The sequence below is a fragment of the Salvelinus fontinalis genome, chromosome 12 (genome assembly GCF_029448725.1).
Source record: "Salvelinus fontinalis isolate EN_2023a chromosome 12, ASM2944872v1, whole genome shotgun sequence".
Classification (NCBI taxonomy): Eukaryota; Metazoa; Chordata; class Actinopteri; order Salmoniformes; family Salmonidae; genus Salvelinus; species Salvelinus fontinalis.
Genome location: NC_074676.1, coordinates 49,363,122 through 49,507,300, shown reverse-complemented (window position 1 = coordinate 49,507,300; position 144,179 = coordinate 49,363,122). Strand labels below are relative to the sequence as shown.

Sequence of the window (144,179 nt, the reverse complement as noted above, 5' to 3'; positions counted from 1 at the left end):
GAGGGTTCTGGCCCAGAGGATAGGCTTTCTGCAAGGTTTTGTACATCTTACCTATCATATGCCTTAGACCGCTGCACCACTCTGCTGCACCAGTCTGTTATGGCCGAGTATACTTTTTTAAAGAATGTTTTCAGTGGGGTAATTGATAAATAAATAGTAAAACTTTAGGAGCCATTCTATTCTAGAGGTTTATTCTTCCTGTAAGATTTATGGGGGAGATTGTTTCATTTAATTTGATCTGCTTTCATGTTGAGTAATAGGGCTCCCGAGTGGTGCAGCGGTCTAAGGCACTGCATCTCAGTGCTTGAGGTGTCACTACAGACACCCTGGTTCGATTTCAGGCAGTATCACAACCGGCCGTGATATTTGTTCTTAACTGACTTGCCTAGTTAAATAAAGGTTAAAAAAAAATTTTAAATAGGATATTTAATAGTTTTTGTGGACCACTGAGTCATTAATTCAGTTTTTTATACGTTCATTTTATTTATCCTGAGATTTTAGAGTATTACGAAAATATATTTAACAAGTAGGGCATTGAGTTTTCAATATTAGTCAGGTATATCAGGAGATCGTCGGCAAATAAGTTTAGTTTATATTCATGTTTTCCAATACTGATACCAGTTACGTTTGGGTCCTGTCTAATTCTTTCTGCAAGTGGCTCAATTGCTGTGTTCATTACATGACACAATAGACTTCCTAATATGGATGCCGTACAGATGAGCACGCAATGTGCCAATGAGACAGTTCTCAGGTCAGTTGTCTTATCTGGAGGGCCACCCATCTGGGCAAGAGCACTTTACCAGTCAAGTGGCAAAACATGACATACAAATCATTAAAATCCAGACGGAAAATATTTACACAAGAAGCCACCTAATATCACACAGTCAAACTCTTCAGTCATTTAGTAAAATCACCATTCTGCGATTTCTCACCTTTAAACATCGCACAGTGTTTCAACAAGGGCTCTTTACGTCATCGTTTTTATCTGAGCAGTCAACGCCCACATTCTTTTCTAAAGTAATCTAGTATCATTTCATTTCAACCCGATAAACAAAAAATAAAACTGTTACCAATCTTCATGTTAAACTACTTTTACAAATAAAAAAGGCGGGAAGAACAAAACACTATATTTACATAAAACTCCCACATGACTTTGTCTAGTAATCTTCTGAATCGCCACAACAGAATGAATTAGCTGTTTAGGTTCTGACCTATTGTTATATTAGCTGTTTATATTAGCTGTTTAGGTTCTGACCTACATTTATATCTTTGGCTAAGGCTATAACACCACTGATATGAATGTTTTAGAAATTGCCGAAAATTGTCCTATTAATGGCAGGACTATTGTTCTTTGAGACAAATAGGTACATGAACTTCACAAGAGGTCAAATTAGCGACACCGAAGCCTCATGCAAACGCTAGTGCCGTCTCACTCTTTCTCACAGATCCATCCACGGTCGTTGAGTGAGTGATGATGCCTTCACTCCCCATCATCTCCCGTCGCATCACGACCAATCTGTCTGGTATACCCTTACATGTAGTTTCATGTTATCACGTTTTGCTTTACATGTTGCCACACGTTATCACATTAAATTCACATAAGATCACGTTATCACATTAAATTCACATAAGATCACGTGATCACATGAAAACACATGTTTTTTGGAACACTTCCCATGTGAAATTCAAGAGGATATAGTATAAGTGAGGAGATAAATAAATAAAGACACTAGATGCGGGGACTGTTTTCCCCAGAACGCCAGATAAGCCAATGTTCCTTAAGGATGACAGAGCAGCAACACTGACGTACTCAGCTCTCCCCAACTGTCAGGTGCTGAGTTGGCGCAGTAGAGGAAGATGGACAGATAGACGGACCGTGGAGACCTGACGTGTCTGAAGGTAGGTAAGAGGCATCACATATCAGGAGGTCAGAGCGTGTGTCAGGGAGTTAGTGACTACATTAATCCACACAGTGCCCTCCACCACTGCTGCCTACCGGCCATTTGTCTAAATCTTTTTCAGCCCGAGTCATCTGATGTCAACAGCCAGACAACCAAGGAGGCGAGTTATAAGCATTGACATCGGTAAAGGTGAGAAAGGGAGTGTGAGAACTTCCCCATTGAGGAAAATATAAGTACTTTCCTATTCATTATGATGACAAACTGACTTAAAAACGGACTATTCAGCAGCCTAACAGCATCAACAACTAGCTGTGTGACTCAGAAACTGACCTGATAGCCAGTATAGAGTGACCATAGTTTGGATGTCTTTGGTAAGAAAACATCAAACACAATGAAGAGATGTCACATTGTAACAGCGATTTGACTGGTCAAATAATACACTGTGACATTATCTGTCAAAGGGACATGCTACTGACACACCTGTTCCTTTCAGTCATATGACCCTGATCCTAACATCTCAAACCTCCTGCGATCCGAAGATTGCCACTCCTCCTGCATGTAACAAAGTCTTTCAGTGACGGCTTGCTGAGTATGGTAGTCTACATTTTGACTTGAATATTTTGTGTCGGCCTGTCCCTCAACAAGTTCTATATTCAGCCTAGTAAAGGAATACCCCATACATCACACAAACGCACACACACACGCCTAGAGTAGAATTACTGTGAAGTTGTTACCTAAACAACCCTCATTATCAGTTCTAATGAAAACACTTTGCTGCTAAACACAGAACGGTTCTAATGAAAACACTTTGCTGCTAAACACAGAACGGTTCTAATGAAAACACTTTGCTGCTAAATGCAGAACGGTTCTAATGAAAACACTTTGCTGCTAAACACAGAACGGTTCTAATGAAAACACTTTGCTGCTAAATGCAGAACGGTTCTAATGAAAACACTTTGCTGCTAAACACAGAACGGTTCTAATGAAAACACTTTGCTGCTAAACACAGAACGGTTCTAATGAAAACACTTTGCTGCTAAACACAGAACGGTTCTAATGAAAACACTTTGCTGCTAAATGCAGAACGGTTCTAATGAAAACACTTTGCTGCTAAACACAGAACGGTTCTAATGAAAACACTTTGCTGCTAAATGCAGAACGGTTCTAATGAAAACACTTTGCTGCTAAACACAGAACGGTTCTAATGAAAACACTTTGCTGCTAAACACAGAACGGTTCTAATGAAAACACTTTGCTGCTAAACACAGAACGGTTCTAATGAAAACACTTTGCTGCTAAACACAGAACGGTTCTAATGAAAACACTTTGCTGCTAAATGCAGAACGGTTCTAATGAAAACACTTTGCTGCTAAACGCAGAACAGTTCTAATGAAAACACTTTGCTGCTAAACACAGAATGGTTCTAATGAAAACACTTTGCTGCTAAACACAGAACGGTTCTAATGAAAACACTTTGCTGCTAAATGCAGAACGGTTCTAATGAAAACACTTTGCTGCTAAATGCAGAACAGTTCTAATGAAAACACTTTGCTGCTAAACGCAGAACGGTTCTAATGAAAAGATTTTGCTGCTAAATGCAGAACGGTTCTAATGAAAACACTTTGCTGCTAAATGTAGAACAGTTCTAATGAAAACACTTTGCTGCTAAATGCAGAATGGTTCTAATGAAAACACTTTGCTACTAAATACAGAATGGTTCTAATGAAAACACTTTGCTGCTAAATGCAGAATGGTTCTAATGAAAACACTTTGCTGCTAAATGCAGAACAGTTCTAAAGAAAACACTTTGCTGCTAAACGCAGAACGGTTCTAATGAAAACACTTTGCTGCTAAACGCAGAACGGTTCTAATGAAAACACTTTGCTGCTAAACACAGAACAGTTCTAAAGAAAACACTTTGCTACTAAATGCAGAATGGTTCTAATGAAAACACTTTGCTGCTAATTGCAGAACAGTTCTAATGAAAACACTTTGCTGCTAAATGCAGAATGGTTCTAATGAAAACACTTTGCTGCTAAATGCAGAATGGTTCTAATGAAAACACTTTGCTGCTAAATGCAGAATGGTTCTAATGAAAACATTTTTCTGCTAAATGCAGAACAGTGCAAAAGAAAACACTTTGCTGCTAAACGCAGAACGGTTCTAATGAAAACACTTTGCTGCTAAACGCAGAACGGATTTAATGAAAACACTTTGCTGATGAACACAGAACAGTTCTAAAGAAAACACTTTGCTACTAAACACAGAACAGTTCTAATGAAAACACTTTGCTGCTAAATACAGAACGGTTCTAATGAAAACACTTTGCTGCTAAATGCAGAATGGTTCTAATGAAAACACTTTGCTGCTAAACGCAGAACAGTTCTAATGAAAACACTTTGCTGCTAAACGCAGACCGGTTCTAATGAAAACACTTTGCTGCTAAACGCAGAACAGTTCTAATGAAAACACTTTGCTGCTAAATGCAGAACGGTTCTAATGAAAACACTTGCTGCTAAACACAGAACAGTTCTAAAGAAAACACTTTGCTGCTAAATGCAGAATGGTTCTAACAAAAATACTTTGCTGCTAAATGCAGAATGGTTCTAATGAAAACACTTTGCTGCTAAATGCAGAACAGTTCTAATGAAAACACTTGGCTGCTAAATGCAGAACAGTTCTAATGAAAACACTTTGCTGCTAAATGCAGAACAGTTCTAATGAAAACACTTTGCTGCTAAATGCAGAACAGTTCTAATGAAAACACTTTGCTGCTAAATGCAGAACGGTTCTAATGAAAACACTTTGCTACTAAATGCAGAATGGTTCTAATGAAAACACTTTGCTGCTAAATGCAAAACAGTTCTAATGAAAACACTTTGCTGCTAAATACAGAACGGTTCTAATGAAAACACTTTGCTGCTAAATGCAGAATGTTTCTAATGAAAACACTTTGCTGCTAAACGCAGAACGGTTCTAATGAAAACACTTTGCTGCTAAATGCAGAACAGTTCTAATGAAAACACTTTGCTGCTAAACGCAGAACAGTTCTAATGAAAACATTTTGCTGCTAAACGCAGAACGGTTCTCATGAAAACACTTTGCTGCTAAACACAGAACAGTTCTAAAGAAAACACTTTGCTGCTAAATGCAGAATGGTTCTAACGAAAACACTTTGCTGCTAAATGCAGAATGGTTCTAATGAAAACACTTTGCTGCTAAATGCAGAACAGTTCTAATGAAAACACTTTGCTGCTAAATGCAGAACAGTTCTAATGAAAACACTTTGCTGCTAAATGCAGAACGGTTCTAACGAAAACACTTTGCTGCTAAATGCAGAACAGTTCTAATGAAAACACTTTGCTGCTAAATGCAGAATGGTTCTAACGAAAACACTTTGCTGCTAAATGCAGAACGGTTCTAATGAAAACACTTTGCTGCTAAATGCAGAACAGTTCTAATGAAAACACTTTGCTGCTAAATGCAGAACAGTTCTAATGAAAACACTTTGCTGCTAAATGCAGAACGGTTCTAATGAAAACACTTTGCTGCTAAATGCAGAATGATTCTAATGAAAACACTTTGCTTCTAAATGCAGAATGGTTCTAATGAAAACACTTTGCTGCTAAATGCAGAACGGTTCTAATGAAAACACTTTGCTGCTAAATGCAGAATGATTCTAATGAAAACACTTTGCTGCTAAATGCAGAACAGTTCTAATGAAAAGACGTTGCTGCTAAACACAGAACGGATCTGTCTTTAGTGAAGGCTCTCTATCCTGAACAGCTACATTCTACACTCAGTCAGCGTTTTTAACAGGAACCACACTCTTCTCTCCCTCTGTTAATTGTTTGCAGGAAATATTTCAATATAACAATCGTAAAAAAAAAAATAGAAAAATATGTATTGGGTGTATCTACCGACGGCCTGTACAGGTCTGGAAAGATACATCTGTTGTTTTGTTATTTTTGTTTTACTCTGCCTGAAAACACTCTGGATGATTCAGAATCCATTGAAGAGCTTGAACGATTCATTGATGAGAGATACTTACGAGCTCAAAACAATATGTCGCTGGTTTCGGAAGATTTAAGCACTGTAAAGACAACAAACCCAATCAAAGAAACAAAACAAAGCCAAGTTGGCCAAGCGGTATCAACGATGGCATCAAACCATCCCCAAGCAAGAGGGCGCGCCTGGAGAGTGGGGAAAGGTTTACGGATGTTGAAATCCATCGATGAAAGGCTTGCCAAACTTGATATCTTAGATATACTACGAGAGGACATCAATGATTATGTGCCAGTCTAGAATTCAGCCAATGTCAGATTGATGATCTAAGGAAAGAGAACCCAGTGCTGAAGGGTACTGTAGACAAAGGGAGAACAAACAACAAAGAGAGAAAGGGAGAACAAACAACTTAAAGAAACCTTGCTTGATGTACAATCGTATATTTTCAGGGATACCGGAGAATGACAACAGCATAAGCTGTGAGGACACTGTCCAAGACTTATGTCAACTCAACTGAAACTGTCCATATGCTTCCGGCGCCGACAGAGATGGCCGCCTCGCTTTGCGTTCTGAGGAAACTATGCAGTATTCTCCTGTACTCCCTCTTCACCCATGACTGCGTGGCCATGGACACCTCCAACTCAATCATCAAGTTTGCAGACGACACTACAGTGGTAGGCTTGATTACCAACAATGACGAGGCGGCCTACAGGGAGGAGGTGAGGGCCCTCGGAGTGTGGTGTCAGGAAAATAACCTCACACTCAACGTCAACAAAACAAAGGAGATGATCATGGACTTCAGGAAACAGCAGAGGGAGCACCCCCCTATCCACATCGACGGGACAGTAGTGGAGAAGGTAGAATGTTTTAAGTTCCTAGGCGTACACATCACGGACAAACTGAAATGGTCCACCCACGCAGACAGCGTGATGAAGTGCCTCTTCAACCGCAGGAGGCTGAAGAAATTTGGCTTGTCACCAAAAACACTCACAAACTTTTACAGATGCACAATCGAGAGCATCCTGTCTGGATGTATCACCGCCTGGTACGGCAACTGCTCCGCCCACAACCATAAGGCTCTCCAGAGGGTAATGAGGTCTGCACAACGCATCACCGGGGGAAAACTACCTGCCCTCCAGGACACCTACACCATGTCCTACTCCAGGACATGATCAATGGAAACAGGATGCACAATAGCTCAATTTTGAGTCTCATAGCAAAGGGTCTGAATACTTATGTACAGTTGAAGTCGGAAGTTTACATACGCCTTAGCCAAACACATTTAAACTCAGTTTTTCATAATTCCTGACATTTAATCCTAACAATTCCCTGTCTTAGGTCAGTTAGGATCACGACTTTATTTTAAGAATGTGAAATGTCAGAATAATAGTAGAGAAAATCATTTATTTCAGCTTTTATTTCTTTCATCACATTCCCAGTGGGTCAGAAGTTTACATACACTCAATTGGTATTTGGTAGCATTGCTTTTAAATTGTTTTACTTGGGTCAAACGTTTCGGGTAGCCTTCCACAAGCGTCCCACAATAAGTTGGGTGAATTTTGGCCCATTCCTCCTGACAAAGCTGGTGTAACTGAGTCAGGTTTGTAGACCTCCTTGATCGCACACGCTTTTTCAGTTCTGCCCACAAATGTTCTATAGGATTGAGGTCAGTGCTTTGTAATGGCCACTCCAATACCTTGACTTTGTTGTCCATAAGCCATTTTGCCACAACTTTGGAAGTATGCTTGGGGTCATTGTCCATTTTATTATTATTTTTATTTCACATTCATTTAACCAGGTCAGCTAGTTGAGAACAAGTTTTCATTTACAACTGCGACCTGGCCAAGATAAAGCAAAGCAGTGTGACACAAACAACAACACAGAGTTACACATGGAATAAGCAAGCATAGAGTCAATAACACAATAGTGGAAGACCCATTTGCGACCAAGCTTTAACTTCCTGACTGATGTCTTGAGATGTTGCTTCAATATATCCACATAATTTTCCCGCCTCATGATGCCATCTATTTTGTGAAGTACACCAGTCCCTCCTGCAGCAAAGCACCCCCACAACATGATGCTGCCACCCCCGTGCTTCACGGTTGGGATGGTGTTCTTTAGCTTGCAAGCCTCCCCCTTTTTCATCCAAACATAACGATGGTCATTATGGCCAAACAGTTCTATTTTTGTTTCATCAGACCAGAGGACATTTATCCAAAACGTACGATCTTTGTCCCCATGTGCAGATGCAAACCATAGTCTGGCTTTTTTAAGGCGGTTTTGGAGCAGTGGCTTCTTCCTTGCTGAGTGGCCTTTCAGGTTATGTTGATATAGGACTCATTTTACTGTGGATATAGATACTTTCTACCTGTTTCCTCCAGCATCTTCACAAGGTCTGCTGTTGTTCTGGGATTGATTTGCACTTTTCGCACCAGGAGACAGAACGCGTCTCCTTCCTGAGCGGTATGACGGATGCGTAGTCCCATGGTGTTTATACTTGCGTACTATTGTTTGTACAGATGAACGTGGTACCTTCAGGCGTTTAGAAATTGCTCCCAAGGACGAACCAGACTTGTGGATGTCTACATTTCTTCTTCTGAGGTCTTGGCTGATTTCTTTTGATTTTCCCATGATGTCAAGCAAAGAGGCACTCAGTTTGAAGGTAGGCCTTGAAATACATCCACAGGTACACCTCCAATTGACTCAAATTATGTAAAATAGACTATCAGAAGCTTCTAAAGCCATGACATCATTTTCTGGAATGACCCACTAGAATTGTGATAATAGTGTTAATATTCTCTTTTTTTAAACAATTGTTGGAAAAAATTACTTGTGTCATGCACAAAGTAGATGTCCTAACCGACTTGCCAAAAATAGTTTGTTAACAAGAAAGTTGTGGAGTGGTTGAAAAACGAGTTTTAATGACTCCAACCTACGTGTATGTAAACTTCAGACTTCAACTGTAAATAAGGTATTTCTATTTTTTATTTTAATACATTTGCAAACATTTAAAAAACTGTTTTCACTTTGTCATCATGGAGTATTGTGTGTAGATTGATGAGGAATTTTTTATTTAATCCATTTTAGAGTAAGGTTGTAATCTAACAAAATATGGAAAAGGGGAAGGGTTCTGAATGTCAACTTTGTTTAAACTCCACTGTCTGTATTCTGTCTCTAAATTTTGTCTATCACTAGCAGCACCATATCACCAAGTAACATTCTGAGTATGTGTACATGCACTTGTTGAATAAAGGTGATTGATTCTGATTCTGACAAAGCTTGGTTAAAGTCTAACATTAGCTTGAGCCTTTGGGGAGAAGAACAATAGTGAATGTAAGGGATGTTCAGATAGATACAGGCTGACAGTGAGGTTTTGCGGACGCTTCCAGAGTGAGTGCCCACAGCGAGAAGAGGTCTCTGATATTGACAAAGTCGTTGGCTGGAAAACATTGCCATTTGGAGAGTCAGCGGGATAGACTGTCTTCAATAACATCACGCCTGTGTACAAATCAATTAGAAGGGAGAGCGGGTATAACTTAAAGGCTTGCTGCCCACACACATAAACATGCATACATACGTACATGCACATATGCACAAACACATTCATACATGGATAAAGCGCCAGTGTTTCCTCTATATTCATTTAGTAGCGGCGCTCTGCCGCTAAATCACGGCCGCCACTGCAAATATACAATGAATGTACAAAACATTAGGATCACCTTCCTAATATTGAGTTGCACGCCATTTTGCTCTCAGAAGAGCTTCAATTCGTCAGGGCAGGGACTCTCTACAACACATATGTCAGAGTCAAGGCCCGCGGGCCACATCCGGCCCGCGAGAAGGTTTTTTACGGCCCCTGGGATGATCTTGATTTATTATTAGAACCGGCCCGCAGACCGCAGCAAGCTGGCAGCCCGCAGATCTTTTACACGCACCAATACTACATTTCCCACAATGCAACGGTGACGCACCGAGCAGTAGGCTGCTTCATTTCAATATTTATTGGCACAGCAGTCGTCAGCATCACAGTAAAATTAACTTTCAGATACCCATCAAAAATGGCAAAACGGAAGGTGGACACTGAGAACCGGGGGTTTCAAACAAGGTGGGAGTCGGAGTATATGTTCACGGAGGTAGCTGGAAAACCTGTGTGCCTTCTGTGTGGAGAAAGTGTGGCGGTACTGAAAGAGTATAATCTGAGACGACATTATGAAACGAAACACGCGGACAAAAACAAGAATATGGACATGGAACAAAGGCTACAAAAGGCAGAGGAATTAAAACGAGGCCTCAAATCTCGACAGGCTCTGTTCAAAAAAGCCAAATCACAAGGCCAGGCTGCTGTCAAGGCCAGTTTTATTTTGGCAGAAGAGATCGCTAAATCAGCCCGGCCATTTACGGAGGGGGATTTCATCAAAAACTGCATGATTAAAGTTTGTGACGAAGTTTGCCCAGAAAAAAGGCAACTCTTTTTAAATGTGAGTCTGAGCAGAAACACCATTGCCGAGAGAGTAGACCAGTTGTCCATCAATCTAAAAGAGCAGCTTGTGAAAAAGGGAAAAGATTTCATTGCATATTCCTTGGCTGTGGATGAGAGCACCGACATTTCTGACATTGCCCAGTTGTCAATTTTCATCCGCGGAGTGGACTCCAGCCTAAGCGTGACAGAGGAGTTTTGGGCTTTACGTCCTATGCATGGCACAACTACGGGGCATGATTTGTATGAAGAGGTGTCAAGATGTGTAAATGAGATGGAGCTGCCTTGGGAAAAACTCGTGGGTTTGACAACCGACGGAGCACCTGCGATGTGTGGACACAGGAGCAGACTGGTGGCGAAGATACGGGAAAAGATGCAAGAGGAAAACGCGACAGGTGAGCTGACAGCTTATCATTGTATCATACACCAGGAAGCGTTGTGCGGTAAAGCCTTGAAAATGGAGCATGTAATGAGCATCATCACGCGCACAGTTAACTTTATCAGAGCCAAAGGTTTGAATCACCGCCAGTTCAAGGCATTTCTGACGGAGTTAGAAACGGAGCATGGTGATTTGCCTTATCACACAGAGGTGCGATGGCTAAGCCAGGGAAAGGTGCTTCAAAGATGTTTCGAGCTTCGTGAGGAGATTTGTCTGTTCTTGGACAGCAAAGGGAAAGACACAACACAACTCCGAGACTAAATGTTTCTGTGTGAAATGGCTTTTCTGTGTGACATTACGAGTCATCTGAATGCAATGAACTTGCAGCTGCAGGGTCGGGATCATGTCATCTCTGATATGTACAGTACAGTGAAGGCATTTAAAACCAAACTGACTCTGTGGGAGACGCAGATGCGGAAAGAAAATTTGAGCCACTTTCCCAGCTGCCAGACCATGAAAGAGAAGCTCTCTACCAGTGCGTTCCCGAGCGCACAGTTGGCTGATAAAATAGGTATGCTTGCCGCTGACTTTCGACGCCGATTTGCTGACTTTGAAGCACAAAAAAGCAGGTTGGAACTGCTCGGTAACCCATTTGCTGTTGACGTGGAAAGCTCACCACCAAACCTCCAAATGGAGTTGATTGACCTCCAATGCAATGATGCACTGAGGGCAAAATATGCGGCAGTGGGTGCTGCGGAGTTCGCCCGTTTCCTCCCCGACACAATGCCCCAGCTGCGCATCCAGGCTGCTCAAACGTTGTCTATGTTTGGCAGCACATACCTGTGTGAACAACTGTTTTCTTTGATGAACCTGAACAAAACATCACACAGAAGTCGACTTACTGCTGAACACCTCCACTCAATTCTGAGGATTTCCTCAGCTCAGAGCCTTACCCCGAACATTGATGAACTTGTGGAAAAGATGGGACACCACCAAGTATCACCCTCAACCTCAAACAAGTGAACATTACTGTGCAATCACATATTTAGAGTTTTTACTCAGTTCAAGTTTAAAAGTTAAAGTTTAATATTTGTTTTCACTGCATGTTACTTCTCCTTAAACAAAGTGTTGTTTTTGATTAATAGATTTTTGCACTTTATTTTATTGTATTTCAATCCAATTATATTTTTAAAATATTTCAGTTGAGTGGATGATAGAAAATTGCTATTATTGTTTTTTTCTTTGAAGTAAATTTAGCCCACTTTTGCTAAAATAGAAAATATAGGCTACTGATGGTGCCTTGAATACCGGTTTCTTTCATTTAATGTTCATGTTATGGGGATTTTTATATAAAGGAAATTTGTCTTTTGTGTCTGTTGAAAATTAAAGATTACTGACAGAGCCATAAGAAAATATTGCTTTATTTATCTGATCATATTGGAATATATTTGTTAGGTTTTCAGTAGGTTCAATTAGGTTCACTAGACTATATGCGTCATTTAAAAATTTTTCAATGAACATTCGAACAGTCCGGCCCTCGGCTTGTAGCTAAATTTTTTATTTGGCCCTCCGTCCATTTGACTTTGACACCCCTGCTCTACAAGGTGTTGAAAGCGTTCCACAGGGATGTCAGCCCATGTTAACGCAAATGCTTCCCACAGTTGTGTCAAGTTGGCTGGATGTCCTTTGGGTGGTGGACCAATCTTGATACACACTGGAAACTTTGGAGCGTGAAAAACCCAGCAGCATTGCAGTTCTTGACACATACCAGTGCGCCTGGCACCTACTACCATACCCTGTTCAAAGGCACTTCAATATTTTGTCTTGCAAATTCACCCTCTGAATGGCACACATACATAATCCATGTCTCAATTGTCTCAAGGCTTAAAAATCCTTCTTTAACTTGTCTTCTCCCCCTTCATCTGCACTGATTGAAGAGGATTTAACAAGTGACATCAATAAGGGATCATAGTTTTCACCTGGATTCACCTGGTCAGTCAAGAGCACGTGTCCTTAATGTTTTGCATACTGTATATACAGTATATACAGTACCAGTCAAAAGTTTGGACACACTTACTCATTCAAGGGTTTTTCTTTATTTTTACTATTTTCTACATTGTAGAATAATAGTGAAGATATCAAAACTATGAAAAAACACATATGGAAAATAGTGTTAAACAATTCAAAATATATTTTACATTTAAGATTCTTCAAAGGAGCCACCCTTTGCTTTGATGACAGCTTTGCACACTCTTGGCATTCTCTCAACCAGCTTCATGAGGTAGTCACCTGGACTGCATTTCAATAAACAGGTGTGCCTTGTTAAAAGTAAATTTGTAACACTTCTTAATGTGTTTGAGCTAATCAACTGTGTTGTGACAAGGTAGGGTTGGAAAACAGAAGATAGTCCTACTTGGTAAAAGACCAAGTCCATATTATGGCAAGAACAGCTCAAATAAGCAAAGAGAAATGACAGTCCATCATTACTTTAAGACAAGAAAGTCAGTCAATTCGGAACATTTCAAGAACTTTCTTCAAGTGCCGTCGCAAAAACCATCAAGCGCTATGATGAAACTGGCTCTCATGAGGACCACCAGAGGAAAGGAAGACCCAGAGTTACCTCTGCTGCAGAGGAGAAGTTCATTAGAGTTACCAGCCTCAGAAATTGCAGCCCAAATACATGCTTCACAGAGTTCAAGTAAAAGACACAACTCAAAATCATCTGTTCAGAGGAGACTGTGTGAATCAAGCCTTCATGGTCGAATTGATGCAAAGAAACCACTACTAAAGGACACCAATAATAAGAAGAGACCTGCTTGGGCCAAGAAACACGAGCAATGGACATTAGACCGGGTGAAATCTGTCTTTTGGTCTGACGAGTCCAAATAATCTTGGAAATAATCCTAATCTTCCATGCCGTCCCTAGGAGGGGTGCATCACTTGAGTGGGTTGAGTCCCTGACGTGATCTTCCTGTCTGGGTTGGCGCCCCCCCTTGGGTTGTGCCGTGGCGGAGGTCTTTGTGGGCTATATTCAGCCTTGTCTCAGGATGGTAAATTGGTGGTTGAAGATATCCCTCTAGTGGTGTGGGGGCTGTGCTTTGGCAAAGTGGGTGGAGTAATATCCTGCCTGTTTGGCCCTGTCCGGGGGTATCATCGGATGGAGCCACAGTGTCCCCTGACCCCTCCTGTCTCAGCCTCCAGTATTTATGCTGCAGTAGTTTATGTGTCGGGGGGCTAGGGTTAGTCTGTTATATCTGGAGTATTTCTCCTGTCTTATCTGGTGTCCTGTGTGAATTTAAGTATGCTCTCTATAATTCTCTCTCTCTTTCTCTTTTTTTCTCTTTTTCTTTCTCTCTTTCTTTCTTTCTTTCTTTCTTTCTCTCTCTCGGAGGACCTGAGCCCTAGGACCATGCCTCAGGACTACCTGGCCTGATGACTCCTTGCTGTCCCCAGTCCACCTGGCCGTGCTGCTGCTCCAGTTTCAACTGTTCTGCCTGCAGCTATGGAACCCTGACCTGTTCACTGGACATGCTACCTGTCCCAGACCTGCTGTTTTCAACTATCTAGAGACAGCAGGAGCAGTAGAGATACTCTGAATGATAGGCAATGAAAAGTCAACTGACATTTACTCCTAAGGTGCTGACCTGTTGCACCCTCGACAACCACTGTGATTATTATTATTTGACCCTGCTGGTCATCTATGAACATCTGAACATCTTGGCCATGTTCTGTTATAATCTTCACCCGGCACAGCCAGAAGAGACCGGGCCACCCCTCATAGCCTGGTTCCTCTCTAGGTTTCTTCCTAGGTTCTGGCCATTCTAGGAAGTTTTTCCTAGCCACCATGCCTCTACATCTGCATTGCTTGCTGTTTGGGGTTTTAGGCTGGGTATCTGTACAGCACTTTGTGACATCAGCTGATGTAAGAACGGCTTTATAAATACATTTGATTGATTGGAAGTGTAGCCAACAATAGATGTATTAGATGTATGCCCCTAGAAAACCTCTGGAAGACTCCAGGAAAACCCCAGGAAGACCACAGGAAGACCTCAGGAAGACCCCAGGAAGACCCCAGGAAGACCACAGGAAGACCTCATGAAGACCCCAGGAAGACCTCAGGAAGACCTCAGGAAGACCCCAGGAAGACCCCAGGAAGACCACAGGAAGACCTCAGGAAGACCACAGGAAGACCCCAGGAAGACCCCAGGAAGACCTCAGGAAGACCCCAGGAAGACCCCAGGAAGACCACAGGAAGACCTCATGAAGACCCCAGGAAGACCTCAGGAAGACCTCATGAAGACCCCAGGAAGACCCCAGGAAGACCTCCGGAAGACCTCAGGAAGACCCTAGGAAGACCTCAGGAAGACCCCAGGAAGACTCCAGGAAGACTCCAGGAAGACCCTAGGAAGACCCCAGGAAGACCACAGGAAGACCCCAGGAAGACCACAGGAAGACCCCAGGAAGACCCCAGGAAGACCTCAGGAAGACCTCAGGAAGACCCTAGGAAGACCTCAGGAAGACCCCAGGAAGACTCCAGGAAGACCCTAGGAAGACCCCAGGAAGACCCCAGGAAGACCTCAGGAAGACCCCAGGAAGACCTCAGGAAGACCTCGGGAAGACCCCGGGAAGACCTCGGGAAGACCCCGGGAAGACCTCGGGAAGACTCCAGGAAGACCCCAGGAAGACCCTAGGAAGACCTCAGGAAGACCTGAGATTTGGAGTTGGCTACAGCTTATTTGAGCTGTTCTTGCCATAATATGGACTTGGTCTTTTACCAAATAGGGCTTTCTTCTGTATACCAACCCTACCTTTGGGTAACACTGGAGCACTCACAAGCAAAATATGAACACACTACACCCCGGTGCATGCACACACACACGGGCACACACTTGCGCACACACACACACACTGATGCACACATATGTGCACTCACGCACAGCAAACAAGCTTTCAATTTCCCCGGATTATCCCGACCCAGTATGATAACATAATCAAACTACCCGTGGCGAAGGAGAGTGAATGTCAATAGCGGTGACCTCCACACCTCTTTGCCTCTCCATGTGGGTTCCTGCCGTAATCAAGATGTCTTTTAAGGACTGGCGTCCGGGCGAGTCGGAGGGTCTATGCATGCGCCTGCACACCGATGTTGAAAGGCAACATTAGGGAAACATTGCCTGTCGTGTATGGGGGTATACCAGGCAACAGGCAGAATTGGCTCAGTTTGGCGCCACAGCGAGACACAGAGGCTCATGGAAATGTGTTCCTAAGCAGCATGTTTATCTAACCTCCCATCACTTTCTGTTTCATGATTATCGTGTGTGTGTGTGTGTGTGTGTGTGTGTGTGTGTGTGTGTGTGTGTGTGTGTGTGTGTGTGTGTGTGTGTGTGCTCTGTGTGTGTGTGTGTGTGTGTGCTCTGTGTGCATGAGGATGTGTGTGTGTGCATGCATGCGTGAGTAGATTGTGTGTGCATGTGTGTAGAATGTGTGTGTGTGTGCGTGTGTGTGCATGCATGCATGAGTAGATTGTATGTGCATGTGTGTAGAATGTGTGTGTGTGTGTGCGTGCTCTGTGTCTATGAGGATGTTTGTGTGTGTGTGTGTGTGTGTGCATTGAATAAGGAGTAAACGATTGGGAGATTGAGAATGAGAGACCGCAGCTCCATCTTTCTTTCAATCGCCGAAAGGGATAATTAGTTATTCAAATGAGCCACCTAGCTGTCAGCACTCAGGAGGCCAGCATCCTCAATCAGGATTGGCGCAGAGAGGTGCCACGGGTTCATTTCTAATTACAACCATGATATCCTGGTGTCACCGCTCTACCACTGTCTGTTGTCAGCTAACACACACAGATCAGAGGCAGGCCTATCCCTATCATCCTCATCACAGGGGTCCACCTGTAAGGCAGGAACCATTATCTGTGGCTCGTGTTTCCATGAGCAAGATAACAAGATGGACAAGCACACCACCAGCATGTCGTCTTCAGTAGGAGGGTGTGCAGGGCCTAGCTGTAAGGCCTCCCTTGTGACATATAAAGGCATTGGATGCATCCTAGCTGTAAGGCCTCCCTTGTGACATATACAGGCACTGAATGGATTTCTACAGGGTCAATTAACTAAAGCAATGATAAATCAGAGTGGATGATGGAAGGGGTTGAAAAGAGCATGGTGCATTGAGAACACAAAAGGAAAGTATGTCCTGCTTCTACCAACGGATCTCTCACTACCTCCCCCTTTCTTTGTCTCTCTCTATGTCAATCAATCAATCAATCAAATAATACATCTATCTTTTGAAGCTGGTGTCATGTGATGTGTGTGTCATATGATCAGTGTTGACATTAGGTGGGTTCCATAAGGAGTCAGTGGAGGTGGGTAGGAGTGGATAGAGAGACACATAAAAGCCTCATCTCAGGGTGACACTGACAGACGGGCTCAGCGGCTGCTAGGGAGGCTTAGGCTGTGTGTTCAGAATGAGAGAGAGAGAGAGAGAGAGAGAGAGAGAGAGAGAGAGAGAGAGAGAGAGAGAGAGAGAGAGAGAGAGAGAGAGAGAGAGAGAGAGAGAGAGAGAGAGAGAGAGAGAGAGAGAGAGAGAGAGAGAGAGAGAGAGAGAGAGAGAGAGAGAGAGAGAGAGAGAGAGAGAGAGAGAGAGAGAGAGAGAGAGAGAGAGAGAGAGAGAGAGAGAGAGAGAGAGAGAGAGAGAGAGAGAGAGAGAGAGAGAACCGGAGGGCAAGGAAGGGGCTTCAGTTGTCTCAGAGTGTTTGTGTGTGCGTGCGTGTTCAAGCGTTGGTGCGTTGGATAGGGTAAGAGAGAGAAAGAGAAAGAGAGACAGAAAGTCACTGTATACATGACACAACATGAGTTCCTGTTGAGCAGAGCAGGTAAGACTAAATTACAAGGAGATTTAGAGAGTGTGTATGTGCTCGTACACACGAGGAAGAGAGTACACGCCGAGGGACCAGAGTGAAGTATCCACTGTCGGTAGCTTTCGAAGAGCTTGAGGCAAAATTACAATCGTGATGCGACATGGGGGCCTTAGCGACACCTTAGCGACAGCCAGGTAATTACCTCCCCGGGCTGAGGGCCCTGATGTTCACCCCATGGGCCACCTGTCCCAAATGGCACCCTATTCCCTATGTAGTACACTACCTTTGTATACAAAAGTAGTGCACTGTATAGGGAATATGGTGCTATTTGGGATGCAACCAGGGTTTGCTTCTGATTCCACCAGTATAGAGTTGGGAGAGTCTCCTGATTGTATGGTGGGGTTGGCCTCATCTATCTCTGTAGACTGCCTGAATTCATTGAGGTAGAATGGCCTGCCACCCTGCATCCATGCCAGTGTCTACTGCGTGCCTGAAGAAGTGAACACATCAATGCCGTTTCTGTTTCTCAAGATTCGAGAAGCATCAGAGTAACTGGGGTGCGCTGCAATCCTTCAGCGGGAGATATACAGATTTCTCTTTCGATTAGGTGTACCCCGTTTTGAAGTTGACCCCAGTCTGGAACCTGCTGTCACACGAGGAGCTTGATGTTTTCACCTGAGAGGGCTTAATTCGGGTTTGTGATAAACACAGACGATTTGACGTTTTACAAGAGACTGCTGTCACGAACCTGTCATAACAATGTCATAGGAGTGATATAACAACTGTTATGCAATGTCATGCAAACCAGCTAAGTCTTGTCAGTAAAAGGAGGATGGAGGAAAGAGAGTGTGAAAGAGAGGAAGATGTTTTTCTCTCACTACAACTGTAGACATCTTCAGATTAATAGTATCAGTGGAGGGATAGCACAAGCTTGTTATGGGAAAGTGCACTCGCAGACATATTGGTAACACCTTACTTGACACCCAGCTACATAACACGTTATTACAAGGTCATAACCATGTCATAATATGCCATAACAGCTGACATAACTTGTCATAATCTGTGTCGTGACTTTACTTTCATTAATCTGATGACTGTTATATATCTAATCAAATAACTATGTAATTGTTACCCGATTAAATGAATCATGTAACAATTAACTCATTAGGATTAGGGGCACCACGAGAGCGGTTCTATAAAGAGTTACCATCTCCCGAATTAAACTCTGAAGATCTTTACCTATTAAATCCATAAACAGTCAAATTAATAATCATAACCTCGTATCATATCATTATTCGGAACAGTCGTATCCTCCTTGCATCTGCAAAAACTCAAGCCTTACTTATGATCCAGTACTACACAAATTGGTTTAATTATTTATTTACTAGCTAACTAAATGATAACACAGGATAAACATGCACACTTAATACATTAGAAACAGGTCCCTAGCGGACTGACAACAATATGGTTGCTTGTTACAAAAGACATGGAGAGGGCGAGAAAGAGAGAGAGAGAGACAGAGACACTTAACGTTGGTACATTTAGAAACTACTCTCACTTATACTTTGCACACGAACCGCTGCCCGCTTGGAGTTAAAAATCATGAATGTATTTACGTGGAAATGCCTTGGTTTGCAGTGTATCTCTCCTAACCGGGCCTTCTTGGAAAGGGGGTTGGTTAGGCCTTTTTGCGGCACGCTTATCCAAAAGGGGTCCCCACCCGTCTTCTACTGTTGCTCTCCTCTGCAGTCATCTGGTATCCAGTGACTTGACGTGTAGTCCTGAACTGAACTACAGATTTTATTCTACTTCCATTCGCTCTGGAAGATGATTCTTTGAAGATAGGCTAACCAGCCATGTTGATGGTTCTCAGTGGGGTGATGAGAGTAGCGTACTATGTTGATTTGAGAATAGTAGTGGAATAGTCCCACTTAAATTTGCTTTTCTACAACTAATAAAACTACAGCTACAACTACAGCTACAACTACTAATACAACTAATAAAACTACAGCTACAACTACTAATACAACCAATAAAACTACAGCTACAACTACTAATACAACTAATAAAACTACAGCTACAACTAATAATACAACTAATAAAACTACTGCTACAACTACTAATACAACCAATAAAACTACAGCTACAACTACTAATACAACTAATAAAACTACAGCTACAACTACAGCTACAACTACTAATACAACTAATAAAACTACAGCTACAACTACAACTAATAAAACTACTGCTACAACTACTAATAAAACTACTGCTACAACTACTAATACAACTAATAAAACTACAGCTACAACTACAGCTACAACTAATAAAACTACTGCAACAACCAATAAAACTACTGCTACAACTACTAATACAACTAATAAAACTACTGCTACAACTACTAATACAACTAATAAAACTACTGCTACAACTACTAATACAACTAATAAAACTACTGCTACAACTACTAATACAACTAATAAAACTACAGCTACAACTATTAATACAACTAATAAAACTACAGCTACAACTACTAATACAACTAATAAAACTACTGCTACAACTACTAATACAACCAATAAAACTACTGCTACAACTACTAATGCAACTAATAAAACTACAGCTACAACTATTAATACAACTAATACAACTACAGCTACAACTACTAATACAACTAATAAAACTACTGCTACAACTACTAATACAACTAATAAAACTACTGCTACAACTACTGCTACAACTAATAAAACTACTGCTACAACTACTAATACAACTAATAAAACTACTGCTACAACTACTAATACAACTAACAAAACTACAGCTACAACTATTAATACAACTAATAAAACTACAGCTACAACTATTAATACAACTAATAAAACTACAGCTACAACTACTAATACAACTAATAAAACTACTGCTACAACTACTAATACAACTAATAAAACTACTGCTACAACTACTGCTACAACTAATAAAACTACTGCTACAACTACCAATACAACTAATAAAACTACTGCTACAACTACTAATACAACTAATAAAACTACAGCTACAACTACAGCTACAACTAATAATACAACTAATAAAACTACTGCTACAACTACTAATACAACCAATAAAACTACAGCTACAACTACTAATACAACTAATAAAACTACAGCTACAACTACAGCTACAACTACTAATACAACTAATAAAACTACTGCTACAACTACTAATACAACCAATAAAACTACAGCTACAACTACAGCTACAACTACAGCTACAACTAATAAAACTACAGCTACAACTACAGCTACAACTAATAAAACTACTGCTACAACTACTAATACAACTAATAAAACTACTGCTACAACTACTAATACAACTAATAAAACTACTGCTACAACTACTAATACAACTAATAAAACTACTGCTATAACTACAGCTACAACTACTAATACAACTAATAAAACTACTGCTACAACTACTAATACAACTAATAAAACTACTGCTACAACTACTGCTACAACTAATAAAACTACTGCTACAACTACCAATACAACTAATAAAACTACTGCTACAACTACTAATACAACTAATAAAACTACTGCTACAACTACTAATACAACTAATAAAACTACTGCTATAACTACAGCTACAACTACTAATACAACTAATAAAACTACTGCTACAACTACTAATACAACTAATAAAACTACTGCTATAACTACTAATACAACCAATAAAACTACTTCTACAACTACTAATACAACTAATAAAACTACTGCTACAACTACCAATACAACTAATAAAACTACTGCTACAACTACTAATACAACCAATAAAACTACTGCTACAACTACTAAAACAACCATGCCACCCCCAGTTTTATCATTGGAATGTGATACAGAAAGAGGCAATGGTGGGCTTTAGGGCTATGTGGTTGCCTCCGAGCTGTTGGGTAGGCTGTTTGGAGTGTTTATCTGACTGGATGAAACAAAATCCACTTCTGAAATCAAAGCTGCGCCCCTAAATACAACAAATAAAATAACTGCTACAACTACCAATACAACTAATAAAACGAAGTAACTATAATACATACATATTTCCAAATATCTATACATGGTGATGTTTCTATTAGTTAAAAACATACAGTTTGATCTTAACATTTAAAAAGGGCTTTCTTAAATTCACTGTGTGATTTTTATGCCCTGATTGCTATAGGTAAATTATTCCAGACAGTAGGGCCTTTGTATCTGAAAGATCTTACTCTAACCTCATGAACCTCAAATCCAAGATGGCGTAGCAGTCAGACGTCCTTTGTCCTCGTCTTGTCGTGTCCTGTGTATATATATTTTTATATCCTTTTCTTCGCATATCTTTAAAAAACAATTTTTTCTAAACCTCAACTTCAAAACACTCTCCTGCAACCCGCCTCACCCAATGTGGTGCGGATCTGTTTTTTTCTCTAAAGTATTATTCACCTCGAATCTGGAATCCCCCAACAGAAGCTAGCCAGCTCACTAGCTACTAGCTAGCAGTCAGCTAATTACTGCTAGCGGTCATCAGCTAACCTTTAGCTCGGAAAGCTCTCACCAGTTTGTACAACGCGTCTCAAACCAGAGCATACCGGACCTATTTTCTCTCCATATCCCCGGATTCCTACCGCAGACTCTGAACATTTTCATCTGGTTCTTCGCAACTAGCTAACCGTAATCCCGGGTGACTACTCCTGGCTAGCGTTTCCATCCCGGAGCAAGCACCAATTAGCTTGAAGCTAGCCTGGCTAGGGCTCCTGGGCTACCACCGAAGCCCACTCCTGGGTTACAACATCCGGACCCCTTCTACTGCCGGTACGGGGCACGGAACCCCACCGATCCTCTACGACTGGAATACTGACATAATCTGCCCGAGGATTCCAACAGGCCCCTCAGGCGTGACTTCCGCTGAAGGCCCATTCTGCTAACCCCGGCCTACTAGCTACCTGGAGCAACTTGGAATCCTACTAATCCACGACTGGTTTATCAACGTCACCGCACGAAGAGCAGAATTACTCACCAATTTACCAGCATCGGACTGTCTCTCGACAACAACGCCGGATTCCTGCCGTAATCCCTGAGCCACTACTTCTGATCCTCACAGCTAGCTTGCAGCTAGGGCAGCTAGCGCCACTGCCACGAAGCTAACACCAGTTAGCAAACACAATTCTAAAATTCACAACCTCTCTTTCGCCATCGCCATCCGGCTTGGATTCTCTGTCGACACGACCACGTCTGGTCTGCAGACGAATACCCCATCCGCTCTGCCCTCAACCGGCCTCCGTCTGAGCAGACCCCCTCCGTCTGAGCAGACCACCCCCCGGGCTACTAACTTTAAAACGCCGCGTGCTAGCTTACTGGAGGCCTCCCTGCTCCATCTACGGCTGCCCCCTGGACACTATGATCACTTGGCTACATAGCTGATGCCTGCTTGACTGTCCATTAATTCACGGTACTCCATTCTGTTTATTTGTCTTTTATCTGTCGGCTCTGTGCTTTAACTCAGGATCTGTGTGTAGTTAATCCGACCCTCTCTGCCTAGTCGTCGCCATTTTTACCTGCTGTTGCTGTGTTAGCTGACTAGCTGCTGTTATCTCACCTGTTATTTTAGCTAGCTCTCCCAATCAAGACCTGCAATCACTTTATGCCTTATTGTATGTCTCTCTCAAATATCAATATGCCTTGCATACTGTTGTTCAGGCTAGTTATCATTGTTTTGGTTTGCAATGGACCCCGTAGTTCCACTCTCCGTACCTCTGATACCTCCTTTGTCCCACCCCCCACACATGCGGTGACCTCACCCATTGAGACCAGCATGTCCAGAGATACAACCTCTCTTATCATCACCCAGTGCCTGGGCTTGCCTCCGCTGTACCCGTGCCCCACCATACCCTGGTCTGCACATTATGCCCAGAATCTATTCTACCACGCCCATAAATCTGCTCCTTTTATTCCTTGTCCCCAACGCTCTAGGCGACCAGTTTTGATAGCCTTTAGCCGCACCCTCATCCTACTACTCCTCTGTTCCTCGGGTGAAAAAGAACATCCGGTTTGGAGCGAGCGGTCGCATTTGCATTCGCTCTGCAGGTAGTATAACTTTTCATTACATTTCATTACATTTCATTATAGTACAACGGTTTAATTTGTCTAACCTTAGCAATTTCTTCTTAGCTAGCTACTTAGCCGTCTGTGTATAAAAGATAATTGCGTAATTATCGTATTCCGTCGTCTATCGTAGTCCACACTGCTATCTGCCCAGCAGCTAGCAAACGTCCACCGTCTACCGAATAGTAGTATAACTTTTCATTACATTTCATTATAGTACAACGGTCTGATTTTCATTTTCATTACAGTACAACGGTTTGATTTGTTTGATCTTAGCTAGCTACATAGCCGTCTTTGCATCAAACATAATTGTGTAGTTATTGAGGTTCGCCAGCCAGCTATTTTCGCCCTAACGTAACGCAACGTAGCCAACACTGCTAGCTAGCCAGCTTGCCACCGAATAGCAGCATTGTAGAAACGAGTGCATTACAACGGAACGACTTGATCAGTGTAGTGTTGGCTGACTACACAGTTGTCTTTGCTATCTTTGATTTGTATTTGTTCGATCTTAGCTAGCTACTTAGCTGGCTACATAGCCGTCTTTGTATCGGTGATAATTGTGTAGTTATCAAGGTTCGCTGAGGTTCGCTAGCCAGGTATTCTCGCCCTAACGTAACGTAACGTAACGTAGTCAACCCTGCTAGCTAGCCAGCTAGCCACCGATTAGCAGCACTGTAGAAACGATTACATTACAACGGAACGACTTGACTTGTGTAGTGTTAGCTAGCTACATAGTTTTCTTTGCTATCTTTGTATCTAAGATAATTGTGTAGCTTTGAGTAATTATCGGTTAGCTAGCCAGCTATTTTTCGCCTGCCGCGCTGCCGTCCTCCTACCTAGCCAACACTGCTAGCTAGCCAACTTCTACCGAATAGCAGCACTGTAGAAACTTACATTACAACGGAACGACTTGATTAGCGTAGTGTTAGCTAGTTGTCTTTGCTGTCCTTGTATCCATGATAATTGTGTAGTTTAGAGAAATTTAGTGAAATTGTCGAGGTTACCTAGCCAGCTTCACTTTCAACAACGTAGCCACTGCTAGCCAGGCTACTTCACCAGCCAGCAGTACTATATCATTTTAGTCAATAAGATCTTGTATTTTATTTTTATTTTTTTGCAACGTAAGCTTAACTTTCTGAACATTCGAGACGTGTAGCCCACTTGTCATTCTAATCTCCTTTGCATTAGCGTAGCCTCTTCTGTAGCCTGTCAACTATGTGTCTGTCTATCCCTGTTCTCTCCTCTCTGCACAGACCATACAAACGCTTCACACCGCGTGGCCGCGCCCACCCTAACCTGGTGGTCCCAGCCCGCACGACCCACGTGGAGTTCCAGGTCTCCGGTAGCCTCTGGAACTGCCGATCTGCGGCCAACAAGGCAGAGCTCATCTCAGCCTATGCGTCCCTCCAGTCCCTCGACTTCTTGGCACTGACGGAAACATGGCTCACCACAGATAACACTGCTACTCCTACTGCTCTCTCTTCGTCTGCCCACGTGTTCTCGCACACCCCGAGACCTTCTGGTCAGCGGGGTGGTGGCACCGGGATCCTCATCTCTCCCAAGTGGTCATTCTCTCTTTCTCCCCTTACCCATCTGTCTATCGCCTCCTTTGAATTCCATGCTGTCACAGTTACCAGCCCTTTCAAGCTTAACATCCTTATCATTTATCGCCCTCCAGGTTCCCTTGGAGAGTTCATCAATGAGCTTGATGCCTTGATAAGCTCCTTTCCTGAGGACGGCTCACCTCTCACAGTTCTGGGTGACTTTAACCTCCCCATGTCTACCTTTGACTCATTCCTCTCTGCCTCCTTCTTTCCACTCCTCTCCTCTTTTGACCTCACCCTCTCACCTTCCCCCCCTACTCACAAGGCAGGCAATACGCTTGACCTCATCTTTACTAGATGCTGTTCTTCCACTAACCTCATTGCAACTCCCCTCCAAGTCTCCGACCACTACCTTGTATCCTTTTCCCTCTCGCTCTCATCCAACACTTCCCACACTGCCCCTACTCGGATGGTATCGCGCCGTCCCAACCTCCGCTCTCTCTCCCCCGCTACTCTCTCCTCTTCCATCCTATCATCTCTTCCCTCTGCCCAAACCTTCTCCAACCTATCTCCTGATTCTGCCTCCTCAACCCTCCTCTCCTCCCTTTCTGCATCCTTTGACTCTCTATGTCCCCTATCCTCCAGGCCGGCTCGGTCCTCCCCTCCCGCTCCGTGGCTCGACGACTCATTGCGAGCTCACAGAACAGGGCTCCGGGCAGCCGAGCGGAAATGGAGGAAAACTCGCCTCCCTGCGGACCTGGCATCCTTTCACTCCCTCCTCTCTACATTTTCCTCTTCTGTCTCTGCTGCTAAAGCCACTTTCTACCACTCTAAATTCCAAGCATCTGCCTCTAACCCTAGGAAGCTCTTTGCCACCTTCTCCTCCCTCCTGAATCCTCCTCCCCCTCCCCCCCCCCTCCTCCCTCTCTGCAGACGACTTCGTCAACCATTTTGAAAAGAAGGTCGACGACATCCGATCCTCGTTTGCTAAGTCAAACGACACCGCTGGTTCTGCTCACACTGCCCAACCCTGTGCTTTGACCTCTTTCTCCCCTCTCTCTCCAGATGAAATCTCGCGTCTTGTGACGGCCGGCCGCCCAACAACCTGCCCGCTTGACCCTATCCCCTCCTCTCTTCTCCAGACCATTTCCGGAGACCTTCTACCTTACCTCACCTCGCTCATCAACTCATCCTTGACCGCTGGCTACGTCCCTTCCGTCTTCAAGAGAGCGAGAGTTGCACCCCTTCTGAAAAAACCTACACTCGATCCCTCCGATGTCAACAACTACAGACCAGTATCCCTTCTTTCTTTTCTCTCCAAAACTCTTGAACGTGCCGTCCTTGGCCAGCTCTCCTGCTATCTCTCTCAGAATGACCTTCTTGATCCAAATCAGTCAGGTTTCAAGACTAGTCACTCAACTGAGACTGCTCTTCTCTGTATCACGGAGGCGCTCCGCACTGCTAAAGCTAACTCTCTCTCCTCTGCTCTCATCCTTCTAGACCTATCGGCTGCCTTCGATACTGTGAACCATCAGATCCTCCTCTCCACCCTCTCCGAGTTGGGCATCTCCGGCGCGGCCCACGCTTGGATTGCGTCCTACCTGACAGGTCGCTCCTACCAGGTGGCGTGGCGAGAATCTGTCTCCTCACCACGCGCTCTCACCACTGGTGTCCCCCAGGGCTCTGTTCTAGGCCCTCTCCTATTCTCGCTATACACCAAGTCACTTGGCTCTGTCATAACCTCACATGGTCTCTCCTATCATTGCTATGCAGACGACACACAATTAATCTTCTCCTTTCCCCCTTCTGATGACCAGGTGGCGAATCGCATCTCTGCATGTCTGGCAGACATATCAGTGTGGATGACGGATCACCACCTCAAGCTGAACCTCGGCAAGACGGAGCTGCTCTTCCTCCCGGGGAAGGACTGTCCGTTCCATGATCTCGCCATCACGGTTGACAACTCCATTGTGTCCTCCTCCCAGAGCGCTAAGAACCTTGGCGTGATCCTGGACAACACCCTGTCGTTCTCCACCAACATCAAGGCGGTGGCCCGTTCCTGTAGGTTCATGCTCTACAACATCCGCAGAGTACGACCCTGCCTCACACAGGAAGCGGCGCAGGTCCTAATCCAGGCACTTGTCATCTCCCGTCTGGATTACTGCAACTCGCTGTTGGCTGGGCTCCCTGCCTGTGCCATTAAACCCCTACAACTCATCCAGAACGCCGCAGCCCGTCTGGTGTTCAACCTTCCCAAGTTCTCTCACGTCACCCCGCTCCTCCGCTCTCTCCACTGGCTTCCAGTTGAAGCTCGCATCCGCTACAAGACCATGGTGCTTGCCTACGGAGCTGTGAGGGGAACGGCACCTCAGTACCTTCAGGCTCTGATCAGGCCCTACACCCAAACAAGGGCACTGCGTTCATCCACCTCTGGCCTGCTCGCCTCCCTACCACTGAGGAAGTACAGTTCCCGCTCAGCCCAGTCAAAACTGTTCGCTGCTCTGGCACCCCAATGGTGGAACAAACTCCCTCACGACGCCAGGACAGCGGAGTCAATCACCACCTTCCGGAGACACCTGAAACCCCACCTCTTCAAGGAATACCTAGGATAGGATAAAGCAATCCTTCTGCCCCCCCCCCCCCCCCTTAAAAGATCTAGATGCACTATTGTAAAGTGGCTGTTCCACTGGATGTCATAAGGTGAATGCACCAATTTGTAAGTCGCTCTGGATAAGAGCGTCTGCTAAATGACTTAAATGTAAATGTTAAATGTGATGTGGAGGTAAACCCAGGCCCTGCATGTCCCCAGTCACCCTCATTTGTTGACTTCTGTGATCGAAAAAGCCTTGGCCTCATGCATGTCAACATCAGAAGCCTCCTTCCTAAGTTTGCCTTACTCACCGCTTTAGCACACTCTGCCAACCCTGATGTCCTTGCCGTGTACGAATCCTGGCTTAGGAAGGCCACCAAAAATTCTGAGATTTCCATACCCAACTATAACACTTTCCGTCAAGATAGAACTGCCAAAGGAGGAGGAGTTGCAATCTACTGCAGAGATAGCCTGCAAAGTTCTGTCATACTTTCCAGGTCTATGCCCAAACAGTTCGAACTTCTAATTTTAAAAATTAATCTCTCCAGAAATAAGTCTCTCACTGTTGCCGCCTGCTACCGACCCCCCTCAGCTCCCAGCTGTGCCCTGGACACCATCTGTGAATTGATCGCTCCCCATCTAGCTTTAGAGTTTGTTCTGTTAGGTGACCTAAACTGGGATATGCTTAACACCCCGGCAGTCCTACAATCTAAGTAGCTGGGTGTCAAGTAAGGTGCTACTAATATGTCTGCGAGTGCACTTTCCCATAACAAGCTTGTGCTATCCCTCCACTGATACTATTAATCTGAAGACGTCTGCAGTTGTAGTGAGAGAAAAACATCTTCCTCTCTTTTCACACTCTTTCCTATATCCTCCTTTTACTGACAAAACTTAGCTGGTTGGCATGACATTTCATAACAGTTGTTATATCACCCCTAGGTGTCAAGTACACTATTACCAATATATTCAAGTGCATATCCATAGTGCGGGTCAATTCAAGGTTTGCAGCATTTGAAATAGTCATTGTGTGGTCCTTGAACATGAATACCATTGCCTGGTTGACCCAGTCTTTGAGGAATTGAAATCACAAGACCAAAAAACGCCGCCCAGACACTCCAGAGACTTAACCTGGTCCCCCGACAACTGCTGACACTTCAAAGTGAACTTTCTCCCAAAACGGTGCCTCAACTATTAGAGAGAGAAAGAGGGAGGGGGATAAAACAGTCAAGTTGTCACTCCAATATTTAAAGTTTGCTTGGAACAATGGTGTGTGGAGAATGGGAGAGGGAGCCTGAATGGGTTATTTATACCTGTTATGACACTGAAAAGAACACAAAAAGAACCGTGCCTGGTCTAACAGTTCATATCGCTACGCAAATGGCTTTTTCATGAGGCCTAATAGGAAATGATATATTATTATGTCTTGCCGCTTGACACACTGATTATAAAATGATACAAAACAAAGACTGCGGGAGGAGAAAAAAATTAAACATGAACCGGTGGGGGATCACTGATTTATTTAGAAAATAATTTCATTTTTTTATTCATTGATCTCCCAAGAAGCAATACACACCTCGTTAAATGGAAATGGGGGGAAAATGTCATTGTTTTTCAATTTTTTTTACTCATCTCAGCGACCGAATCCTTTCGGTAACCTCTAAAATTTAATTCTCTCTTACTATCGCCTCCCGGTCTTCATACCGAGACTATCAAGCATAATGGTATTCAGAGAAGCCCCTCTTCCGCCTTCCCTCGCCTTCATTCCCAAGCGTTGTACGGTCTCAGACAAATGAGTAGCAATCACAACAAGATCAAATCTAATCCGGAGAAAAATCGACTTATTGGTAAATGCATGGCTAAATTAGTCCCTTGTTGTCATTACTTACCAAGGCCTATACTCTCACTACTCAATCCAAATTCCCTCATTTCCTCTAATGCTGCAACTCTGTTTGCTCTTTTGGGGATGTACGGCAGGCTGTACAATACACGACCTCAAAAGGTAGGATCCAGTAGATAATTCGGCCATCTTTACGGCTCAGAACGAGTCACATTTGTATTCTGCTTTTTTATTGTCTCATCAGCTTTTAGTTTGGCAACGTTTTCATATTGCTTTCCTATTTCAATTCATCACTTTTAAAATGATCATTTTAATGTGGCTTGTTGTGATAGGATTTCACAACAGATTCTGCATTTAACCCAACTCTTTTGAATCAGAGAGGTGCGGGGGACTGCCATAGTCAACATCCTCGGCACCCGGGGAACAGTGGGTTAACTGCTTTGCTCAGGGGCAGAACGACAGATTTTTACCTTGTCAGCTCAGAGATTCAATCCAGCAACCTTTCGGTTACTGGCCCAACGCTCTAACCACTAGTTGTTAGTGTGAAGGTGTGTGGTAGCGTGAGGGTGTGTGGTAGTGTGATTGTGTGTTGTAGAGTGAAGGTGTGTGGTGGAGTGAAAGTATATGGTAGAGTGAAGGTGTGTGGTAGTGTGAAGATGTGTGGTAGATTGAAGGTGTGGTGTAGGCCTACATTTAACCTCCATGGCATCCTATGTAATACCACTGCTGACATTTGACCTTTCCCCAAGTTCCCGTAGTCAAACTGCAACTGTAATTCTCAGAAGGCGGGTTTCTCATGAGAAGTATCTTGCCAAAGAAGCGTTCAATAGCCAAGGTCGGACAAAAGCCTGTCACATTCGTCAGCCAGATGGCGGAGCTCTTATGAATTCCTCTAAAATAGATTAATGCTGGCGTGTTGGGGAGGTGAAAGGTCCACAGGGTGAACAAACAAGGAGTTTAACTCCCTTCGACTGGGGTCAGACTTACAGGGGGGGGGGGGGGGGGGGGATTCAGACCCACATTTTTCTGAGACAGAGAACAAAAAGGTCAGGAGTATTAGCAGAACACACCCTGATACCCCTGCAATCTCACCTCGAGTCTTGTGGAGGGAGGCTGCGCCCCGAACCCCCAAACACTGGCTACAGGCTTTTGTTCCCCTCGGAACAAGGGAAGAAAAAGGCAGCGTCAAGAACTACTAAAAGGAGAAATCTTTAATCACCATCTTGAAAGGGACTATTGAGTGAGGCTGTGTCTCCCCTCTCCTCTGAACTGTCCGTCAGCCTTACCATGGAATGTGGGGGAGCCGCTGAGGGGTGACAGGCGGGACTGTTAGATGGGGAGGGGGGTTGGAGTGGAGGAATGGGAGGCTTGAAGGTTGGGTACTGGGCAAGGAAGGGGGTGTAGATAGAGGCAAAGGAGTAGGTTTTGGGGGTGTTTGTGTGTGTGTGTGGATGTGAATTTGTGGATGTGCGTATCTACGTATATGTGTGTGTGTTTGAGGGGAGGGGGGGATTATGCAAAAAAAACAGTCCAAAAATGCCTCAAGTGGAACGCTCTGTGCTTGACTACCATGTAAGACCAAGCTGGCATGCCGGCCCTTTTCCCACAATCCCTCTTTGTTTGCTGGCGTGTCACCGGGCCCGGCGTGGGGAGAGAGGGAGAGAGAGGGAGAGAGACAAGCCACTGATCACTGTGAGGAGGAAAGGGGGATGATAGATGGAAGTGGATATGGACCCTTCTCCTCCATCCAACAAGGCTCTCCAATCTCTCCATCTCATTTACATGGGATTGAATTCAAGGCAAGATGCATCACTTCATCATTTTATTATCCACCCTGTCTTTCTTGTTTCTTTGATTCTTATTATTGTCATGGTGGAAATCTTTGATCTAGTTGGCCTTGGCTGTGATGAACTTCCTCTTCTCTAAAGACCAGTGCCCTCCCACTGGAGACACACCTTTAGAATCAACATTGTTTCCATGTCATTTCAATGAAATGTGGAATGGACGTTGAATTGACATCTGTGCCCAGTGACCTGCCTCCTCAGGCCTTCTACAGTCCTCTTCTCTAAAGACCTGCCTCCTCAGTGTCACTCGTTTATAGGAGAGGTCTTTAGGGTTTCCATGTAGAGATCTAAAAGCATGTTGAATAGAGAACCTTCATTGAAAGGGGTTTTAAGTACACGAATAGTCTTAAACTAGCTCCACCGAAGCCGGCCTGAGAGTTCATGGTATGTCGGAGAAAATAAACCCAATGGTGAAAATCTGTTGAGTGGCACAACTTTTACCAGGCCACAGTCAGTGATGAATGGCACCAAAAGCCTACAAGCCCACAGCTGGTTTTAGCATGTTCCCCCAATCTGCCCCATTCACTCTTACAACAGGCCAGGAAGATTAGAGAAGGAGCATGGGGGGGATTCTGTTTGCACAGTATTTACCCAACACGGCTTCTTTTCATTTTAGAGGAGCAAAGCCACTTGAAGGGATAAAGAGACCGAGAAACATGGATAAATAGACATATGACCAGGGAGCTGACAGACAAATGTGTTCTTATGGTCTTTCGGGGTTATTGCCTTCTCTGTTTACAAACGCTTGACTGCTCTCCACACAAAATCCTATGATGGACTACTGAAACGTTTCCCTTCATCGTCATTGTTTAGGAGAGGACAGTCAAACATCTCCTAGCCGAAAGTGGGGAGAAAGTGACATGTGCAAATAAAGGTAGGCATGCAGGTTCCATGGATAGCCAAAGTACAACTACTACTTCATACCTAGGGATCTGAATGACTACACCAATGCAGGTTTGTCCAGTAGTTTAAAGAGTCTAAAAGGACACAAAACCAGAGGTTAAAAAGCCAAATCAATCACTAAATTCTGTGAAAATAAAGAACCATTTGACTGTGTTCAACTGTGTTCAACATCCATATACTAAAAGGTGAGCAGGACCTTTGCCATTGAATACATACAGTGTGTGATTTAATGTAGTGGGATTCTCATATGACGGTGTGGTAAGGAATACAATTACATTTCATTAGGGTTGATTTCCTTATGCTCACACCAAGAAGCAAATATAGCCTACTGCACGAGGTACGTTATGAGGAGAGCCCTGTGCAGAGAAATTAGGCTCCTGAAATGTACTGTAGGCTATACCAAATTATTTATATGTACACTAGATGGCTGGCAGGGGGCGGTGTTTCGAAGTCCCCATGCCTCCATCTTGGCACTCCTCCACCATTATAAAAAATATTTTGGAAGCTATAGAAATGCATTTATGAATGTCTAAATTTGTTTTTTCCACATTTATTCTATTACAGACACCTTAATGCATACTTTAAAATTATATTATGTGAGCTAAACATTCAAATAAAACAGAAAATAAATATATAACAACATTTTTTGAAAGTTCTAATGTTACTGTCCCTGTGACCGGGAGTCCCATAAGGTGGCGCACAATTGGCCCAGCGTCGTGAGGGTTTGGCCGAGGGGGCTTTACTTGGCTCTAGCGACTCCTTGTGGTGGGCTGGGTGCCTGCAGGTTTCTGGGTTAAGCGGGCGGGTGTTAAGAAGCGCGGTCTCGCCTTTCCTCAGCCCGTTGGGGAGTTGCAGCGATGAAATTGGATCGCAACTGAGTAGAAAAAGGGGATAAAAAATACACACAAAAATATGTACCAGTCAAAGGTTTGGACACACCTACTCAAGGTTTTTCTTTATCCTCTATGGGATCGGTGTCCCTATACCGGGACGGTTGAGCTAACGTTTAATAATGTGATTAGCATGGCATTGTAAGTAACAGCAAACTTTCCAGGACAAAGACATGTCTTATATGGCAGAAAGCTTAAATTCTTGTTAATATAACTGCACTGTCCAATTTACAGTAGCTATTACAGTGAAAAAGAGACCATGCTATTGTTGAGGAGAGTGCACAACAACAACAAAAAGGTAAATAATGTTCTTACATTCAGTAATCTTGCTCTGATTTGCCATCCTGAGGGTCCCTGGGATAAAATGTAGCATGGTTTTGTTTGATAAAATCTATTTCTACATTCAAATGTAGGAACTGGGATCTACAGTTTGAACCCCTGCTGTCTCTGGCTCCACACCCACCCCGCCCAGCCATCTAGATGTGCCCAGCTCCCGTATCCCCAGCAGAGGGAGCCAACGTCGTCTCACGTACCTCCCCTCTATTACCATCCCCCGCGGTAGACCTCCTGGGATACCACCCCCCCCCCCTCCCCCCTTAGCCCCGACTGGGAGGGAGGCATGCTCAGGGTTAGGTTTGCATCCCTCCTGGATAGGGCGTCCGCATTGCCGTGCTGGGACCGCAACCTGTGGATGAAAGAGAACGAGAATCGCTGTAAGGACAGGAACCAGCGGGTGACACGATCATTCGTGTCCTTACCTCGTACCATCCACACGAGTGGGGCATGGTCCGTGATCAGGGTGAACTTCCTCCCGAGGGGGTAATACTTGAGGGTGTCGAGTGCCCACTTCACGGCGAGGCACTCCTTCTCGACAATGGAGTATTTTTTCTCCCTCGGGAGGAGCTTCCTGCTGACATACATGATGGGGTGCTCCTCACCTTCCTGCTCTTGGGACAAAACGCCCCCTACCCCGGTGTCAGACACGTCTGTCTGGACGAGGAGGTTTTTTGAGATGTCCGGGGTGACGAGTACCGGGTGCGAACATAGCGCATCCTTCAGGGCCTGGAACACCGCCTCTGTGTCCTCTGTCCATCGCACCATCTGGGGTAGTCGTGCCTTTGTTAGATCTGTGAGGGGAGAAGCTATTGCGGCAAAGTTAGGTACAAATCTACTGTATTACCCTTCTAACCGCAGGAATTACTTTACCTGCCTCTTGGTTCGGGGGACTGGCGATCCCCTAATGGCAGCGATTTTTTTTTTCTTGGGGTTTCACATTTCCCCTCCCGATCTGATATCCCAGGTACTCCACTTTGGCGTAGCCCAGCTTGCACTTGTGGGGGTTCGCTGTCAAACCTGCATCCCTTAGCGCATCAATCATGGCCTGTAACTTACGCAGATGTCACTCCCAATTGACACTGTGCACAATTTATTTATTTTTTTCTTAAATAATTTTACCCCCTTTTCTCCCCAATGTTCGTGGTATCCAATCGCTAGTAATTACTATCTTGTCTCATCGCTACAACTCCCGTACGGGAGCTCTCCCGCTCTCCCTCTCCCGTACGGGCTCGGGAGACGAAGGTCGAAAGCCATGCGTCCTCCGAAGCACAACCCAACCAACCTGCTTGTTGACACAGCGCGCCTCCAACCCGGAAGCCAGCCGCACCAATGTGTCGGAGGAAACACTGTGTACCTGGCCCCCTTGGTTAGCGCACACTGCGCCCGGCCCGCCACAGGAGTCGCTGGAGCACGATGAGACAAGGATATCCCTACCGGTCAAACCCTCCCTAACCCGGACGACGCTATGCCAATTGTGCGTCGCCCCACGGACCTCCCGGTCGCGGCCGGCTGCGACAGAGCCTGGGGGCGAACCCAGAGACTCTGGTGGCGCAGTTAGCACTGTGATGCAGTGCCCTAGACCACTGCGCCACCCGGGAGGCCCCGACACTGTGCACAATTATGTCATCCAGATACGCCGCTGCCTACTCACTGTGTGGCCGCAGGACTCGGTCCATGAGTCGCTGAAAGGTCGCTGTTGCCCCGTGGAGCCCGACAGGCAGAACCCGGTAGTGGTATAGCCCCCCCGAGGTGGAGAAGTCCGTCTTCTCCCAGGAAGCCGCTGCCAGGGGCACCTGCTAGTACCCCTTCGTCAGGTCCAAGGTGCTGATGTATCTCGCCATCCCCAAGTGAAAACTACAACTCCTTTCAGCCCAGTGTCCCGCATACAGTGCCTTCAGAAAATATGCGTATCCCTTGACTTATTCCACATTTTGTTGTGTTGCACCCTGAATTCAAAATGGATTAACTTGATTTTATTATCTCACCCATCTACTCACAATACCCCATTATGACAAAGTGAAAACATGTCTTTTAAATGTTTGCAAATTTATTGAAAACGAAATACAGAAATATCGAATTTACATAAGTATTCACACCCCTGAGTCAATACTTTGTAGAAGCATACTTTGTAGAAGCAATACTCTGGGCCACTCAAGGACTTTTACATTATTGTTCTGAAGCCATTCCAGCGCTGCTTTGGCTGTATGTATAACTGGTGTGAAATGGCTATCTAGTTAGTGGTCCGCGCTAGTAGCATTTCAATCGGTGACATCACTTGCGCTGAGTCCTTGAAGTAGTTGTTTCCGTTGCTCTGCAAGGGCTGTGGCTTTTGTGGAGCCTGTGCCGTCATCGCTGGGATTGTCTGTGTCTGCGACGGCGGTGCTGAGTCCAACCACGCTGACTCCAGCAGCGGCTTTGTTGTCGAGTTTGTCTCCTTTCCCTCTCTCTGGATCTGATGGGGAGGTCTGGACCTATCGCCAGGAGCAGTGGATGAACGCTATACTGCTTCTTGTGGACCTGTGAAAGGATCAATTAATTGTGTGAGGGGTAGGAATGGGCGGATTTCTCCATTTCTCCATTCCCTGCCCATTGTATTGGGCAGTTCAATAGTGAGAAATGTCTCAGTCCCTGGAGTAAAAACATTGTGCTACCCAGGAGCACGAGTACAGGACATCAATAAGCTGTTTCCAAACATTTTAAACCAGCATCAGGAAATTGAGTCCATCATAGTTCATGTAGCATTCCATGGCATTATGAATAGTAGCTCAGCACAGCTGGAACTGATTGGGTCTCTGCTTGACAACAACAAACACCCCATAATATCTGGGCCTCTGCCCTCCCTAAATTGTGGCATTGAACATTTCAGCAGACTTTTAGCCCTCCATAACTGGCTACGAGACTATCACGGCTCTGTGGGTGTAACATTTAGTGATACTTTTGACACTTTCTGGAAACAAAGCTAGTTTTATAAGGAGGATGGGATCCACCCAATCATTTGAGTTCATGGATCCTTTCACAGCATTATAAGGCAATTGTTGCAACCCCTATTACCAGTCTGTTCAACCTCTCTTTCATATCGTCCGAGATCCATAAAGATTGGAAAGCTGGCGCGGTCATCCCCCTCTTCAAAGTGCGTGACACTCTAGACTCAAACTGTTATAGACCTATATCCATCCTGCCCTGCCTTTCTAAAGTCTTCGAAAGCCAAGTTAATGAACAGATCATTGACCATTTCAAATCCCCCCGTACCTTCTCCACTGTGCAATCCGGTTTCCGAGCTGGTCACGGGTGCACCTCAGCCATGCTCAAGGTACTAAACGATATCATAACCGCCATCGATAAAAGACAGTACTGTGCAGCCGTCTTCATCGACCTGGCCAAGGCTTTCGACTCTGTCAATCACCACATTCTTATCGGCAGACTCAACAGCCTTGGTTTCTCAAATGACTGCCTCGCCTGGTTCACCAACTACTTCTCAGACAAAGTTCAGTGTGTCAAATCAGAGGGCCTGTTGTCCGGACCTCTGGCAGTCTCTATAAGGGTACCACAGGGTTCAATTCTCGGGCCGACTCTTTTCTCTGTATATATCAATGATGTCGCTCTTGCTGCGGTTGATTCCCTGATCCACCTCTACGCAGACGACACCATTCTGTATACATCTGGCCCTTCTTTGGACACTGTGTTAACTAACCTCCAAACGAGCTTCAATGCCATACAACTCTCCTTCCGTGGCCTCCAACTGCTCTTAAACGCTAGTAAAAACAAATGCATGCTCTTCAACCGTTCGCTGCCCGCACCCGCCGCCCGACTAGCATCACTACTCTGGACGGTTCTGACTTAGAATATGTATAACTACAAATACCTAGGTCTCCAATCCAAAATTAACTCTAGAATCAGCTTCCTATTTCGCAAAAAAAAGCCTCCTTCACTCACGCCGCCAAACATACCCTCGTAAAACTGACTATCCTACCGATCCTCGACTTCGGCGATGTCATTTACAAAATAGCTTCCAACACTCTACTCAGCAAACTGGATGCAGTCTATCACAGTGCCATCCATTTTGTCACCAAAGCCCCTTATTCCACCCACCACTGCGACCTGTATGCTCTAGTCGGCTGGCCCTCGCTACATATTCGTCGCCAGACCCACTGGCTCCAGGTCATCTATAAGTCTATGCTAGGTAAAGCTCTGCCTTATCTCAGCTCACTGGTCACGATAACAACACCCACCCATAGCACGCGCTCCCGCAGGTATATCTCACTGGTCATCCCCAAAGCCAACACCTCCTTTGGCTGCCTTTCCTTCCAGTTCTCTGCTGCCAATGACTGGAACGAATTGCAAAAATCGCTGAAGCTGGAGACTTATATTTCCCTCACTAACTTTAAACATCAGCTATTTGAGCAGCTAACCGATCACTGCAGCTGTACATAGCCCATCTGTAAATAGCCCACCCAATCTACCTACCTCATCCCCAAATTGTTTTCATTTACTTTTCTGCTCTTTTGCACACCAGTATTTCTACTTGTACATCATCATCTATCACACCAGTGTTAATTTGCTAAACTGTAATTACTTCTCTACTATGGCCTATTTATTGCCTTACCTCATGCCGTTTGTACACACTGTATATAGACTTTCTTTTTTTGTATTGTGTTATTGACTGTACGCTTGTTTATTCCATGTGTAACTCTGTGTTGTTGTTTGTGTCGCACCGCTTTGCTTTATCCTGGCCAGGATAAATTGTAAATGAGAACTTGTTCTCAACTAGCTTACCTGGTTAAATAAAGGTTAAATTTTTTTTTTTAAATGACCCAAGCCCAGCTCAATTAATCTCTACCATTGTGTAGCTGAGTTATCATAATGCTTCAGCAAATGTACATTATTCCAGGGGCGTTGGAAGACACAATGTAAGTAACCTAATTTATGTCCCTCTAACTGCTCTGAATGCCTCTGCTGATCCCACAGCTATTATAGTATGCAGTAATCATGTGCCTATGAACCAGAATTATACTGTTAGCACTGAGGCGGTGTGCCCTAGGAGGAAGTCCACTGTGTGCAGCTCACCCTGCATGAACATAAATAGCATGAGTATGTCTACTTCTGCTAAGCTTCCCAGTAAAGCAACGAAAACAATAAAGCATTCCCAAAAAGTGCTAAAAATAGCCCACGTTAACATATATAGCCTTAGAAACAAGGTTCATGAAGTCAATAACTTGCTTGTAACAGATGTCATTCATATTCTGACTATCTCTGAAACTCTCTTATATAATACCTTAGATGATACAGTGGGAGCAATACATGGTAGAAAATAGAGAAATGCCAATGGGGGGATGTTGCGGTCTATATTAAGATACACATTCCTGTAAAGCTTAGAAGGGAGCTCATGTTAAATACTGTTGAAGTAATATGACTACAGGTTTATCTGCCTCACCTAAAGCCCATTCTTGTGGGAAGCTACTATAGACCACCAAATGTAAACCTTTCACGAGCCTCTACCCCGGGTCCGGGAGCACCCCCCCCCCCCCCCCCACACTGATTAGCATCGCTAGCATAGCGTCACAATTAAATAGTAGCATCTAAATATCATTAAATCAAAAGTCCAAGACACCTAATGAAAGATACAGATCCTGTGAATAAAGCCACCATTTCAGATTTTTAAAATGTTTTACAGGGAAGACACAATATGTAAATCTATTAGCTAAACACGTTAGCAAAAGACACCATTTTTCTTTGTCCACCATTTTCTCTCAACACCAGTAGCTATCACCAATTCGGCTAAACTAAGATATTGATAGCCACTAACCAAGATAAAACCTCATCAGATGACAGTCTGATAACATATTTATGGTATAGGATAGGTTTTGTTAGAAAAATGTGCATATTTCAGGTATAAATCATAGTTTGCCATTGCAGCCAGCATCACAAATTTCACCAAAGCTCCTAGAATTACTACAGAGAGCAACTTGTATTACCAATTTACTCATCATAAAACATTTCTTAAAAATACACAGCACATAGCAATGGAAAGACACAGATCTTGTGAATTCAGACAACATTTCAGATTTTCTAAGTGTTTTACGGCGAAAACACAATAAATCGTTATATTAGCATACCACATATGCAAACGTTACCCGAGCACTGATTCAAGCCAAAGAGAGCGATATCGTTATCATCGCCAAAATATATACATTTTTTCACTAACCTTCTCAGAATTCTTCAGATGACACTCCTGTAACATCATATTACAACATACATATAGAGTTTGTTCGAAAATGTGCATATTTAGCCACCAAAATCATGGTTAGACAATGACAAAAGTAGCCCAGCTGGTCAGAAAATGTCGTGCACCATATTAGACAGTGATCTAGTCATAATACTCATAAACTTGACTAAAAAATACAGGGTGGACAGCGATTGATAGACAATTTAATTCTTAATACAATCGCGGAATTACATTTTTTAAATTATCCTTACTTTTCAATACAGGTTGCGCCAAGCGAAGCTATAGCAAACAAAATGGCGGCATAAGCGTTTAACATTTTTCGACAGAAACACGATTTATCATCATAAATTGTTCTTACTATGAGCTGTTCTCCCATCAGAATCTTGGGCAATGAATCCTTTCTTGGGTCTAATCTTCTTTTGGTCGAAAGATGTCCACTTGTCCGTCGAAATGCCCACTAACGTACGACCGGGACCCCGAAACGTGCCCGGAGCTTCAAAGTGTATTACAAAGCAATGCCTCAAAATCGCACTAAACGGATATAAATTGCTATAAAACGGTTTAAATTAACTACCTTATGATGTTTCTAACACCTATAACGAGTAAAAACATGACCGACGCTATATTACTGGCTAAACCAAGGCTTGGAAAAAGGCCAGTCAGATATCCTTCTTGCGTTGAGCGCAGAGTCCAAAAGAACGGTACTTCCGGTATTTTGTCATTTATAGAGGCCATGATTGCGCAATCGACTCCATTCAAATTGTCACCACTTACTGACATCTAGAGGAAGGCGTGGGCAGTGTTTGTATCCTCATAGGATCTACAGTGGCTTTAAAACTGATTTGGAACCAGAGGCCAAGAGTTCTGAAAACTCACTCACTGGGAGGAAAAGTGCTGTAGAATGAGTTCTGTTCCACTCAGAGACATAATTCAAACGGCTATAGAAACTAGAGAGTGTTTTCTATCCAATAATAACAATAATATGCATATTGTACGAGCAAGAATTGAGTACTAGGCAGTTTAATCTGTAGAGAAAATTATGCTAATGCGAAACAGCACCCCCTATAGTTGCAAGAAGTTAACTGTCTGTATCTGGATAATATGTGTGACATGCTTGATAATGTATGTGATAAATAGGAATATTTTCTGGGTGATTTATATATTTACTGTCATTCATCAAGCTGACCACTCAAGAAAAAGCTTCAAACTGTAACCAGTGGCTGCAACCTGGTTCAGGTTATCAGTCGACCTACCGGGGTAATTCAAATCAAACCAAATTAAATGTTATTGGTCACATACACATCCTTTAGCAGATGTTAATGCAAGTGTAGCGAAAAATGCTTGTGCTTCTAGTTCCGACAGTGCAGTAATATCTAAGAAGTAATCTAACAATTCCCCAACAACTACCTAATACACACAAATCTAAAGGGATGGAATTAGAATATGTACAGTCATGGCCAAAAGTTTTGAGAATGACACAAATATTAATTTTCACAGTCTGCTGCCTCAGTTTGTATGATGGCAATTTGCATATACTCCAGAATGTTATGGAGAGTGATCAGATGAATTGCAATTAATTGCAAAGTCCCTCTTTGCCATGCAAATAAACTGAATCCCCAAAAAACATTTCCACTGCATTTCAGCCCTGCCACAAAAGGACCAGCTGACATCATGTCAGTGATTCTCTCGTTAACACAGGTGTGAGTGTTGACGAGGACAAGGTTGGAGATCACTCTGTCATGCTGATTGAGATCAAATAACAGACTGGAAGCTTCAAAAGGAGGATGGTGCTTGGAATTATTGTTCTTCCTCTGTCAACCATGGGTGCCTGCAAGGAAACACGTGCCGTCATCCTTGCTTTGCACAAAAAGGGCTTCACAGGCAAGGATATTGCTGCCACTAAGACTGCACCTAAATCAATAATTTATCGGATCATCAAGAACTTCAAGGGGAGTGGTTCAATTGTTGTGAAGAAGGCTTCAGGGTACCCAAGAAAGTACAGCAAGCGCCAGGACCGTCTCCTAAATTTGATTGAGCTGCGGGATCGGGGCACCACCAGTACAGAGCTTGCTCAGGAATGGCAGCAGGCAGGTGTGAGTGCATCTGCACGCACAGTGAGGCAAAGACTTTTGGAGGATGGCCTGGTGTCAAGAAGGGCAGCAAAGAAGCCACTTCTCTCCAGGAAAAACATCAGGGACAAAACATCCAATCCCTGTACCTTCTGAAAAAGGTACAGGGATTGGACTGCTGAGGACTGGGATAAAGTCATTTTCTCTGATGAATCCCCTTTCTGATTGTTTGGGGCATCTGGAAAAAAGCTTTTCCGGAAAAGACAAGGTGAGCGCTACCATCAGGTCTGTGTCATGCCAACAGCAAAGCATCCTGAGACCATTCATGTGTGGGGTTGCTTCTCAGCCAAGGGAGTGGGCTCACTCACAATTTTGCCTAAGAACACAGCCATGAATAAAGAATGGTACCAACACATCCTCCGAGAGCAACTTCTCCCAACCATCCAGAAACAGTTTGGTGACGAACAATGCCTTTTCCAGCATGATGGAGCATCTTTCCATAAGGCAAAAGTGATAACTAAGTGGCTCGGGGAACAAATTTTGATATTGGATGTACACAGAGAGCTAACATTAATAATATGCATGTCAATATCTCCTGGCTCAAAGTGGAGGAGAGATTGACTTCATCACTACTTGCATTTGTGAGAGGTATTGACATGTTGAATGCACCGAGCAGTCTGTTTGAACTACTGGCACACAACTCAGACACCCATGCATACTCCACAAGACATGCCACAAGAGGTTTCTTCACAGTCCCCAAGTCCAGAACATACTAGGGGAGGCGCACAGTACTACATAGAGCCATGACTCTATGTACGCCCCCATTCTCATCAACGGGGCTGTAGTGGTGCAGGTTGAGAGCTTCAAGTTCCTTGGTATCCACATCACCAACAAACGATCATGGCCCAAACACACCAAGACAGTCGTGAAGAGGGCCCGACAATGCCTATTCCCCCTCAGGAGACTGAAAAGATTTGGCATGGGTACTCAGATCCTCAAAAAGATCTACAGCTGCACCATCGAGAGCATCCTGACTGGTTGCATCACCACCTGGTATGGCAACTGCTCAGCCTCCGACCGCAAGGCACTACAGAGGGTAGTGCGTACGACCCAGTACATCACTGGGACCAAGCTTCCTGCCATCCAGGACCCCTAAACCAGGCGATGTCCGAAGGACCAAAAAATTGTCAAGGACTCCAGCCACCCTAGTCATAGACTGTTCTCTCTGCTACCGCACTGAAAGCGGTACCGGAGCGCCAATTCTAGGTCCAAAAAGCATCTTAACAGCTTCTACCCCCAAGCCATAAGACTCCTGAACAGCAAATCAAACGGCTACCCGGACTATTTGTATTGTCCCGACCCCACCCCCCCTTTTTACCTCGACTAACCAGTGCCCCTGCACATGGACTCTGTACCGGTACCCCTTGTATATAGACTCACCACTGTTATTTTATTGTAGCTTCTTATATATAAACTCAGCAAAAAAAGAAGCATCCCTTTTTCAGGACCCTGTCTTTCGAAGATAATTCTTAAAAATTCAAATAACTTCACAGATCTTCATTGTAAAGTGTTTAATTAAACACTGTTTCCCATGCTTGTTCAATGAACCATAAGCAATTAATGAACATGCACCTGTGGAACGGTCATTAAGACATTAACAGCTTACAGACGGTAGGCAATTAAGGTCACAGTTATGAAAACTTAAAACAGTAAAGAGGCCTTTCTACTGACTCTGAAAAACACAAAAAGAAAGATGCCTAGGGTCCCTGCTCATCTGCGTGAATGTGCCTTAGGCATTCTGCAAGGAGGCATGAGGACTGCAGATGTGGCCTGGGCAATAAATTGCATTGTCCGCACTGTGAGACGCCTAAGACAGCGCTACAGGGAGACAGGACGGACAGCTAATCACCCTCGCAGTGGCAGACCACTTGTAACAACACCTGCACAGGATCGGTACATCCGAACATCACACCTGCGGGACAGGTACAGGATGGCAACAACAACTGCCTGAGTTACACCAGGAACGCACAATCCCTCCATCAGTGCTCAGACTGTCCACAATAGGCTGAGAGAGGCTGGACTGAGGGCTTGTAGGCCTGTTGTAAGGCAGGTCCTCACCAGACATCACCGGCAACAACGTCGCCTATGGGCACAAACCTACCGTCGCTGGACCAGACATGACTGGCAAAAAGTGCTCTTCTCTGACAAGTCGCGGTTTTGTCTCACCGGGGGTGATGGTCGGATTCGCATTCGCATTTATCGTCAAAGGAATGAGCGTACACCGAGGCTTGCAGTCTGGAGCAGGATCGATTTGGAGGTGGAGGGTTTGTCATGGTCTTGGGTGGTGTGTCACAGCATCATCGGACTGAGCTTGTTATCATTGCAGGCAATCTCAATGCTGTGCGTTACAGGGAAGACATCCTCCTCCCTCATGTGGTACCCTTCCTGCAGGCTCATCCTGATATGACCCTCCAACATGACAATGCCACCAGCAATACTGCCCATCATGTGCGTGACTTCCTGCAAGACAGGAATGTCAGTGTTCTGCTATGGCCAGCGAAGAGCCCGGATCTCAATCCCATTGAGCACGTCTGGGACCTGTTGGATCGGAGGGTGAGGGCTAGGGCCATTCCCCCCAAAAATGTCAGGGAACTTGCAGGTGCTTGGTGGAAGAGTAGGGTGACATCTCACAGCAAGAACTGGCAAATCTGGTGCAGTCCATGAGGAGCAGATGCACTGCAGTACTTAATGCAGCTGGTGGCCACACCAGATACTGACTGTTACTTTGATTTTGACCCCCCCTCCTTTGTTAAGGGGCACATTATTCCATTTCTGTTAGTCACATGTCTGTGGAACTTGTTCAGTTTATGTCTCAGTTGTTGAATCTTGTAATGTTCATACAAATATTTACACATGTTAAGTTTGCTGAAAATAAACGCAGTTGACAGTGAGAGGACAATTCTGTTTTTGCTGAGTGTATATACACTGCTCAAAAAAATAAAGGGAACACTTAAAAAACACAATGTAACTCCAAGTCAATCACACTTCTGTGAAATCAAACTGTCCACTTAGGAAGCAACACTGATTGACAATAAATTTCACATGCTGTTGTGCAAATGGAATAGACAAAAGGTGGAAATTATAGGCAATTAGCAAGACACCCCCCAAAACAGGAGTAATTCTGCAGGTGGTGACCACAGACCACTTCTCAGTTCCTATGCTTCCTGGCTGATGTTTTGGTCACTTTTGAATGCTGGCGGTGCTCTCACTCTAGTGGTAGCATGAGACGGAGTCTACAACCCACACAAGTCTACAACCCACACGTTTGGCATTTGCCAGAGAACACCAAGATTGGCAAATTCGCCACTGGCGCCCTGTGCTCTTCACAGATGAAAGCAGGTTCACACTGAGCACATGAGCACATGTGACAGACGTGACAGAGTCTGGAGACGCCGTGGAGAACGTTCTGCTGCCTGCAACATCCTCCAGCATGACCGGTTTGGCGATGGGTCAGTCATGGTGTGGGGTGGCATTTCTTTGTGGGGCCGCACAGCCCTCCATGTGCTCGCCAGAGGTAGCCTGACTGCCATTAGGTACCGAGATGAGATCCTCAGACCCCTTGTGAGACCATATGCTGACACATGCACATTTGTGGCCTGCTGGAGGTCATTTTGCAGGGCTCTGGCAGTGCACCTCCTTGCACAAAGGCGGAGGTACCGGTCCTGCTGCTGGGTTGTTGCCCTCCTACGGCCTCCTCCACGTCTCCTGATGTACTGGCCTGTCTCCTGGTAGCGCCTGCATGCTCTTGACACCACGCTGACAGACACAGCAAACCTTTTTGCCACAGTTCGCATTGATGTGCCATCCTGGATGAACTGCACTACCTGAGCCACTTGTGTGGGTTGTAGACTCCGTCTCATGCTACCACTAGAGTGAGAGCACCGCCAGCATTCCAAAGTGACCAAAACATCAGCCAGGAAGCATAGGAACTGAGAAGTGGTCTGTGGTCACCACCTGCAGAATCCCTCCTGTTTTGGGGGGTGTCTGGCTAATTGCCTATAATTTCCACTTTTTGTCTATTCCATTTGCACAACAGCATGTGAAATTTATTGTCAATCAGTGTTGCTTCCTAAGTGGACAGTTTGATTTCACAGAAGTGTGATTGACTTGGAGTTACATTGTGTTGTTTAAGTGTTCCCTTTATTTTTTTGAGCAGTGTATATACTACTGTTCAAAAGTTTGGGGTCACTTAGAAATGTCCTTGTTTTTGAAAGAAGGATTTTTTTGTCCATTAAAATAACATCAAATTGATCAGAAATACAGTGTAGACATTGTTAATGTTGTAAATGACTATTTTAGCTGGAAACGGCTGATTTTTTATGTAATATCTACATGGGTGTACAGAGGCCCATTATCAGCAACCATCACTCCTGTGTTGCAATGACACATTGTGTTAGCTATTCCAAGTTTATCATTTTAAAAGGCTAACTTGATCATCATTAGAAACCATTTTGCAATTATGTTAGCACAGCTGAAAACTGTAGTTCTGATTAAAGAAGCAATAAAACTGGGCTTCTTTAGACTAGTTGAGTATCTGGAGCATCAGCAATTGTGGGTTCGATTACAGGCTCAAAATGTCCAGAAAAAAATAACTTCTGAAACTTGTCAGTCTATTCTTTTTCTGAGAAATGAAGGCTATTCCATGCGAGAAATTTCCAAGAAACTGAAGATCTCGTACAATGCTGTGTACTGCTCCCTTCAAAGAACAGCGCTAACTGGCTCTAACCAGAAGAGAAAGAGGAGTGAGAGGCAGAGTTGCAAAGAAAAAGCTATATCTCAGACTGGCCAATAAAAAGAAAACTTTAAGATGGGCAAAAGAACACAGACACTGGACAGAGGAACTTTGCCTAGAAGGCCAGCATCCCGGAGTCGCCTCTTCACTGTTGACGTTGAGACTGGTGTTTTGCGGGTACAATTTAATGAAGCTGCCAGTTGAGGACTTGTGAGGTGTCTGTTTCTCAAACTAGATAGTCTAATGTTGTCCTCTTGCTCAGTTGTGAACCCGGGGCCTCCCACTCCTCTTTCTATTCTGGTTAGAGACAGTTTGCGAAGTTCTGTGAAGGGAGTAGTACACAGCGTTGTATGAGATCTTCAGTTTCTTGCCAATCAGGATGCACCTGAGCTCAATTTGGAGTCTCATAGCAAAGAGTCTGAATACTTTTATAAAAAAGGAATTTCAGATTTTTATATTTCATACATTTGCTAAAATAAAAATAAAACTGTTTTCGCTTTGTCATTATGGGGTATCATGTGTAGATTGCTGAGAAAAAAAATATATTTAATCAATTTTAGAATAAGGCTGTAACGTAACAAAATGTGGAAAAAGTCAAGGGGTCTGAATACTTTCCGAAGGCACTGTATGTGGTATTAGAGTAGTGGCCCGAGGGCACACATTTAATGTGTTGTGAGATTTGTTGTGAATGTATTGTAATGTTTTTAAAATTGTATAACTGCCTTAATTCTGCTGTATTTTCCTTGGCATCAGCTAATGGGGACCCATAATAAATACAAATACAAATCTGATAGTGGTAGTGAGGTGGTAGATGCCTAGTGTCCCTTATGTGTTCAGATCAGGTGCTTACAAAGTATACACAATAGACATACATAATTTACAAACAAACAAACAAACAAACAAACAAACAAACAAACACACACACACACACACACACACACACACACACACACACACAAAGTCAGCTCAGACAGATCAGGCTGAGAGGCCCAGCTCATGAGCTCCGTCAGCATAAGCTGGGGGGAAAATGAATGTGTTTATGCAACAAATGTTGGTGCATTGATCGTATCGAACCGAATCGCATAGCATCGATTCGTTCTCTAATCAAACTGAATAATTTCAAACTAAAACGTATTGTTCCTGTTCATATCGGAGCCCATGTATGTATGGAATCATCTTGAAAGGTAAAGATGCACATCCCCATTAAATACATGTCATTTTGTCCTTGAATCATTTCATTGAAATACTGTAAAATTCCATTCATTCCTATGGAGGACTTCTCCTTCTGGGGAGTGCCAATATGACCGACTGGAGACTTTAAAACATCTCATTGACCAATACATAGCATCAATAATCCAGGGTTTATATACATCATTGGCTATACCTTTTGACGTTTAACCTCTGTGGGATTGCTTCTATCACTCAATCCCACAGACAGGAAATGTTCCTTAAGCGCAAACTCCCCAAATACCATCAACAGAAAATAATTAACATAACCAATCATCATTACCCCCTTTTGTGTAAAGAGAGAGAGAGAGTGTGTGTGTGTGTGTGTGTGTGTGTGTGTGTGTGTGTGTGTGTGTGTGTGTGTGTGTGTGTGTGTGTGTGTGTGTGTGTGTGTGTGTGTGTGTGTGTGTGTGTGTGTGTGTGTGTGTGTGTGTGTGTGTATGTGTGTGTGTGTGTGTGTGTGTGTGTGTGTGTGTGTGTGTGTGTGTATGGAAGTGAAGTTTGCTCAGGATCCCCCTCTCTCCCCTCCTGCCACTCAACTCTTCACAAGATCTATTCAGTGCAGGTCTTCTTTGTTCGGGAGACTTCCTTTGAGGCCCCCGAAATCTTCTCCTCTCCGTTCTTTGTGTCGGGGATGAAAAGGGCGCCGTTTATTATGTCTCCCAGTGGCGCTCCAGCAGCCTGGAGCAGCCCATCCACTCAAGCATTGAACAAGGTCAGTAGCGAGCGTCTCCTCTGACTTGAAAAAGTGGAGGGAGGAAAGGGGAGAGAGAAGGGGAGAGAGAGTGTGCAGGAGACAGCAGAGGGAGGTGGGGGGGTAGAGAGAAAGAAGGAGAAAGAGAGGATCCAGGTGACAGCGGAGGGAGGTGGGGGGAGAGAGAGGACGAAGGAGAGAGGGTAGTATCAACAGTAAGTGAAGGAAGAGAAAAGAGAGAGCTTGAGTTGTGCCTCGGCCTTTCTCGCTCCTGAGGGGGCTTTCCCTGTGGCTGGGTTTGACCTCTGAGTGAGGGGAGAAAGACCACCTCTGTCGAGGGAATATCATCTCACGTCTAGTCCCATCAGAAACAGGTCCAGCTGGTAGAGCTAGGCCTTGGGCCACACAGTAGGAGTCACACAAGATACTAGGGGGCTACACTGCTTGCGAAATTCTTCTGAGCTCACAGAAGTTTCTTCTATCGTTTCCATAGCAAGACACAAGATCACACTCAAGTTCAATAGGGGCAATATTGTATAGATTAATACAGCTAGACTTGATCCCCAAACATACAACATTTACATTTACATTTAAGTCATTTAGTAGACGCTCTTATCCAGAGCGACTTACAAACAACAGATACAGTAAGCTTCTGGTTTCAGTTAGTTTACTCAGAAGAGGTAGGCCCCATCCACAACTACGTAAGAAGATTTTTTAGACTTCCTTTCACAGCAACTGCAGTATAATTCAAATAGAAATTGTATACTAGAATCATGGGAAGAAGAAGAGATATACAGATAAATGCTTTGGTTTTTTCAGGATGTCACCAATCACTCTAAAAAAATATATTCTATCTTAAGCATGGCAATATCGTGCCCCTCTTCAGCCGAAAACAGGACAATTGATAAGAGTGTAGTGTAGTCTCTCTCTCTCCCTCCCCTCTCGGATGACCTGAGCCCTAGGACCATGTCTCAGGACTACCTGGCCTGATGACTCTTGGCTGTCCCCACTCCACCTGGTCATGCTGCTGCTCCAGTTTCAACTGTTCTGCCTGCAGCTAGGGAACACTGATCTGTTCAACGAACATGATACCTTGTCCCGAACCTGCTGTTTTCGACTCTCTCTCTACCACACTTGCTGTCTCGACCTCGGCTATGGCTATGAATAGCGAACTGACATTTACTTCCGAGGTACTGACCTGTTGCAAACTCTACAACCACTGTGATTATTATTTGACCCTGCTGGTGATCTATGAATGTTTGAACATCTTAAAGAACAATCTGGCCTTAATGGCCACGTACTCAATCTGGCCTTAATGGCCACTTATAATCTCCACCCGGCACGTCCAGAGCCTGGTTCCTCTCTAGGTTTCTTCCTAGGTTTCTGCCTTTCTAGGGAGTTTTTCCTAGACACCATGCTTCTACATCTGCTTTGCTTGCTGTTTGGGGTTTTAGGCTGCGTTTCTGTATAGCACTTTGTGACATTGGCTGATGTATAAAGGGGTTTATAAATACATTTGATGGATTGATTGGCTGTAGGACATTGTATAAGACGCAGCATAATCTGATAAGAACAGGTATGAGGAGTGTTCCCTCCTAGCCAGTGTGGTACAGCCAAAAGACTGAGGGACTGAAGAAGTGTACGTGGCCTTACAGAAGTAACCCAGACAACACAGTAGGGAGTATATCCAAAAGCAAGGTGTATTGTGGCCTCCCCGTGTCTTACAGGCTCACAAAGTTGCTTTAAATGATTTCTGCTGTGTTGGAAATGGCATGTGAAAAGCAAGCAGAAAGCTGACACTCTTTGAAGACTCAGAAAGAAGATGGAGAAAAAATAAGAATGATAAACATCACTTGTGCGGTTTCTCTCCTTCATTTAAATGCAGAGGATCCATCCCAGGCCACACGGTCCTACTGAGCTGGAGTTGGAATAAATTCATTTCTCTCTTTGCTCTTCTTTCTTCCCTTCCTCTCTCTTTTAAATTTCAGATTTCTATGCTTCAGTCATTGGATTTCTTGGAGACGATTTCTCGAAGCTCCAGCTGTGCCACTCAATGGCATTCGTTCCCCTTGTTGGCTCGCTTCTCCACATTTTTTGGAGTGCTGCAAATTGCCGTTGACACGAGTCAACCGGAATTACCTAATGCAAATCCTCTTCTGGACTGGGCCCGGCTCTCGGATGTTTGCATCGAGCAAGGATGTGACAGTGGAGTTTAACAGAGGTAATTGGAAAAGCATATGCAGCCCAGGCCAGAATGTCACATACCGGCATGTGCACCTGCAATGCTAGATGCCTCTCCAACACCAACTAATACAGGCATGTAGAAGGCAGTCAGCATTAAGAATGCACTGAGAATTGAGAAGAAAGAGAGAGTGAGATGAACTATTTGTGACTACAGGGTATATTACAGGGTATATTACAGGGTATATTACAGGGTATATTGTTACAAGCACATTTCCCTCACATTTTCCCTTCCCTACTTCCTTCTTGTACTTACCGTACCTGGCCTGTGCAAAACAGCATTATACACTGAATCTACAAAACATTAGGAACAACTGCTCTTTCCATGACATAGACTGTCCAGGTGAATCCAACCCCATGCGATGCATTGAAAGGATGTGGGTGGAGCAATGTCTACATAAGGGTGCAAATTAAAAACATTCACAAAAGCTCTGACGAAGGCCTTGAGGCCGATACGTGAAGCTTAATAAAGAGCAGTGATACTAGTGAGAGCAGTGTGCAAGTTTCTTATTTTTTCTCTTAGGTGAATCCAGGTGAAAGCTATTTTAAGCCTTGAGACAATCGAGACATGGCTGGTGTATGTGTGCCAGGACAGGGAAGAGCTTTTACTGGGCTGAGCATTAACTGCCTTCCCGAAAGAGAGAGAGAAAAGCCTTCGGTGGGCCGCCAAAGTGTTTTTTTGGCGCACCTATGTCCAAACAGTAAACATTTAAAATATATGTTTTATATATACAGTACATTCGGAAAGTATTCAGACTCCTTGACTTTTTCCACATTTTGTTACGTTACATACAGCCTTGTTCCTGAGTGGATTTAATTATTTTTCCCCCCTCATCAATCTACACACAATACCTCATAATGACAAAGCAAAAACAGTTTTTTATACATTTTTGTTAATTAATTAAAAAAAATATCACATTTATATAAGTATTCAGACCCTTTACTCAGTACTTTGTTGAAGCACATTGGCATTTCTCTCATTCTTCTCTGCAGATCCTCTCAAGCTCTATCAGGTTGGATGGGGAGCATCACTGCACAGCTATCTTCAGGTCTCCCAGTCCGGGCTCTGGCTGGGCCACTCAAGGACATTCAGAAACTTGTCCCGAAGCCACTCCTGTGTTTTCTTGGCTGTGTGCTTAAGGTCGTTGTCCTGTTGGAAGGTAAACCTTTGCCCCAGTCTGAGGTCCTGAGTGCTGTGGAGTAGGTTTTCATCAAGGATCGCTCTGTACTTCGCTCCAATCATCTTTCCCTCGATCCTGACTAGTTTCCCAGACTCTGCCGCTGAAAAACATCCCCACAGCATGATGCTGCCACCAATATGCTTCAGCGTAGGGATGGTGCCAGGTTTCCTCCAGACGTGATGCTTGGCATTGAGGCCAAATAGTTCAATTTTAATTTCATCAGACCAGAGAAACTTGTTTCTCATGGTCTGAGAGTCCTTTAGGTGCCTTTTGACAAACTGCAAGGGGGCTATCGTGTGGCTTTTACTGGGGAGTTGCTTCTGCATGGCCACTCTACCATAAAGGCCTGATTGGTAGAGTGCTGCAGAGATGGTTGGCCTTTGGAAGGTTTTCCCATTTCTACAGAGGAACTCTGTTAAAGTGACCATTGGGTTCTTGGTCACCTCCTTGACAAAATGTCCTTCTCCTCAGTTTGGTTGGGCGGCCAGCTCTAGGAAGTCTTGGTGGTTCCAAACTTCTTCCATTTAAGAATGATGGAGGCCATTGTGTTCTTGGGGACCTTCAATGCTGGAGACATTTTTTGGGACCCTTCCCCAGATCTGTGCCTTGACACAATCCTGTCTCGGCGCTCTGCGGATAATTCCTTCGACTTCATGGCTCAACTGTGGAACCTTACATAGACAGGTGTGTGCCTTTCCATATCATGTTCAATCAATTGAATTTACCATAGGTGCTCCAATCAAGTTATAGAAACATCTCAATGATGATCAATGGAAACAAGATGCACCTGAGCTCAATTTTTCATAGCAAAGGGTCTGAATACTTATGTAAATAAGGTGTTTCTGTTTTTTTATTTTTAATACATTTACAAACATTGCTAAAAACCCGTTTTCACTTTGTCATTATGGGGTATTGTGTGTAGATTGATAAAACATATATATACAGTACCAGTCAAAGTTTGGACACACCTAGTCATTCAAGGGTTTTTCTTTATTTTTACTATTTTTTACATTGTAGAATAATAGTGAAGACATCAAAACTATGAAATAACACATGGAATCATGTAGTAACCAAATAAGTGTTAAAAAAAATCACATGATATTTTATATTTGAGATACTTCAAAGTGCCCTTTGCTTTGATGACAGCTTCTTACACTCTTGGCATTCTCTCAACCAGCTTCACCTGGAATGCTTTTCCAACAGTCTTGAAGGAGTTCCCATATATGCTGAGCACTTGGCTGCTTTTCCTTCACTCTGCGGTCCAACGTCCAGGCTGTATCACAACAGGCAAGGATTGGGAGTCCCATAAGGCGGCCCACAATTGGTCCAGCATCGTCCGGGTTTGGCCAGTATAGGCTGTCATTGTAAATAATAATTTGAAAATAAACAAACTCATCCCAAAACATCTCAATTGGGTTGAGTTCAGGTGATTGTGGAGGCTAGGTCATCTGATGCGGCACTCCATCACTCTCCTTCTTGGTAAAATAGCCATTACACACCCTGGAGGTGTGTTGGGTCGTTGTCCTGTTGAAAAACAAATGCTAGTCCCACTAAGCGCAAACCAGATGGGATGGCGTGTCGCTGCAGAATGCTGTGGTAGCCATGCTGGTTAAGTGTGGCTTGAAATCTAAATAAATCACAGTGTCCCCAGCAAAGCACCCCCACAACATCACACCTCCTCCATGCTTCACGGTGGGAACCACACATACAGAGATCCTCGTTCACCTACTCTGTGTCTCAGAAAGATTAGGCAGTTGGAACCAAAAATCTCAAATTTGGACTAATCAGACCAAAGGACAGATTTTCACTGGTCTAATGTCCATTGCTTGTGTTTCTTAGCCAAAGGAAGTCTCTTCTTATTATTGGTGTCCTTTAGTAGTGGTTTCTCTGCAGCAATTTGATCATGAAGCCCTGAATCACACAGTCTCCTCTGAATAGTTGATGTTGTCATGTCTGTTACTTGAACTCTGTGAAGCATTTATTTGGGCTGCAATTTCTGAGGCTGGTAAGTCTAATGAACTTATTCTCTGCAGCACAGGTGACTCTGGGTCTTCCATTCCTGTGGCGGTCCTCATGAGAGACAGTTTCATCATAGAGCTTGATGGTTTTTGCGACCGCACTTGAAGAAACTTTCAATGTTCTTGAAATTCTCCAGATTGATTGACCTTCATGTCTTAAAGTAACGATGGACTGTCATTTCTCTTTGCTTATTTAAGCTGTTCTTGCCATAATATGGACTTGGTCTTCTACCAAATAGGGCTATCTTCTGTATATCTGTATTCTGTATACTACCTTCTCACAACACAACTGATTTGCTAAAACGCATTAAGAAGGATAGCAATTCCACAAATTAACTTTTTTCAAGGCACACCTGTTAATTCAAATCAAATGTTATTGGTCACATAGACATGGTTAGCAGACGTTATTACGAGTGTAGCGAAATGCTTGTGTTATTTCATAGTTTTGATGTCTACACTATTATTCTACACTGGAATGAGTAGGTGTGTCCAAATTTTTGACTGGTACTGTATATATATATATATATATAGTTAAAGTCGGAAGTTTACATACACTTAGGTTGGAGTCATTAAAACTCGTTTTTCAACCACTCCACAAATTTCTTGTTAACAAACTATAGATTTGGCAAGTCGGTTAGGACATCTATTTTGTGCATGACACAAGTCATTTTTCCAACAATTGTTTACACACAGATTATTTCACGTATAATTCACTGTATCACAATTCCAATGAGTCAGAAGTGTACATACACTAAGTTGACTGTGCCTTAAAACAGCTTGGAAAATTCCAGAAAAGGTCATGGCTTTAGACGCTTCTGATAGGCTAATTGACATAATTTGAGTCAACTGGAGGTGCACCTGTGGATGTATTTCAAGGCCTACCTTCAAACTCAGTGCTTCTTTGCTTGACATCATGGGAAAATCAAAAGAAATCAGCCAAGACCTCAGAAAAAATAATTGTAGACCTCCACAAGTCTGGTTCATCCTTGGGAGCAATTTCCAAATGCCTGAAGGTACCACGTTCATCTGTACAAACAATATTACACATGTATAAACACCATGGGACCACGCAGCTGTCATACCGCTCAGGAAGGAGACGCGTTCTGTCTCCTATATATGAACATACTTTGGTGCGAAAAGTGCAAATGAATCCCAGAACAACAGCAAAGGACCTTGTGAAGATGCTGGAGGAAACAGGTAGAAAGTATCTATATCCACAGTAAAACGAGTCCTATATCGACATAACCTGAAAAGCCGCTCAGCAAGGAAGAAGCCACTGCTCCAAAACCGCCCAAAAAAAGACAGACTACGGTTTGCACCTGGACATGGGGACGAAGATTGTACTTTTTTGAGAAATGTCCTCTGGTCTGATGAACAAAAATAGAACTGTTTGGGCATAATGACCATCATTATGTTTGGAGGAAAAAGGTGGAGGCTTGCAAGCCAAAGAACGCCATCCCAGCCGTGAAGCACGGGGGTGGCAGCTTCATGTTGTGGGGGTGCTTTGCTGCAGGTGGGACTGGTGCACTTCACAAAATAGATTGCATCATGAGGAAGAAAAATTATGTGGATATATTGAAGCAACATCTCAAGACATCAGTCAGGAAGTTAAAGCTTGGTCGCAAATGGGTCTTCCAAATGGACAATGACCCCAAGCATACTTCCAAAGCTGTGGTAAAATGGCTTAAGGACAACAAAGACAACAAATAGAACATTTGTGGGCAGAACTGAAAAAGTGTGTGCGAGCACGCAGGCCTACAAACCTGACTCAGTTACACCAGCTCTGTCAGGAGGAATGGGCCAAAATTCACCCAACTTATTGTGGGAAGCTTGTGGAAGGCTACCTGAAACATTTGACCCAAGTTAAAAAATTTAAAGGCAATGCTACCAAATACTAATTGAGTGTATGTAGACTTCGGACCCACTGGGAATGTGATGAATGAAATAAAAGCTGAAATAAATCATTCTCTCTGCTATTATTCTGACATTTCACATTCTTAAAATAAAGTGGTGATCCTAACTGACCTAAGACAGGGAAATTTTCCTAGGATTAAATGTCAGGAATTGTGAAAAACAAATTTTAAATGTATTTGGCTAAGGTGTACGTAAACTTCCGACTTCAACTGTATATATACACTATATATATATATATATATATATACACTATATATATACACTATATATATATATATATATATATATATATATATATACACACACACTGTATATATATATATATATATATATATATATATATATATATATATATATATATATAAAATTTTCGGGATGGGAAAACGTTCAGAGTAAACCTAAACGACTAAAACCAGATATAACGTATGTAGAAAAAGATAATGAACTAATATATTTTTTAAATAAGATCGTCTTTGAGAACTAACAATCACCAAAAGAAAAGATAGACAGTCTGGAAGAATCTAAAATTAAAAAAATGAGTATTTTTGTCATGGCATGGGTCCCACATTGATTTTGTTATAATGTTTGAGTCACTCATAAGCCACGGCAAAATGTGTAGAATTCCAGGAAATTAGCTTTAAAACAGACAACATTTTTCACTGCAGCCAACCTGAGGGCCTCTAAAATGTTCGGTCGGCAACCGCACCATCGGCAACCACCATAAGTCCCATTTTGAGCCAGAAAAAACCCTGCCCACCTAAAATATTTCTGTCTTACTAGCTAGGTTTCCATCCAATGTGGTTACAAACCACGTTTCCAGAAGTTAGGTTAATTTGTTAGTTAAACATGGTGGGATCTTTTTGTGTTGGTAAAATGAACAATGAGAGAAATGGAAGTGTAAACTCCTCTATGTGCGAATATTGATATTATAACCATCATATTGAAGTAAACTTGGAATCACGTGATGATATGGCGTGTGGTCCTCCCACACTACTCAGGAAACCATGCGGTTTATCAGGCTACAAATGAATTAAATGATGAACTTCACCGGGTGGTGAAAGTGCACCGTGACCTTGATGTTCCTTTCCAATAAACATTGAGGGTCTTATTCTCTATTGAGGGACTGATCCATAATAATCATCATGTAGACTAGCCTACCTGCACTGTATCGGCCAGCTGTTGGCTAGAGAGCACGTGCCAAAACCAGAGTAAGCACATTTGCTATTTAACACAACAGTTCTTGTGACAAAACAGTCAGTACAGTCAGAGTTGAAAATGCAAGGGAAACACATTGAACTTCAGATTTTTTATTCGGTCCACTTACAGGAAAAAATACATTTTGTGTGCACTGTCATCATGCACTGATTTTTATCCACAACAAGTCCATTTGGTGAAACCACACCACAGGTGGGAAAATGTGCATATTTTCTTTATGCAGATTGTAGAACATTCCCTTGAAAATCTGTCACCAATTGAATGAAAACCTAGCTAATTTATCTTACTACATCCCTGTATAAACAGCCAACTAATGCTTTGGATAGTCAGAAGAAAATGTACTGATCAGTAGGATGAACAGCTATAATGATGATGAGTCAGAAAGGACCAAGTGGGTGTGAAGAAAATATACCCCATTAGAACATATGACACACACTCAAATGTGGTAACATTCTTATATTCTAGGCCTGTCTCTGGGCAGAGTTTGGATATTATTAGTGGAACAAGTGGAGTTAGGTTGCCATCTGGTGGCAATTCTTTGTTATGTCCATACTGTAAACTTTTCAAATCAAATCGGCAACATATGAAGAGAATTTGGGTCCATTCCATTTGAATTATTGTTATGTGAATGGCTAGGTCAAATTTAAATTGCATCCAATAAAACTCCTGAATTGCTGAAGTTGCAATAGGCCCTGTTTTGTATACAGTTTTTCATAATCCCACTGATTTAGAACCTTCACAATGACCAGCGAAACAAGTCAGTTTTGGTCAAAGTTTCACTGTTTTTATTTTCATTGTTATTTGAAGAGAGCAAACAGGAACAGCCTAAGTGTCAGAACAATCGAACAAGGCTACCCACCACCAACCAGAGGGCCTCGGCCCTGCTGCATCCACACAGCACTCACTACTAGTCTTCAACAGGGAACACAAGACTTAATACACACAGACTTTGAACTCATTCCCAACACGACTGTGACTTCTGTATCACACAGGCCAAAGTATTGACAAAGGAATGATATTGCCGATCACAATGTACATACAGTTGACAGAGAGAGGATGGCAAGAAAAAAAACATGAAAACAAGTCAAAACTGTATTGGTAACAAATTAGATATTCAAACTGAGAAGGTCATCGTTATATTTGTTAGATCCAGTCAGAGCATTGAAGTTTCAATGAGGCCTTAATCATGTGACTAACATCGCTAGCATTAAATACAAGATTAGCACAGACTGAATGGAATGCAGACAGAAAACCACCTTAAGACGAAACAAATCTTATTACACCAGCGAACGATGTGCTCCGGCATCCCAACAGCTGCTGTTTCCAGCTCAGGTGCAGCATTTACATTCTTACAAAATATGACCCTTTCTAGTACAGACGTATTGTTTCTCCCCCACATCCACCCCCAAATGATTCCCCCATGGTTTCTCCCATATCTGTCCTGTATCATCAGAAACCCTCCCTGGTAGTCAGTTCCAACTGTGTGCTCCCAGTCCCCCTACTCCTTCTCTATAGAGATCTGATGGCTGGAGAATAGTTTACATTGGCTGAATGAGTGAGTGAGTGAGGTGCATACTCTGCAAAACAGACACTCATGGCACTTGATGCCAGATTCTGGACCCTATTCAAACAAGCACAGTAACTGGGTTTTGTGGCATACGTTTTTGAGATAAGACTACACATTTGGATACACGTACTTGACATAACAGTACGAATCAAAAAGGAGATGCTATATTAATTCAAAAATGCAATTTTCTGTCATGAGGGAAAATATAGTTTTACACTTATCCCAGAAACACAATAACAAGTTTCGCTTCTTGAATAGCATCAAAATGACTTATGGAGATACATTAGGGAGGGTATCAGGGTGATCAGCCAGATTAATGGGCCTGCTACTTTAGCCAGAGCAAAATGTCAGACATATTGACATTGTTTAAAGGGTACAATCAATTTTTCCAATATGTGTAATCACAAGAGAGACACCTGGGAGTATTCTCAGCAGGATAGCTTCCCTAAAGAGAGAACCATCTCTTCTGATTATCGGGAAGGTAACCTCACATTCTACTATCAATACAGTTACCTCCTGGAAAGAAAGGTACAATTAACCAAGATTTTACAATGTATAAAGCAGTGTGTCATATCGTTGGGTTTCCCCCTAGCAATTGCTATGGAAACAAGCACAGTAGTGACAGAGACTTCCAGGGATCCACTTAAAAAGTGCTTCAGCAACTTGAGTATGGTTTGGAAACGTAATACACAATAGATTCAAAAACTAACATTTTGAATAACCAAGGATTGGTAAAGGATTTTTTTTTTTAACAAAAAAAAACAACATTTTAGTGTCTTGTGTTAATACAACAGCAAGTTCTCTGGACAAATCACAGAGTAAATGTTTCAAAAAGTGAAAATGAACTTCATAAACATAAATACAATTTCAATCAGTCAACAGCAACCATGTGTAACAAAAAGAAAAGAACCAGCTCTGAAATTAGTCATGCTTTAGAAAATCCCATCTTTTTTTTTTTACAAGTTTAACTGATATGAGTAACATCTTCTCCTACAAAGTTGCAGGTAAACATAAAGGAGGGCGTGATATTTTTGATCGCCAGTGGAATTGCATATTGATTAGTCTGCATTTCCTAAGCTATAATTAGAGACAAATTCCATACTGTCTGAGATTGTAAAAATGTCTTAAGTCTTGCTTTCTGAGAAACTTCTTTGTGTTAATAGTATTGTGAACATATTAGGTCTGGGTCTTCCAAATAGAGCAGGTCCATCCTACAGTACAACATTCTGGTGCATAGTTCAAATGGGGTGGGGATATTGGTAGGCTGGTTTAGTTTACAGTAGTTTGTAGACACAATCAGGCTATTAGCAACTAGCCTAACTAATGGTCCAAGTATGATTCAAGGTGGACATCAAAATATATAGGATGACATGGCAACAGTATTTTGTTAGGAGACAAAGAAATAAAACCTTGGCAACACATCGACCGGGTTAATTGAGATATTTCATTTTGTTCATTGTTGTCTTTGTTATGCACAGTTCAATATGGGCAGAGGGAACATGGTGGTCCACTTTACACAATACAACGCATTGTCGCTGAGCTGATTTGAAAAAATTATCCTGCTCACATTCACTCAAGCAGCTTTGGCATCAGACCCAGCACAACTGGTTGGTCTTGTAATGTTACAAATTTCTTCCTCTTCATAAATAGAATTAATTGTCGGTTTGGTCACCAAAAACACTATGTTTTCTTCATACCCAGCCAGCTATACAACATGAGTTCATCAGAAAATAGAGCAGTCATTTTGATAGCCAGTTTTGCTGTTTTCATGGCCAAGGGAATAAGAAAAACAATGATATGCCATAATAACCATTGAAAAATATGCTTTAGGAATGTCTCCATTCTTTCCCTAGTCCAATGTGTGTTCTTTGACAAGACCCGGACTTATCTGGTAAAGATAAAACATAAAAAGACAGACAGAGCACAAGTTAGATCAATCAAGCAATGACACCAACAAGGTTTGAAGGTGTAATAATTGAATCAGGGGTCATTGTCTAATAACAAACCACACACGTTGACACAATAACATGTTAAATGTGGATGTTTGACCAAGTTATGAAAAAAGCTGTCCTTTAAAGTTTGGGGTACTGTTCTTGTATTTGAGTGATCTTTAGTCTCAGTATCAATGCAAACTTGCAAAGTAAAGGACTTTGTATAGTTAGTACAGGAGTAACATTGCGTGGACTGTAGACCTGGTATCTAACTCACCTTCTCAGGGACCTGGCTTCATATACAGTGTCGTCCTCCTCGTCACTCTCCAGAGCAGCCATCTCCACGCTGTCATCATAGTTTGACAACAGGCCATATTTCTTCCGAGAGGTTGTTGTTTTCTTCAGCCTAAACATAACATAATTAAATGTCATATACACACTGAAACAGGCATTCAATGCTCAAATGAATTAGGCAACCATTGCTACCAACTAGTAGTAGTGTGTTATAATCAACTTGTTATACTCACCGCACAGCTCTCACGAGGAAATAGAGCACTCCAATTGTGGTGATTCCAATAAGGACGTACAATGTTCTTTGTATCATTGAATTATCTACTACGAAAGCGTTGAAAAAGTTGCGGTGATTGTTCTTGGACGTCGTGTTATTGGCACTCGAATTAGTGATATGTTTGGTGTTGATGGCAGTAGTACTGCCTGTCGGCGACATCGTGGTTTCCTCTGCTATGGTTGAAATAGCCCACAGCGTCGGTAAAATAATCCTCATGACTCCTTGAAATTGCATTTTTGTTGTCGGTTAACACTAAAAATATGGAGTAACACTAGAATTAAATCGGCACGTGGTTTCAATCGAGGTAATAGCAAGTCCACTCGAGCATTTCGTTGAAAGCATACGTGGTTTGTTTGTTTTGATAAGTACATTCATCCACTGGGAAGTTCTTCCTGTAGTGACGCAGTTGTACAGCAGTGTCACGGGTATTCGTGTACGTTTTAACGTTTAAATGTATACATGTCTTATTTTACGGTCAGGTGGGTGTACCTTCATTTACAATGTTTGGGGAAATGGAAAACGTAATGAAAATAATACAATAGTAATTTTAACTAGAAACCTAATCAGCACAGCGTATCATGATTATCATTAGCCCAAATGCCGGCAGATGGCGATATTGAGTCGTTTAATCTGAAACGACCCAATATCGCCATCTGCCTGCATTTGGGCTAGATTATCATCTAACTAATACATTGTTTAAGTAGGCTCATCAGAAAAAAACTATATAATATATAAAAAGTGTATAATTATACATCTGACCAGGGACATCTCAAGGCCCTAGTTATAGCCACACATTTTCATGGTCAGGCTGTCAGGAAAAACAGGCCCCTATCTATGACATGAAACAAAACTAGCAAGCTACTACACAATGCAGTTAATAAAGTTGTCTCTCAGCGTTACTAGTATTTAGGATACAATACAACATTTACTCAGACTTTACTGAATTTGACCACCAGTGCCCCCTCAAAAATTGTGATGTATAATGCCACACAAAGTACCTTCCAAAAGTAGTTAGGGACAAAAATGCTCAGGCTCATAATACTCAAAGTATTGTATGCCCGTTTTACCATTTCAAATCAATATTTTTCCTTTAACTATGAACCTTTATTTAATGGGGCGGCAGGGTAGCCTAGTGGTTAGAGCGTTGGACTAGTAACCGAAAGGTTGCAAGTTCAAATCCCCGAGCTGACAAGGTACAAATCTGTCGTTCTGCCCCTGAACAGGCAGTTAACCCACTGTTCCTAGGCCGTCATTGAAAATAAGAATTTGTTCTTAACTGACTTGCCTAGTTAAATAAAGGTATAAAAAAAATAAAAAAAAATAGCGCTGCTCATGTCCAGTTCCTTCATAAGCATATGGACAGATAAGCTCTAATAGGAACTATGGTCATTCGTGTTTGTAATATATCGTAAATTTTGAGCATGCAGGGCTCTATTGCAAAAGAGACCTTGGTCTCAATGGGAATTCCTGTTCAAATAAATTCAAGTAAGTTAGTATTTAGCCCAGAAACAAATGGAAGCAATCTTTATAGATCCAATGCTTTGCGGTACAAAGAAGAAAAGAAACAGGCGAGCAAGAACCTAAAGAGGAAATGACAAGTAAAAAGCAGAGAAAATATTTATTGAAGGAACAAGAACCAGAAAAGTGTGAGCTATACAGAACACTACACAATGACAAAACAATTATTACATTTGTGTTACATAAACAAATGTAATTTGTTTTCTATGACACTTAACTGAGAGGCTCAAGAATAGTCCCAAGTTATAATCAAAATATACATGTTTCATTGATATAAAACCTATATTGCTTCTGAATATACTTTTTTTTTTCCCACAAAAAGTATCTATCATTATACACAGCTTTTCATCCCAACCCCCCGACAAGCAACATCACCTCCCTTGAAGAAAACCTGCAATCTTTAGTGATCGAGGTTGTAATTATTTTAAATGCTTTGCAATTTTGCATAATTGGTAAACCCACTCTTGCCATGGCCTGGGGTATGCAAAGTATGTAAAAGGGCTTTATTGTCAACACATGCTACATATCGCTATAGAAGCAAGTGTCACTGTCCTTAAGTCAGGTTGAGTTGTCTAGAAATTGTGATTCTTCTCCATTGGAGTCCATGCATAGGTTAGCATGTAATAAACTGATATGTTCAAGGAAACTCAAGTGATTGAACAAAGCGGCTGAGCCCTGTGACACTGAAATTCTATTATTGCTTTTGCACCAGGTCAACATTGGGAGAAACTGAGGAGTTGGTGCACAACTAAATTGTGAAAACCTGAAAGAACCACTTACTCAACATTTCCAACAGAAAATGATGCACAAGTGAAATGTCTATGTATTAATACCAACAGTTGATAATGACCATTCAAATAACTATTCATAAGTGGTCTACAACGTGTCCACCAATGTAGCCAGCATATAGCGTCACTGCAGACGTATAGTTGTCTGATGTGTGCAATTCCTACAAGTCTGAAGGCTTGTAAGCCAGAAACCACATATACGTTCATTACAACTAAAAACACACAAAAAAGTCTCCAACGTTTGAAAAGCACTTGTCCAAAAATAGCTAAATGGATATCAATTTAAGCGGCACGTTGTCCAGACGAGTCCAGTTCCTAGACTACCATGACAGAGAGGGTGCCGTATAGCCGCTTTTAGCATTGACTAAAGTAAATTACAGCCCTGTAAGATAAGGCTACTAACCCCTCATGAGAAGGCCTTTCTGAACACTTATGAGTGACAGACTTTTGAAAATATTCACAAATTTCTTAAGAGAACATGTAAAATGACCATCATTCATTCTTAGACGCAATTGTAAATGATATGACCGTCATTCATCTTGGCATTACCCTAACTGAGAAGCTTCATTCATAGATCACAGCAGCAGAGTCACAAATAGACCACATATGTGCAAGACTCGAAAGAGCCTTGTAAATGTGCGGGCAGACTCCCACACTGCTGAACTATGAATAAAGCTTAGAGTCTCATGTTAGCTACAATAACTTTTTTTTAAAGCCTTATTTGGTTTTGAGCTGAAGTGTATGACAGAAGTTGTATAAATTTACTAAATTAAACAGCCACTGCAACAGAGGGAGGCAAGCAATTAGGACAAAAATCATAAACAATACACTTATCAGGAAAGCTCAGCCAATAGACCTTTTGCAAAGGCACAGTGGTTAAGGCAACCACTGACCAAGACCTATCTACAACCAACAGTATATTGGAGTAACAATTGTGGACAATGTTGGATTTGTACAAAAATGATTGCATACATTTCAGACAATTCTAAACAACCTACATCTAGAGATACATGAAACAAGACTAGCAATATGAATCGCATAACCCATTATACCAGTGTGTATGTACATATAGCATTGTGGATTGAATCTTGCAACTAGCTAGCTCAACTTTTAAAAGAGGGCACTTGAAAATAAGACAAAAAATTATAAAAGACACCGTCATGATATATGGGGGGGGGGGGGGGGGGGGGGATTAATGGACAACTTTGTAATACATTTCATACAAAATGGTAAACCCATAAATCAGCTGTAAACCTGGTTTTTGCAAACAAAGGATTTGAGAGGGGAAGATGGCCAAAGCATTTTTCTTGTAAAATGCCCAAAATATAAAATTGAAGGACGTAAGACTTCTGGACTAAGGCACAGAAAACATCAGAAGGCAAAGAGGACATGAGGCATCACAGAAGTACCTCAGTGCCTAGTGGTACTGGTCCAAAGGGCGAATGGAACTTTCCAGTAGGCTGAAGTTTAGGCTAGGCAAGTGTCTTTAGTCAGAATCAGAAAGGCAAGTGTAAACTACTTGTGTTTGTGCAGAGAGACAGAGCAAGGAATTCATTCACCTCAAAAAGGCAAGATAATAGAAAACTAAGAAAGTAAAACCCCAGTAAAACCAGGTGTTAAATTACTTTTTCCATAGGTCAACATATATAGCTTTGCGTATATAAATATCATATACTAGGAATGATGGAAGTGAATTCTGTGGTTGAGGCTACTATGAAGAGCCGCTTCACCACAACTCACTACGGCCCGTTAGCAGTAGCGTTTTGGGCTGCCCCCTCAGATTGTGGATTTGGAGAAGGACACCCTCAGGTGGTGGTTCTCGCCCAGGTCGTGATTGTGGAACTTGATGAGGGACTCGATGGCCTCCTCCACTGAGTCCATCTGGACCAAAGCCATCTTGCGGTCTTTCCTAAAAACAATGCACCAACACTGTCAGATACAGACTTAAAAAAAAAACTTTTGCCATACGGTCCAATATGCACTTTCCTTAAAACCTCACCCACACAACCAGATAGAAAATAATAAAAACATGGCTTTTTTTTTTTAATGGGGAAAAGATAACTTACTGGAAGAACTTGAAGGCCTTGACCATTGCACCAGAGCTCGCAAACAGCATCTTAAGGTCATCCTCAACCACAGAGGGACTAAAAAGAAAGACACAATTGTAAAACTTGACAAGACTTTAGCAGTAGTTCACCAAGACATACTGTAGCTATTGGCTGAGTTTTTCCTGTACCATGAAAGTGGTACCTGAGGACTAGCAGCTATCGAAAGAGTCAGTGGGCTCATTGCAGCAGAAACGCCTCCGGTCTACTTACGGGATGTTTGAGAGGTGCAGGGTGGCTGAGGGAGGGAATATGTTTGAGTAGTTCTTGGAGCCGGGCTTCTTGAAGCGGTGCAGAGGGGAGTTGCTGTAGTCCTTTGTCAGGCCCTGGTCCTCGTGGCCCTCACGGGGCAGCTGAACGTTGGTGTGTTTGGACAGGGTGACACGCAGCGCTGTCCCGTGTAGCCTCTGGCCATTCAGGTGGCTCATTGCTGTTGGAAGCAGAGGTTAAGCACTGAGTCTTCTAATCCAAGATGTACATCGCTCCCTACATATGGTTTTGTTTAGCACTACTTTTCCTGGATTATTCCTTTCCAATAAAGTTTAGCTGAGCCTTACCTAGCTGCGCCTGAGTCCCATCAGACATCTGGATCAGAGCGTTCTCCTTCTTGTTGAACAGGATCTTCACTCTCATTACATCACCATATACACCTTCACACAGGAGGGGGAGAGAACAACTGTTTGAACCCATGTCTTTGGGCCCCTTTAAGATTTTAACACCTATCTGAGCCCCATTGGGAAGCTTGTGTATATGAATAACTTCAGTTCACAATCAAGATGCTCCTCCATTTAGTCAAATGAGAAGGGGGTGAAATGCATTCTAGCAAGAGCGACTGAAGCCACTGATCATTAACATGTTGCATCATGGCCACTAGTGTGAATTACTCAGAGGTACAGTTTGTGTGACTTTACTACACCATAAATGTCCATAAAAAATGTTTAATAAAAGAGTAGGCTACCGTTTGGACATCGGTTTAAATAAACTCAAATAATTGGAATTCTCAAAGAGAAAGGCAGTGGAACTGCGAAACATAGCTACACTTGGATGGAAAAAGGTAAAGGGAAAATTAGGGTTTTATGTAGTTTATCAAGGAGGAAATTACGTGTGTCTACCAAGTGACCCCTCCCTGTTGAATTGGTAAATAACATTGAAGACTGAAGACCCTTAATGGTAAAAAAAAAAAAAAAAAAAAAACTGGGACCGAGTCAGAAATAAGAATAAGGATCCTAAGCAATGCAAAATTGGCCATATGTACTCTGACCATTAACAAAAAGCAATTGATACAGCATTCATAAAAAGGGCATGCAAAATGAAAAAAATCCAGCATGCAAATTTACCATGAAAACTATGACTGAACAAATTATAAAATCTCATGTAAGTTACAGCATCTCACTGAATGTCCCACAAGATATTCTTATCAATTCAAATGCACAACCTGCAGTCTTGTAATTTCCAATATGCTTAAGGGAATAGTAAACTCTGAGAAAAACAATTATTCATAGGTTCTCAGGTCATGAAATTGGTCAATAGTATTCAAGAGACTAGTCAGGAATATCTATATAGCGTGGGACCTAAAAATTTAGCCTTGAGATCGGCGCGAAATTTGCGTTGCTTTTAAGGTCCACATATATTCTTTACCAATTTGGCTGAAGTTGACGACCAGACTCAAACCATATCAACTATAGACACATTTCAGATAAGGACATTTTTTTGACCAATCTATTCCTTTAAAACATTTGCTATGCCTGTGGACACAAACACTGAAAATGCTGCAACTTTTCAACCAAGTTTCTCAAATCAACACGCAAAATGCATGAAACCAATACAAGACACTCAAAACATTTGACACAAACTAGTTGTGAAAAATAAAACTGAACAAACAAGTAGTAATATTTTTAAAAAAGGTGCCAATGACAACATACCGAAAAGAATAAAGAGGCATTGGGGCGTAACTCTCTTTATAAGACAGCAGAGGAAGGCAGCGGAGGGAAGAAGGGACAGGAAAAAGATCGGAGGCAGGATAGTGGAGGTTCAACATATCATCCACAGCGGAGGCAGTTCCACAGGGTTTGGATCATGAGGAGGGTTAATAAATTGGACAGGAGAGAGAGGGGGGGGGGGGGGGGGGGGTGGTTTATGTAACAACATGATATGAGCAGAGATGAGTGGATATGTTTATATGTGGTGTGTATTGAAGATGTGGTGTAATGGTTCAGAGAATGAAAGTGGATACATGGGGCGTGCAGTCAGTTTGGCAAAAAAAGGTTATATAAAAAAACATTTTTTAAAAGAGGGTGAGATAGGGGGAATGGGGACAGAGAGAAACAAGAAAGAGGTAAAAAAAAAACAAGGTCAGTATACAAAGAAATATGAAGTGTTCCATCCAGTATAGAATGTGCTTTAAAAAGGGTTTCAATCATGTAAAGATCACTGAACCTACAATGAAACTAGGAGGAATGATACACATGAGTGGCTGAGACAATATTTATTCTATAATTCTGTCTGAGTTTAAGTGTACCATTGGCATTAACATAAATAGATACTCTTTAAATTAATGATTGTATAAATATTGGTTGGTCTTAAGCTGAAGGCCATGCAAACGATAAAAGCAATAATGGCTCTAAATTGGATGAAAAATGTCTCTAAATGTATGTGATAGGTTACGGGAATGATTCCTCAAAGAACAATTTAAAGTGCATCATGTTTAGTAGATGAAGAGGGACTGGTAACATTATGTTGAGAAATTGAACGTTAATAGAAGTTCCACACAGTTTATGTACAGTATGTAGGTCCTACTGCCTGGATGGTAAATACTATAGTTCGTATGCATGAGAAGGATGCAAAAGCGAATCTGCATTTTGATTTAATGAAAACATGCCAATATTTAGTATAATGATTGAATGAGTCAACATAAATGTATCTTCATGAAGTTTGTACATCCTAAGTGTTTGTATCTTCTGCCTGTGAAACACCGATAACGGGGATGGTACAACACAGGAGATAAAGAAAGAAAACTAGGGAAGAAGAAACCAAGAGCTCTGCTACACTGGACTTGTATGCAATGCCTTCTTGAAGGAGTTGACAGAGAAAAAGGGGGTGCTATATTAGGGTTGGGAGACTTCAACCTTTGAACTATCGTGACTAGGTGCCCATAAAACCTTGTGAAATACATTAGCCACCCCACAATTTGTTTTTATTTTTTTAAAGACATTTTAAAAACTAAGCTAAAATGACAATTGGGCAAAAGCGCGAAATCGAATGCAACTGGATGAATCATGACAAAATATGTTTTAGAAAGCCTGGAAGCACCAGTTGGTAAAAATGTTCTGATATTCCTTTCTGGTGGAAGAGCAAAATATGACCAGTATTTATGCTGCAGTAGTTTATGTGTCGGGGGGCTAGGGTCAGTTGGTTATACCTGGAATACTTCTCCTGTCTTATCCAGTGTCCTGTGTGAATTTAAGTATGCTCTCTCTAATTCTCTCGTTCTCTCTTTCTCTCGGAGGACCTGAGCCCTAGGACCATACGTCGGGACTACCGGCCGTGGTGACTCCTTGCTGCCCCCAGTCCGCCTGGCCTTGCTGCTATTCCAGTTTCAACTCTTCTGCCTGCAGTTATGGAACCCCTACCTGTCCCAGACCTGCTGTTTTCAACTCTTAATGATCGGCTATGAAAAGCCAACTGAGATTTATTCCTGATTATTATTTGACCATGCTTGTCATTTATGAACATTTTGAAAATCTTGGCTCTCTCTAATTTTCTCCTTCTCTCTTTCTTTCTCTCGGAGGACCTGGGCCCTGGACCATGCGTCGGGACTGCCGCCCGTGGTGACTCCTTGCTGTCCCCAGTCCGCCTGGCCTTGCTGCTATTCCAGTTTCAGCTGTTCTGCCTGCGGTTATGGAACCGCCACCTGTCCCAGACCTGTTGTTTTTCAACTCTTAATGATCAGCTATGAAAAGCCAACTGAAAATTATTCATGATTATTATTTGACCATGCTTGTCACTTATGAACATTTTTGAACATCTAGGCATAGTTCTGTTATAATCTCCACCCGGCACAGCCAGAAGAGGACTGGCCACCCCTCATAGCCTGGTTCCTCTCTAGGTTTCTTCCTAGGTTTTGGCCTTTCTAGGGAGTTTTTCCTAGCCACCGTGCTTCTACACCTGCATTCTAGCTGTTTGGGGTTTTAGGCTGGGTTTCTGTACAGCACTTCGAGATATTATCTGATGTACGAAGGGCTATATAAAATAAAATTGATTGATTGATTGATTGATTGATTGACCACAGTGTCTTACCGTAGAGAGTTAGGTTATAGGCTGGATAGAAGCAGTCTACTCTTTTCACAATTGCTTTATTTGCCTCAGGAAACAATAGAAAAATAAGTTGTTTGTTCTCTCTCATAAAGCTGTCATTGAGAATAGCCTATGCCTATAGACTCATTCTTGTTCATTTTTGAAAGTCACATCAACTACGGGACTACACCTTCGTAGGCTACTATACATGTATTTGGGTAATAAGCTAGACAAGGTAGATGAGAAGTGTCTATTATTTTTTTTAAATAAATCGTTTTAGGGTATAGTCTAAATGCCCAGGCATCCGACAGAGGAACATTTTTCGTGAATTAAGCTAAACCATTGTGTCACATCACGAGGTCGTCACCATCGATCATGGCTGTCAGAAGATGCTATCGTAATATCGCCCCAGCTTAATGCTGCTGTATATCACCTAGGCATGACTTGATGCATGAGTGTGTGTGTGTGTGTGTGTGTGAGAGAGAAGGGGGGGCTGAATTCTAAACATTTTCAATAGACGTGGTACATTAATATAAATGTTTTAACACCGAGTGCCAGCATATAATACACAGCCATCAATGTACTTGACATGTTTCATGTGGGCCCACTGAAGCAGCTCTCTCCACATACTGGCTGCAGTCCAATTCTCTACCCTTTTCCCCAAAGTGTGCACTCATTCACTTCCTCTCATGGATTTAAAAGTAAGTACCTGGTGGGACAAAATATGGTGTTGAGTAGCCCAGACATATGACAATCAACTTCCTTTAAAAATACATGAAGGAAGAGAGAGCAAGTACACAATTGGGGGAACAGGGTTAGAAATAGGAAGGAAACCCACATCTACAGAGAAGCTCACAGCTGGAAACTCTGCGAGAGTGAGGCAAGGCAGGACTAACCTCTGGGTTGAGGTTACTGAGCAGCAGAACACAGTTGCCACCGGTGAGTTGGTGGAAGCCCATTCTGCCTGCAGCCGCTGCGGTCCCAGGCATGGTCAGATGGGCCAGGCCTCCAGGAACCCCCTGCATCGTCAGGCCTGCGGAGGGAACCAAATGGAGCGGGATAAAAAAAATCTGTGAACAAGCTTCGAAATGGGTTGACAGATAAAGGGCTGGACAGGAAGCCACCCAACAATTGACTGCTAATCTGCTCATAGGTCAAGGTCTGCAAAAGTATCAAAGTAGTCAGTGTAGCCACTCAATGGTAGTAGATGAGGCCAGTTTCCCCCTTTAAATGTAAAGTGCTAGTGAAAAAGTCTTATGTACAATCCAATGTTGGTCAGGAGCAAGCCGAGCGTCAGAGGAGGAGCCAACTAACCTGCAGCTTGCTGAATGGTGAAGGCTGGGGAGAAGGCGTGAGCTCCCGCATATGGGTTGGCCGATATAATCCCGGGAGGACCTTGAGAAAAACACATGGATACAGAAGAGTGTTAATCAATTGCTTGAATTGATCCATTTATTGTAAATTACACAAATATAAATGTTCAAATTATTGGACAGGGGAAAGGTACAGGGGTCAGTCATATACAATATATACACACAAAAAAAGTATGTTGGCACCCCTTCAAATTAGTAGATTGGGCTATTTCAGCCACACCCGTTGCTGACAGGTGTATAAAATTGAGCACACAGCCATGCAATCTCCATAGACAGTAATGTTGGCAGTAAAATGGCCTTACTGAAGAGCTTAGTGACTTTCAACGTAGCACCGTCATAAGATGCCAACCTTTCCAAAAAGTCAGTTCCTCAAATTTCTGCCATGCTAGAGCTGCTCCGGTCAACTGTAAGTGCCGTTCTTATGAAGTGGAATCGTCTAGGAGCAACAACGGTACAGCCGCGAAGTGGTAGGCCACAAATTCACAGAATGGGAACGCTGAGTGCTGAAGCGTGTAAAAATGATCTTTCCTCAACACTCGAGTTCCAAACTTCCTCTGGAAGCAAAGTCAGCACAAGAACTGCTCATCAGGAGCTTCATGAAATGGGTTTCCATGGTCGAGCAGCCGCACACAAGCCTAAAATCACCATGCGCAATGCCAAGCGTCAGCTGGAGTGGCGTAAAGCTCTCTGCCATTGGACTCTAGTGCAGTGGAAATGCATTCTCTGGAGTGATGAATCACGCTTCACCGTCTTGCAGTCCGACGGACTAATCTGGGTTTGACGGATGCCAGAAGAACGCTACCTGCCCCAATGCATAGTGCCAACTGTAAAGTTCGGTGGAGGAGGAATAATAGTCAGGGGTTGTTTTTCATGTTCGGGCCCCTTAGTTCCAGTGAAGGGAAATCTTAACTCTACAGCATACAATGACATTCTAGAGGATTCTGTGCTTCCAACTTTGTGGCAACAGTTTGGGGAAGGCCCTTTCCTGTTTTAGCATGACACACATGACACACAGCGTGCACAAAGTGAGGTCCATACTGAAATGGTTTGTCGAGATCGATGTGGAAGAACTTGACTGGCCTGCACAAAGCACTGAGCTCAACCCCACCGAACACCTAAGGAATGAATTGGAACACAGACTGCGAAAAAGGCCTAATCACACAACACCAGTACCCGACCTCACTAATGCTCGTGGCTGAATGGAAGCAAGTCCCCGCAGTAATGATCCAACATCTAGTAGAAAGCCTTCCCAGAAGAGTGGAGGCTGTTATAGCAGTAAAGGGGGGACCAACTCCATATTAATGCCCATGATTTTGGAAGGAGATGTTCGAGGAGGTGGTACCAACATACTTTTGGTCATGTAGTGTAGCTCCCCACCTGTTCAGTCGTGTCTAAATGAAAAGCGAGAAAGGACGGAGGTATTTTAAACATATTTACCATAGTACTCACCGAAGGCTGCAGCCATAGCCTGGTGGTCGATTGAGGGATGGCTGTCCCCCGTGGGTAGATCGGGACGCGTGTAGTCCCGGCTCTTGTCGTTGTTGTACTTCACATTCAGGCTGGTCAGCTTGGAGAAGTTGATGCGGAGGGTGCAGCAGGCGTTGTAGATGTTCTGCCCGTCTAAAGACTTCACCATAGGGCAACAGTTTCAACATTAAACTATCCATAAATGTGTCCAAATATCCAGGATTTGCTCATTCCTCTTTCAGAGTATTCCTTTCCCCCAATTTCAAAATTTTAACACATTCAAGTCAGAATCTAAGAATACAATGAAGTGCTGTGTATTACTGAGATAGGTAGAGAGTGCCACTCACAAGTTTCGTGTGCTGAGCGGTCAGGCCGTCAGAGTACTGCAGCAGGGCCTGAAACTGGTTGTTTTTGGTAAAAGTGATGATCTTCAGCACCGCTCCGAACTTGGAGAAGATCTGGGAGCGACGACAGCATGGTCAGGGGGAATACAAACGTAGACCTACACATTCATACATGTAGTGAGTGTGTTATAAGACTGTGTGTGTTACCTGATGCAGCACGTCCAGGGTGACGGGGTAGAAGAGGTTCTCCACTATGACACGCAGCACGGGGCTGGCCCCGCTCATGCCGGCTGAGGCATCCACCCCTGCCATGGGCATTCCCCCCGCCTGCACTACGTTCACCGCCTGCAGTGCCGCCTGGGCTCTCTGTGGGGAAGGGAAGAGAGGGGGGTGGTTCAGTGGAAGAGTTGAATGGCTCAGGTAGAAATGTAATGAGTAGGGGGCCTCCCGGGTGGCGCAGTGGTCTAGGGCACTGCATCGCAGTGCTAACTGCGCCACCAGAGTCTCTGGGTTCCCCCAGGCTCTGTCGCAGCCGGCCGCGACCGGGAGGTCCGTGGGGCGACGCACAATTGGGCTAGCGTCGTCCGGGTTAGGGAGGGTTTGGCCGGTAGGGATTTCCTTGTCTCATCGCGCTCCAGCGACTCCTGTGGCGGGCTGGGCGCAGTGCGCGCTAGCCAAGGGGGCCAGGTGCACGGTGTTTCCTCTGACACATTGGTGCGGCTGGCTTCCGGGTTGGAGGCGCGCTGTGTTAAAGAAGCAGTGCGGCTTGGTTGGGTTGTGCCTCGGAGGACGCATGGCTTTCGACCTTCGTCTCTCCCGAGCCCGTACGGGGCGGCGCACAATTGGCCCAGCGTCATCCGGGTTAGGGAGGGTTTGGCCGGCAGGGATATCCTTGTCTCATCGCACACTAGCGACTCCTGTGACGGGCCGGCCGCAGTGCACGCTGATCAGGTGTACCGTGTTTCCTCCGACATTGGTGCGGCTGGCTTCCGGGTTGGATGTGCATTGTGTCAAGAAGCAGTGCGGCTTGGTTGAGTTGTGTTTCGGAGGACGCATGGCTCTCGACCTTCACCTCTCCCATGTCCGAACGGGAGTTGCAGAGATGAGACAAGACTATCTGCTACCAATTAAATACCACAAAATATAGATTTTAAAAGCAAACGTTTAAGTTCCTTGCTCAGAACATATGAAAGCTGGTGGTTCAATATTCCCAGTTATTCAATATTCCCATTTAAGAAGTTTTAGGGTGTAGTTATTATAGGAATTATGACGCGTCGACTATTTCTCTCTATACCATTTGTATTTCATATACCTTTGACTATTGGATGTTCTAATAGGCACTTTAGTATTACCAGCCTAATCTCAGGAGTTGATAGGCTTGAAGTCATAAACAGCGCTTTGAAACAAGCATTGCTAAGAGCTGCTGGCAAACACAATAAAGTTTGAATGAATGCTTACGAAACTGCTACCGCCTACCACCGCTCAGTCAGACTGCTCAATCAAATATCAAATCATAGAAAAACAAGCCTTTGGTCATTAATATTGTCAAATCCGGAAACTATCATTTCGGAAAAAAAAATGTTTATTCTTTCAGTGAAATTCAGAACCATTCCGTATTTTATCGAACGGGTGGCAACCCTAAGCCTAAATATTGCTGTTTCATTGCACAACCTTCAACGTTATGTCATAATTATGTAAAATTCTGGCAAATTAGTTCGCAACGAGCCCTAACTGTTGTACATACCCCGACTGCGTGCAATGAACGCAAGAGAAGTGACACAATTTCCCTAGTTAATATTGCCTGCTAACATTAATTTCTTTTAACTAAATATGCAGGTTTAAAAAAATATATACTTCCGTGTATTGATTTTAAGAAAGGCATTGATGTTTATGGTTAGGTACGTTCGTGCAATGATTCTGCTATTTTCGCAAATGCTCTTGTTAAATCATCACCCGTTTGGCAAAGTAGGCTGTGATTGGATGATAAATTAACAGGCAACGCATTGATCATATGCAATGCAGGACAAGCTAGTTAATGTCAAACATGTGCAGTTAACTAGTGATTGTTAAGATAGTTTTTTTTATAAGATAAGTTTAATGCAAGCTAGCAACTTACCTTGGCTCCTTGCTGCACTCGGGTAACAGGTGGTTAAGCCTGCCACGCAGTCTCCTCGTGGAGTGCAATGTAATCGTCATCCAAAAATTCTGATTACCGATTGTTCTGAAAACTTGAAATCTGCCCTAATTAAAAATCGGCCATGCCGACCTCTACCACAGACAGTCATCTGTGTTCTACACAAAACATTTAAATAAGTTAAGATCTTTAAGTTTCACCTCACTGAATAAACTCAGGTTAGCAATATAGCCCAAGCACCTAGTTGCTTGACATTCACAAGAGAAATAGCCGTAAAAAAAAACATTTTTGGGGGGGGGGGGGGGGGGGGGGGGGTAAAAGATGACATGTATACACATCAGTGGAAACTCTGGGGCCTATTTGTGAGTGTAATACACCTGGTGGGAAGAAAAACACCCCATGGAGAGAAACTTCATATCAGCAAAACAAACATCTTGGAATGTTCATGTGCACCGCAGCAGTGTTTATGTTCACTGTATGGGTCAATGAGCAGATAAGACTAAGAGCGGTGTCATTTGAACGGGGAGCAGAGAGAGCACAGCTGTGGCTTCCATTGGTCGCCATTGGCATGCAGTCTCCCAGGGGAGTGCCTCATTTGGAGGGCGCATAGTACACACTAAACCACAAGATATGCAGGATAAACAAGCCTTTAAGCTTGTGAAACACACTGCAAAAGGTAGAAGTTGAACAAATTAGCAGTCGAATGCCGACAGCTCCATTTTCGCTAACATGGACAATCTTAATTCTGATTGGCTGTTGTCAGCTACGATGCTGACAAGTAGACAGGTGGTTTGCTTGTGCAACCACACAAGCCCTGGCAAGAACAGACAGTTCCCAAATGAGTCATTCTGACCCTGAAAACAGGAAACAGAGGGGCGAACTAGAGCCCATAGCTTCCATGGCCAGTTCAAAATATCGCTAAAGAGGAAACCCACTTCATGATGGCTCTAAGCCTCAAACACTCTTTGCTCAGCGCTTCCTACAAACAAAACAAAAAACAATCTGAATGAAGAGTCCTTGAGTCCATATGTAAATCTACAACTTCTCTTTTGGCCTTCTACAAGAGTACACCTGAGCAGATAAAGGGTTGTGAACAGTTGAGAAGGATGCACACTACATGAACGTGACTCACCACTTGGTTGGGGGAGTTATCAGTCTTGAGCTCCTGGTGGTTGGAGTACTGCAGGAAGATGGGGTGGTTGCGGATGACGGGGGTCACAGAGGCGTAATAGCTCACCATGGCCTGGGCCGCGTCCTCCGTGTTCATCTCTATGAAAGCCTGGACACACACAGGAGAATGCAATAAGAATAACATCTATGAACAGCACTGCATGTTCCTTTCTGGAAAGCACTTGGCGGCTGCTACTACCACCACCACCACCACTACCTGCTAGAGCTAATGAGCCAGTGGTTCTCAAACCTCTTCTCGGGGACCCCCCAGACATTTCACAATTTTGCTGTAGCCCCTGGGCTTGAATCAGGTGTGTTAGTTCTGGAATAGAAATGCATGTAAGAACACTTACCTGGTTCTTTCCTTTGAGCATGAGCAGGTTGGTGACTTTACCAAAGGACAGGCCCAGGGAGATGACCTCAGCCTCGTTGATGTCGTCGGGGAGCTTGCGCATGTGGATAACACGCGACGGGATGCCCGGGCTCCTTGTGTCACCTTTGAACTTCTTGCTGTCATTGCCATTGGCTGTGGAAGAAATGCAGAGCACAGTTTGGATGTACATCCTTTTGGAGAAATAGATGTGTTGGAAGAGGTGATGCTCAACTTTAAAACGTTTGTTTATTTCTTTGATATTAAAACAAAAAAAATAGCATTTTCAAAACTAACCTGCTGCGCAGGTCATTATATTGGGTCCGTTTGAGGCGCAGTAGAAAAGCTCGTCTGATCCTCTCTGCAAAGGGGAAAGGAAATGTTGAGACCAATGCAGAATCTCACCACCGGCATGAACTTATAAAAGGAGAAGCAACTTCCCGTATACATTGGCAACACAAAAACAACGTGTAACAATAGCCACTAAGTAAACCATCCACTTTGACCTTGCAAAACAATGGGGAGATCGATATTGACAATGGCACGGGTTGTCCCAATCACAAGTCGTCACCATCACAGCCTAAACTAACAGATAGCCTAGTAGTCATGTTCCTTCAACAGCCTAGCCTTCAAAACGGGTGACCCATTGAGTCAAACACGGACCAGCAGGCATCGCCTTGTGACAATGGGAACAGGAAAACAGGAAAGGGTCAGCTTCTTAGCTAACAGGAAAGGTTCTAGGACCACCCCCGAGCTACAAGTAGATGACCAAATGGTGAGGCCAACGTCCCAACGTCATTCGCAGACAAAAGCAGAGAAGAATGTGCAGATGGGGCCATATGCAGACTGATGGGGATCCAATGACAGGACTTGCTAACCTCATTAGGTCCTCTATGGTCACACCCTGTCCCACTCAACTCCTACCCCCACTGCCTTTGCATTGTATGTGGGTGTTGGGGGTAGGAGTACTGGCATAGGTTTTAGTGAGAGAACCAGAGAGGGAAGGGGATAAACAACTCAATTTCTGTGTCACCAAACTGCAAGAATGAGGGCGGGGGATGGAGGGGGAACAGAAACCAGAGTCACTGGCGGTACATCACCCCCACAGTCTAGCCAACCCCGGGTGGTTACTAGTGGGGGTTGGAGACGGCTCAGATGGTGACCCGTTCACGCTTTCCTCATAGTGTGGACCAAGACCCCAAAACTCATTAGCTAAAAGCTCCATTCACCAATCTGGCCCTCATACCACCATGGCCACCTAATCAGCCCCAGCTTCCAATTGGCTGATTCATCCCCCTCCCTCCTCTAACTATTCCCCAGGTCGTTGCTGTAAATGAGAATGTGTTCTCAGTCAACTTACCTGGTAAAATAAGGGTAAAATAAAAATAAATAACCATCCGTTAGCTTGAAACCATCTTAAATGTTATTTTCTTGGTATCCAAATATTCTCTTTAATCTATAAACCCATGTTAATAAAGAAAAGAGTCAACCAAGCTCAATTCTGATTTAAAACATACATACAGTTGAAGTCGGAAGTTTACATACACCTCAGAATAATAGTAGAGAGAATAATTTATTTCAGCTTTTATTTCATTCATCACTTTCCCAGTGGGTCAGACGTTTACATACACTCAATTAGTATTTGATAGCATTGCCTTTAAATGTTTTAACTTGGGTAAAACGTTTGGGTAGCCTTCCACAAGCTTCCCACAATAAGTTGGGTGAATTTTGGCCCATTCCTCCTGACAGACCTGGTGTAACTGAGTCAGGTTTGTTGGCCTTCTTGCTCGCTCACACTTTCAGTTCTGCACACAAATGTTCTATAGGATTGAGGTCAGGGCTTTGTGATGGCAACTCCAATACCTTGACTTTGTTGTCCTTAAGCCATTTTGCAACAACTTTGGAAGAATGCTTGGGGTCATTGTCCATTTGGAAGACCCATTTGCGACCAAGCTTTAACTTCCTGACATGTTGCTTTCAATTTTCCTCCTTCATGATGCCATCTATTTTGTTAAGTGCACCAGTCCTTCCTGCAGCAAAGCACCCACACAACATGATGCTGCCAACCCCATGGTGTTCTTTAGCTTGCAAGAATTCCCTTTTTCCTCCAAACATAACGATGTTCATTATAGCCCAACAGTTCAATTTTTGTTTCATCAGACCAGAGGACATTTCTCCAAAAAGTATGATCTTTGTCCCCATGTCCAGGTGCAAACCGTAGTCTGGCTTTTTTTTTTTTTTAATGGTGGTTTTGGAGCAGTGGTTTCTTCCTTGCTGAGCGGCCTTTCAGGTTATGTCGATATAGGACCCGTTTTACTGTGGATATAGATATTTTCTACCCATTTCCTCCAGCATCTTCACAAGGTCCTTTGCTGTTGTTCTGGAATTGATTAGCACTTTTCACACCAAAGTACGTTAATTTCTAGGAGACAGAACACATCTCCTTCCTGAGCGGTATGACAGCTGCATGGTCCCATGGTGTTCATACTTGCGTACTATTGTTTGTACAGATGAACGTGGTACCTTCAGGCATTTTGAAATTGCTCCCAAGGATGAACCAGACTTGTGGAGGTCTACAATTATTTTTTCTGAGGTCTTGGCTGATTTCTTCTGATTTTCCCATGATGTCAAGCAAAGACGCACTGAGTTTGAAGGTAGGCCTTGAAATACATCCACAGGTAAACATCCACAGGTAAACCTCCAATTGACTCAAATTATGTCAATTAGCCTATCAGAAGCTTCTAAAGCCATGACATAATTTTCTGGAATTTTCCAAGCTGTTTAAAGGCACAGTCAACTTACTGTATGTAAAACTTCTGACCCACTGGAATTGTGAGACAGTGAATTATAAGTGAAATAACCTGTCTGTAAACAATTGTTGGAAAAATTACTTGTGTCATGCACAAAGTAGATGTCCTAACTGACTCGCCAAAACTATAGTTTGTTAACAAGACATTTGTGGAGTGGTTGAAAAACGAGTTAATGCAAACCGTAGTCCTAAGTGTATGTAAACTTCCGACTTCAACTGTTCAAGATCCTATAAAAATGGAGGTAGAGTGAAGTATGCTTTACATGTGTAAAAAGAGGCTGCACACCAGCTGTCCTCTACATAACATCAACAAAAAGGAGAAACTGAAAAAGCTAAAGAAAACGATCCACCATCCGCTAGCCAGCTCTTTTCAAGTGATCACCGGAGTACACAAATAAACAGACTTCCGCAGGGCTGAGACGTCAACAGAATGCCCTCTCCTCTCCCCCACCAGCCACTCCAAATTCCACTAGGTCGGGACTCAATGAAAACCATACATGAGGGGCAGGGGGGCTAGTGTGGGTAAAGGTCTTTAAAGAGAGGCTTAGTAGCTAAATGCATGTTCCTGGTGCTGTTATAGATGACACTTTAAATAGGATATTGCAGGGCTGGCAGGCAAAGTCACAGAGCAGGCTTTGTCTGCCACTAATATCCCTCTCACGCACAGACCAAAATTCCACTACTTTACCATGCCCGTTTTTTTTTTAATACCAGCTTATTGTATATCTGAAAGGAGTAGGGGGTAAAAAAATATGGCTAATTGAAATCCACCTAAAGACCTAGTCATGAATCCTGCATACAGGAAAATACAGGTCAGTGTGAATGGTTCTCTGCTTTTTTTGCAGGTAAATGAATTTTCACTTCCATTTTTAAACACCTCCCGAATTTGAAATGCAAACAGCCCCCATGGTTTTAACACCACCACCCACCCCTCCAAATTGTCCAGTTACCCACTGATATGTATCAAGGGGTGGAGATATATATACACACACATTCATACCACACACCTGCAAGAAAGAAGTAAATAAAAGGCTATTTGAAAGGGGGGGTCATATACACTTTTTTTTTTTTTTTTTTTTTACAGGTTATATACCACATCTTCAGTCTGAAATGGGTATAACATTCTCACAAATGGCCTTTACAAGGGTGAGAAGAAAACAGTTACTGCAATCAATTGGCCAGACTGTCTCCTAGCCCCTTTTTAATTAGACTAAACACTTATGTATTGGGCTGTGAAGTGTTAAGCCCGTTAAATATTATGCTCTATAAAATAAACTACACGATCAAAACAGGCACCTTTGTCAGAAAACTCAGTTAAGCAGCAATATTTCAAAAAGCTGTGCTGTGCTGAGGCAATGGGTTTACAAATGTTAATGAAGGGAGTTGTGTTGTAGAGAAGTTTGAGGGAGCCATCTTATCGAAGGCATAAATTAAATAGATTAGAAAGGTGAGACAAAAAACATTACATATTTTAAGAGTTAACAGGCGAGCAGGAGACAATACACCTCAAGAATGGGGCCGTTACCGGGGAAGCCTTGAATGTCACTCCGTCACCATAGGAACCCTAGCCTGTGGCGCCAGGTGAGGTGAGCTGCTAAGCCAAACCAAACTCCTGACTTTTGGCCTGAACTGAGAAAAGGCTGATTCTCCTCAGACCAACAGCTAGGTGTACATTTCTCCCAGCAATTACCAAGCTGCACACAATATTTGCCAAACCAGTTATGACACCTCTAAAAAAAAAAAAAAATAATCTAGCTCATAACGTATATCAAATAAAATGTTATTGGTCATATACACATGGTTAGCAATGTTATTGCGAGTGTAGCGAAATGCTTGTGCTTCTAGTTCTGACAGTGCAGCAATATCTAACAATTTCACAACAAATACCTAACACACACAAATCTATGTAAAGGAATGGAATAAGAATATAAATATGGATGAGCAATGACAGAGCAGCATAGGCTAAGATGCAATAGATATATGTATATACTGTATGAGTAATGCCAGATATGTAAACATTATTAAAGTGACTAGTGTTTCATTTAGTCAAGTGGCCAATGATTTCAAGTCTATGTAGGCAGCAGCCTCTGTGTGTTAGTGATAGATATTTAACAGTCTGATGGCCTTGAGATAGAAGCTGTTCATCGGTCTCAACTTTGATACACCTGTACCGACCTCGCCTGCTAGATGGTAGCGGGGTGAACAGGCAGTTGCTCAGGTGGTTGTTGTCCTTGATATTTTTTGGCCTTCCTGTGACATCGGGTGCTGTAGGTGTCCTGGAGGGCAGGTAGATTGCCCCCTGTGATGTGTTGTGCAGACCTCACAACCCTCTGGAGAGCGCTGCGGTTGTGGGCGGTGCAGTTTTGCCTTTACCACACTTCATCTGTGTGGGTGGACCATTTCAGTTTGTGCATGATGTGTACACTGAGGAACTTAATTTTCCACTTTCTCCACTGCTGTCCCATCGATGTGGATAGGGGGGTGCTTCCTCTGCGGTTTCCCGAAGTCCACGATCATCTCCTTTGTTTTGTTGACATTGAGTGGGAGATTATTTTCCTGACACCACACTCAGTGGCCCTCCCCTCCTCCCTGTAGGCTGTCTCATCGTTGTTGGTGATCAAGCCTACCACTGTTGTGTCATCTGCAAACTTAATGATTGAGTTGAAGGCGTGCATGGCCACACAGTCATGGGTGAACAGGGAGTACAGGAGGGGGCTGAGAACACACCCTTGTGCGGCCCCACAGCAAAGTGGAGATGTTGTTTCCTACCTTCACCACCTGTGGGCGGCCCGCCAGGAAGTCAAGGACCCAATGACATCGAGCTTAATGATGCGCTTGGAGGGTACTATGTTGTTGAATGCTGAGCTACAGTCAATGAACAGCATTCTTACATAGGTGTTCCTCTTGTCCAGATGGGATAGGACAGTGTGACGGCGATTGCATCGTCTGTGGACCGATTGGGGTGCTAAGAAAATTGAAGTGGGTCTAGGGTGACATGATCCTTGACTAGTCTCACAAAGCATTTCATGATGACAGACGTGAGTGCTACGGGGCAATAGTCATTTAGTTCAGTTACCTTAGCTTTCTTGGGAACAGGAACAATGGTGGCCATCTTGAAGCATGTGGGGACTGCAGACTGGGATAGGGAGAGACTGAATACGTCCGTAAACACACCAGCCAGCTGGTCTGCACATGCTCTGAGGACGCGACTAGGGATGTGCTGGCTACCTAGCAACGTTTGCCAATGGCGACTGCAATGATCAAAAACAGGCTCTTTACCATATTTTTCCTAATTAGCTTGCGTTGGGAAACAGAGGCCAAAGGAACAACATGCATGTAGAAAATGGGGGGGGGGGGGGGGGGGGCGGACTTATTTTCATGTGCTGAATAGGTTCCATTCATCCCCATGCCCCCACCCTCTCCCATCCTTGAGGAATGCAATAGAGAACATCAAAACAGCCAAGGTAAATAGTATTTTTTAAATTACCCATTCCCCACACCAATTTGATTAAAAAAGTAAGCGAACAATATGCAACGTTATAGGATTTTAGTTAGCTGATGGAAAATCCCCAAAGGGCATTTGACAAGTAAAACAGTAGATAACACCTCCATAGTGGCATTTGAAGAACATGATGTAAAAGGGTTACAGTTTTCTCCAGGATAACCACTGTTAACCACAACTGATCCAGTGAATAAACTAACTAAATATTGCACTTGCCTTCTTACAATATTACTAACTAAGCCTAACAGTAAAGGAACACCATTAGGTACACATCTAAATTAGTTCCATCCAAGACCCTCCAGGCCTTTTTGATACAGTCAACAGGCCATTCTTTGAGGCCGGCAGTTTGTACTGACATCTCGGGGGAGAACAGAAAACAAGAGGCATTTATAAAACGGATGGAAAGAACACCCATATTCCAGAAAACTGCTCCCTTTTCCTGTGAAAATAAACTGCTCCATATTACCACCACCCCCATCATAAGGTTACCGCTGGCTTGTGCGTAACAAAATAGCCTTCTCATATACACGTGGTACCTGTAAAAAGCTGTCTTTGTGCTAAGGGTCCCCGTGGCTAGGAACATACCACAGAATATTATCTACGCAAAAAAAGCAGCGGGGAATGCTGTTGCTGTGGGGTGGCTTTTGAAGGGCAAGCTGGAAGTCAGCAGTAACAGCGTTGCAGAACACAGACGACTAACACGCCGAGCTAGGAACACTTAGCGTTTGATCGCTATCCGAAACCCACATATCCTGGAGGAGCCACTCAACATCAGGGAGACGAGGTAGCACTTACCACTGCATGTCTGCACTCGTTCAAACTTCCACCATCTAGAAACATCTGCTTTTGCTCAAGCTAACTAGCCCCGGTCCACAGACTGCAGGGCTCCAACTGGGGACATTGTGTGTGTTTAAAGTCGTTATTTTCCTGGGAAGGGTCTCAAGGGAGGGATGAGACCATCCTATGAGTGGTACAGCATTAGAGGGGCTAAAAATTTGTGGGACATGTACTGACGTAATCAGTGATGAGACAGAAGTCCCCAAAGAGAGAAGAGGGCATGGAGGAGCCAGAGAGCTAGAAGACAAACATACCACAGAGAGTATTCCAGGCACAATGCCAAAGACAACCAATAATTAGACCCTACCGTTTCCACAGCAACAGCAATGTTCTCACCACACCGGATGCAAACAGTTTAAGTTCCACAACACTGTTTAAATAGCCAACCACCATACAAACAAAGGAACCCGTTAGGGGACTTGAAACCACAACCTTCGCAACAGAATATTCCCATTGCCAGATCCAAACTGGTTGTAGGCGTGCCTTCTTATGCTAGCTTCTTTGAACTCTTTCATTGCTGATGCTGCAACACTGGGCATGGCTGTGTGACCCCAATGATCATGTTGACAGGGCTAAATGTAGCCTTAGCAACAACTGGGCTACAATTTGTAAATCCTGCACAGCACACTGCTACATCTATAAATCATCCTAATCTGAAGACCTAGTCAAACACCTTGTTGAATAGAGCTGGGAATTGCCAGGGACGTCACAATACGGTATTATCACAAAACGTAGGTGCCAATACGATATGTATTGGGATTCGATACTGATGATTTTATTGTGATTTGATGTCCCAAACATATTGCTCTCTATATCTCTGCTGCAGAGACAAGAGAGCATGAGAAAATGAGTTGATTAGTCATAGAAATAAATGCTGAAAAGTAGATCCATATCACAGTATCTTGGACGATATAACTATCGATTTTTCGCCACACCACTAATGTCGAAAAGGAAAAATTAGAAAAGAGGTGCCTACCTTTGTACCAACTGTAGTATCATGGACACTGCTGTGAAGAAAAGAGAAGACAGGAATGTTAGAAGCAGTATAGAAGAAAAACTGAAACACCAAAAATCTAGTGTTAAGGAACTAAGAGGTTCACTATTGTGTAGTAAAGATTCAAGAATCTACAAAATGGTAGAGAAAAAGCAACAGCTAGCCAACTAGATTAGTTTATCAGTTGCAGAAAAGTTGGAAAAGCCAGTCAGTCAACATTTGTACAATGAGGCTGCTCAATATTTGTTTTATTGTCCCAGGCTGCAGGCTGCCTAGCTAACAATAAATATTGTTCTGTTAAATAAGAGCTGGATGTCACATCAGATAGAAAAAGCTGAGTTCAGACCAAACACTTCCTTACTCAGATGCAAAAATCACCTACACTCACAACTTAGGCCTGTACCGAAGTCAATGACGAGTCAAAAAGGGACAATGCAGAACATTAGATTCAGTGAAGTTTTACACCTCATCAGTGTGTGGTCATAAAACACTTAAATGATTTACCTCTGGTTTGTTCAACCATTGCTATGGGCAAAATTTAAAAAAATAAAAAATAAATAATAATAATAATAATTCGGGAAAGAATAGGGTTTTGGAATAAAAATGCAGAAAATAAGGTCTGTGGTTAACACAGGCTTATGAGCTCTTATACACTTTGTTCAATGAGATAAATAGCAGGAAGTTAAATATGAACCTTATGAATTAAGCTTTTATGAGAGTTGTGTTTTTTATACTACATTAATGCTTCAAAATTCACAAAATGTTACATTAGCCGATGAAGATTATCTCATAGAACAAAATGTATAATATCTCTTAATCCTGTGTGTTTACCACACACACACCTTATTTTATTGTTTATCCAAAAACGGCATAACATTTTTCCATAGGCTTTCCCTGTTATAGGAAACCTACATAATTTGACGAGTAACATTTTGCTTAACAAGTCACATAATAAGTTGCATGGATTCAATCTGTGCAATAAAAGCGTTTAACATGATTTTTTAAATGAATACCTCATCTCTGTACCCCACCCATTCAATTATCTGTAAAGCCCCTCAGTCGAGCAGTCAATTTCCAAACACAGATTCAACCACAAAGTTATTTACACTTTGGATGGTATCAATACACCCTGTCACTACAAAGTTACCGGTGTCCTTCCCAACTCAGTTGCTGGAGAGGAAGGAAACCACTCAGGGATTTCAACAGGAGGACAATGGTGACTTTAAAACAGTTACAGAGTGTAATAGAAAACTGGAGGATGGATCAACAACGTTGTAGTTACTCCACAATACTAACCTAACTGACAGAGTGAAAAGAAGGAAGCCTATACAGAATACAACTATTCTAAAACATGCATCCTGTTTGCAATAAAGCACTAAAGGAAAACTGCAAAAAATGTGGCAAAGCAATTAACTTTTTGTCCTGAAAGTGTTATGTTTGGGGCAAATCCAATACGACACATTACTGCGTACCACTCTCCATATTTTCAAGCATAGTGGTGGCTACATCATGTTATGGGTATGCTTGTAATCGTTAAGGACTGGGGAGTTTTTCCAGGACAATTTTTTTTAACTGAATGGAGCTAAGCACAGCCAAAATCCTAGAGGAAAACCTGGTTCAGTCTGCTTTCCACCAGGCACTGGGAGTTGAATGCACCTTTCAGCAGGACAATAACCAATCACACAAAATGCCAAATCTATACTGGTATATAAGATTTCTGCAATTTAATTCTACAAACATGTTGTTTTCCCTTTGTCATTATGGGGTATTGTGTGTAAACGGGTGAGAAAAAAACCTATTTAATCCAGGCTGTAACAAGCTGTGGAATAAGTCAAGGGGTATGAATACTTAGTGCCTTCACAATCAAAAAAAAATGATGTACGGTTTCTCTAAATAAGCTTTGTTGTACAATTAAAAGGTCAAATGCACTGCATTTCAAATACTCAGGAATAATCTAATGAATGCAGGGCTTGCAAAATTATACCTAAATATAAGCATTCCACAACCATAAGACCCACTAATAATGTAATTATTTTATCAAAATCATTTAACCTGCTTTTTTGCAATAATCCCTAATCTGGCTTTCAGGTACAGTTGAAGTCGGAAGTTTACATACACTTAGGTTGCAGTCATTACAACTCATTTTTCAACCACTCCACAAATGTCTTGTTAACAAATTATAGTTCTGGCAAGGACATCTACTTTGTGCATGACAAGTCATTTTTCCAACAATTGTTTACAGACAGATTATTTCACTGTATCACAATTCCAGTGGGTCAGAAGTTTACATACACTAAGTTGACTGTGCCTTTAAACAGCTTGGAAAAATCCAGAAAATTATGTCATGGCTTTAGAAGCTTCTGATAGGCTAATTGACATAATTTGAGTCAATTGGAGGTTTACCTCTGGATGTTTACCTGTGGATGTATTTCAAGGCCTACCTTCAAACTCAGTGCGTCTTTGCTTGACATCATGGGGAAATCAAAAGAAATAAGCCAAGAAATTGTAGACCTCCACGAGTCTGGTATCCTTGGGAGCAATTTCCAAACGCCTGAAGGTACCACGTTCATCTGTACAAACAATAGTACACAAGTATAAACACCATGGGACCACGCAGCCGTCATACCGCTCAGGAAGGAGACGCGTTCTGTCTCCTAGAAATTAACGTACTTTGGTGTGAAAAGTGCAAATCAATCCCAGAACAGCAGCAAAGGACCTTGTGAAGATGCTGGAGGAAACAGGTACAAAAGTATCTATATCCACAGTAAGACGAGTCCTATATCGACATAACCTGAAAGGCCGCTCAGCAAGGAAGAAACCACTGCTCCAAAACCGCCATAAAAAAGCCAGACTACGGTTTGCAACTGCACATGGGGACAAAGATCATACTTTTTGGAGAAATGTCCTCTGGTCTGATGAAACAAAAATAGAACTGTTGGGCTATAATGAACATCGTTATGTTTGGAGGAAAAAGGGAATTCTTGCAAACCGAAGAGCACCATACCAACCGTGAAGTATGGGTGTGGCAGCATCATGTTGGGGGGGGGGGATGCTTTGCTGCAGGAGGGACTGGTGCACTTCACAAAATAGATGGCATCATGAGGGAGGAAAATTATGTGGATATATTGAAGCAACATGTCAGGAAGTTAAAGCTTGGTCGCAAATGGGTCTTCCAAATGGACAATGACCCCAAGCATACTTCCAAAGTTGTGGCAAAATGGCTTAAGGACAACAAAGTCAAGGTATTGGAGTGGCCATTACAAAGCCCTGACACCAATCCCATAGAACATTTGTGGGCAGAACTGAAAAAGCGTATGAAGCATATGCAAGGAGGCCTACAAACTTGACTCGGTTACACCAACTTTGTCAGGAGGAATGGGCCAAAATTCACCCAAGTTATTGTGGGAAGCTTGTGGAAGGCTACCCGAAACATTTGACCCAAGTTTAACACTTTAAAGGCAATACTACCAAATACTAACTTAGTGCATGTAAACTTCAGACCCACTGGGAATGTGATGAAAGAAATAAAAGCTGAAATAAATCATTCTCTACTATTATTCTGACATTTCACATTCACATTCCCAGATTCCCACATTCCCACATGACCCAAGACAGGGAAATTTTAGTAGGATAAAATGTCAGGAATTGTGAAAAACAGAGTTTAAATGTATTTGGCTAAAGTGTATGTAAACTTCTGACTTCAACTGTATGGCTATGAAAATTCCCTTTTAGTATGTTATATGTTATTTTTACCAGAACCATACATAATGCACATTCACTAATAATGACTAACTTCTTGTAGCAGGCATTCTAGAAAAAATGTAACAGGTCTCAAACACTCAAGCACAAGCCCACATGCTAGTGAGTAGCCAGCTAATCTTTATATTTCAAGTTTAGCCTACTTGGATCCACTTGCTAACTAACAAGACAGAACAGTTGAATTGTTTGGAACACACCCTTCTGTCCGTCTCCAACTGTTTAAACAGCATGCTAGCCTGTCCACTTTGTTCTGATATAATTGTGCTTCATGCTTATTACACATTTACAAAACACAGACTAGACAGCTAGTATAACAGTCTTCAGCTAAAATGGTGCTAGCAGTATGTGAAAAACCGAGTAGTGTCTGCGCTGCGCGCAATTTGAGGAGTTGAGACATAAAGAGGGTATCGTTAGGAAGGTTGACGTCTCCTCTAGTACAGTAAAATAGTGTCTCAATGCGTTTCGTTGTCCATATGACTGATTCTGTTTCTGATTCTGGACCAAACTCAAACACTAAGAGCGAGTTGAAACCACTTGTCAGAGAGGAAGTGATCTCTCATCTTTGTTGTTGTGAGTGGCATGGGGGATTGGTGTGTGTAAACAAAGAGGAAGATGCGAAGCGAAAGGCAAAGCAAACTGTGCGTTTCTATCGGTTTATTTGGACCCAAGCTTGTCACCTGCCTTCCCGCCTTTGAGACAACAACTCCCATTGTTAGGGCAGAGACATGAGCGTCTCATCACTGTTTTCAGATCTCTGGTGTAAAATGGGTAGGTGCACACAGCACAGAAGGAGATGAGACCAAGCGGACATAAAACGCTCATGAAAACTTGACTCTTGCAATACAAGCCCTACTTGAGAGGTTGTCAAATGGTTCCCCACTTCCAACTGTATTCACATGTTTAATGTACATAATATGTACAAGAAAGCATGTTTAAAAAAGCATGTAAAAAATGAATGTAGACCTATCATTCTATGAAAATCAAGAAAACTTGATTGATACGGTACTGCTTATAACTATTTAAGATGTGCCAAATAAATTGGATCCAGCTCAGGGCTCCAGCTATGCACTTGGTTTACCAACTTGTTAGCTAAGTGGCTAGCTTGCAAGAGCAAGTATCTTGGATACAGCAGAGACAATCCCCTCCTTGACCAAGATCCGTCCTGCCCAAATTTGTTTTGTGCTTACATTTTATATGATCGTTTATTCAGTTTGTAAAGAAATATTGCCCCTTGTGTGCACTGCTGGTAATACCATACACAATACCATATGGTACAATATATGGTACAATACCATATGTTACAGGGACGGTATGAAACAATCTGGATACCACCCAACCCTAGTCTATTTAAACGCATTCCCTTGATAACCCTCATGTTAAAGGCCAATAGAGAAAACAGTGCAACCATTCCCTTTCCCACAGCTCTGCCCATGAAATATGAGTCGTAATTTGGGGCAGTGGCCTTGCCGACACTCAGTTGAAGATTAACCTCTCATGAGCTACAAGCAGGAAACACAGCCTAGGAGATTTCCTCCCATCTCCAACCCTTCCTAAATCAACATTTAACAGATTAGCCACTTTGTGATCACTAAAATCCTTTTACCAGTGGCTGAAAACAGCATTGACAAGACACTGTTATTTAGGACAATTGTGTGCCAAATATGTCCCTCGAACTCCCCTGACCAAAATATCTGCAGCCATGAAAAATAAGTTGTGGTTTCAATGCCCACAGGCAACTTTTGCACAAAAATAAATACTTAATGCTTTACACATATTGAAACCTACTGGAAAACAAAACTATTTTCCATGTCAAATTGATATGCTTTCAGAGTAGGCTTGACACTAAGTAGACTAATAAAGGATAAACTGACGGGAAGGGGGAGGATGAGCGAGACAATGCAACAGCTCAAATTACAGGTCAAATCACTCAATGCTCACACCAAGTCATTGCATGCGGAGCACACACCAAGTCATTGCATGCGGAGAAACCTGCTCAACACTCACCACCCTTATGGGGGTTATTTGGCATCAACAATGAGCATCTCACAATGCTACAAGAATGAGATGTAAAAATGTATTCCAACATACGCACAAAAAACTAACGGTTTATTATCAGATATTCACAACTAATTAACTGGTACCTTACATTAATAAAATACACTTAAATAATGACTTACTCTAGTTCAGTGACGTAAGTGGATCCCATGGGATACAAATCAGTCTCTGAACAGCTGGAAGGAAGAAATGTGGCGTTAATAACAAGCCTGTTAGCTAACTAAGTCACATTATCTTGTCTTTTCACGTGCCCTAAACTTCAAGTTGCTGCAAATCTAGCATAACGATGTGTCTAGCAATATTAAGAACATTTTTTTTGTTAAATGTTCAAGTTTAGAATATTGTTCATCTCTGCAGTAGAAACGGACCTTCAGAACAACAAGATGCATAGCCACGTTGTTGGCAAGACTTTTAGCTAAAGCTAGCAAATATATAGTTAAGTATAGTTAAAATGTCAGTCATTTAACAGTCTGCTATGCTCGCTAGACAATAAGGTAGAATATGATGACGAACGTTCTAGCTAGTTAAGTAACATCGCACTGCCACAGGTGGTTTCAAATTGTACAGTGGCTAGCTAGAACATGCGCAAAGGCAACACAGATTAGCAAAACCACAGTACTTAGTCCACGTAGTATGCACCAGTTGCTTGAATGTCTTGCTTTTAAAAGAACGGTACAGAACAATTGAATTCAGACAACAAAAAATGTAAAAATAAAAAAAAACACACATAGCCTACTGGTGCCAACTAAAACACCAAAGCAACGATCTAACGTTAGTGGGTCTATAACGGGTACACAGAAAATAAGTTTTACCATGTTTCCATCGCAACCAAAATATAACACAGCTCATTTTCGTTACAGGATATAGCAATTTACAGATAATTACTTAGCTAAATACGTGCATATTCGTTTGTTGCTCTTTTCTCGTGAACATAACTTCTACCTTGAACTTACCCGTCCATTGCACAACACAGAACTAGATAGTTACACAGTTTGATTAGACCATCAAGTCTGTTTTGCTTGGCCGACTTTTCTTATACCCTTACAAAATGGCGGAGAACAGAGAACCTAAACGTGATTAGCCTAGCTAGCTAGTAAAGTTGTGGGCGTTTGAGACGAGAAGTGGGCGCTGCGCTGATAGGATAAGACGAGAGTTGCCAGAGAGGGGCGGTCTCAAACAAAGTTTAAGTTTGATTATAAATGGTCAGTTACAAATCAATTCTGCATGATGATGAAATTAGCTTATGCATTTTCATAATTTTTATGCAGAATTAATTTGTGATGCAACTGCGTATATGTCTTCAGAGACCGTTCTGCAAAGTACCCTGCGCGTGTTCTCCAGGGGCGCTGCACCGTGGTTGACCCTGTGCTTCCAACACCTTTGGGTGTGGTGGACGACTGTAAGGGAAATGGACAATCAAGTATTCTTCATATGCCTAAAGAACAAATAAATTACAAAGATGCTATCAATTATGTTCATGTCAGTAAATTCTTTGGCAATCTATCCAAATGACTTGGCATGCTTTGAGTTCCAAAAAAACGAATGTCCTACAGCTGGGCCTATAAGCACAAAGTCGTTCTTGTTTCATAAAATGTAGGCCTAAATCTGTGAGCATGTCCTTGGCAAATGTATGAGATACTGGGAAGACAAAAACAGTCTGGAATTGATTGTATAAAACCTTCTCTTCCACGCAGCTGCCTGATCGGATACTTATCTAGAGGATTGGATTTCAACCTTGTTTGGCATCAAAGGCTATGAGACTCCTTTGATGTGGTAAAACATCTGTAGTGGACAGGGAGATCAGCCCCCGTACCACCTGGACCTAAGATGCCTCACTGCAATGGCAACATCCTATAAAAAAAATCCAAATTCCTCTACCCTTCATTTAAAATGTAACAATTAAACAATAAGACAACATAAGGAGAGATGGGTTGAATGCAATTTATGTAAAATGGCATAACTAGGCTACACTGACAATGACAACTGTGCAGATGAAAGATAATAATCTATTAAAATACAATGTATATATTTTTAGCAACATGTACAGAAGATTTGCGTCCATGTCAACATATACTGAACAAAAATATAGACGCATCATGGAACAATTTCAAAGATCATGTACAAATCTGTCAATTGAAATAAATAAATTTGGCCATAATCTATGGATTTCACATGACTGGGAATACAGATATACATCTGTTGGTCACAGATACCTTTTTAAAAAAGTGGGGTCATGGGTCAGAAAACCAATCAGTATCTAGTGTGACCACCATTTGCCTCATGCGGCACGACACATTTCCTTCGCATAGAGTTAATCAGGCTGTTGATTTTGACCTGTGGAATGTTGTCCCACTCCTCTTCAATGGCTATGTGAAGTTTCTGGATATTGGCAGGAACTGGAACATGCTGTCGTATACGTCGATGCAGAGCATCCCAAACATGCACAATGTGTGACATGTCTGGTGGGTATGCAGGCTCTAGAAGAACTGGGACATTTTCAGCTTCCAGGAATTGTGTACAGAGCCTCGCAACATGGGGCCGTGCATTATCATGCTGAAACATGAGGGGATGGTGGCGGATGAATGGCACGACAATGGGCCTCAGGATCTCGTCATGGTATCTCTGTACATTCAAATTGCCATCGATAAAATGCCAATTGTGTTCCTTATCAAGGTTATGCCTGCCCATACCATAATCCCACCGCCACCATGGGGCACTCTGTTCACAACGTTGACTTCCCGTGGCCATACACGTGGTCTGCGGTTGTGAAGCTGGTTGGATAAATTCTCAAAAACGACATTGGAGGCGGCTTGTGGTAGAGAAACAAACATTCAATTGTCTGGCAACAACTCAAATCAATCTTTATTTGTCACATGCGCCGAAAACAACAAGTGTAGACCTTACAGTGAAATGCTTACTTACAAGCCCTTAACCAACAGTGCAGTTTAAGAAGAGTTAAGAAAATATTTACCAAATAAACTAAGGTAAAAAATAATTAAAAGTAACACAAGAAAATACAGTAAATAACAATAACAACAGCTCTGGTGGACGTTCCTGCGATCAGCATTCCAATTGCACCCTCCCTCAAACTTGATACATCTGTGACATTGTGTTGCGTGACAAAACTGCACATTTTACTGTGGCCTTTTATTGTCCCCAACAAAAGGTGCACCTGTGTAATGATCATGCTATTTAATCAGCTTCTTGACATGCCACACCTGTCAGGTGAATGGATTATCTTGGCAAAAGATACATGCTCACTAACAGGGATGTAAACAAATTAGTGCACAACATATGAAAGAAATAAGCTTTTTGTGTGTATGGAACATTTCTGGCATCTTTTATTTCAGCTCATGAAACATGGGATCAAAACTTTACATGTTGCGTTTATATTTTTGTTCAGTGTACATACTGTACATACACTGAATAAATACTGGAAGGAAATAAACTTCATGTGAATGGGTTTAATTGCAGTGAAAGCACCTTGACTCACCTGCCAACAGTATCTCACAAGCATCTCTGTATATCAGGTAACACACCATAAATAATTACCTCACATGCTCCCTTTCAGAAAATTACCTTCCAAAGATGTACCCCTACCTAACAGTGTGAAATTAATACATGAGTAATAATGCAAGACATACTAATATAAAGTTTCTTCTTATTTATACAAATCCAGCTATCAGATCGGTTCAGCTATCAGAGCCATAGATATACCTCAGGGATTCTTGAAAGACTGGACAATCAGAACTTTTTTCCCACAAATATTTTTCTTAATATTAACGACATTTAAAATAGCCTATATATTTTGATATACCTAAGTATCAACTATCCCACCATGTAAAGAAACAACCTGTTTTATTAAATGCAACTAACTGGATGTGCCAACTCTGTCAGACGCCATCAGACGTATTTCATACTTCCCGAGTGGAAAACTCGGGATCATCTTTCTACGAGTTAGCAAGTTGGAAATGTCCAAGTTTCCTACTTCCGACTAGCACGTAAACGTGGCAATAGAGCCAACATGGTAATGAATAATATTGAAAGTATTGAAACTTCTCTAACAAATCTTTCCCTTCATAAAATTCCACTAAATTGCACACTGAACAAAAATATAAACGCAACATGTAAAGTGTTGGTTCCATATTTCATGAGCTGAAATAAAAGATCCCAGACATTTTCCATATACACAACAAGCTTATTTCTCAAAAATGTTGTGCACAAATTTGTTTACATCCCTGTTAGTCAACACTTCTCCTTTGCCAAGATAATCCACCTGATAGGTGTGGCATATCAAGAAGCTGATTAAACAGCATGATCATTACACAGGTGTAACTTGTGCTGGGGGCAATAAAAGGCCACTCTAAAATGTGCAGCTTTGTTACACAACACAATGCCACAGATGTCTCAAGTTTTGAGGGAGCGTGCAATTGGCATGCTGACTGAAGGAATATCCACTAGAGCTGTTGGCAGATAATTTAATGTTAATTTCTCTACCATAAGCCACCTCTAACATTGTTTTAGAGAATTTGGCAGTACGTCCAACCGGCCTCACAACCGCAGACAACGTGTAACCATGCCAGCCCAGGACTGCCACATCCGGCTTAGTCACCTGTGGGATCGCCTGACACCAGCCACCCGGACAGCTGATGAGACTGAGGAGTATTTCTGTCTGTAGTGAAGCCCTTTCGTGTGGAAAAAACTCATTCCAATTGGCTGGGCCTGGCTCCCCAGTGGCTGTTCCCATTGTGCGCCACCCTATGGGACTTCCAATCACAGCCAGTTGTGATACAGCCCGGGATCGAACCAGGATCTTTCGTGACACCTCTAGCACTGAGATGTAGTGCCTTAGACTGTTGCAACACGCGGGAGTCTACACTCCATCCAAATCATGGCCAATATCCATTCAAATTTTTAGGACAATCCTAATAGTGTGCTGGTTATTATCGGCAGTGTCACACGATTATGTTGGTCAAGTGCGTTCGATTGACTTGGAAACGAGTTCGCCGTTTCCAGTTTCATGTGCTGCAGTGTGCTGTTAAGTCTGCGCTTGAGCGCCACCGTGTGGTTAACTGACGTAGGGTTTCCACCACTTCCAAATATGTCAGACGAAGCCCCGCCCCATTCATTTTCAAAAGGAGCACGCGGAGCAATACGCAGGTTGAGAGGTTGAAAAAGCTCTGCACTACTTTATGAAAATTTCACGCGGCCAATCAGGTGAGGAGCAGATGTTTGCTTGAAAATCTTCCGTTCATTAAACATAGTTCTACCTGTGATTAGTTCCGGGCAAGCACAACTAAAACAAATCTAGGAAAGCCAGTCATCGATGTGACTGGTATTACAAATCTATATGATGTGGCTTTGTAAGAATACAGAGAGACAGAATCATACAGTCAATGGCATGGAGGAGGATTGCAGAGATTGTTGGTGTTGATGGTGGGTGAAGAGAGATTATACAACGTTTGCTTGTGCTGCTAACTAGCTAGGAACATAAATCAACCTAAACCTAAAAACTGACCAAAGCCACAATTTGTGAATGTGTTAACGAATTTAAATTGTGAAATTTGCACACCAAAGGTTAGGAATCACCAGTAACACGCAATACCATTGTAAATGGTACACTAAGTATGCATTTACCCTGTAGTATGCTACCAATTGGATTATGGTATTTTAACATTGTGATTCTCATATAGTATAGTTTATGGCTCTTTCATTATACCCGTGTCACGAGATTGATGATTATAGCTCACTTTCTGTAAAATACATAGGCCTACTTGTAAAATGAACATTAATGGATACGTTGTGAAGGAAATTGTGGCTTTGACATACAAACATTGTTGTGCAAATCTATCTTCACCCACCATCAACATGTCTGCAATCCTCCTCCATGCCACTGAACTTCTGATTTTGTCTCTGTATTCTAAAAGATTTCTCAGCAAATAAACGAGGCAGAATTACAACACTCCCCATGCCCCATTATTTTCCTTTTAGACATTTTTAATTAGCCTACAAATTGTCAGTGACTTATTTTCATGTACAGTAATGTATATAGATTGCAAGGGTTGGATTTACTCTAAACAATTTAATGTCAGAAAAATAATGTACAAAATCTGGTTTATGGTTACCCTCACATACATTATCTACTGGTATCATTTTAAATTGAGAACATATAGCTAGCTCAACAATGTGCAAATTATGTGTGAGTAGCTATTCTCTGCTTCAGATGTACAATGACAAGGGACACATTGATTGTATATGCCCATTAGGCTAGTAATGCCATCATACTCTAGGCCTATGTCTGCGGTGGTGATGCATTCCATTATGATAAGCTGCAAAATGGGTTCACCTCAGCTGATATCTTGAGACGAGTGAATCAAATAAAACAGATTGGAGAGCTCACAACTGGACAAAAAGATCATGTTCATTTGAGAAAGCAACACAGAAAACACAGACAAATTAGAGACAGATCCCCTTCATAATTTTTTATTGCAGAATTGTGATGTGTGATTAATGAACATTAACACTAGTTCATCTTGAATAATGTTTTTACATTACCAATTAAAACAAGTTTAAACACTTCAATTAATCAACAAAATGTACAAATAATCTAACTTGTTTGTAAATGTTATACATCTTAGTATGTAGGCTATTATTACTAAAGCATAATTTTGGACAAAAAAGATCATACCAAAGGTGGCTAACCTTGCTCCACTCCCTGATCTAAAGGATGAGCAGACTTCTATTCCAGCCCAGCAATAATACACGTTATTATCAACTCATTAGGTTTGATACATAGAATCAAGTGTGTTAGTGCTGGGCTGGAACAGAAGCCTGCACACCCAGCATACCTCCGGGAGAAGGATTGGCCTGCTACAGTTGTAATAAGTTTGTAGCCTACATTGTGTGTAACTTTTAACTGTATTGTCGTGTACAACATGTGATAACATAAGTACACATACAACCCATGGCATACAAGGACGTGCCAGCAGACTCTTGGGACATTCACTGGGACCTCTTCATCTGCAGCTCTCCAGGCTTTCGCAGCTCTCCATGTCTCAGGAAAGACAACATTACAAAGCAACAGGCTTAATTTTATTTCAATTACACAGCCCTAATTATTATCTATCTGTCTGTCTTCATAGTTCTCATCTCTAAGGACTAGTACTGGATATTCTTTTCATGATGTCATCCCACAACCCGCCCTATTTAACTAGTAAACGTACTCCTTTTTATGACAGCTGGAGCAGAAAATGATTTCACTCTCTTCCATTGCTGATAACTACAAATGCATTTAGAGCCTGAGTTTTTAATTTAAAATTATAAATATGCCTAAATCAAGATACCATGCTAATATGAAGAAAGCTTGCTGATTACATACTTGGCTAAGTGAAATATAAAGTTGGCTAGCTAGCTATTTAGCTAGCAGGTCATTAGCCTACACACAGTGGGCTGCTATAGCTAGCTGGCTAATAATACATCGTTTTTTAACATTTTCAAAATGTACTTACTTACTTGAATAGGTTCATGCCCACGCCAACGAAGCGGCCAATCCTTTGTAGCGAAGCGTTGTCGAGCGGAGCCATCTCGTTTGGTCGAGACGTTACACACGCTTTGAAAACATTCCATACTTTTCGCGGTGTATTTGAACGTTCTAAAATTCCAATGACATTCAAAATACTGTTGTCACAACATTAGATGATTGCTTGTTGATGTTTCAAAGCAAATGCACCAACTTAGTGTCGCAGAGCCTTTAAAAATTAGGTGATAAGATATTTGACAATAATCGACGTTATTGATTTTGCACTCTACAGCAAAGGCATAGGAGCAATGGAAGAGGTAAGGAATTTTGCTTTACACTGATTTAGTTTTGCAAATAGTGTAGATATTAGAAGAGAAATGTAGCCTAAGCTGTCCTCGGATGAGTAGTTTATAACTTACATTGTGTCTGTGTTTTCAGATTTGATAACCTCATTTTAATAGGCTAAAATGTATATATTTTTTCCCCATTTATCTAAAAAAAAACAATACTTCCTGGGAGGATTATTTAGTGTAACATTTGAGGTGCAGGTACTCCGCTCTGATGAGCTCCTGCCCAAGTCAAGCACTGGTTAATACAAATAGTTTATTGAACTGTCACTGGTTGCCAGACACTCAAAGCTTACATTTTTTATTTTTTGTTACTTTGAAAGCCCACCTGCCATGTCCAAGCAGGTGTTATGCTGGAGGATCTTAGGAAATTAGTCACTTGGGCTCACTCTCATGGCTCCCACTGTCCCCACAAGCTTTGGCACAAGGGAAAACTTAACCCAGGGGTTGGGCATCAGTGCAAAGTTAATTGGAGATGTGAGGTTGGACATGCCTTTGACTGGGCCTTGACACTTGCCACAGAGGTGAAAGTTGAGGAGGAAAAGACAGAGGGGGAGGTGGATGTAGGTCATAGGAGCAAGAGGAGGAGAATACAACATCTGTCCTCGGATGAAGAAGAGGAGATGGTATATACCCCATTCAATGGAAATATTACTGATGAAAATGGGGTTGAATCCGACGTGAGCCACTGTAGCCTTGTGGCCCATGTGTCAAGAGAGGGAGGAGATGCCACAGTGAGAATGCTGGAAGAGGCTTTGACTTTAAAGTCCAAGCAGCAGAGAACTGTGAAACAACCATTCTTTCCTAGGATGATTGTTAAGGAGCACCCCAAAGGCAATATCCACATGGAAGTTAGGGTGGATCTAGAGCAAAAGAACAAGGAGTCAAACCAAGAGGGAAGGGGCATTGAGAAGAGGACAGTTCTAAAGGAGGAAAGCCCAGGCCCAAATGAAAACCTCATTACAGCTCTTGACATCACCCCTCTCCGAAGCTGCCTTTCAGACATTGAGCGCGCCCCAGAAGATGAGGAGTGGGCAACTCCTAAGGGTGGACAGTGTTCCCTCTCCCCTCCTGAACCTAAGCCCCTATTCCAGGGCCAGGGTGAAACCCACAGGCAGGGCTCCTGTAGTGCTGCCGTCTTCCCACCTACACCTGAGAGATCAGGTGCGGCCTCAGGGCACTGTCCCCCTAATAAAGGCAAGGTGAAGACAGCACCCAAGAAACCAGCAGAGAAAAGTGAGTACATCTGCTGCAGTAATGATTAGTACATTATTATGGGGCAGATTTACTAATAGCACCTGCTTTGTACAGAGGATATGGTAAATATATTTTCATGTGGGTAGGACTTTACATTACAGCACAGAATATAGTGGTTATAACACCAAATCAAATTTTATTTGTCACATGTGCCCGAATACAACAACCTTACAGTGAAATTCTTACTTACAAGCACGTAACCAACAATTCTTTAATCCAGTCCTCGAGGGCCTGATCGGTGTCACACTTTTTCTCCATCCCTTGCAAACACAGCTGATTAATCAAATTGCATTCTAAACTGAAGATCATGATTAGGGGATTATTGGAGTCAGGTGTGTTAGCTGGGGCAAAACTGTAACACCAATCAGGCCCTCGCGGACTGGAATTGCCCACCCCTGCTTTAAGAAGTTAGTAAGTGAAAAACACAAGTAAAAACATTGAAAATATAAGCAACAAATAAACAGTAGCAGTAAAATAACAAGCAAGGCTATATACAAGGGGTATCGGTACAGAGTCAATGTGCGGGGGCACCAGTTAGTTGAGGTAATTGAGGTAATATGTACGTGACTATGCATAGATTATAAACAGAGAGTAGGAGCAGCGTAAACGAGGGGTCTGGGTAGCCCTTTGATTAGCTGTTCAGGAGTCTTATGGTTTGGGGGTAGAAGCTGTTAAGAAGCCTTTTGGACCTCGACTTGGCACTCCGGTACCGCTTGCCATGTGGTAGCAGAGAGAACAGTCTATGACTAGGGTGGCTGGAGTCGTTGACAATTTTTAGGGCCTTCTGACACCGCCTGGCATAGAGGTCCTGGATGGCAGGAAGCTTGGTCCCAGTGATGTACTGGGCCGTACACACTACCCTCTGTAGTGCCTTGCGGTCAGAGGCCGAGCAGTTGCCATACCAGGCAGTGATGCAACCAGTCAGGATGCTCTCGATGGTGCAGCTGTACCTTTTGAGGATCTGAGGACCCATGCCAAATCTTTTCAGTCTCCAGAGGAGGAATAGGTTTTGTCGTGCCCTCTTCATGACTGTCTTAGTGTGTTTGGGCCATGATAGTTTGTTGGTGATGTGTTCACCAAAGAACTTGAAGCTCTCAACCTGTTCCACTACAGCACCGTCGATGAGAATGGGGGCGTGCTCGGTCATCCTTTTCCTGTAGTCCACAATCATCTCCTTTGTCTTGATCACGTTGAGGGAGAGGTTGTTGTCCTGGCACCACACGGCCAGGTCTCAGACCTCCTCCCTATAGGCTGTCTCATTGTTGTCGGTGATCAGGCCTACCACCGTTGTGTCATCGGCAAACTTGATGATGGTGTTGGATACGTGCCTGGCCATGCAGTCATGAGTGAAAAGGGAGTACAGGAGGGGACTGAGCACGCACCCCAGAGGGGCCCCCATGTTGAGGATCAGCGTGGCGGATGTTGTTCCCTACCCTTACCACCTGGGGGGCAGCCCGTCACAAAGTACAGGATCCAGTTGCAAAGGGAGGTGTTTAGTCGAAGTGTCCTTAGCTTAGTGATGAGCTTTGAGGGCAATATGGTGTTGAACGCTGAGCTGTAGTCAGTGAATAGCATTCTCAAATAGGTGTTCCTTTTGTCCAGGTGGGAAAGGGCAGTGTTGAGTGCGAGAGAGATTGCATCATCTGTGGATCTGTTGGGGCAGTATGCAAATTGGAGTGGGTCTAGGGTTTCTGGGATAATGGTGTTGATGTGAGCCATGACCAGCTTTTCAAAGCATTTCATGGCTACACACGTGAGTGCTATGGGTCGGTTGTCATTTAGGCAGGTTACCTTAGTGTTCTTGGGCACAGGGACTATGGTGGTCTGCTTGAAACATGTTGGTATTACAGACTCAGACAGGGACAAGTTGATCATGTCAGTGAAGATACTTGCCTGTTGGTCAGCACATGCTCGGAGTACACGTCCTGGTAATCCGTCTAGCCCTGCGGCCTTGTGAATATTGACCTGTTTAAATGTCTTACTCACATCGGCTACGGAGAGCATGATCACACAGTCGTCCGGAACAACTGGTGCTCTCTTACATGTTTCAGTGTTATTTTCCTCGAAGCGAGCATAGAAGTAATTTAGCTCGTCTGGTAGGTTAGTGTCACTGGGCAGCTCATGGCTGTGCTTCCCTTTGTAGTCTGTAGTTTGCAAGCCCTGCCACATCCGACGAGTGTTGGAGCCGGTGTAATACGATTTAATCTTAGTCCTTTATTGACGCTTCGCCTGCTTGATGATTTGTCGGAGGGCATAGCAGGATTTCTTATAGGCTTCCGGGTTAGAGTCCCACTCCTTGAAAGCGGCAGTTCTAACCTTTAGCTCAGTGCGGATGTTGCCTGTAATCCATGGCTTCTGGTTGGGGTATGTACCCACAGTCACTATGGGGACGATGTCATCGATTCGCTTATTGATGAAGCCAGTGACTGATGTGTACTCCTCAATGCCATCGGAAGAATCCCGGAACATATTCCAGTCTGTGCTAGCAAAACAGTCCTGTAGTTTAGCATCTGTTTCATCTGACCACTTTGTTATTGACCGGGTCACTGATACATCCTGCTTTAGTTTTTGCTTGTAAGCAGGAATCAGGAGGATAGAATTATGGTCAGATTTGTCAAATGGAGGGTGAGGGAGAGCTTTGTACGCATCTGTGTGTGGAGTACAGGTGGTCTAGAGGTTTTTTTCCCTCTGGTTGCACATTTAAAATGCTGATAGAAATGAGGTAAAACAAATGTAAGTTTCCCTGCATTAAAGTCCCCGACCACTAGGAGCACCGCCTCTGGATGAGCGTTTTCCTGTTTGCTTATGGCCGTATACAGTGCGGTCTTAGTGTCAGCATTGGTCCGCTGTGGTACAGTTGAAGTTGGAAGTTTACATACACCTTAGCCGATACATTTAAACTCAGTTTTTCACAATTCCTGACATTTAATCAGAGTAAAAATTCCCTGTTTTAGGTCAGTTAGGATCACCACTTTCGTTTTAAGAATATGTAATGTCAGAATAATAGAAGAGTGATTTATTTGAGCTTTTATTTCATTCATCACATTCCCAGTGGGTCAGATGTTTACATACACTCAATTACTATTTGGTAGCATTGCCTTTAAATTGTTTAACTTGGGTCAAATGTTTCAGGTAGCCTTCCACAAGCTTCCCACAATAAGTTGGGTGAATTTTGGCCCATTCCTTCTGACAGAGCTGGTGTAACTGAGTCAGGTTTGTAGGCATCCTTGCTCGCACATGCTTTTTCAGTTCTGCCCACACATTTTCTATAGGATTGAGGCCAGGGCTTTGTGATGGCCAATCCAATACCTTGACTTTGTTGTCCTTAAGCCATTTTGCCACAACTTTGGAAGTATGCTAGAGGTCATTGTCCATTTGGAAGACCCATTTGCGACCAAGCTTTAACTTCCTGACTGATGTCTTGAGATGTTGCTTAGGGTACATCATTTTCCTTCCTCGTGATGCCATCTATTTTGTGAAGTGCACCAGTCCCTCCTGCAGCAAAGCACCCCCACAACATGATGCTGCCACCCCCATGCTTCATGGTTGGGATGGTGTTGTTAGGCTTGCAAGACTCCCCCTTTTTCCTCCAAACATAATGGTGGTAATTATGGCCAAACAGTTCTATTTTTGTTTCATCAGACCAGAGGACATTTTTCCAAAAAGTATGATCTTTGTTCCCATGTGCAGTTGCAAACCATAGTCTGGCTCTTTTATGGCGGTTTTGGAGCAGTGGCTTCTTCCTTGCTGAGCGGCCTTTCAGGTTATGTCGATGTAGGACTCGTTTTACTGTGGATATAGATACTTTTGTACCTGTTTCCTCCAGCATCTTCACAAGGTCCTTTGCTGTTGTTCTGGGATTGATTTGCATAGAACGTGTCTCCTTCCTGAGCGGGATGACGGCTGCGTGGTTCCATGGTGTTTATACTTGCATACTATTGTTTGGACAGATGAACGTAGTACCTTCAGGCATTTGGAAATTGCTACCAAGGATGAACCAGACTTGTGGAGGGCTACAATTTTTCTTCTGAGGTCTTGGCTGATTTCTTTTGATTTGCCCATGATGTCAAGCAAAGAGGCACTGAGTTTGAAGGTAGGCCTTGAAATACATCCACAGGTACACCTCCAATTGGCTCAAATTATGTCAATTAGCCTATCAGAAGCTTCTAAAGCCATGACATCATTTTCTGGAATTTTCTAAGCTGTTTAAAGGCACAGTCAACTTACTGTATGTAAACTTCTGACCTACGGAATTGTGATACAGTGAAATAATCTGTCTGTAAACAATTGTTGGAAAAAGTACTTGTCATGCACAAAGTAGATGTCCTAACCGACTTGCCAAAACTATAGTTTGTTAACAAGAACGAGTTTTAATGACGCCAACCTAAGTGCATGTAAACTTCCGACTTCAACTGTATATAGACAGCTATGAAAAATATAGATGTAAACTCTCTTGGTAAAAAGTGTGGTCTACATCTTATCATGAGATACTCTACCTCAGGTGAGTAAAACCTAGAGAGTTCCTTAGATTTCGTGCACCAGCTGTTAACAAATATGCATACGCAGCCGCCTCTTGTCTTACCAATAGGCCGCTGTTCTATCCTGCCGAAAAATCTTAAAACCCACCAGCTGTATGTTGTCGTCATTCAGCCACGACTCGGTGAAACATAAGATATTACATGTTTTAATGTCCCGTTGGTAGGATATACGTGCTCGTAGTTTGTCTATTTTATTATCGATTGATTGTAAGTTGGCTAATAGGACCGATGGTAAAGGTAGATTACCCTCTCTGCGACGTATTCTTACAAGGCACCCGGACTGTCGTCCATGATACCTCCGTCTTTTCCTCCTGCATGGATGGACAGGGATGAGGGCCTTGTCTGGAGTAAATCCTTCCCGTCCGACTCGTTGAAGAAGAATTCCTCCAGTACGGGGGGAGCTCTTTTTGGTCATAAGACACAGTGGCAGAAACATTATGTACAAAATAAGTTACAAATAACGCGAAAAAAACATTACACAATAGCACATTTGGTTGCGGGATGGTAAAACGGCAGGCCATATCCTTCGGCGCCATTATTGATGGTAATAGTATGATTGTCTAAGTTGTAGTTACTCACATTTAAATTACTGTAATGTTTATTCAATGTAAATGGTGTCTTGGGCAAGGTTAGTAGTGTGACTGTTATTTTTCTATGTTTCTTCCAGGGGGGCCAAAGAGAGCAGAGGCCAGCCTGGGCAATCTCATGACCTTTATCATGTGGCTAAACTCTCAAAACCATTCGGCGGCCCGCTGTCCAGGCAGCCTGCCTATCGCCGAGCTGGACAGGTTATTGGTCGCCTTCTTCCAGTATGTGTGGGAGGAGTCCCGCCTGCAGGCCTTGAGCAGCAGCACTCTTACGACATACGCCCGTATGCTGGACCGTGATCTGCAGAACCAGGGCTGCAGCTTCAGTATCCGGAAGTCAGCCGAGTTCACAAACACCATTAGGGAACTGGATAACTGCTGCCAGAACTTGAAGCAGAGAGAGTGGGACAGAGACATCCTGGTGATCCAGAGCTTGAGGAGAGAAGAGGAGGCTGCACTGAGGCAGGCAGGAGTCCTGTCTAGGGCCACACCGGATGGGCTGCTCAACCTGGTCCTGCTCAACAACCTCAAGGCCTTTGGGAAGTTCCACCTCCAGGGAGTCTGGCCCGGGCGAGTCTCTGACTTCCACACGGCCACGGAGACCCACCCAGGGACGTGCGACGGGGAAAAACTGGAATACCTGGAGTGGAACAATACTAATTTCCCAGAACAGAGCCCCGTACGGATGCACGGCCTGGCTGACGATCCAGAACGCTGCCCCCTGTGGGACTACAAGCTCTACGTATCCAAGCGTGTTGGAAGCCACCTGATCGCCTCTGATGCAATGTACTGTTGCCCACTGAGCCAGTGTAGGCCCTGGGATAATCACTGGTTCAGCCGCCATGCCATGCCCAAACCTCGCCTGGAAAAGATTATTAAGTCTCTGAGCCACCATATACTCTCCGTTCGTAATGGGAGGGCAGCAGCCGTATATTAGTCAGCAGGTACTAATAGAAGAACATTGATTGTATTTTAACTGTATACTGTATGTGCATACATACATTCAAAGTGTGATATCCTAGCATGACATGTGTTGTTTTACACCATTGAATGTTGTATGCTATGTTATGGTTGAAATACTCATAAATGGTATTACAAAAAAAATCTTATTTTCATGATAATGATTCCTCATATTTCTAAGTTACTCCAGTCTCCAGCCGCTCTCATAATGCAAATAACCTTCATTCAGTTAACTCGTGTCATATTTCCTGTACCCTAAATTACATACTGTAGCTTGCATGAGAGAGTTACAGAAATGAGGAGCGAGAGAGGACCTCAATCACAGAATTCAATAGAACACAACTCTATGCTTACGATCACAACTCTTACTTGTCCCGAAGATCACCCACGCAATGCTACACTACTACCAGCTAGTACTTTTTATTAGGCTAGATTGCAGTAGACTTTAGTCTTGAATCTTTAGCCCTGAACATACACATGAAATGAAACTGATTTATTATTTACTGTATGACTTTCAGGACAGGAGCATATACAATCTAGTACGATACCACAACCTTGTACAATGTTGTAAAATGCTTTAAGATTGGCAATTTGAAAATATTTTGTGAGAAACATTGTGAACTGAAATTCAAACGTTGGACAAGGGAAACCTTTTTCTTGTAAATCAAAACGTTGTCACAACGTTGGTTCTAATGTAACCAATATGCAACCTTATAGAATATAACAAAAACACTCTGTGTCAGCTGGGTACACCTCTAGGAAAGCATAATAGTTGGGTCAACGAGAGAGAGAAACAGGATATGGAAAGGAATGTAACATTACTATTTGACTTAAAAAATGTAACCTTTATTTAACTATGCAAAGAAGAGAACAAATTCTTATTTACAATGACGGCCTACACTGGCCAAATCCGGACGACGATGGGCCAATTGTGCGCAGCCCTATGGGACTCCCAATCACGGCCGGTTGTGATACAGCATAAATTCAAACCAGGGTGAATGTAGTGATGCCTCTAGCAATGAGATGCAGTGCCTTAGACCGCTGCGCCACTCGGGAGCAAAGACTGATTGTAAATAAAAAAGAAGCCTCAGGTTAATCTATTCCTACACGGAGTTCCTTTCTTATCACTAAAAATAGGGATATCAGACAAGGATTTCTGAATATGAAACTGTGGAAATCACTCTGGGGAGCATTAGTGTGCTGATTTTTATGTCTTGTAATTGTTCACTCAACCAAGTACCTGTGAAATCTATACTCCGTGTGTATAGGTCTAGTACTATATATCTGAAGCAGGGCCTGCGTACCTCCTTGCCCGACCAAATCAAATATTGATCATTTATTTGACCGAGACACGCGCCGACAGAAAGACCCATCAATCTCAGCTAAAGCATCCGAGCGAGCAAAACAATGCCCCTCTGTCTCAGTATGTGTAGACCATGTATCTGATTCTGTCTGGACCAAAAGAGTATGTCATGTCATACTATTTCTGGCGAGACAGTATCAGATACATGGGCTACATATAGAGGTGTTGCTCTTTCGCTCGCTCAAATACTTTCTCAGGTGATATAGCTTCAGCAGAGGGGAAGAGGCGAAGCGAGATGGATCACTCTCACCAAAATCTGTCAAGAATAAGCCCGATGCATTTCTATGGACATAATATACAGACCTAAACTTGGTGTATGCCTTCCGGCATTTGGGACAAAGACTCCCATTGTTAGGGCAGAGACGTGATCATCTCGTCATTATATACAGATCTCTGGTTTCAGCCTCTTGTGAATTGGAAAGAAAAGTTGGCGAGTGCACATTGTAGTTTGCACGAAAGGAAATTGATGTTTGGCCCAAATGATATAATTACTCCTGTCTAAATAAAATCATTAAAAATACTTCACCAGGGAGCATGACCTAGCCACAGTGTTCATGAGCTTCTTTAAAAAAAATTGTTGTGGATTGTTTTAAATCACAAGTGTGTCGGCCTATGCCTAACCAGGTAGCACAAACATCTGGACTGAATTCGGCATGCCAGATCTAAAACTGCTGGCCCAGCTGCCGGATCCAGCCCCAGTCTGAAATGAATGACGGTACAGACTAGGCCCGAGTCATTCGGGCCAGATACGGCAGCCTGAACTGAATCAAAGTTGCCATTTTAGGGACAGATACGGCCCAGCAATAGCCCAAATCCACTCGATTCTACCCCCCCCAACACTAAATGTAAGTAGTAATATTATATTAAATGTTGGAAGGAATATTGCAGTGATCAACCGAACTATGAACAACAAACATTAAAAGACTTGACATTTTCTAATTTAAATAGATGAAATTGATTTACTCTGGGTGTCATCCCTCAACAGGCACTATGTATGTACAATAGCATGGATGCATCCAAATAAATGTCACTAGAAAACAGCTTAAACAAATGCTGCTACTTAAAATAACATCAATCTGCAGAGTTGACGTGACTGTGTTAGCAATATTTGGCTAGCTAGCAAGCAAGGGATAAGAACATTGCCAGCCTGCATAGCAATCAAACAAATATAATGAACAACAGCTTCTCTAGCAACCTAACCAATATAGCTAACAATCAACAACCAGGTTTAGTGGAAGGATTAAATAGTATGAATAGCAGAGCCCCTCCTGTTTTGTTCCCCATATTTTTTGCATGTTATTTTGGCATTAATACGTGTCACATATCATTAGCAAATAAGTAATAAATAATACTTGAGTTACTAAAGCCGCATACAAACATGGTCTCTTTTTTTCCTTTCTTAAGGCAGCTCCAAAATGCAGGTGTTTCAGTTTAGCTCAGTACTTTCTGTGGTGATGTGGCAACCAGCAGAAAATACAGAGCGTAGGGGTTGTTAATGTTCGCTAGTTGCGTCGTGATTGGCTCAGTGTTCTGTCTCTCATGGGGACACTACGTCACTGCCAAATCTAAGGGTAGAGTTTGAAAATTCAAGCCCCTTGGGTGCTTTAAGTTACATTAGAAGTCCCCAATCCAAGAAGGCTCAAGGTCATTGGCCACCATTAAAATGATGTCAAATTACATATCTACAGTAGCTTTGGTTGGACTAATCCTACTTTCAAAATCTTAGCTAGCAGTCATCATCATGAATCAAGTCTGTCAATATCATACCTGGCGGCGTAGTGTGTTACTGATGATAGGCTTTGTTACTTTGGTCCCAGCTCTCTGCAGGTCATTCACTAGGTCCCCCCGTGTGGTTCTAGGACTTTTGCTCACCGTTCTTGTGATCATTTTGACCCCACGGGGTGAGATCTTGATTTCTTCAAACCAAGCTGCTTATCTACTGCAGATTCAGTCTTCCCAGCCTGGTGTAGGTCTACAATTTTGTTTCTGGTGTCCTTTGACAGCTCTTTGGTCTTGGCTATAGTGGAGTTTGGAGTGTGACTGTTTGAGGTTGTGGACAGGTGTCTTTAATACTGATAACAAGTTCAAACAGGTGCCATTAATACAGGTAACGAGTGGAGGACAGAGGAGCCTCTTAAAGAAGTTACAGGTCTGTGAGAGACAGAAATCTTGCTTGTTTGTAAGTGACCAAATACTTATTTTCCACCATAATTTGGAAATAAATTCATTAAAAATCCTACAATGTGATTTTTTTTTTCTCATTTTGTCTGTCATAGTTGAAGTGTACCTATGATGAAAATTACAGGCTTCACTCATCTTTTTAAGTGGGAGAACTTGCACAATTGGTGGCTGACTAAATACTTTTTTGCCCCACTGTATATATTTTTGAGGGCTTGCCTGTTTTGCATGTTATTTTGGCATTAATATGTGTCACATATCAATTTGCATTTAGTACCTTGGGTCTAGTGTTAGCAACTCATGAAACCCCCGTTTCTCGACCGTGTAAATTGGGGCCATGTCTTTGCAGATGTAAGTCGTAACGGCAGCTTGTTATCTCCTTCTATCTTCGTGATTCTTTGCCATATGGTGTGCCGCGGGCAAAAGCCTCTTGCAGCGTCTGAGTTGGTGGTTTGTTTTGAACACTCGACTGTACGTTTTTGGGTCTCATTCGTAGACTCTCTCCGTACTGTTTCACATGATTCTTGCGTAGGTGGTAAAAGAGGTTAGTGGTGTTTGAGCCTGTTGTCGGGACCGGCCCGTGGCCGGTTTTCTGGACCGTGTCAGACTTTTAATACCCAAACCACGTCCATGCGACCGAAGTAGCCTCTCTTTTAGGTACGAGCTCCGTGTCTCAGTGCTCTGTGTCACGTTCACTCTCCATGTTTGTTTGTGTTGCAAATTTCCTGTGTGGAAGAACGCAAAGCGTCGTCCAATTGACGAAAAATATTGCCGTAAAGAGTGTGATTTGCGACACAACGAAATAAATGATAGAGCATAATATGAAACGATAGACATTTTTCTATCGTCAAATGATATATATCGTCATATCGCCCAGCCCTATTATTGATCATAGTCTGCTGCTGGAAAAACTTGTGTTATGGCTTCACACCCCTTGCTATAATGTGAATAAAGAGTTACTTGTCTAACAGAACACAGAGGGTGTTCTTTAATGGAAGCCTCTCAAATATAATCCAGTTAGAATCAGGAATTCCCCAGGGTAGCTGTTTAGGCCCCTTACTTTTTTCAACGTTTACCAATGACATGCCACTGACTTTGAGTAAAGCCAGAGTTTCTATGTATGCAGATGACTCAACACTATACATGTCAGCTACAGCAACTGAAATGACTCAACACTCAACAAAGAGCTGCAGTTGGTTTCAGAGTGGGTGGCAAGGAATAAGTTAGCCCTAAATATTTCTAAAACTAAAAGCATTGTATTTGGAAGAAAAACACTCACTAAACCTCAACTATATCTTGTAATAAATGTGGAAATTGTGCAAGTTGAGATGACTAAACTGCTTGGAGTAACCCTAGATTGGAAATTGTCATGGTTCAAAACATATTGATGCAGTCGTGGCTAAGATGGGGAGAAGTCTGTCTATAATAAAGCGATGCTCTGTCTTCTTAACAACACTATCAACAAGGCAGGTCCTACAGGCTCCAGTTTTGTCATACCTTGACTACTGTTCAGTCGTGTGGTCAGGTGCCACAAAAAAGGACTTAGGAAAATTGCAATTGGCTCAGAACAGGGCTGCACCGCTGGCCCTTGGATGTATACAGAGAGCTAATATTAATAATATGCATGTAAATCTCTCCTGACTGAAAGTGGAGGAGAGATTGACTTCATCACTGCTTTTATTTATGAGAGGTATTGACATGTTGAATGCACCGAGCTGTCTGTCTAAACTACTGGCACACAGCTCGGACACCCATGCATACCCCACAAGACGTCTCTTCACAGTCCCAAAGTCCAGAACAGACTATGGGAGGCACACACTACTAACTAGAGCCATGACTACATGGAACTCTATTTCACATCAAGTAACTGATGCAAGCAGTATAATTAGATTTTTAAAAAACAGATTAAAAAAACACCTTATGGAACAGATGGGACTGTGAAGCAACACAAAACATTGGCACAAACACATGCACACACACACACACATGATAACATACGCACTATAGATACACATGTATTTAGTACTGTAGATATGTGGTAGTGGTGGAGTAGGGGCCTGAGGGCACACAGTGTGTTGTGAAATCTCTGAATGTATTGTATGTTTTTAAAATTGTATAAACTGCCTTAATTTTACTGGACCCCAGGAAGAGTAGCTGCTGCTAATGGGGATCCATAATAAATACAAATACAAATAAAGCCCCACAGTGGATGATTCTTAATACCCATAAAACCTAGTGGTCACCATTCATTTTAGAACCACTTCAAACAATGTCTGTGTTTCATGTAGGCTTTCTCTGGCGGGCAAGATTACTTTATTCAATATATTCGGCTCTATTTACTCTCAGATTCTAAAATGCTAATTAGCATCAAAGTAGACATCATGCAAGACTACAAATCCCTGCAGGCTCCTGCACATTATCTCTAACTGACACTTTTGCTGTTAGCTAGCTAACCACTAGCTACTTTGATCCAAAACTAAAGATATATTGAACATTTTCCAAATAATGTTTTATATTTGATTTAACTAATATTTGTTGGCTTCTTTATGCATTTGGTCTTGTGTCTTGTTCAGAATACTATCCTAGTATCAGTCAGATATTTACTTATCCTTATTTTACCAGATCCTCTTCTCTTTCAACCGGTGGAGGTCTATATTTGATCCCTTATAATTTCTGCCAACTATATGAACAAAGTGAAATCTATTTCAATTATTGGTATCAGAATGCACTGCTGTATTAAAGCAATTCAGAACTAACTTTTTGACACGTGTGGTGGCATTTTCCTGTATTACCAAATGAGGAGAGTTACAAACCACACACCAGTCAGAGTTATACTTAAACCTCATCTTTAATAAAATGAGCTTTACAATAGCCCTTTGACTTTCAACAATTCACTATCTATAATGAATTTTGAGAGTGACTACAGAAAAATAAAAATTTATTTTATAGCCAAGATACACCCCTCTCAACTTACATGACGAACCACAGATCTTAGGAACTCTTCACAAAGGGACTTTTACTGAAGAAAGGAGTATCCCTTAGCCAGATAGCATTTCGCTATAAATTATCGCTCAGTTTGGTTTCTAAAACGAGGTTCTAATCTTGTTCCTGGTACTTCATAGTACAAAAACATTACCTCATCCAAGGCATAACTCAATTGTCAACTCTAGATACCCCCATCTCAAGTAAACCCCCTCTTGACCCCACTCCTGGACAAGCTCACTGAGGGGAGTGAGCCTCTAAGTCATACACTGTCCCAGGATAATTGTAAGATGAGAGAGGACATACCATGTTTTCAGACACTGCCATACACCTCCCCCCAATGGGAAAAGGAGGGAGTGACTGGCGCACAGACATTGTGGAGACAAGTAATTGGTTTCCCATTACTCACGCCATCCCTTCACATGGTTTAAGAATAGGTAAAGACACATTCACATATGAAGACAATGTTCCATTCTGTCCTCTTCCCTTTCTGATATTCTGCATAGCACCAGGGACATGTGAAAGACAAGCCTGACCTCTCCCCTCTCTGGGCCCCAAGTGACTGAGCCCTAGCTGAGGGAAAAGTGCAACTGTCAACACTATAGTCCAAAAGGATACATTATAATGACAAGTATCTCACATAAGCATATTATATAAATAAAACATCTTATTTATCTATGTTACCCAACTAATTCTGATTCATCCGCCACACATGTTTGGTTGCAGATTCAAAGCCAGATTAACTCATTGCAGAATGTAGGCTATCTATAATCATGAGTAAGCATATTTACAAGAATGCACCTAGTCATCCATCAATCACGCCAATCACCTGAACTCCAACAATTACATTGTTTTAAAGAAATCTAAATAATAAGCAATGCATACATATGCCTTTCATACATAATAAACATCTGACTTTAAGTAAAGATTAAATTATTTCTTAATCAATGCCACAAACCTGGGACATCCAAGAGCACCATATGAACTATTATTTCTATCAGAGAGCACACAGATTTCCTCTTTTCCATGTTAGGAAATAGACCTGCACAAATAATGCAAAATGTAAAACAGCATATTGGTATGTTTGGTGGGTGAGTTACAAATGGAGAAACAACTGAATGTATAAGATAGAAAATACTAGATCAACTCCAGCAGAATGAGAAACCTACTTAAAAGCCATGCCTAAACGTAGCTATATCAACACCCTTCTTGTCAATGTTGCTGCTGTCAATTGTGAGCAGCACATTTAACACTGCATTCAGTCTGAACCCCAGAATAAGCAGGACAAAATTACACAGGTGAAACAACGGTGACAAAAACATTACACCACTATTGTAGCCATTTAGCCAGGCTAATGTTGCTAACTAGTTAGCTAGCTAGATAGATAACAGGTATTGTGTAAATGTAAAACTTACCGAAGACAGTTCACAGAATTGTAAATTTAAACAATGTAGCAATTTTTTTCATTACTAAATTTAGCTAATATTAGATAGTTAATCCAGAGATTCTTACCTTTGCCTCCATTTGGCAGTGTCGTCCAGATCATAATGGCCCTGGTGAGTGACATTAGCAGCTAATTTGCATTTCATTTGGGGGGGGGGGGGTGAACACAGGCAAATATATTCATTATAAAGTCACCTTGTCCAAGAGAGATTTACATTTACATGTTATCAAAACGTCACGCCAGGGTAGGCCTACATAAAACAGAGCCCTTATTTTAAGTGTTTCTAAAATCCCCTATGGGAAAATGAATGGTGGAAAAACGGTTGGAAGCATTTCCAAGTTTGACCGCTAGGTGTTATCGGTATCATGACTCATATTGTGGTACTCTGTACACAGAAGGCCTGCAGAGTGGGCAGGGTAGTGTCATCACTAGCGTCTATAGCCATCACTAGTTTCTATAGCCACGTAGTCATAAAGCCCGCCAATTTCTACAATGTATCTTAGAGGAAGGGAGCAGAGTAGTGCAGGAGTGGAGTAAGGTGCGGAGCTTGTGTAATTTGTCTGGCTCATCGGCCTTCTCTCCCGCTCCAATTTCACTCAGGTACTGCTCAGCTAGGAGCTCTGGCCATGCTCTGCCCAGCATTATTCATTTCCTTCATCAATGTTATTTTAATTAGGCCTATTCTGTTGCCTTTACTTAGGTTACCTCACCACTAATGTGCAGAGATGTTGTTATGAGTCAGCAAAGAAATAGGTCACAGCCTGTGTATTGATGGCAAGACAATGAAGGAGCCCATGCGACAGCATGGGAGACGTTTTGGTTTCTATTTAGGCTATTGTTTAAAGAAGAGGAGTCTACATTTGTATCAGTAAGTGCATCAGAGCCACTTACAACTGAAGTATCTGATCATTAATAGATTTGCGAAAAAAATGTGTTTTTTAACAGTGCCTAGCCTATCACCTAGGTAGGTCCTTGTTTAATAGCCTACAACATGTTGTTGAAATGTTAAAGCTTTTTACGATAGCCTACTTTAAAAGCAAATGGTACATAGTCACAAAAGTAGATGGGGTGTTTGTTAAATTATATTTTTAAACAAAAAATGAATGGAGCATATTTGAAGCTGCAGTTATTTTTTTTGTGTGAGGACTGAGCGATTTTTAGCGGAGATGGGAAAGGTTGAGTGCCGGAACATGTTGATACCTAGATTGTAAAATGTAACTAACAACATAACAGTCTCCCAAAGAAGTTTGCGCTGAAGTTTCTCATAGCAGTCATCATTGCCGCTTCTCGTTGTATGAGCAGTTAGATTCTTTCAATAATCACACTCTATTGCGGCATTGCCTTATCAGTTGTTAGTTACATTTTACAATCGAGGTATAGACACGTATAACGCCTCATAGTGCACAAAGACCGCTCTGTGGGCGATGAATGGGATTTCCAACCACACAACTCTGCTCACATAGTCTGGTGGAAACCATTTTTTTTCTTTTATTTCACATTTAACCAGGCAAGACAGCTAATAACAAATTCTTATTTACAATGATGACCTCCCAAAAGGCAAACGGCCTCCTGCGGGGACAGCCCTTATTTTAAGTGTTTCTAAAATCCCCTATGGGAAAATGAATGGTGGAAAAAACGGTTGGAAGCATTTTTATCAGTACCTGAGTGAAATTGGAGCGGGAAGGAAGGCCGATGAGCCAGACAAATTACACAAGCTCTGCACCTTACTCCACTCCTGCACTACTCTGCTCCCTTCCTCTAAGATACATTGTAGAAATTGGCGGGGTTTATGACTACGTGGCTTTTGTCCTATAAAAATATAGGACAAAACACATATCACGCCAAGAGAGACACTACATAAAGATAGACCTAAGACAACAACATAGCATGGCAGCAACACATGACAACACAGCTTGGTAGCAACACCACATGACAACGACATGGTAGCAACACAACATGGCATCCGCACAACATGGTACATTATTGGGCAGACAACAGCACAAAGGCAACAAAACACCACGCGAAGCAGCCACAACTGTCAGTAAGTGTCATGATTGAGTCTTTGAATGAAGAGATTGAGATAAAACTGTCCAGTTTGAGTGTTTTTTGTAACTCGTTCCAGTCGCTAGCTACAGCGAACTGAAAAGAGGAGCGACCCAGGGATGTGTGTGCTTTGGGGACCTTAAACAGAATGTGACTGGCAGAATGGGTGTTGTATGTGGAGGATGAGGGCTGCAGTAGGTATCTCAGATAGAGGGAAGTGAGGCCTAAGAGGGTTTTATAAATAAGCATCAACCAGTGGGTCTCGCAACTATACAGAGATGGCGGAGGAGTATAGAGTGCAATGATGTGTCCTATAAAAATCATTGGTGGTAAATCTGATGGCCGAATGGTAAAGAACATCTAGTCGCTCGAGAGCACAATTACCTGCCGACCTATACATTACATCTCCGTAATCTAGCATGGGTAGGAGGGTCATCAATCAGGGTTAGTTTGGCAGCTGGGTTGAAAGAGCAGCGATTACGATAGAGGAAACAAAATCTAGTTTCAATTTTAGCCTGCAGCTTTGAAGTGTGCTGAGAGAAGGACAGTGTACCGTTTAGCCATAATCCCAAATACTTGTATAAAGTGACTACCTCAATCTCTAAACCCTCAGAGGTAGTAATCACACCGGTGGGGAGAGGGGCATTCTTCTTACCAAACCACATGACCTTTGTGATGGAGGTGTTCAGAACAAGGTTAAGGGCAGAGAACTTGTTGGGCACTAAGAAAGCTTTGTTGTCGAGCATTTAACACAAAATCCGGGGAGGGGCTCGCTGAGTATAAAACTGTCATGTAAATGGATGCGAGAGCTGGGGTTAATTCTAATTGATATGCCTATACAACTCATGAACTCAAACACTTTTCTTTAGGGGTATTTCAATTGGATTTTTTTTATTTATTATTGGCTTTTTCTTTGCAACTCTGCCTTGAAGGCCAGCATCCCGGAGTCGCCTCTTCACTGTTGACATTGAGGCTGGTGTTTTGCAGGTACTATTCAATGAAGCTGCCAGCTGAGGACTTGTGAGGCGTCTGTTTCTCAAACTTGACACTCTAATGTACTTGTCCTCTTGCTCAGTTGTGCACCGGGGCCTCCCACACTTTCTTTCTATTCTATTCTGGTTAGACATTAACAATGTCTACACTGTATTTCTGATCAATATGATGTTATTTTAATGGACAAAAAAAGTTTTTATTTTTATTTTAACAGGACATTTCTAAGTGACCCCAAACTTTTGAATGGTAGTGTATGTTATGGTTCACTCTTAGTTTTCCTTATCTCCACTGTGGAATGTCCATGTTGATCCTCTTGGTTCTCATCCATCCACCTGTCTTCTTTGTTAGTCAGGCCTGACCCCTTCATCCCGTAGTTTCTTCCTGTAATCTAATTTATTATGACTGAAGATGCAGAATTTTCTGCCAGGCTCCTTTTAATAGGGTATAACAGACTCGGTATTTTGCAGACGTTTTAGTGGAGTTGATAAAATGAGCTTGAAGGACAACCATCAAACCCAATCAACTGCAACAAATAACTTTGCCGCCTTTGGCGAGGGGGGCGGAGTTTAGTGTGTTGAGAAGCTGTGACGTTGACTACTTGTTCTTACACGACTGTCCGCGCATGCTAGTAGCAGCACCAGAGTTTGCTTTTGTTGGACGAAGAGAAAAATTGCTGGCTAGCCAGGACACTGTCAATTTGTTTTGATTTTGTTTCCAGGTCCGTTTTGGCCTATTATTAATCACAGGAGTATCAGTAAAGCAGGTACGTTTCCCAATGTGTTTAGTGTTCAATCTTTCCATTCGTTCGCAGATTAACGTTAGTTAGATAGTAACGTTAGCTAGCTATGTGCCATGCGGTCCAGAAAGCCGGCCTGTTAACGTTAGTAGTAACTAGCTAGCGAACGCTACTACCAAAGACTGTTTAGAATATCTGTGCTACAAAATAACTCATTCTTTGTGGTATAACTTGACCAATTCAAGGCATGGTTTCTAAACGTTATTCTGCTAGATAATGTTAGCTAGCTAACTGCGTAAGTATATAACGTTATGTTATTACCAAAGATAGCGTCTTAGCTAACGTTAGCTTGCTAGACCGAGTTCATTTGGTCCTTGCGTTGTCCAAAGTTGTCACGCCCACGCTGCTAGTGTTTGCTAGCTAGTAAGCTAACATTAGCTTGTAATAGCCAGCTAGATAGTTAACGATGTTACTATATTGCTGCACTTAGTAACCGAACATTAACGTTAGTTGATTAGCTACAATAGTTCATACTGTTTTGGTCCTCTGCAATTTGACCAATTATCGAGCTAACTCGAGAACCCAAGGGGGGCGCCAATTTGAGTATCATGAGGGCAAGAGACCCGTCCTTGACCGAACACATTTCAAATGAATGACACTGATTTAAATAAATTCAGTTAAACCTAGTCATCAAGGCCTTTGCATCGTGTTCAGTAGGACACGACAAAGGCAACCAAATCATGAACATGCTTTTGTGTTAAGGTAACTAAGGTAACCCCCCCCCCCCATATTTTCAGAATCTACATCTGTGAAGCATCAACATGGCAGTCAGAAGGGGACACATTAGATACCTCAAAGTGAGTTGCTCTAAGTGTTTTGAAGTCATTTCGTAGTTGTCTATATATTGTGCTTTTGCACAGATGGTTTGGCCTCAATTGTATTACTGTGAAATGGACAGAAAATAACTGGGGGAAATCTGTTAAATGGTGTCAAGTGCTCCATTGTCTGCAGCAGAGGATTGTGAATTAACCAGTGTTTACTCTTGCAGGTGTGTGAGGTACAGAGTTGTCAGGGTGACAATAGGGAATCACAACAGCATGTCAGTAAGGGTTCAATTAACATGAAGGTAAATCCACAGATTAACTTTGGCTTTATTTTTGAGAAGCATTCTGTTTTGCATGTCTGTTCTTTTGGGACATGGGAAGCATTCTCTAAGAACAGAACCAGTTAACTGTCATCTTTCATAAAGTTCTAGGTGTCTTTATAACAGTTTACTTACACCCATCCCATTCTCCTGAAATTATAGCAAGAAGCTTATGATAACGGTTACGACGAACACATGGAAGATGAGCCCAAAGATGCCAAAACCAACCTTATTGTCAATTACCTGCCCCAGAACATGAGTCAGGACGAGTTGCGGAGTCTCTTCAGCAGCATCGGCGAGGTGGAGTCTGCCAAACTCATCCGCGATAAAGTGGCAGGTAATCCCTATCACAAAAACCAGAGTGAGTCCAAACCCTTTTCTTTTGACCTCGGTTCACTTACTTTGAGGAGAAACAATGCCCTGGTATTCTCAGCGTTTGTCTGCACATGTGCTCTTTTGTTTTTTACTACAAAAGTTTGTGACATCAAATATTTTTGTTTGACTTTACCAAGATTTTCTGTCTCGATTACTAATCTGTAAAATCAATGCAGTATTTGCTGGTTACCGCAATTGTCTTTTACTTTGTCTATAACTCCTGTGTACATCCTCAATTCTTATGAAAATGTATTTAGATGCTAAGAGTATTTTTGTGTGTTGCAGACTCGCTGATTAGTGTTGGGATCAGAGATTGACTTTTTTTCTTTGGGATTTTGTTCAACTCCTGTTTTTCTGTGCTATACATCTTGTTAAAGCTGTTCTTTAAACTTTACTTTAGTGTCTCTTTTTTAAATTGTGGTCTTATTGAATTCTATTCATGGTCTTTGCAGATGTTTTCTTATTTCATTGGGCATTATGGCTGCTCCATGTTATTAGATCTGGTGATTACAACATATGTAGACCCAATCGGAAAAATGCATTTATTTTGTGGACCATAAATTGTGGAATTTTATGTAGTTTTCTCTTGTCTTTTTAGTTTCCTTTTTTTTTTTTTTTTTACTGTTTATTGGAAACGGAAGAATTGTTTTCCTTCAATTTAGTGTTCTTTTTGTTTGATAGAATGCCAACGTTTTATTATCATTGTTGTTTTTAAGAAGAAAAATATTTTCATTTAGACTTTTCGATGTGGATCAGTTTTTCTTTTTTGAGACATATTTAGCAGGAAATGTTTTCCTTTGCAAATGTTTTTGCCAAAATGCATGCATTGTGCAGATATCTCCCGTGGAAGACTGGTATCCAATCTGTAGAAATGGACAAACTTTTGTTATTTTATTTTGTTGTTTTTCCTTTTTTTTCTCTAGGCCACAGTTTAGGGTACGGATTTGTTAACTATGTTAACGCTAGTGATGCAGAAAGGGCTATCAATACCCTCAATGGGCTGAGACTACAGTCTAAAACTATCAAGGTAACGTGCAATAAGGTGTTTTTGTTTTCATGTTTCAACTGATGTGATATGTTCCTCAAGTAGTCCCTGGGCAGTTGAGGGTGAGCCCTCCTGCAAAGTGTCTATTTTCGAAAGGATATGAAGGTATTTGGGTAACATGTTTACTTAAACAACCATGTAATTCACTTTTTTGTTCTATAATTTATCGTTTTTGGCGATTTATTGATTTAAGCAATTTGCGTGTGCGGGTAACCTGGCATGGTTTTATTTTCGGCACATATTTATACTGAAGCCTATATTCATCTTGTTCAGACTACGTTTTTTTTTATATAACACTACTGGTTATTGCTTGAGTGTGACGTTGTGCCGAATCAAAGCCCTGCATAATTTCGCATTTACATCTATTTTCCATTTATAGCTTTTTAAAACAGACCTTTTTACTTAATATTTGGGTTTTCTTTTATTACTTAAATAGCTGCTCAGGAATGTGACTGAATTATCAGAATAGGAATATTTTGTGTACTTTTATTTTGCTTAAATTTCAATGCGAGATATTTGGGCATTTTGAATCTGATTTATATTTTTCAAATGTGTGTAATATTGTCAAATTGATTCTAAAGTGTTTTTTTTTTTTTTTATATATATTTGTTTTTCCTTTAAATTGCACTCAATGGAAACTGACCTGCCGTCTCCTCATCAGGTGTCCTTTGCCAGGCCAAGCTCTGACGGTATTAAGGATGCCAATCTTTACATTAGTGGGCTGCCCAAGACCATGACACAGAAAGACGTGGAGGATATGTTCACACGCTATGGCCGCATCATCAACTCGCGTGTATTGGTCGATCAGGCCTCCGGTAGGTAGGCAGGCACAGCCTGAATGAGCAATATTTGTGTATAATCAATTAAATGAGCACCAAGGATACCACTCGGCTAGACTTTACCCCTCTCCAAATCGTAACTATTTGGGTGTACATTTTCAAAAGACTTCATATTAGTGTCTAATAGCATCTTCAGCCTATTCCATTAATGACTTCTCCATTTCATCCCCTTGCTTCTCAGGCTTGTCCAGGGGTGTGGCCTTTATCCGCTTTGACAAACGGGCCGAGGCGGAGGACGCTATCAAAGACCTGAACGGGCAGAAACCCCCTGGTGCCTCGGAGCCCATCACAGTGAAGTTTGCTGCCAGCCCCAACCAGGCCAAGAACTCCCAGCTCATCAACCAGCTCTACCACAACCAGGGCCGGCGCTTTGGAGGTCCAGTACACCACCAGGCCCAGAGATTCAGGTATGGTTGACTGCTCTACACACAATCCATGTCGGTGACCGGTAGTGCTGAGCGCTTCAACTTTTTATTTTCTTCTTTTGATTATTTAACTGACTGACATTAGTTCAATTACTTGAATTTCATGTGGTTTTTGTGAGGCCAACTCTGTTTCTCTAGAGAAATCAGTAACTGTGGGACGCTGGGCTGACGGGAGTTTTAGTTTTCATTGAGCAAATATTCTACCTAGTTCAGTGCATAAATGTTGTAATTAACTAGATTGACCATAATCCATTGCACCTGTTTTTTCGGCACATTCAGAGATGGATGCACTTTTCCGCCTGCTACATTAGATTAGATGCACACGGACCGCATAGACTGAGATAGAAAGGAATGTACACAACGACAAAAGGGACAGTTCGTGAAATTACGCCTTACCATCTTTGGCGAATTAGTCAAATTTTTTAGTCAGATAGCTCTGCGGCTAGCCTAACTAAATGGCATTTTAGGGGTGTACAGAGAATGTTTGGCTGATACTGCGTGAGCTGAGATGGTGATTTAAAGGAAAGATGAATAATAGAAATCAGATAAACTAAGTTATGCACACAACTGAAATATTACATAGGCTACCCAATGTAGACCTGACAGACAATGGAATATTTTAAATGTTTTGGTAATTCAATGTTCACTTTTTGGGGGAATTTCCATTAAAAAGATAACGTTTTGATTTTATAATTCAATTAACGTTTCCAAAAATGTTAAATAATCGAACAAACTTAGAAAAGCACTAATCCCTCAGTACTAGTGCCCGGTTGTTAAACAAGGGTATTTTGTGATCCTGGGGAGTCAAGGCTAGAATCCTAAAGACTTACACCCCTGAATTGTTAGTTATTTTTATAGTCCTCTTTTAGGACTTTGGTCAGATATTTCCTTGGACAACAGGCCTGCGCCTTATGTTTTTAGGTTATTTTAAATGGGCATCTATGGAGTTCCATTTGAAGAACCCTCATTCTGTGCCACTGGCAGGTTCTCTCCAATGAGTGTGGACCACATGAGCAGCATGTCTACGGTTAGCGCTCAGGGGAACTCCCCGGCTGGCTGGTGTATCTTCATCTACAACCTGGGCCAGGACGCTGACGAGGGCATCCTGTGGCAGATGTTCGGGCCGTTCGGAGCCGTCACCAACGTCAAGGTCATCCGGGACTTCAACACCAACAAGTGCAAAGGCTTCGGCTTCGTCACCATGACCAACTATGAGGAGGCCGCCATGGCCATCGCCAGCCTCAACGGTTATCGCATTGGAGACAAGATCCTGCAGGTTTCCTTCAAAACCAGCAAGGGGGGTCACAAGTAAACTGAAAAGGGTGAAGGGGTGCTTGTTTTCCATTCTTACTGGGGGGGGTTAAACAATATATTGCGAAGGCTACACATTTGTTCTTGGAAGGAGATAATCTATCTCCTTGGTTCTTGTAATTTAATTTCCATGCTAACTGTCACTTAGATCTTTATCTTAGCCAGTAGAAAAGTAGACTTCTTGCTGTGACAAAAAATAACCTGTACCATTGTTTTTTTTTTTTTTTTTTTCTGGGGGGTGTTCTGAAGTGTACAGGAAGTTTGTTGACCAATTGAATGTTTTAATGATCTGTGGGTTATGTTGGTCTACTTCAAGTGTGCCACATACATGGTTGAGGATGACGATGCACCTTCCTACCATGTTTAATGCTCTGCTTACTACATGCTTGCCACTTCTCAATAAAAAAAAAAAAAGGCCATTTTATCATGATCCGTGCGTAAAGCTAGGCCTTGATTCCTAATAGCCCCTCCAGTCTTTCTACACTCCTGTTCTAAGAAACAATGTCATTTTGAACATGCACAAATCCTGTTCTAAATCTACACAGACTATTAGATAAAGCATGCCCTTCTAGATGTGGAAGTTGTCATGTGCTGGTAATGCATTTGATTACAAAAAGATTGCTGTGTAATTGGGGATCTAAGAGAATGTGTTTTCCCCATTCCTCTACATGCCCTCAGACATTAAACCATCAAATCTGAATTGTGATACAAACTAAGGGAAGATTTAAATGATTCAGTTGGTCAGAAGATAATATTCTGTGAACTGTAATTTTGATAAATACAGGGCTTTTTTCCTGAGTTATGCGAGCTTTAACCAGTCGTATGCTTTTCTGTTTTCAAGTGATCTTTTATTGAAACTGCCTTTCAACGTCAACTTGTTTTCTATGATTGTTAGATTTACTTTTGCCATTAAACTGTATTTGGTGGAAGTTTTTGGTTTGTTCCAGTTTTTTAATAAAAGTTGAACTTCACTTTTAGTTTGGTTCATTGCATTTGAAAGTTACGGTTTCATAAACATGACAAAATACCATTCCAACTTGGACTCTGTATGTCTCCATAATTAGCCTCATGTTTTTTTTATGCATGATTTATTTGAATTTGAGAGCCCTGCCTCGGCATGTCCTGCATAGTTAAATTTAGTTACTGAAAGAGTTTTATGAATGGGGTTACTTGCTTACCATTGTTCTCATGAGGCCAAATGTTGGGGTCCTGGAAAGTGGGGCTCACAGTTTAGAGGGATGTGCCCTCTGTTCTACAATTATTTTTTGTCGCACCTCGCCTGCCCAAGCTTTGCAGACCCGTGCGTGGCCAGTGGGTTTGACAGGTGTGACAGACTTCTTGAAAGAGCCGAGGTGTAGTGCACTGACCCGACGAACAAAACAGGTTTTCTGACAACTGGAATGGCAGGTATCGGTTTATGGTAAAAACGATGACCACTATTCTTGGACACGAAACACGTCAGTAAATATTGTAGCAGATAAAAATCTGAACATTGTTCACTTGATGTTGATACATAATGGGGTACTTGCTACTTTCTATTTCAATGTTTAGTATGGTATACCTGAAGAGCTCAACATACAAGATTAGTTCACACAGTGTTTGGCAACATGGGCGTGTAATAATAGATTAATGCTAACAAGGTGTGTGCAGTGAGAACTAGAACCTGCATTTCACACAGCCTAAAACCCAAGATGGTTGAGTTGTGGGAAAATCTGATTAGGCAATCCTCTTCCAAGGGCTCACACGCAAATGTATTACAACATTGAGATTTCATATTTTTTGTTATTCTGTTGATCAATCCAACTAAATTGGCAGCGTAGTGCCGCTGCCAAATCACTGTCTACATTAAAAGTTTATTTTCCACATCTCAACATGTTTGCCAACTGTAATATACTGCCTGTTGTGTATAAATGCTTTTGTGGGATTGTCAAATCCCTGATTATAATGCAATTGTTTTTTAAAAATGGGGCATACAAATGGATTCCAGTAGATTTTCTTGTTAATTTGACCCAAATAGCATCTGGGAGTTTCAAAGTCCATTTACAGCTTTATCTACAGTAAGGCTTGTGTGTGATTATAGCACAGTACGCCTATTATAATGCCTACTAGGTCAAGGTTTCCCAAACTCAGTCCTGGGGCCTGTTTAGTTTTTTGCCCTAGCACTGCACAGCTGATTCAAATAACCAACTCAACAAGATTGTATTATTTCAATAAGCTGTGTTGTGCTAGGGTGTACACCCGGGGGGCAGGACACCTTGTACGAGGTCACAAAGTTTTAGCCTGCCTGGTATACAAATGGCTTGCCTATTCTAACATTTCAGTGTTTGTTTTTGGTGTTAGAGTGTTTGAATTGGGGGCTGCTGTTGTCGCTCCCTTCCGGAAACAGCTGTACACATGGCCTGAGAATCATTATGTAAAAACAATTATGTGCTGAACTCTTTCTTTAAGTTAATAATTTCATTATTATTATTTTTATTTTTTTACTGTTACCTGCTTTTCTCCCCAATCTCCCCTTTCTTGCCAGTGTTAGCTAATTTATCCACCAGCAGTATTTGATTAGGACTGAAATAGGTTGCGGTACTTATTGTGGGTGCTGGTACTGTTTAAATTGGTGCAGGAGCGCCACAATACTTTTGAGCTAATTATTCTATAAGAGGAACAGGAGCTGAAGCAGTTAATAATTTCATTATTATTTATATTTTTTTTACTGTTACCTGCTTTTCTCCCCAATTTCATGGTATCCAATTGGTAGTTACAGTCTTGTCCCATCGCTGCAACTAGAGCCATGCGTTCTGCGAAACACGACCCTGCCAAGCCACACTGCTTGCTTAACCCGGAAGCCAGCCGCGCCAATGTGTCGGAGGAAACACCATCCAGCTGGGGACTGAAGTCAGCCTGCAGGCGCTTGGCCCGCCACAAGTTGTCACTAGAGCGCGATGGCACAAACCCGGACAACGCTGGGCCAATTGTGCGCCGCCTCATGGGTCTCCCGGTCACGGCCGGTTGTGACACAGCCTGGGATTGAACCCTAGTCTTTAGTGATGCCTCAAGCACTGCGATGCAGTAGAATATTTTTAGTGCCGGTACTCAGCTCCGGTGTGCTCCTGCCCAAGTCGAGCACTGCTCACCAGGCAGTGGCATGTGCCTCTCGTGCTCTACTCAGGACCAGACCAGGATTTGGTCTGATTACACTGATCAACTTTCCATAAAAGTCTATTTAAAAATATTTCTATGTACAAAAAACAGGATTTGATTTGATTTTGCTCTATTTGAAGGTTTCTAGATGTCCACTAGATGGCGAAATGCATCATGTTTTGGGGTTTTGCTTCTCTTTTGCAGGTTTTATTTAGTCTGTGTACCATATATGGCCATGCAGTCTCCTTGTTTTGTCCTCTGACTCACTGGATAGTAAGCTGAGCTACCTCAAGGTGGAATGTTGGTTTCACTCAGAGGACATTCTTTACACTTAAACCAGGTCCATTAGTCCCACCCCTCACTTCGTGCTCTCTACCACCTTCAACAAAGCCCAGGGACAGGGACATCTAGCAGCAGGTTCTTACTCTTTGTAAGCAAGCCGGCCAAGTGGACACATGCATTTGGTTGTCAAAAGTTAAAGCGCATTTTGTCCATTCGCCCTTTATTCAAATACTGTACACATTTGAGGAATTGTATTTCAGAAAACTAAAGGGGGCCATAGGCCCAGAATTAAATCTGAAATCACTTGTCATATTTCTGTCATACACAATCTCTCATGACAATGTACTTATGATTTCTTTATATTTTACACATGAAGTGGATCTGTTCTTATGCCTGTCTGTGCTCCAAACTGCCACTTTCTCCACAGTGAAGCATAGCACTCCGTTTATTTTTACAAGACATCAGAGGTTCACAATGATCTTATTTCCTTTTTATGCGACTATTTTGTGGTGTTGTTTTAAAGGAGCTTTACTGTCCATAGAGAACAGTCTGTCATTTCTTTATGTGGTGGGACTGGAGATGTGTACAGAGCCTTGTCTCTAAGGGGCTAGTAGTACTAATATACCGCTGAGAGTTTTTAGCCTCAGTCCTTAGAAGATGCAGCAATGAGCTCATGTGTTTCCTAAACAAACAAACACGGCTAAATGGGGTCAGTGTACTGCGTTCAGGACACACACCCTCTTTATTGGTTTAGTGGTGTAAGTGGGAGGAGGTGTGGGGTTTTCCTGCAGTGTTTACATGCTGAATGATGCTTAGCATCATGTTGTTTCTCTCAGAAGTCAATGGGGTTAGCAGGAAATCCAATGCTACTTAACCCCTGGGTACTATGGTTGTATTACAGTTGCATAATGGTTTAATATGTCAGACCCCAGTAATGTTGGGTTTAGGGTTGCATAAGGTGTTTCAATGATGGTATTCTAGACATCACAGGTTTTGTACTTGGATTACCATTACTGTGTTGGTGCTGGCATTGAGGTCACGTAGACTGTAAGACTCCCTCTGCAGAATCATTAAATTATGTTATATTAGCATCTCGCCGCCCCACTCCCCTTCCTTTTTTATAATTATAGACGTAGCAGGACATGACCTACAGGCTTTTAGTCATCCCTCGTTTTTTTCTCTCTGAAGAGGTTATGTGTGGATGGTTGGGGGTGGGTGAATGAGAGGAGAGCGGGATGAAAAGAGAGGGGAGGCATCTGTAAATGAGTGTTCTCTATCTTTCCCTCCTGTTCTAGGAGTATGATTCATCAACACCTACTCTGTCTATCTCTATCTCTCTATTTCTATCTATCTATCTCTCTGTGTGTTTCTGTCTCAGGGAAGTGATGTCGGCTCCTCTCCTTTGCTGTGCTGTTCTATAAATACCTAGCAGCCCACACTGGATCTGGTGCGTGGGATGCAGCCGTCCACTCCACTGTTACCTTATGTATGTGTGTGTTATCAGGGATATTATAGCATGGAGACAGACACAGAGTCTAGCCCGTGTGTTTACATCTACAGTGGCTTGAGGCAAGGAGGATGGGGGGTGTTTTTGTGTCTGTGTGTGTCCGTGTGTGTGTCCCAGGTGTTGAACTCTGACACCTCTGGCTCCCAATCGCACCGCCCCCAGGGGAGTGTGTCTAGGTGGGGGGAGGGGTGTGTGTGTGTCTGACTGGGCTCTGTGGGGAGATGGATATGGTAGGAGTGTATTTTGACAGGCGTGGAGTTAGTTAACCTTCTGGGGGATGTGCCATCCTCTGTGTGCCACACTGTGACAGACACGCAGAGATGGGAGATGTTGCCATGTTCACACACACATACAAATGTACGCACACACACCACACACACACTGCAAATGCTCTGAAACACACACACACACACTGAATCACAGAAAAACATGCACTCTAATGACTCACTGACAGAGTCATGCATATCTGACACATCCCTCCCACACACACACAGACACATACACATATACTCACAGTTGATGTGTAATGACTAGCTGTGTTGTATTTTGTACCTGGCAGTCAGACATGCTAATGAGAGCTGTGTCACAGATCATTCCCTCCATTAGTATGTAGAGGAACAGCTGTGCGGGGCAATATTCACTCACACACCCACACAAGTCACATTGCGTGACTTCATGTTTGTTCATTTCAAACCTACAGCACTTACTAGGTCATTTGGGGCTTTTAAAGGCATTAGCCAAGTGATTTTGTGTCGATCATTTTAGCCTAATATTCATTAAAGATGAAAACGTGTTATGTAATGATTCTATCAACAGAGAGGCTAATATTAGCTGTCATGGAAAGGCTCCGTTTTAAGGGCTCCCGAGTGGCGCAGCGGTCTAAGGCACTGCATCTCAGTCTTAGAGGCGTCACTACAGACCCTGGTTTGATTCCAGGCTGTATCACAACCGGCCATGATTGGGAGTCCCATAGGGCTGTGCACAAATGGCCCAGTGTCGTCCAGGTTAAGGGCTTGGCTGGGGTAGGCTGTCATTGTAAATAAGAATTTGTTCCTAACTGACTTGCCTAGTTAAATAAAGGTTAAATGCATTTTTAAAAAATGGTTGTATGTGAGTGGGCTTAAGGCGTCAGCATGCGTCAGTTCAGCTGGCGGCTAGCCAAACTCAGTTAGTTGAACCGAACGAGTGTGCTCACATACTCCCTTAAAAGACCTTTGCTTGAAAAAGGCGGCAATAGTACTGTTTGTCTATTTTGAAATGCCGTAGCCAGTATACACTGCCTCAAAATAGTCCAAATTAATCTAAAATAACTCAAGAAATCTGTAATTAATTTTGACGTTTTTGCAGAGGAAATCTTAGTTGCGCAATTTTACATCTAACTACGATATTTGGTGCAGCATTTCTCAATGAAAAAATGTGCATGAAAATGAGTTGTCTTTCGTTGAATGTTAACAAATATTTTATTGAAAAATCTCTACAGTTGACCAATCACTGACGAAGGGGCGTAGTCTTAAGCTATCGACTTTGTCCAAAACTAACAAAAAAGTCACAAAATGTCGTTATGATATATGCACAAACACTTCTGAACTGTTTCGGCTGGGAAGCATTGAGCTAAAGGCTAGAGCTGCCGCTTTCAAGAAGCGGGACACTAATCTGGACGCTTATAAGAAATCCCTCTATGCCCTCAGACGAACCATCAAACAAGCAAAGCGTCAATACAGGATTAAGATTGAATCCTACTACACCGCCTCTGATGTTCGTCGGATGTGGCAGGGCTTGAAAACTATTTCGGACTACAAAGGGACACCCAGCCGCGAGCTGCCCAGCTCTTTCTTGAATGACACTGTTGGTTAAGGGCTTGTAAGTAAGCATTTCACGGCAAGGTCTACACATGTTGTATTCGGCGCATGTGACAAATTAAGTTTGATTTGATTTGATTTGAAGCATGTGGACATCTTTATGAGCCGTGCTTAACATTCCCTGCTAATGTGGCTGCGTTTTAACAATAGAGACTGCCTGCTGGCAGGAGGTTGGCCCGTATTCCTTGGGGGGCTGGTGTGTGTGCGTGTGTTGTTTTTGCATGTGTGTGTGTAACAGAGAGGGGTGTAGCAGAGAGGGGTGTGTGTGTGTAATAGAGAGGGGAGGTGTAATAGAGAGGGGGGGGTGTGTAACAGAGGTGTGTGTGTGTAATAGAGAGCGGTGTGTGGGGGTTGGGGTCCATTCGAGGTCTTGAAAGGACAAGGGGGGAGTAGGGACCATACATTTGGGGAGGTGATGTGTGTGTGCATGTTTGCTGTAGGAGGGGCTGGCAGTATGTGTGTGCATGTGTGTCTTTGAGCAAATATGTTGTGTGTCTGTGTTCTTGCATGTGTGTTAGTCACACATAAGAAAAGCGCTGGAGACTTCAGTGGGTTGTGGGGTTGCCAAAGCTATTCCCTAAGGAATGTGTTGATGTCACCCATCCTCCACTCCTCCTACCTTCACATCTCCCCCCATCTCGACCACTCCACCCCGAACCCCACCAGCGTTTTCCCTCCACCCTGCACCCATCAGAGTTCCCCTCAACTCTGAACCCCCACCAGGGTTCATCTCCAACCCAACCCCCACCAGAGTTCATCTCCAACCCAACCCCCACCAGAGTTCAACTCCACCCCAACCCCCACCAGAATTTACCTCCAACCCAACCCCCAACAGAGTTAATCTCCAACCCAACCCCCACCAGAGTTCATCTCCAACCCAACCCCCACCAGAGTTCAACTCCACCCCAACCCCCACCAGAGTTTACCTCCAACCCTCACTAGAGTGTACCTCCACCCCAACCCCCACAAGAGTTTACCTCCACCCCAACCCCCACCAGAGTTTACCTCCAACCCAACCCCCACCAGAGTTCAACTCCACCCCAACCCCCACCAGATTTCACCTCCACCTCAACCCCCACCAGAGTTCAACTCCACCCCAACCCCCACCAGAGTTTACCTCCAACCCAACCCCCACCAGAGTTTACCTCCAACCCAACCCCCACCAGAGTTTACCTCCAACCCAACCCCCACCAGAGTTTACCTCCAACCCAACCCCCACCAGGGTTTACCTCCAACCCAACCCCTACCAGATTTCACCTCCACCTCAACCCCCACCAGAGTTCAACTCCACCACAACCCCCACCAGAGTTTACCTCCAACCCAACCCCCACCAGAGTTTACCTCCAACCCAACCCCCACCAGAGTTTACCTCCAACCCAACCCCCACCAGGGTTTAACTCCAACCCAACCCCTACCAGATTTCACCTCCACCTCAACCCCCACCAGAGCTTCTTAAGACAAGATTCCCTTGACAACGAGTGCTAGTCCACAATCATTCATATAATTCAATTCAAAGGGCTTTATTGGCCTGGGCAACATATGTTTACATTGCCAAAACAAGTGAAATGGATAAACAAAAGTGAAATAAACAATAAAAAGTTAACAGTAAATATTACACTCACACAAGTTCCAAAATAATAAAAACATTTAAAATGTCATATTAGGTCTATATACAGTGTTGTAACGATGTGCAAATAGTTAAAGTAAAAAAACTAAAATAAATAAACATAGTCACAAATCTTGCTGCTGTGATGGCACACTGTGGTATTTCACCCAATAGATACAGTGGCTTACGAAATTATTCACCCCCTTGGCATTTTTCCTATTTTGTTGCCTTACAACCTGGAATTAAAATGTATTTTTGGGGGTGTTTGTATCATTTGATTTACACAACATGCCTACCACTTTGAAGATGCAAAATATTTTTTTGTGTGAAACAAACAAGAAATAAGACAAAAAAACAGAAAACTTGAGCGTGCATAACTGTTCACCCCCCAAAGTCAATAGTTTGTTAGAGCCACCTTTTGCAGCAATTACAGCTGCAAGTCTCTTGGGGTATGTCTCTATAAGCTTGGCACATCTAGCCACTGGTATTTTTGTCCATTCTTCAAGGCAAAACTGCAACAGTTCCTTCAAGTTGGATGGGTTCCGCTGGTGTACAGCAATCTTTAAGTCATACCACAGATTCTCAATTTGATTGAGGTCTGGGCTTTGACTTGGCCATTCCAAGACATGTAAATGTTTCCCCTTAAACCACTTGAGTGTTGCTTTAGCAGTATGCTTAGGGTCATTGTCCTGCTGGAAGGTGAACCTCCGTCCCAGTCTCAAATCTCTGGAAGACTGAAACAGGTTTCCCTCAAGAATTTCCCTGTATTTAGCTCCATCCATCATTCCTTCAATTTGGACCAGTTTCCTAGTCCCTGTCGATGAAAAACATCCCCACAGAATGATGCTGCCACCACCATGCATCACTGTGGGGATGGTGTTCTTGAGGTGATGAGAGGTGTTGGGTTTGCGCCAGACATAGCGTTTTCCTGGATGGCCAAAAAGCTCAATTTTAGTCTCATCTGACAAGAGTACCTTCTTCCATATGTTTAGGGAGTCTCCCACATGCCTTTTGGCAAACACCAAACGTGTTTGCTTATTTTTTCTTTAAATAATGTATTTTTTCTGGCCACTCTTCCGTAAAGTCCAGCTCTGTGGAGTGTATGGCTTAAAGTGGTCCTATGTACAGATACTCCAATCTCCGCTGTGGAGCTTTGCAGCTCCTTCAGGGTTATCTTTGGTCTTTTTGTTGCCTCTCTGATTAATACCCTCCCTTGCCTGGTCCGTGAGTTTTGGTGGGCGGCCCACTCTTGGCAGGTTTGTTGTGGTGCCATATTCTTAAACATTTTTAATAATGGATTTAATGGTGCTCCGTGGGATGTTCACGATGTTCGCATTCCGACGAGAGCCGTTACAGAACTACCCACCACCAAAGGACCAAGCAGCGTGGCCAGGAGGAGCAGGGATCCTGGGCCCGGGAGAAGAGTTGGTGGAGGACCTCATGGACGTGGGAGGAGGTTGTGGCAGGGGACAAGACCCTGCCATGGAAACAGCAAGGGAGGAACGGCAACTATACAAGGCGTCACGGCTAGCACGGAAGCCCGAGAGGCAGCTCCCAAACATTTTTTGGGGGACACACACCGGGAGATTGGCAGTGTCAGGGTTCAGACCTGAGTCAACTCCTCGTGCTTACCGTGGGGAGCGAGTGGCCGGTCAAGCACCGTGCTATCCGGTTCTGCGCACCATGCCTTCAGTGCGCATCCACAGCCGGTGCGCTCTGTGCAAGCTCCCCGCAGTGGCCGTGCTAGAGTGGGCATTCAGCCAGGACGGATTGTGCCGGCTCAGCGTTCCTGGTCTCCGGTGCGTCTCTTCGGCCCAGGTTATCCTGCGCCAGCTCTACGCACGGTGTCCCCGGTTTCGCCAGCACAGCCCAGTGTGGCTTGTTCCAGCTCCCCGCACTTGCCGGGCTACAGGGGGTATCCAGCCAGGACGAGTTGTGCCAGCTCTGCGCTCCAGACCTCCGGTGCGCCTCCACGGTCCAGTGTGTCCTGCGCTGGCTCTACGCACTATGCCTCCAGTGCGCCTTCATAGCCCAGTGCGTCCTGTGCCAGTTCTGCACACTCACCAAGTTAAAGTGGGTATCCAGCCAGGATGTGTTGCGGCAGCTCCACTCATTAGGCTGCCAGTACGTCTCCTCAGTCCGGTGAGACCTGTTCCGGCTCCACGTACGAAGCCTCCTGTGATGATCCATGGCACGAAGCCAGGGATGATCCATGGCACGAAGCCTCCAGGGATGATCCATGGCCCGGAGCCTGCAGTGATGATCCATGGCCCGGAGCCTGCAGTGATAATCCATGGCACGAAGCCTGCAGTGACGATCCAGGGAAAGGAGCCTCCAGCGACGGTCCCCAGTCCGGAGCCTCCGGCGACGGTCCCCAGTCCGGAGCCTGCAGCGACGGTCCCCAGTCCGGAGCCTGCAGCGACGGTCCCCAGTCCGGAGCCTCCGGCGATGATCGGTGGTCTGGTTCCTCCGGCGATGATCTGCGGCCCGGTTCCTCCAGTGAAGGTCCATGCACCAGGACCGCCACTAAAGCGGAGGGATCTGCAGGCGGAGGGGGGGTCTACGTCCCGCACCGGAGCCGCCGGCATAAGGGATGCCCACCCGGACCCTCCCCTTTAGAGTCAGGTTTTGCGGCCAGAGTCTGCACCTTTGGGGGGGGTACTGTCACGCCCTGGCCATAGAGAGGCTTTTATTCTCTATTTTGGATAGGCTGGGGTGTGACTAGGGTGGGCATTCTAGTTTGTTTATTTCTATGTTTTCTATTTCTTTGTTTTTGGCAGAGTGTGGGTCTCCAGTGACGATCCCCAGTCCGGAGCCTCCAGCGACGGTCCCCAGTCCAGGGCCTCCGGCGATGAGCCGCAGTCCAGAGCCTCCGGCGATGATCCTCGGTCCGGTTCTACAAAGGCGGAGGAATCAGCGTAAAGAGGGGGGGCGGCGTCCAGAACCAGAGCTTTTTCTGAGGTCTTGGCTGATTTATTTTTATTTTCCCAGGATGTCAAGCAAAGAGGCACTGAGTTTGAAGGTAGGCCTTGAAATACATCCACAGGTAAACATCCAATTGACTCAAATTATCTCAATTAGCCTATCAGAAGCTTCTAAAGCCATGACCTTTTCTGGAATTTCATCATTTTCTGGAATTTTCCAAGCTGTTTAAAGGCACAGTCAACTTAGTGTATGTAAACTTCTGACCCACTGGAATTGTGATACAGTGAATTATAAGTGAAATAATCTGTCTGTAAACAATTGTTGGAAAAATTACTTGAGTCGTGCACAAAGTAGATGTCCTAACCAACTTGCCAAAACTATAGTTCCGACTTCAACTGTATACTGAGATCATGTGACAGATCATGTGACACTTACATTGCACACAGGTGGACTTTATTGAACTAATTATGTGACTTCTGAAGGTAATTGGTTGCACCAGATCGTATTTAGCGGCTTCATAGCAAAGGGGTTGAATACATATGCACTCACTATTTTTCAGTTCTTTATTTTTTATAATTTTTTGAAACAAGTACGTTTTTTTCATTTCACTTCACCAATTTGGCTATTTTGTGTATGTTCATTACATGGAATCCAAAAAAAAAATAAAAAAAATTAATTACAGGTTGTAATGCAACAAAATAGGAAAAACACCAAGGAGGATGAATACTTTTGCAAGGCACTGTATAGGAATTTATCAAAATGTGATTTGTTTTCTAAATCTTTGTGGGTGTGTGTAATCTGAAGGAAATATGTGTCTCTACATTTGGCTTGCAGGAGGTTAGGAACTGCAGCTCAGTTTCTACCTCATTTTGTGGGCAATGTGCACATAGCCTGTCTTCTCTTGTGAGCCAGGTCTGCCTATGGCGACCTTTCTCAATAGTAGGGCTATGCTCACAGAGTCTGTACATAGTCAAAGCTTTCCTTAATTTTGGGTCAGTCACAGTGGTCAGGTACTCTGCCACTGTACTCTCTGTTTTGGGACAAATAGCATTCTAGTTTGCTCAGTTTTTTTGTTAATTACTTGACCTATTGGAAATCATTATCTTTTTGTTTTCATGATTTAGTTGGCTCTAATTGTGTTGCATATATCTGTCTGCTTACGATTCACCTGAGCAGTGGCTTTGTGGTTTTATGGTGATGAGCAGTGGTGTAAAGTACTTAAGTAAAAATACTTTAAAGTACTACTTAAGTCGTACTTGACTTTACTATTTATATTTTTGACAACTTTTACTTCACTACATTGCTAAAGAAAATAATGTACTTTTTACTCCTTACATTTTACCTGACACCCAAAAGTACTAGTTACATTTTGAATGCTTAGCAGGACAGGACAATTGTCTAATTCACTCACTTATCAAGAGAACTTTCCTGGTCATCCCCACTGCCTCTGATCTGGCAGACACTAAACACAAATGCTTAGTTTGTAAATTATGTCTGTGTGTTGTTGTGTGCCCCTGGCTATCCTTAAATTTAAAAAACAAGAAAATTGTGCTGTCTGGTTTGCTTAATATAAGGAATTTGAAATTATTTATACTTTTACTTTTGAAACTTAAGTATATTTTAGCGATTCCATTTATTTTTGATACTTAAGTACATTTAAAACCAAATACTTTTACACTTTTACTTAAGTAGTATTTTACTGGGTGACTTTCAATTTTACTTGAGTCATTTTCTTTTCAGGTATCTTTACTTTTACTCACGTATGACAATAGGGTAATTTTTCAGTGGTGATGAGTAAATGTAATTGTCTAGTAGTTTGTTGTTTGTTGTTTAAAGGGACCTTTGCAGGAGATTTGTAAGGAGTAGAATGCAATGTTGTGGAGGTTGTTTACAAGCGTTTCTCTTTACAATAGACACAGAAAACCCCTGTTGAAAAACCCAACAGTGAATAAGCATTGAGCTTGTTTACCAGTAGTAGTTTCTCTGGCCTTGTGTTGGAAAGTTGTGTATTGGTTATCTGTCCTGGGGGGAAACCAGTGCCTTTTACTACTTAAAGTTGACACATCATTCCCCTGTGTACCTCTGAGCTCTGCTGACAATATTGAGGTAATTAGGATGATAATACGCTGTCTGAAGAACACACAAAGACACTGATGGATACAGTGTTTAGGACATGGGTGATGACACTTCGCCCATACTCACAGACATGTTAATAGGCACAACACACACTACCATCAAAAACACACACACACGCACATGCACACATACACACACACCTTTTTGTTTGCAGTGACCCCTGTGTGGCCATCTACCCCTCCCCCTAGACCCATGTGGTGTCCCCCCATCCCACTGTGTTTGTCACCTTTGGCCCATTCCAGACCGTACCAAATGGCTCGTTAGAGACAGGGCCAGCAGCTCTGGTGTCAGAGATTCAAAAGACCCATCTGTATGACGTCACCTCTTCACTGAACATCACTTTCTAGGAACGTTCTCTTGAATGCGTAGAGCAATTGACTATGTGGAATTCTAATATTACTCTATTACACATGATTCAATAACAACACACAGTACTTCAACTGTTTAAGTGATCTACTGCTCAAAACAAAATCGTTAACGAACGAGTCATGTGTTGTACCAAAACAATGCTCCACCACTGTGTTTAAAGTCAACCGCCCACATATTAAACACAGTCCTGTGGTGTGAGATACAGAGAGGAAAGGAGAGATGGGTGTGGTGGTGACATGGCCACTGTAATAGCGAGTTCTGCCAAAACAAACTCACAAGAGAAAGCATCCTGTAGATGACACAGGAGATATCTGGATCTGCAACCGGGTGGGGACACGTTTATTCTGGCTCAACCGGTCTTTCTTTGTCACCTCCGACTGAGTCATGTCACCTTAGTTTTTGTGTGACATGACAATTATTGTTCATTATGCCTCATACCAGCCCAGCCAGCTAAGCCTGTTTGATACCAATGTTTTGACCAAAACACACACACACACAAACACACACACGTCAATGGATTTTGTCAACTTTCTATTTTTTATTTAACCTTTATTTAACTAGGGAAGTTAGTTAAGAACAAATTCTTACTTCCAATGATGGCCTACCAGAAGGCTAAAGGCCTCCTGTGGGGATGGGGGCTGGGATTAAAAATAAAAAATATATAAATAAAGGACAAAACACACATCCCGACAGGAGAGACAACACAACACTACATAAAGAGAGACCTAAAACAACAACATAGCATGGCAGCAACACATGACAACACAGCATGGCAGCAACACAACATGACAACAACATGGTAGCAACACAACATGGCAGCAGCCCAACATGGTACAAACATTCTGCCATTTCCTTGTTTAATGACTCTGTGACAAGTTTTGTGCCTCCAGCTAAGTGATAACCATCGCCACCTTAGGTATTGTTCAACAAAGTGCACTTTAAAAATCCAGCCCTGATGACTGCTTAAAGAATGATGTCATACCTATGACAACAGGTTGTGACAAGCCATAACACTGTTATAATGTGTTAGAGGAATACACTTGAAAGCTTTAACATGAACATTTTCTACGTTTTCAATATGGTTTCATTGACTAAGTTAATTGTAGCATGAAACATCAGAGTTGTGGGTTTGTTTCCCGCATGGGCCACTTACACAACACTGACTATACAGTATGATGGGGACTGTAGTTCACTTCTGAAAAAACAATCCTTAATATTACATCTCCAGGTCATGTGTTATGACTGGTTTTGCCATGGCAGAGATTATATATTTCTTACGACAGTGTTATGACAACAGCTTTACAGGATACTAGAAATAACATTTAGGCGGAATTCCAGCCCACTGATTGGCTATATCATTAGATTAATTGGAGCATGGTGCTGGTTGAAGTTAACAACCCATAACGTTACAAGTTCATTTTCTATATGAGCCAAGTACAGTACATTAGATACATATTTAACGATAGAAGCATCTGCTACCTAACTATTGTTGTTGTGCTGTGGTCAGATCCGTATTGTGTCAGCGCTGGTATTTTAGCTGTTACATAACCGAGCAGCCCAAGCCAGCTCAGAAACATCCACCCACAAGGGATTAAAAGAGCTTTATAAATAGCATTTCTCCATTCCGGCCATTACCAACTTAACAACCCACATCTACAAGAGTAACAGTCAGTGAGGAGTCTCATAACATTATCACTCTCTCTATTGCTCTCTCTTTCTCTCTCTACGCTCTCTCTTTCTCTCTCTCTATGCGTTCTCTCTCTCTCTATGCTCTCTCTTTCTCTCTCTCTCTCTCTTTCTCTCTCTCTCTCTCTCTCTCTCTCTTTCTCTCTCTCTCTCTACGCTCTCTCGCTCTGCTCTCTCTCTATTGCTCTCTCTTTCTCTCTCTCTCTACGCTCTCTCTTTCTCTATATATGCTCTTTCTGTCTCTCTATACGCTCTCTCTTTCTCTCTCTCTCTCTACGCTCTCTCTTTCTCTCTCTCTATTGCTCTCTCTTTCTCTCTCTCTCTACAATCTCTCTGAACACCCCCCTTGTTGTCCCCATTATATCATTTCAACATTTGCCAATATAGGACAGCGTGTCCTAGCTGTTCATGTCTGACCTACAGCTGAGTGAGTGGAACATAGAGAGAGGCCTGCAAGGGAGAAGGGGGCTGATGTGTCGTGGATGATGAATGAAGAGCAGTGTCCTCAGGAAACAGGGGATTACACACACCTCACACACACCTCACACACACACACTTCTCACACACGCCTCAGTCACACACACACACACACACACACACACACACACACACACACACACACACACACGCGCCAGGCGGTCACAGCATGGGAATGGGAGAAAATAATTGCCTCTCTTTGCACCTCTCATAACAGTTACAAATAGTAAACCTACTGTATAACACACTGATTGGATGCTCTAACATTGAAGAGATGCTTGACTAATGCACCTGCCAAGGATTGTTGGTTAAGCCAATGTGTGGTGTACCGTGCGGTGTACTGTATATTAAATCCCAGTGGTCTGTGTGAGCTAAAATCTGTTTTTAACTCTGGGTAAAACACAAGTCTTCAGGTGTCAGACGAGGTTGCACGTCTCAGGAGCATAGTTTGGCGAACCACCTCATCTAGCCAACGCCTCCATTTTACTACACTACCAGTCAAAAGTTTTTGAGTACCTACTCATTCAAGGGTTTTTCTTTATTTTTACTATTTTATACATTGTAGAATAATAGTGAAGGCATCACAACTATGAAATAACACATATGGAATCATGTAGTAACCAAAAAAGTGTTAAACAAAACAAAATACATCAAGATGGCAAGATGCAGTAGATGGTATAGAGTACAGTATATACATATGAGAAGAGTAATGTAGGGTATGTAAACATATAAAAGTGGCATTGTTTAAAGTGGCTAGTGATACATTACATCAAGATGGCAAGATGCAGTAGATGGTATAGAGTACAGTATATACATATGAGATGAGTAATGTAGTAATGAGTAATGTAGTAATGTAAACATTATATGAAGTGGCATTGTTTAAAGTGGCTAGTGATACATTTATTACATCAATTTTTCCATTATTAAAGTGGCTGGAGTTGAGTCAGTATATTGGCAGCAGCCACTCAATGTTAGTGATGGCTGTCTAACAGTCTGATGGCCTTGAGATAGAAGCTGTTTTTCAGTCTCTCGGTCCCTGCTTTGATGCACCTGTACTGACCTCGCCTTCTGGATGATAGCGGGGTGAACAGGCAGTGGCTCAGGTGGTTGTTGTCCTTGATGATCTTTTTGGCTTCCTGTGACATCGGGTGGTGTAGGTGTCCTGGAGGGCAGGTAGTTTGCCCCCGGTGATGCGTTGTGCAGACCTCACTACCCTCTGGAGAGCCTTACGGTTATTGGCGGAGCAGTTACCGTACCAGGCAGTGATACAGCCCGACAGGATGCTCTCGATTGTATATCTGTAAAAGTTTGTGAGTGTTTTTGGTGACAAGCCGAATGTCTTCACCCTCCTGAGGTGGAAGAGACGCTGCTGCGCCTTCTTCACCACGCTGTCTGTGTGGTGGGACCATTTCAGTTTGTCCGTGATGTGTACGCTGAGTAAGTTAATACTTTCTACCCTCTCCACTACTGGCCCGTCGATGTGGATAGGGGGGTGCTCCCTCTGCTGTTTCCTGAAGTCCACGATCATCTCCTTTGTTTTGTTGACGTTGAGTGTGAGGTTATTTCCCTGACACCACAGGGCCCTCACCTCCTCCCTGTAGGCTGTCTCATCGTTGTTGGTAATCAAGCCTACCACTGTAGTGTCGTCTGCAAACTTGATGATTGAGTTGGAGGCGTGCATGGCCACGCAGTCGTGGGTGAACAGGGAGTACAGGAGAGGGCTGAGAACGCACCCTTGTGGGGCCCCAGTGTTGAGGATCAGTGGGGTGGAGATGTTGTTACCTACCATCACCACCTGGGGGGCGGCCCGTCAGGAAGTCCAGGACCCAGTTGCACAGGGCGGGGTCGAGACCCAGGATCTCGAGCTTGATGACGAGTTTGGAGGGTACTATGGTGTTAAATGCTGAGCTGTAGTCGATGAACAGCATTCTCACACAGGTATTCCTTTTGTCCAGATGGGTTAGGGCAGTGTGCAGTGTGATTGCGATTGCGTCGTCTGTGGACCTATTGGGGCGGTAAGCAAATTGGAGTGGGTTTAGGATGTCAGGTAGGGTGGAGGTGACATGGTCCTTGACTAGTCTCTCAAAGCACTTCATGATGACGGAAGTGAGTGCTATGGGGCGGTAGTCATTTAGCTCAGTTACAGTAGCTTTCTTGGGAACAGGAACAATGGTGGCCCTCTTGAAGCATGTGGGGACAGCAGACTGGGATAAGGATTGATTGAATATGTCCGTAAACACACCAGCCAGCTGGTCTGCGCATGCTCTGAGGACACGGCTGGGGATGCCGCCTGGGCCTGCAGCCTTGCGAGGGTTGACACGTTTAAATGTTTTGCTCACGTCGGCTGCAGTGAAGGAGAGCCCGCAGGTTTTGGTAGCGGGCCGTGTCAGTGGCACTGTATTGTCCTCAAAGCGAGCAAAGAAGTTGTTTAGTCTGTCTGGGAGCAAGACATCCTGGTCCGCGACAGGGGCTGGTTTTCCTTTTATAGTCCGTGATTGACTGTAGACCCTGCCCCATACTTCTCGTGTCTGAGCAGCTGAATTGCGACTCTACTTTGTCTCTATACTGACACTTAGCTTGTCTGATTGCCTTGCGGAGGGAATAGCTACACTGTTTGTATTCGGTCATGTTTCCGATCACCTTGCCCTGGTTAAAATAAGTGGTTCGCGCTTTCAGTTTTGCGGTTTCTGGTTTGGGAATGTTTTAATAGACGATGTGAGTACGACATCGCCGATGCACTAATAAACCCGCTCACCGAATCAGCGTATTCATCAATGTTGTTGTTCGCCGTAATGCGGAACCTATCCCAGTCCACGTGATCGAAGCAATCTTGAAGCGTGGAATCCGATTGGTCGGACCAGCGTTGAACAGACCTGAGCGCGGGAGCTTCCTGTTTTAGTTTGTGTCTATAGGCTGGAAGCAACAAAATGGAATCGTGGTCAGCTTTTCCGAAAGGAGGGCGGGGGAGGGCCTTATATGCGTCGCGGAAGTTAGAATAACAATGATCTAGGGTTTTGCCAACCCTGGTTGCGCAATCGATATGCTGATAGATTTTAGGGAGCCTTGTTTTCAGATTAGTCTTGTTAAAATCCCCAGCTATAATAACTGCATCCTCAGGATATGTGGTTTCCAGTTTACATAGAGTCAAATGAAGTTCGTTCAGGGCCATCGATGTGTCTGCTTGGGGGGATATATGCGGCTGTGATTATAATTGAAGAGAATTCTCCAGGTTGATAATGCAGTCGGCATTTGATTGTGAGGAATTCTAAGTCAGGTGAACAGAAGGACTTGAGTTCCGGTATGTTGTTATGATCACACCACGTCTCGTTAATCATAAGGCATACACCCCAGCCCTTCGTCTTACCAGAAAGATGCTTGTTTCTGTCGGCGCGATGCGTGAAGAAACCTGCTGGCTGTACCGACTCCGATAGCGTGTCTCGAGTGAGCCATGTTTCCGTGAAACAAAGAACGTTACAGTCTCTGATGTCTCTCTGGAAGGCTACCCTTGCACGGATTTCGTCTACCTTGTTGTCAAGAGACTGGACATTGGCGAGTAGTATACTCTGGAGCGGTGCGCGATGTGTCCGTCTACGGAGCCTGACCAGAAGACCGCTCCGTCTGCCCCTTCTACGGCATCGTTGTTTTGGGTCGCCGACTGGGATCCGATCCATTGTCCTGGGTGGTGGGCAAAACAGAGGATCCGCATCGGGAAAGTCGTATTCCTGGTCGTAACGTTGGTGAGTTGACGTTGCTCTTATATCCAATAGTTCCTCCCGACTGTATGTAATAAAACCTAAGATTACCTGGGATAACAATGTAAGAAATAACACATAACAAAACAAAATAATGCATATTTTCCTAGGAATGGAAGCGAGGCGGCCATCTCTGTCGGCGCTGGAAGTGTTATACAGAAGATAGCCCTATTTGGTAAATGACCAAGTCCATATTAAGGCAAGAACAGTTCAAATAAGCAAAGAGAAACGACAGTCCATCATTACTTTAAGACGTGAAGGTCAGTCAATACGGAAACTTTCAAGAACTTTGAACGTTTCTTCAAGTGCAGTCGCAAAAACCATCAACCACTATGATGAAACTGGCTCTCATGTGGACCGTCACAGGAATGGAAGACCCAGAATTACCTCTGCTGCAGAGGATAAGTTCATCAGAGTTACCAGCCTCAGAAATTGCAGCCCAAATAAATGCTTCACAGAGTTCAAGTAACTGATACATCTCAACATCAACTGTTCAAAGGAGACTGTGTGAATCAGGCCTTCATGGTTGAATTGCTGCAAAGAAACCACTACTAAAGGACACCAATAAGAAGAAGAGACTTGCTTGAGCCTAGAAAAACAAGTAATGGACATTAGACCGGTGGAATTTTTTTCTTCGGTCTGGAGTCCAAATGTGAGATTTTTGGTTCCAACCGCCGTGTCTTTGTGAGACACGGTGTGAGTGAATGAACGATCTCTCTGCATGTGTATTTCCCACCGTAAAGTATGGAGGAGGAGGTGTGAGGGTGCTTTGCTGGTGACACTGTGATTTATTTCGTATTCAAGGCACACTTAACCATTATTGCTACCACAGCATTCTGCAGCGATACGCCATCCCATCTGGTTTGGCCTTAGTGGGACTCTCATTTGTTTTTCAACAGGACAATGACCCAACACACCTCCAGGCTGTGGAGGGCTATTTGACCAAGAAGGAGAGTGATAGAGTGCTGCATCAGATGACCTGGCCTCCACAAACAGTTATTTTCATCAAGCCTACCAGCGGTTTTCCCCTTGCGCCTGTCTGTTTCTAGTTCCTGTTTTCTAGTTTTCCCGGTTTTGACCATTCTGCCTGCCCTGAGCCTGCCTGCCGTCCTGTACCTTGTCCCACCACACTGGATTATTGACCTCTGCCTGCCCTGATCCTGAGACTGCCTGCCGTTCTGCACCTTTTGGACTCTGATCTGGATTACTGACCTCTGCCTGCCCTTGACCTGTCGTTTTGCCTGCCCCCTGTTCTAGTAATAAACTTTTGTTACTTTGACACTGTCTGCATCTGTGTCTTCCCTAAAACGTGATAACATGTCTTATTTCATAGTTTTGATGTCTTCACTATTATTGTACAATGTAGTAAATATTAAAAATAAAGAAAAATCATTGAATAAGTAGGTGTTCTAAAACTTTAGACTGGTAGTGTATGTGTTTTGACAATGACAGTTTACAATCTAAGGTAACGCCAAGTAATTTAGTCTCCTCAACTTGTCCAATAGCCA

General features: G+C 42.9%; 6 protein-coding genes across 11 annotated transcripts; 4 read left to right on the top strand and 2 right to left on the bottom strand.

Annotated features, from left to right (window-relative positions):
- The first annotated feature begins 14,751 nt into the window (after nucleotides 1-14,751).
- On the top strand, nucleotides 14,752-15,453 carry LOC129866576 (S-antigen protein). Its single transcript, XM_055939326.1, has one exon. It carries the CDS (start codon nucleotides 14,752-14,754, stop codon nucleotides 15,451-15,453), a length of 702 nt encoding a protein of 233 aa, XP_055795301.1.
- Nucleotides 15,454-61,038: 45,585 nt separating this feature from the next.
- On the bottom strand, nucleotides 61,039-61,741 carry LOC129867571 (protein FAM174C-like). Its single transcript, XM_055941057.1, has 2 exons — nucleotides 61,293-61,741; nucleotides 61,039-61,171 (listed from the first exon to the last, which is right to left on the bottom strand). The coding sequence occupies exons 1-2, from the start codon at nucleotides 61,565-61,567 to the stop codon at nucleotides 61,039-61,041; spliced, it is 408 nt and encodes a 135-aa protein (XP_055797032.1). The 5' UTR covers nucleotides 61,568-61,741.
- A 1,191-nt stretch (nucleotides 61,742-62,932) lies between these two features.
- LOC129867570 (polypyrimidine tract-binding protein 1-like) lies at nucleotides 62,933-91,941 on the bottom strand. 4 transcript variants are annotated; one of them, XM_055941053.1, is made up of 16 exons: nucleotides 91,805-91,941; nucleotides 90,974-91,027; nucleotides 85,020-85,050; nucleotides 77,193-77,256; nucleotides 76,879-77,051; nucleotides 76,488-76,634; nucleotides 73,429-73,587; nucleotides 73,225-73,335; nucleotides 72,848-73,037; nucleotides 71,352-71,432; nucleotides 70,934-71,070; nucleotides 67,667-67,700; nucleotides 66,302-66,394; nucleotides 65,958-66,174; nucleotides 65,706-65,783; nucleotides 62,933-65,548 (listed from the first exon to the last, which is right to left on the bottom strand). In XM_055941053.1, the coding sequence occupies exons 1-16, from the start codon at nucleotides 91,810-91,812 to the stop codon at nucleotides 65,416-65,418; spliced, it is 1,710 nt and encodes a 569-aa protein (XP_055797028.1). In that variant the 5' UTR covers nucleotides 91,813-91,941; the 3' UTR covers nucleotides 62,933-65,415. The 4 variants fall into 4 exon arrangements, with proteins under 4 accessions (XP_055797028.1, XP_055797030.1, XP_055797029.1 ...); XM_055941055.1 differs by having other exon boundaries at nucleotides 72,860-73,037; XM_055941054.1 differs by having other exon boundaries at nucleotides 85,020-85,047.
- A 5,478-nt stretch (nucleotides 91,942-97,419) lies between these two features.
- Nucleotides 97,420-107,281, top strand: LOC129867569 (uncharacterized). Its single transcript, XM_055941052.1, has 3 exons — nucleotides 97,420-98,687; nucleotides 99,041-99,953; nucleotides 105,180-107,281. The coding sequence occupies exons 1-3, from the start codon at nucleotides 98,679-98,681 to the stop codon at nucleotides 106,034-106,036; spliced, it is 1,779 nt and encodes a 592-aa protein (XP_055797027.1). The 5' UTR covers nucleotides 97,420-98,678; the 3' UTR covers nucleotides 106,037-107,281.
- A 10,383-nt stretch (nucleotides 107,282-117,664) lies between these two features.
- LOC129867568 (ELAV-like protein 1) lies at nucleotides 117,665-123,908 on the top strand. 3 transcript variants are annotated; one of them, XM_055941050.1, is made up of 8 exons: nucleotides 117,665-117,825; nucleotides 118,596-118,655; nucleotides 118,847-118,924; nucleotides 119,105-119,279; nucleotides 120,241-120,344; nucleotides 121,024-121,177; nucleotides 121,383-121,608; nucleotides 122,611-123,908. In XM_055941050.1, the coding sequence occupies exons 2-8, from the start codon at nucleotides 118,620-118,622 to the stop codon at nucleotides 122,936-122,938; spliced, it is 1,101 nt and encodes a 366-aa protein (XP_055797025.1). In that variant the 5' UTR covers nucleotides 117,665-117,825; nucleotides 118,596-118,619; the 3' UTR covers nucleotides 122,939-123,908. The 3 variants fall into 3 exon arrangements, with proteins under 3 accessions (XP_055797025.1, XP_055797024.1, XP_055797026.1); XM_055941049.1 differs by having other exon boundaries at nucleotides 119,105-119,303; XM_055941051.1 differs by lacking the exons at nucleotides 117,665-117,825; nucleotides 118,596-118,655; nucleotides 118,847-118,924; nucleotides 120,241-120,344 and having other exon boundaries at nucleotides 119,191-119,279.
- A 5,086-nt stretch (nucleotides 123,909-128,994) lies between these two features.
- LOC129866574 (uncharacterized) lies at nucleotides 128,995-131,117 on the top strand. Its single transcript, XM_055939325.1, has 2 exons — nucleotides 128,995-129,028; nucleotides 130,387-131,117. Exons 1-2 carry the CDS (start codon nucleotides 128,995-128,997, stop codon nucleotides 131,115-131,117), a joined length of 765 nt encoding a protein of 254 aa, XP_055795300.1.
- Nucleotides 131,118-144,179: the final 13,062 nt, after the last annotated feature.

Excerpts from the sequence above, each read along its gene's own strand:
- LOC129866576 (XM_055939326.1), top strand. The coding sequence starts at position 14,752 with ATGCCCCTAGAAAACCTCTGGAAGACTCCAGGAAAACCCCAGGAAGAC.
- LOC129867571 (XM_055941057.1), bottom strand. The coding sequence starts at position 61,567 with ATGCAATTTCAAGGAGTCATGAGGATTATTTTACCGACGCTGTGGGCT. Across the intron at positions 61,172-61,292 it reads TTCCTCGTGAGAGCTGTGCG|GCTGAAGAAAACAACAACCT; the intron begins GTGAGTATAACA and ends TGTTATGTTTAG.
- LOC129867570 (XM_055941053.1), bottom strand. Across the intron at positions 77,052-77,192 it reads TATAATGACCTGCGCAGCAG|CCAATGGCAATGACAGCAAG; the intron begins GTTAGTTTTGAA and ends TTTCTTCCACAG. Across the intron at positions 73,038-73,224 it reads CCGCTCAGCACACGAAACTT|TCTTTAGACGGGCAGAACAT; the intron begins GTGAGTGGCACT and ends CCTATGGTGAAG.
- LOC129867569 (XM_055941052.1), top strand. Across the intron at positions 99,954-105,179 it reads CAAGAAACCAGCAGAGAAAA|GGGGGCCAAAGAGAGCAGAG; the intron begins GTGAGTACATCT and ends TGTTTCTTCCAG.
- LOC129867568 (XM_055941049.1), top strand. The coding sequence starts at position 118,620 with ATGGCAGTCAGAAGGGGACACATTAGATACCTCAAA. Across the intron at positions 118,925-119,104 it reads AGGGTTCAATTAACATGAAG|CAAGAAGCTTATGATAACGG; the intron begins GTAAATCCACAG and ends CTGAAATTATAG. Across the intron at positions 119,304-120,240 it reads TCCCTATCACAAAAACCAGA|GCCACAGTTTAGGGTACGGA; the intron begins GTGAGTCCAAAC and ends TTTTTTCTCTAG.
- LOC129866574 (XM_055939325.1), top strand. The coding sequence starts at position 128,995 with ATGCGTCAGTTCAGCTGGCGGCTAGCCAAACTCA. Across the intron at positions 129,029-130,386 it reads CTGGCGGCTAGCCAAACTCA|CGTTTTCCCTCCACCCTGCA; the intron begins GTTAGTTGAACC and ends GAACCCCACCAG.